The 144,179-nt window shown below is 47.5% G+C and overlaps 3 protein-coding genes across 6 annotated transcripts in view; 1 reads left to right on the top strand and 2 right to left on the bottom strand.

Annotated features, from left to right (window-relative positions):
• Positions 1–9,033: 9,033 nt before the first annotated feature.
• RHOH (ras homolog family member H) lies at positions 9,034–10,954 on the bottom strand. The gene has a single exon (XM_038753062.1). It carries the CDS (start codon positions 10,806–10,808, stop codon positions 10,233–10,235), a length of 576 nt encoding a protein of 191 aa, XP_038608990.1. The 5' UTR covers positions 10,809–10,954; the 3' UTR covers positions 9,034–10,232.
• Positions 10,955–44,164: 33,210 nt separating this feature from the next.
• N4BP2 (NEDD4 binding protein 2) lies at positions 44,165–118,616 on the bottom strand. The gene is made up of 17 exons (XM_038752240.1): positions 118,578–118,616; positions 112,875–113,180; positions 106,944–107,958; positions 81,094–81,218; positions 77,571–77,659; positions 75,076–75,152; positions 72,773–72,928; positions 65,607–67,879; positions 63,863–63,948; positions 62,945–62,990; positions 59,451–59,647; positions 58,233–58,351; positions 55,034–55,172; positions 54,430–54,618; positions 52,435–52,603; positions 47,912–48,035; positions 44,165–47,225 (listed from the first exon to the last, which is right to left on the bottom strand). Exons 2-17 carry the CDS (start codon positions 113,092–113,094, stop codon positions 47,180–47,182), a joined length of 5,070 nt encoding a protein of 1,689 aa, XP_038608168.1. The 5' UTR covers positions 113,095–113,180; positions 118,578–118,616; the 3' UTR covers positions 44,165–47,179.
• Positions 118,617–136,178: 17,562 nt separating this feature from the next.
• Positions 136,179–144,179, top strand: part of PDS5A (PDS5 cohesin associated factor A) — a 98,082-nt gene continuing 90,081 nt past the window's right edge. For all 4 annotated transcript variants that reach the window (XM_038753310.1, XM_038753311.1, XM_038753309.1 and 1 more), the window contains exon 1: positions 136,179–136,408. In XM_038753310.1, coding sequence (XP_038609238.1) covers positions 136,268–136,408 — 141 coding nt within the window. In that variant the 5' untranslated portion in view covers positions 136,179–136,267. The remainder of the gene's footprint in view (positions 136,409–144,179) is intronic.

Below are 144,179 nucleotides of genomic sequence, written 5' to 3'. Positions count from 1 at the left end.
GTAGTAGTAGAAGGAGGAGGAGGATTTATTGAGCACCCACCGGGTGCAATACACTCTTACTAAGTGCTTGGGAAAATACAGTCCTAAATATACCAGTTCCCTGCATACAAGGAGCTTACAGTCTAATGGGGGAGTCATACATTAAAAACATTACCAGCTGTGATTGTCAAACAGACCAAAATAAACAGTCAAATGGACGATTAAATAAACATATATGCAGGTGTCAAGGATCAAGCACCCAATCAATGGCATTAATTGAGTGCTTACTGTGTGTAGAGCACTGTACTAAGCACTTGGGAAAGTGCAATACAACAGAGTTGGCAGACACATTCTCTGCCCACAATGAGTTTACCGTCTAGAGGGTGGACATAAGTGTTTAAGTGCTGGAAATGGTTGATTAATTTGTGCAGCTTGCGGTGCTGGGAACTAAATGGGGAACATTGGTTGGAAAAGGTGACACCTCGGGGGAGGGTTGGGGTGGTGGGGCAGATTTCTGTGGTCTACCACACTGCCCTACAATGACATAATCTATCAGATACCAGTGATGGGAGCACATCTGTGCCCATGTGGTTTGGGGTCTGGCTGCCAACTGGAACAGAGCCCTGGAGATAACTAGCTGTTTTCTCCCACACATAGAAGAAGAGAGTTGTTGGGTTGTATGTGTTTGATTTCCACCGTGCCAACCTAAGACTTTGGGCCAGGCCCCAGAATCACAACTAACTCTTAAATTAATTGAGCTTTGATGGCGTTATCTTGATCCTCACGGAAGAGACCTTTGTCATCACCGGGGCAACATCCACTGGACTGTAAGCTCCTTGAGGGTGGGGATCGTGTCTACCACCCCTTTTGTATGGTGCTTTCCCAAGTGCTTGCCCCAAAATAAATAAATTAATAAATGCCATTGCTCGAATGGGACACAGCTGGGGCAAATATACAGATGACAGTAGAGTGCTTTGACAGGGTTAGATACCAGTTCAGCCCCGCTGATTCCTCTCAGGATTGAACCGAATGTTTTGACATGAGAAGCAGCGTTCCCTGTGGAAAAAGCCCAGGCCTGGGAGTCAAAAGACCTGGGTTCTAATCCCAGCTCCACCCCTCATCTGCTCTGTGACCTTGGGCACTTAACTTCCGTGGGCCTCAGTTCCCTCCTCTGCAAAATGGAGATTCAATACTTGTTCTCCCTCCTACTTGACTGCAAGCCCCAAGTGAGACTTGCCCATCTCCTGTCACTTTTACCCCAGCGCTTAGTACAGCGCTTGACACATAGTAAGCGCTTAACAAATACCAAACTTATTATAATTAATAGATGCCCCGATTGCACTGCCAACCCCGGCCTTCTGAAGAGATCTGTCAATCTGGGAAAAGATGTATTGAGCTCTAATTTCACCCAAGATGGATTCATCGGGAAGCCTGTCTCGCTCAGCCTCGCTGGGGCGGAAACATTCCTGGCCAGTTCCCTGGCAATGATTGCTGCTCGCCTCTCGAGATAGACGGCATCGCCTCATAGTTTTCAAACACTCCAGGAATCAAGAATCAGAGATTTCTTCCTCCACTTATTATCCCTGAAGTGGATGACCAACCAGTTGGCTGAGAGGTAGCATGCCTAATGACTGTGAGCCCACTGTTGGGTAGGGACCGTCAATATATGTTGCCAACTTCTACTTCCCAAGAGCTTAGTACAGTGCTCTGCACACAGTAAGTGCTCAATAAATATGATTGAATGAATAATGGAAAGGTCACAGGTCTGGGAATCAGAAAACCTGGGTTCTAATCCCAGCTCCACCGACTGCCTGCTCTGTGAACTTGAGCAAATTATTTTAGCGCTTAGTACAGTGCTCTGCACACAGTAAGCGCTCAATAAATACGATTGATGATGATGATGATTTTAACATCTCTGTGCCTCAGTTTCCTCATCTGTAAAAGGGAGAATCAGTACCTCTTCTCCCTCCTACTTTGACTGTGAGCCCCATGTGGGACAGAGACTGTGTCTGAACTGATGGGCTTATATCATTCATTCATTCAGTCGCATTTACCGGGTGCTTACTGTGTACAGAGCACTGTACTAAGCACTTGGAAAGTACAATTTGGCAATAGATAGAGACAATTCCTACCCAAAAATGGGCTCACAGTTTAGAAGAGGGAGACAGGCAACAGAACAAAACAAGTAAACAGGAGTCAATACCATCAGAATAGATAGAGTTATAGGAATATACACATCATTAATAAAATAGAGTAATAAATATGTACAAGTATACACAAGTGCTGTGGGGAGGGGAAGGGATGATGGGGAGGGGAGGAGGAGCAGAAGAAAAGGGGGGGCTCAGTCTGGGAAGGCCTCCTGGAGGAGGTGAGCTTCAGTAGGGCTTTGAAAAGGGAAAGAGAGCTAGTTTGGTGGATGTGAGGAGGGAGGGCATTCCAGGCCAGAGGTAGGACGTGGGCCGGGGTCGACAGCGGGACAGATGAGAATGAGGCCCAGTGAGGAGGTTAGCGTCAGAGGAGTGGAGGGTGCGGGCTGGGCTGGAGAAGGGGAGTAGGGAGGTGAGGTAGGAGGGGGCGAGGTGACGGACAGCCTTGAAGCCGAGGGTGAGGAGGTTCTGCCTGATGCGCAGATTGATTGGTAGCCACTGGAGATTTTTGAGGAGGGGAGTAACATGCCCAGAGCGCTTCTGCAGAAAGATAATCCGGGCAGCAGAGCGAAGTATAGACTGAAGCGGGGAGAGACAGGAGGATGGGAGATCAGAAAGGAGGCTGATGCAGTAATCCAGTCGGGATAGGATGAGAGATTGTACCAACAAGGTAGCAGTTTGGATGGAGGGAAAAGGGCGGATCTTGGCCATGTTGTGGAGGTGAGACTGGCAGGTTTTGGTGACGGATTAGATGCTTGGGGTGAATGAGAGAGCGGAGTCAAGGATGACACCAAGGTTGTAGGCCTGTGAGACGGGAAGGATGGTAGTGCCATCCACAGTGACGGGAAAATCGGGGAGAGGACAGGGTTTCTTGAATTTTAATGCTCGCAGAGGTAGGGAAAATGAGGGCTCAGTCGAGTGAGCGGTTGATGAAAATGGACAGGGAGAGGAGAAGTGTGGGTGTCATCAGGCATGATGACTGAATTGAAGTCATGAGGCATGAGCTTCCCCAAACATCCCCTCGACTACATAGCTTCGTCCCACCTCAGTATCCACTCTTTCAGCCTTCTCAGCTGTCTCTCAAAAGGAGAACTATCTGCTTTCAAAATCTACTCCCTCTAACAGGGCCTCTGACCCCATCGCTTCTCAAAATGTAAAAACACCCAAACGTCTCCTCTCCCTGTTCATTTTCATCAACCGCTCACTCGACTGAGCCCTCATTTTCCCTACTCTTTCTCCTTTCTTTGTCATCCTTGCACTTGGATCTGTACCCTTTATTCAGCCCACACTCAGACACACGGTATCCGTAATTTAGTTTAATATCTGGCTCCTCCTCCAAACTGTAAGCTCATTGTGGGTAGGTAACGTGCCTACCAACTCTGTTATAAGTGAAAGCATTTAGCATTTAGTGCAGCGCTCTACCCACAGTAAGCACTCAAGAAATGCAATTGATCGATTGATTATCCTTATACTCTTCTGCTTTCCCTTTTAGAAATTTATTCTAATATCTGTCTCCCCCATTAGACTGTGTGCTCCTTGAGAACAAGGATCTCGTCTACCAATTCTATTTTTTTGTATTCTCCCAATTAGAACAGTGCGCTCACACAGTACAAACTCAGTAAATATCACTGATCAATTAGGGGCGGGAACTGGGACAGATAAGAGCCAGAGGGCAGTGCCAGGATTAGGGTTAGGTATGACAACGGGTACAGAATAATGACCAGGGCAGGAACATGGGCAGGGAAAAGGGCACTGAGGATCACCCTCTTCTTCTGGAAACTTGGCTTCACTGACACTGTCCTCTCCTGGTTCTCCGCCTACCTCTCTGGCTGCTCCTTTTCAATCTCTGTCACACACCTTTCTGATTCCAGTCTCTCACTGTCGCCACGCCAATCCTCAAATCCATCCCCACGTGACCATAACAATAATAATAATGGCATTTGTTGAGTGCTTACTATGTGCAAAGCACTGTTCTAAGCACTGGGGGGATACAAGGTGATCTGGTTGTCCCACGTGGGTCTCACAATCTTAATCCCCATTTTACAGATGAGGTAACTGAGGCCCAGAGAAGTGAAGTGACTTGCCCAAAGTCACACAGCTGACAATTGGCGGAGCTGGGATTTGAACCCATGACCTCTGACTCCAAAGCCCGGGCTCTTTCCACTGAGCCACACTGCTTTTGTCTTCACATCTCTGACTAGTTCTTTCCCTCTATCTCCATGTAATAATAATAATAATTATGGTATTTGTTAAGTGCTTACTATGTGCCAAGCACTGTTCTTGGGGTAGATACCAGGTAATAGGGTTGAATGCAATTCCTATTACCAGATGGGGCTCACAGTCTTAATCCCCATTTTACAGATGAGGGAACTGAGGCACAGAGAAGTGAAGTGACTTGCCCAAGGTCACACAACGGACAAGTGGCAAAGCCGGGGTGAGAAGCAGCGTGGCTCAGTGGGAAGAGCCCGGGCTTTGGAGTCAGAGGTCATGGGTTCAAATCCCAGCTCCACCAACTGCCTGCTGTGTGACTTTGGGCAATCACCTCACTTCTCTGTGCCTCAGTTGCCTCATCTGTAAAATGGAGATGAAGGCTAGGAGCCCCCTGTGGGACAACCTGATCACCTTATCACCTCCACAGCGCTTAGAACAGTGCTTTGCACATAGTAAGTGCTTAATAAATGCTATCACTGTGGCTTCTTGCTGCTACAGCACGGCTCCGTGGCCTCTGGGGGTGAATGGGAAAAACTGACCTCACTGCTAGGTGTGGGAGGCCACCGCCTCACCACATGACCATCAAAACCTGCTCTGGCCTGTGTCCCCACAGAAGCATCTCCCTCTGCCCGTCCTCAGGTGCCCAGCTCAGGGCCAGGGCGGCCAGCAGTGTCATTCAAACAAAAAGGACCGCACAACATGATGTGGTCACATGCGCTACCCTGGCAGCCTACCCCTGCTCACAGCCCCACCTCTCCTGATCATCATCATCATCAGTCGTATTGATTGAGCGCTTACTGTGTGCAGAGCACTGTACTAAGCGCTTGGGAAGTACAAGTTGGCAACATATAGAGACAGTCCCTACCCAACAGTGGGCTCACAGTCTAAAAGGGGGAGACAGAGAACAAAACCAAACATACTAACAAAATAAAATAGAATAGATATGTACAAGTAAAATAAATAAATAGAGTAACAAATATGTACAAACATATATACATATATACAGGTGCAGTGGGGAAGGGAAGGAGGTAAGCTGGGGGGGGATGGAGAGGGGGACGAGGGGGAGAGGAAGGATGCCCCCCCAGCCCCCAGCTATCAGCCCCACTTCTCCCATTACCCCTCCCCTACCCCCAGCTCTCAGCTCCTCCTCTCCCACCGCCCTTCCCACCAGCCCGCAGATTTCTGCTTTCGCTTCTGCTCCGCGTGCTCCGCCCCTCCGGGGCCTCCTCCACCACATCCTTTCCCGAAGCGAGCCGACGCCAGGGTCACCGCTGTGGTCGCTTCTCCCATGGCACAGCGTGAACTCCCTCGATCGTCCTGCCACCTGTTAGTCATCCCCCGGGGAGCCCTCCCGCATGGCACCTTAGGGGTCAGGCCATGGTCCGGGGCCTGTCCAGTGGCTGGGGCTGGCTGGGCAGCTGGGCAGGATGCCAGGACAGAAGACTGTGCCACTAGGTTGGCCAAACCACTCCTCTTCCCTTCTCTGGCCTCCCCTTGCTCTCAGAGTCATCTAGGAGAGCTGAGCTGAGCTGTCTGGCCAGACTCCATACCATGGCCACCTAACTCTGGGCTCCGAGGGTCACCTCTCATCTGAGGTCAGGGTTTCCCTCATTCATTCATTCAATTGTATTTATTGAGCGCTTACTGTGTGCAGAGCACTGGACTAAGCACTTGGGAAGTACAAGTTGGCAACATATAGAGATGGTCCCTACCCAACAGTGGGCTCACAGTCTAGAAACAGTCTAGAAACTCCTCCCAGACTTGCCCGCACCCTGGCCCCAACTCCGGCCTCAGTCTCAGCCCGCGGCCCAGCCGCGGCCCTGAGACGGGCCTCGCCAGCCCCACGACCATCCGCCCTCCTGCCAGACCCAGTCTGCCTGCTGCTGCCCCCACCGCTTGGTACTCCCTCATAATAATAATAATAATAATAACAACAACAATAATAATAATAATAATAATAACAATAACAATAATAATGGCATTTATTAAGCGCTCACTATGTGCAAAGCACTGTTCTAAGCACTGGTGAGGTTACGAGGTGACGAGGTTGTCCCACAGGGGGCTCACAGTCTTCATCCCCATTTTACAGATAAGGTAGCTGAGGCACAGAGAAGTGAAGTGACTTACCCAAAGTCACAGTTGACAAGTGGTGGAGCTGGGATTAGAATCCATGACCTCTGACGCCAAAGCCCATGCTCTTTCCACTGAGCCACACTGCTTCATGCTCCGGTTCGGTTGTCCCGGGTGCGAATCACTCCCCACACCCTGCCTAAAACTGGCTGCCCCGCTCCCAGCCTGGAGCAGACATGCTAAAAGGAGAACCAAACAAGAAAACGACAAGATGCAGAGAGTGGTTTGAAACAGTCATGCCTTTCCCCTAAATGTTGGCTCACCGCTCACTCCTCCTGCCGCTGCTACAGCTGCGGCTACTGCGGTCACCGTTGCTGATGCTACTAGTGCTGCGGCCATGGTGGCAGGGGGGCCCTGCCTAGGCCTTACCCCTCCACGTCCTCCCAGTTGCGCTCCCCATTTTGCAGCAAGCTGCCCCCCATTGCGCTGGGCAAGGACACCCACCTCGGGATCCAGAAACTGCAAGGAGATCAGTGTCCTCTTCTCTGTCCAGGATCCGCTGTGACCAAAAGGCAACCATCACCCCCTCTCTTCCGATTTAGTCCTCGCTTCCTGAACCCCTACCCGGGGCCTCGCTCATGAACTTCCTTCCCTCCCTTCCTTCCCCAGTAGCAGCAGCAGTCCAGCACCCTGGGGCCAGACAAGGCAGGCAACTGGGGCCAGGGCATCAGTCCCTCCCCCTGGAGCCACTGGGCAACTGACTCACTAAGCTGTAAGTCCTCATGGGCGGGGAACGTGCCTACCAACTTTGCTGTATTGGACCCTCCCAAGCACTTACTACAGTGCCCTGCACCCAGTAAGTGCTCAATAAATGCAATGGATGGATTGACCAGAGAAGGTGAAGCACCCAGTCGGGACTAAGATGGCTTAGTCTTGAGTCGGAAGTGGTCGCAGCATCTTGGCAAGAGGAAACAACTGCTCCCGATGGGGCCTCCTGGCTTTGAGCTGGATCCTCACATGACCTGAAGTCCCACAGTGCTCAAGAGCATCAGATAAAGGCTCTCCGGGGGGGCAGTGCTCTCCCAAGGGAGCAAGGGAAGAGGCTCTCCAAGGGAAGACCTGGCCTCAGGGGTGGAAGCAGCGCTTCAGGGGAGAGACAGTGCTCAAAAGCACCAAGCGGAAGGAAGGGTGGTAATGGTACTAATGATAATAATTGCGGTATTTGTTAAGCGCTTACTGTGTACCAAGCACTAGATACAAGATAACCAGGTCCCACGTGGGGCTTACAGTCTAAGTAGGAAGGAGAACAGGGATTGAATCCCCATTTTGCCGAAGAGGGAACTGAAGTACAAAGAAGTTATGTGACTTGTGTAAGGTCACACAGCAGACAAGTGGCGGAGCCTGGATTGGAACCCAGGTCCTTTGGCTTCCAGGCCTATGCTCTTTCCACTAGACCATGCTGCTTATCTACATTCCCTGTACCTCTATCCCCTCTCCAGAAGAAAGCAGGAGGAAGAAGGGTGAGGGGAGCAGACAATGAAGACACTGGAGCCTGGAGTTGTGTCATATTTTAATGTCTAGAGAATCGACAGCCGACATATGCAGCTCCACATTGTTACCAATTGCAAACCAGTCCAGACAGGTGAAAGGAAAAAGGGTGGGAGGTGGAGTGGGAGGGGAGATGGGAGGGGAAAGTGGGGAGAGGCAGAGGGAAAGAAGGACAAGGACAAGCAAACCTGCCAATGCCCAGCATTCCCCAGCACAGTTTGCAATATCCACAGCAGTCACGGCCAAGTAACGATCCCGGCAGAGAAGCAGAGTTGAGGGTGAGAAAGTCATCCCTGATGCTGATTTCTGATCCCGGCTCCAACTGATTCCAACTCCAACTCCAGAGTCCTGTTTCTACTTCACCAAACCCCACCGGGACAGGTCAAGGCCAAGGCCTCCCCTCAAGCACGGACGTACCTCCTCCCTCCTACTCTGAGCCCCGATAGCCCTACCTCTCTTCCTTGCCCGCTCTGCAATACCAGGACCAGCATATGATTCCCCCAGAGGAACCAGGAGTTTTCTGTTCATCCCTCCTCTCAGTCTCCAAGCATCACTGTGACCTGGTGGTTTTTTCTGCCCATTTCCTCTCCCACGGACATTTCTCACTTACTTTGCTCAAGGCAGAGCCCAGACTCCCCTGCTGTTTTCCAGTTGCCTTAAGACAAACTCCAGGAGCCCCACACATTGATTTGGTCACTGGGTGATGGACCTGGGTTGTTTTTCCTCTGGGCAATGGACTCTAGGAAATGAACATTTCACTGGGGGAAATGTGCCTTATCGAAAGCACATCTCCTCCAAGAGGCCTTCCCTGACTAAGCCCTCATTTCCTTTTCTTCCACTCCTTTCCGCATTGCCCTGACTTCTTTCATTTATTCCCTGCTCCCTCCCTGGGACCTTGGCCCCACAGCACTTATGTACATAGCTGTAATACATTTATTTATATTAATGTCTCTTTCCCCCTCTAGACTGTAAGCTCACTGTGGGCAGGGAATGTGTCTGTTATATTATTAATACCGTACTCTCCCAGGCGCTTAGTACAGTGCTCTGCACACACTAAGCACTCAATAAATACCATTAATTGATTGATTAAATGAACACTGGCTGACGTACACTGGGCAGTGGACTTTTGGGCCTAAGGAAATGGACTCTAGTCAAGGACTGTTGGGTGGTTGGTGAGAGATGATGACAGTTGGATGGCCCAGATGATTCCTCTGTCCCTTACTGGTTTGATGACAGGGCCCGGGTTTGAAGCATAACCTATTACCTTCCCCACACCCTGAAATTTGCCTTAGGGCTCCAGTGAGCACAACAAGCTGTCCACAATGTGCAGATTAATGAGATCATTTCATCCCAACGAGCAGGACTTCCATCCCAGAGCTAGGATCGTGGAGCCCAAGGGTCACAGAGGTTACAGGGATTAAAACATCCAGCCAGAAACCGAGAACTGAATCCAGCTCCAGGGCATAGCTGGGTGGACTCTAGGTAGCCTCTGGACCTTTCTGACCCTCGGTTGCCCTGTCTGTAAAAGGGGCTTTCAGCAGACCCCAAGCAGGGTGCCCAGATCAAAGGAGCCGGGTGAACGTCAGGAATGTTGACTCCGATGGCCCGGTGGGCTGAAAGTCACGGAATCCAAAGTATTCCAGAATCCTCCCAGTGTCAAGCATTGACCCCGGTGCTTAGAACAGTGCTTGACAAATAGTGAGCGCTTAGCAAGTACCATAATAATAATAATAATAATATTAATGATAAGAGATTGTCTTCCTCCGTGTAACATCAGCAGGTGTGACCCATCAGCACGAGTGATGGGGGTGAGCACCGTGGGGGTGTGTCATAGTTCGGGTAAAATTTGCTTCCGGGAAAGGAGTCTGGCCTGGGGCCAAACAGGGGAAGCCCAGGGTTGCGGGATGTTTGTGGGACCCTCCGGCCCTACGTGGGGGGGTCCAGATCAGTAAATTCTCACCCTCTGGAGGAGCCCAGGGCCAGGTACACCGGAGTCACTGAAGTAGCACCCGAGCCGAGGCCGTGGGGCCTTTACTAGACCCCCCCGGGCTCGGGAGAGAGTCCAGTCAGCATGAAGGTCGGAGGGCAGAGGGGCCGAGAGGGCGCAAATATGTTGGGCATAGTCCCTGTCCCACACGAGGCTTACAGTTTAGACTACATTTACATAAATACATTATTACACTGATCGCAGCTTCTCCTAATCTAGTCTAGCGTCCGCCCCAGCCCAGTCCATTCCAGCCCCAGCCAGTCCAGCCCAGTCCAGCCTCAGCCCCAGCCCTAGAAGATCCGACACTCGTTGATGGAGAAGAGCTTCCTCCGCCTCTGCTTCTTGGCCTGGTTGACGGCCGTCCGGACGGCGCACTCGAATACCTGCTGCACCCCCCTGTTGCTCAGAGCCGAGCACTCCAGGTAGCCCTTGGCCCGGACGTCCTGGGCCAGCCGCTTGCCGTCGGCCGGGCTGATGCAGGCCGCGCGGTGGGGCCCCACCTCCCTCTGGTCGGTCTGCGTAGCCACCACGAGCACCGGGGTACAGGGCAGGGCGCTCCGGACCTCGGCGATCCACTTGTTCCTCAGGTTGAGGAACGAGCCGTGGTTGGCCACGGAGTAGCACATGAGCACCACGTCTGCCTGTTGGTAGGACAGGGGCCGGATGCTCTTGAAGGCGTCGTTGCCCGCCGTGTCCCAGAGGCCCAGGCTGATCTGGATGCCGTCCATGAAGACGTCCACCCCCGTGTTCTCATACACCGTGGGCTTGTACGTGTCGGGGAAGGTCTCGGAGGTGAAGCGGACCAGGAGCGAGGTCTTCCCCACGGCGGCGTCCCCGACCAGCACGCATTTGATGGAGCTGAGCATGGTTCCGGCCGCGCGGTTTGGTCCTGGCTCCGGGCCTTAGGGGTCCCGCCGTGGCCCCATCCGGCGAGGGTGGAGAGGCTTTATGCTCTGCTCTACTCAAGGACCGGCAGGGTGGGGGGCTTAGAGGGCTTCCGGAGCCTGCTACGTTCCGGCTTCTCCCTGAAAGACAAGTGAGGATTTAATATATCAGTCAATCGATGCCAATTTGTACTTCCCAAGCGCTTAGTACAGTGCTCTGCACATAGTAAGCGCTCAATAAATACGATTGGTGATGATGATGATTGGGACTGTTTCAGCCAATTCTGGTGTATTGTCATAATAATAATAATAATAACAGTATTTGTTAAGCACTTACTACGTGCAAAGGACTGTTCTAAGCACTGGGGAGGTTACAAGGTGATCAGGTTCTCCCACGGGGGGCTCACAGTTTTAATCCCCATTTTACAGTTGAGGTAACTGAGGCCCAGAGAAGTGAAGTGACTTACCCGAAGTCACACGGCTGACAGTTGGCGGAGTCGGAATTTGAACCCATGACCTCTGACTCCAAAGCCCGGGCTCTTTCCACTGAACCATGCTGCTTGTACTTTCCCAAGCGTTTACGACAGTGCTCTGCACAGAGAAAGCGGTCCATAAAGACCACTGATTGATTGCTTACTGTGAGCCGAGCGCTTGGGAGAGTACAATCTAATTGAGAATCAATCAATCAATCAATCAATCGTATTTATTGAGCACTTACTGTGTGCAGAGCACTGTACTAAGCGCTTGGGAAGTACAAGTTGGCAACATATAGAGACAGTCCCTACCCAACAGTGGGCTCACAGTCTAGAAGGGGGAGACAGAGAACAAAACAAAACATATTAACAAAATAAAATAAATAGAATAGATATGTACAAGTAAAATAAATAGAGTAATAAACACGTACAAACATATATACATATAAGTCTTGAGCCAGATGGATAGAGCACAGATCTGGATGTCAGAAGGAGCTGCGTTCTAATCCCAGCTCCACCACTTGTCTGCTGTGTGACCTTGGACAAGTCATTTAACTTCTCTGTGCCTCAGTTCCCTCATTTGTAACGTGGGGATTAGAACTGTGAGCCCCATGTGGTACAGGAATTGTGTCCAACCTGATTATCTTGTACCTGTCCCAGTGCCTGGTACGTAGTAAGTGCTTCACAAATACCAGCGCTTAGAACAGTGCTTTGCACATAGTAAGCGCTTAACAAATACCAACATTATTATAATTATTATTATTATTAAAAAAAGGTGGTTGGCGTCCCTAATCTCAGCAGGGTTATGGCTAAGGTGACCAGCTATTAACTGGTCTGGCCCTTGTCTGGTCCCAGTTTGATAACGGCCACTTTGATTTTTGGTTTTTAAATTTTCAGCATCGCCTCCTGCCCCGCTGCGGCTCCTGTCCCTGAGTTGGTCAGTTCAACTGCCACGCCGGAATTCAAGTGACCCGGAAAGGGAACACAAAGCCTCTGGAACACAGGCTCATTCCCTGCCCACAATGAGCTTACAGTCTAGAGGGGGAGATAGACATTAATATAAATAAATAAATTACAAATACGCTTACTGTATGCCGGGCGGGCGCCGAACTAAGCTCTGGGGTAGATACAAGATCCAGTCCCTTTCTCACATGGGGCTCGCAGTCTCAATTCCCACTTTACAGACGAGATAACCGAAGCACACAAAGTTAAGCGATTTGCCAAAAGTCACCCAGCAGACAAGCCACAACTGGAACCTAGGGCCTCTGACTCTTAGGCCTGTGCTCTTTCCACCAGGTGATGATCCTGCTTCTCCCCCTCGTCCCCCTCTCCACCCCCCAACCATCTTACCTCCTCCCCTTCCCCACAGCACCTGTATATATGTATATATGTTTGTACATATTCATTACTCTATTTATTTCTTTATTTATTTTACTTGTACATATCTATTCTATATTATTTTGTTAATATGTTTGGTTTTGTTCTCTGTCTCCCCCTTCTAGACTGTGAGCCCACTGTTGGGTAGGGACCGTCTCTATATGTTGCCAACTTGTACTTCCCAAGCGCTTAGTACAGTGCTCTGCACACAGTAAGCGCTCAATAAATACGATTGATTGGTTGATTGAATAAATGCTGCCTTCAGGCTGAAGGGATTTTTAGTAGTAGTGGTGGTGGAAGTAGTAGTAAAGCAGCAGCAGCTCTAATAGAAGTAGCAGGGGGACAATGCACCGTATTACGCATTTGGGAAAGTACCACAAACTTTCGAGACACGGCCCCTGCCCTCAAGGAGTCTACACTCTAATGAAGTAGATAGATACAAAATTACTTATAAAGAGAGTTATCAGAGTAAATTATTGAATGGGCAATGGATTGGGCTTTGAAAGACATATCAGTGACTGGGGAGGGACTGTGCTCCCCACATTGGGTCTGATCTGATTGTATTTGCATTCACTTCAGTGAAGCAGCATGGCTCAGTGGAAAGAGCATGGGCTCAGGAGTCAGAGGTCGTGGGTTCTAATCATGGCTCCGCCACTTGTCAGCTGGGTGACCTTGGGCCAGTCGCTTAATTTCTCTGTGCCTCAGTTACCTAATCTGTAAACTGGGGTGAAGACTGTGAGCCTGTGTAACTGAGGCACAGAGAAGTTAGGTGGCTTACCCAAGGTCACACAGAAGACACGGGGTGGAGCCGGGACTAGAACCCATGTCCTCTGACTGCCAGGCCCGCGCTCAAATGGACAGACTCCCCAGATCAGCAGAGAGAGAAACAGGCAGAGGGGAGAAGATCACCTGAAGGCCCATCTCCTCCAAGAAGCCTTCCCCGACTAAGCCCTCGTTTCCTCTTTTCCCACTCCCTTTTGCGTCATCCTGACTTGCTCCGTTTATTCATCTCCCCTCCCAGCCTCTCAGCCCTTATAATAATAATAATGATGACATTTGTTAAGCGCTTACTATGTGCAAAGCACTGTTCTAAGCTCTGGGGTAGATACAATAATAATAATAATAATAATAATAATGGCATTTATTAAGCACTTACTATGTGCAAATCACTGTTCTAAGTGCTGGGGTAGATACAATAATAATAATAATGGCATTTATTAAGCGCTTACTATGTGCAAATCACTGTTCTAAGCACTGGGCTAGATACAATAATAATAATAATGGCATTTATTAAGCACTTACTATGTGCAAAGCACTGTTCTAAATGCTGGGGAGGTTACAAGGTGATCAGGTTATCCCACAGGGGGCTCACAGTCTTAACCCCCATTTTACAGATGAAGGAACTGAGGCACAGAGAAGTTAAGTGACTTGCCCAAGGTCACACAGCATGCAATTGGCGGAGCCAGAATTTGAACCCATGACCTCTGACTCCAAAGGCAAATAATAATAATGTCATTTATTAAGCGCTTACTATGTACAAAGCACTGTTCTAAGCGCTGGGGAGGTTACAAGGTGATCAGGTTATCCCATGAGGGGCTCACAGTCTTAACCCCCATTTTACAGATGAAGGAACTGAGGCACAGAGAAGTTAAGTGACTTGCCCGAGGTCCCACAGCAGGCAATTGGTGGAGCCAGAATTTGAACCCATGACCTCTGACTCCAAAGGCAATCAGGTTGTCCCACGTGGAGCTCATAGTCTTCATCCCCATTTTACAGATGAGGTAACTGAGGCCCAGAGAAGTCAAGTGACTTGTCGAAAGTCACACAGCCAACAAGTGGCGGAGGTAATAACAATAATAATAATAATAATAATAATAATAATAATAATAATAATAATGGCATTTATTGAGCGCTTACTATGCGCAAAGCACTGTTCTAAGTGCTGAGGACGTTACAAGGTGATCAGATTGTCCCACAGGGGGCTCACAGTCTTAATCCCCATTTTACAGATGCGGTAACTGAGGCCCAGAGAAGTTAAGTGCCTTGCTGAAAGTCACATGGCTGACAATTGGCAGAGCCGGGATTTGAACCCACAACCTCTGACTCCCAAGCCCGTGCTCTTTCCAGTAAACCACTGTAATTTATTTATTTATATTAACGTCTGTCTCCCCCTCTGGACTATAAGCTCATTGTGGGCAGGGAATGAGTCTCTTTATTGTTGTACTGTACTCTCCCAACTGCTTAATACAGTGCTCTGCACACACTAAGCACTCAATAGAAATGATTGACTGATTGATTGCTCTTCTTTCTGTTCTAAGCCCCAGAACTCTTGTTAAGCACTTACTATGTGCAAAGCACTGTTCTAAGTGCTGGGGGCAGGGGATACAAGGTGATCAGGTTGTCCCACGGGGGGCTCACGGTCTTAATCCCCATTTTACAGACGAGGGAACTGAGGCACAGAGAAGTTAAGTGGCTTGCCCCGGCCCCAGAACTCTTTACTGTGAGGGAGAACCAACGGGGGTCCAAGAAAGCCCCTACCCCATTAGCAATAGCAGGTGTTAGTTGACAGGGGGTTGAATAGAGCGACACTGTGGGCGAGCAGCATGGAGGAGCTGGCGTGGGATGGGGGTGTCTCCTCAATCAATCAATCAATAGTATTTATTGAGAGCTTACTGTGTGCAGAGCACTGGACTAAGCGCTTGGGAAGTCCAAGTTGGCAACATATAGAGACGGTCCCTACCCAACAGTGGGCTCACAATCTAGAAGCCAGGCCCTCATTAGTTAAGTCGGGGAGATGGCTTCAAGCAGCGTTGGCTCAGTGGAAAGAGCGCGGGCTTGAGAGGCAGAGGTCATGGGTTCGAATCCCAGCCCCACTACTTCATCAATTGCATTTATTGAGCGCTTACTGTGTGCAGAGCACTGTACTAAGCGCTTGGGAAGTACAAATTGGCAACATATAGAGACAGTCCCTACCCAACAGTGGGCTCACAGTCCAAAAGACTGTCTTGTCTGCTTGTCTGCTGTGTGACCTTGGGCAAGCCACTTAACTTCTCTGTGCCTCAGTTACCTCGTCTGTAAAATGGGGATTAAGACTGTGGGCCCAACGTGGGACAACCTGATCACCTTGTATCCCCCCCAGTGCTTAGAACAGTGCTTTGCATGTAGTAAGCCCTTAACAAATACCACCGTAATTATTATATCATTCATTCATTCAATCGTACTTATTGAGCGCTTACTGTGTGCAGAGCACTGTACTAAGCACTTGGGAAGTACAAGTTGGCAACATATAGAGACGGCCCCTACCCAACAGTGGGCTCACAGTCTAGAAGAGGCATATCATAAGGCCATGCTTGCGTCCCGTGGGGGCCCACAAAAATCCATGAACCCTGGCCCAACACAGAGGGTTGAGAGTGGGGCGGGCTAACCCTCTAGACTGCAAGCTCATCGTGGGCAGGGAAATTGTCTACTAATTCTGAGGCATTGTACTCTCCCGAGTGCTTAGTACAGTCCTCCGCACATAGTAAACGCTCAATAAATGCTATGGATTGAATGATTGATCGACTAACCCAGCCCCATGGGCAGAACAGCATTGCATTCTGGCCCGAGTTCAGGTTCTGCCATCTGCACCGGTGACGGAAGAGAATGGGAAAAGGGAGACATCCAGGGAGCCCGACTCCTGCTCCTTACCCCGCCTCGCCCTGGCAGAGTGGTCCCTTCTTCACAGTAGAAAGTGAAAACAAAGAGCATTTCGAACCCTGAGCAGGAGCCAACAAGGCACGGGCAGATTCTAGGCCTCCCTGCCCTTGAAAGGATGGACCAGCCAGCTGCCATGGGGATCCCAGAGATGGGGCGGGGGGAGATGGACCATAAAATAAATCATAATTAAACAGGAATTAGACTGTGAGCCCACTGTTGGGTAGGGACTGTCTCTCTATGTTGCCAATTTGTACTTCCCAAGCGCTTAGTACAGTGCTCTGCACATAGTAAGCGCTCAATAAATACGATTGAAGATGATGATGATGATGAATAATATAAAATATATGTACATAAGTGCTATGGGAGATAAGCTCGTCGTGGGCAGGGAATGTGTCTGTTTATATGTTATATTGTAGAGAAGCAGCGTGGCTCAGTGGAAAGAGCACAGGCTTTGGAGTCAGAGGTCATGGGTTCAAATCCCGGCTCCGCCACTTGTTAGCTGTGTGACTTTGGGCAAGTCACTTAACTTCTCTGTGCCTCCCCTCTGTAAAATGGGGATTAAGACTGTGAGCCCCAAGTGGGACAACCTGATCATCTTGTAACCTCCCCAATGCTTAGAACAGTGCTCTGCACATAGTAAGCACTTAATCAATCAATCAATCAATCAATCGTATTTATTGAGTGCTTACTGTGTGCAGAGCACTGTACTAAGCGCTTGGGAAGTTCAAGTTGGCAACATATAGAGATGGTCCCTACCCAACAGTGGGCTCACAGTCTAGAATGCTATTATTGTTATTGTATTGTACTCTCCCAGGTGCTTAGTACGGTGCTTTGCACACAGTAAGCTCTCAACAAATACAATTGAATGAATGAATGAATGAATGAATGAATGAATGAATGAATTGTGATCTTGGTCAGGGGACTTAACCTCTCTATGCCTCAGTTTCCTTATCTGTAAAAAATGGGGATTCGATGCCTGGGAGCCCCACGTCGGAAACGGACTGTGTCCAACCTGATTAACTTATATCTACCCCAGGACTTGAAACAGTGCTCGACACATAGTAAGTGCTTAAGGAATGTAATAATAATAATGATGGAGTTGTGTAGCCCTATCCACAGGCTCTTGATTCTTTGTTGTCTCCTTTCCTGCCTCCAATTCTTGCAGCAAGCCATCTTCCGTTTCATGCCAACTCCCATTACACGCCAACTGCCATTACACGACGACGTCCCTTACCTGCCAACCGCCGCCACACAGACCACCTCTCCCCCTCACTCCGGCGAAGCCAACTGACTCACCAGCCTTCCCTTGAAACCCCCTACACAAATGACTAACCCTCCCCTTCCAAGAACGGATGCACACACGCACACAGACCCGCGCCAACTTTTCACAGGAGCCGAGTCCAATGAGGGAGGGATGAAGAGGCACAGAGACCTCCCTCCCCAACCCACAGCCCGAAGCCTGAAGTAGCTTGGGTCACAGTAGGGAAGACAGAGCTAGTGAAACCAAGCCAGAAAGCTGAGGTAGGGAGAGGCAGGGGTGAGACGGACAGACACCTTGGGCCTCTGGCTGGATCTGGGACGTGATTCCAAGGGAATGTTGGGTTCCCCACCCACTGCTTCCCACTGGCCCATGCTCAGCCCATCCCAGGGATGCTGGGGCAAACTGGTGCCCTGGAGAGGTGGGTCCCGGGCCCCGGGGAGCCTGGAATCAAGGCCTTGGGGGTCTCGGCCCGGTCCTAGAGAGTCAGCCTGGTAGCCCAAAACCTGTTCTTCCTCTGTCTTTCCCATCGTTGTAAACGGCACTACCATCCTTCCTGTCTCACAAGCCCATAACCTTGGTGTTATCCTTCACTCACTCATTCATTCATTCAATCGTATTTATTGAGCGCTTACGGTGTGCAGAGCACTGGAGTAAGCGCTTGGGAAGTCCAAGTTGGCAATATATAGAGACGGTCCCTACCCAACAGTGGGCTCACAGTCTAGAAGGGGGAGACAGAGAACAAAACAAAACATATTAACACAATAAAATAAACAGAACAAATATGTACACATAAAATAAATGGAGTAATAAATACGTACAAACATACATACATATATGCAGGTGCTGTGGGGAGGGGAAGGAGGTAAGGTGGGGGGATGGAGAGGGGGAGGAGGAGGAGAGGAAGGAGGGGGCTCAGTCTGGGAAGGCCTCCTGGAGGAGGTGAGCTCTCAGTAGGGCCTTGAAGGGAGGAAGAGAGTTAGCTTGGCGGATGTGTGGAGGGAGGGCATTCCGGGCCAGGGGGATGACGTGGGCCCGGGGGTCAATGACCCCCTCTCTCTTCATTGTAAGCTCGTTGTGGGCAGGGAATGTCACTGTTTATTGTTGTGTTGTGCTTTCCCAAGTGCTTAGTACAGTGCTCTGCACACAGTAAGTACTCAGTAAATAAGACTGAAAGGATAAATGGCCTATCTTGTCGGTTCCATCTTCACAAATCCAACCCTTTCCTCTCCACCCAAACTGCTACCCTGTTAATCAAATCACTTACCCTATCCTGCCTTGACTACTGTATCAGCCTCCTTCCTGCCCTCCTTGCTTTCCTTCCATGTTTCCTCCTCCTCAAGAACCTGGCTGCACTTCTCTGTGCCCCAGTTCCCTCATCTGTAAAATGCAGATTAAGACTCCGAGCCCCCCGAGGGACAACCTGATCACCTCGTAACCTCCCCAGTGCTTAGAACAGTGCTTTGCACATAGTAAGTGCTTTATAAATGCGATTTTTTTAAAAAAAGAACCTCCAGGGGTTGCCGATAACACCTCCGCATCGAGCAGAAGCTCCTTACTGTCAGCTTTAAAGCGGTCAATCACCTTGCCCCCTCCTACCTCGCCTCGCTACTCTCCGACTATAACCCAGCCAACTCACTTCACTCTTCTAATGCCAACCTACTTACTGAACCTCGATCTCATCTATCTCACCACCAACCTCTCGCCCACGTCCTGCCTCTGGCCTGGAGTGCCCTCCCTCTTCATACCCGACAATTATTCTCCGCCCCTTCAAAGCCTTATTGAAACCACATCTCCTGCAAGAGACCTTCCCGGAATAAGCCCTCCTTTCCTCTTCTCCCACTCCCTTCTGCGTCAACTAGACTTGCTCCCTTTATTCATTCCCCAGCCCAGCCCAACAGCACTTATGTACATATCTGTAATTTTGTTTCTTTATATGAATGTCTGTCTCCCCCTCTAGACTGTAAGGTCACTGGTGTCAAGGAATCCCTATGTTATATTGTTCTATTGTAATAATAATTGTGACATTTGGGCGCCTGGCTTACTGGGTGCCAGACACTGTACTGAGCGCAGGGGTGGATACAAGCTAATCAGGTTGGACACAGTCCCTGTCCCACATAATAATAATAACGGCATTTATTAAGCACTTATTATGTGCAGAGCACTGTTCTAAGAGCTTACAAGGTGATCAGGCTGTCCCACATGGGGCTCACAGTCTTGATCTCCATTTTACAGATGAGGGAACTGAGGCCCAGAGAAGTGAAGTGACTCGCCCTAAGTCACACAGCTGACAAGTGGCGGAGCCGAGATTTGAACCCATGACCTCTGACTCCAAAGCCCGGGCTCTTTCCACTGAGCCACGCTGCTTCTCATGGGGCTTCCAGTCTCAATCCCCATTTTACAGACGAGGGAACTGAGGAAAAGAGAAGCGAAGTGACTTGCCCAAAGTCTCACAACAGACAAGTGGCAGAGATGGGATTAAAATCCCAGGCCCATGCTCTATCCATGCTGCTTCCCAATCAGTCAATCAATCAATCAATCGTATTTATTGAGCACTTACTGTGTACAGAGCACTGTATTAAGCGCTTGGGAAGTACAAGTTGGCAACATATAGAGACGGTCCCTACCCAACAGTGGGCTCACAGTCTAGAAGACAAGTCTATTATTCCTAATAATAATTGTGGTATTTGTTAAGTGTTTACTAGGCACTATATTAAGTGCTGGGGTGGATACAAGCAAATCCCAAGCTCTTAGTTCAGTGTTCTGCACAAACTAAGCGCTCGATAATTACGATTGACCGACTAATTGAGCTGAGCTGAGTCCAGGCAAACCCTCCCCGAAAGAGGTATCTGTCTCCTGACACGTTTGACATCACTATAGAAAAGTCGCTTTCACATTAGCCTTTATTTCAGATTGCCTATCTTCAAAATCAGAAAGCATCTGTGACCCTCGAGGCGGAAAGCGGCTGCTCTGGTTGTGTCACTTCCTGAACAAGAGGACATATGACATCCTGTCACGTCCTCTGGGGAGGGGCCTGCATGCGGACCACCGCTGACAAATGGTCTCTCCGGACCCCTGCCCATCAGGGGTTGGTTCTTCCCAGAGTGGGAAGTGGGCCGCGGTAGAGGGAACAGAGCAGTGGGGAGACTGCAAAAAAACCCAGTTGACCTGTCAAGGGTATCTATTAACTGTTTCCCTTGGACTTACTCTGTACTAAGCGCTTGGCAGAGTACAATACAGAGGGTAGACATGGTCCCTGCTCTCAAGGAGCTGATGGACTAAGAGGGAGATGGGCCCTAAAACAAATTACAGCTGAAGGAAGCAAGTCCGGGGGTTAACAACAGGGTACAGTGCTCTGCACACAGTAAGCGCTCAATAAATACGATTGATTGAATGAATGAATGACAGATCCATGAGTCTTTAGAGTTGTCCTTCGGGTTACTACGGATGGGTGAGATTCAGGGTCTCAGAATCTCCTGCATACTGGCACATTGTGCCCCTGAAAACCCAGTCAGGCATGACAATTCATTCTTTCAATCATATTTATTGAGCGCTTACTGTGTGCAGAGCACTGTACTAAGGGCTTGGGAAGTACAATGTAGTAGCACTCCCTTCCAGGCCCCTGATAGATAGGGCCCAGTATTACTTGGGCACAATTGGTGAGGAGAGAAAAGATAACACCACAATTTGAGTTCATAATAATGATTGTGCTTGTTAAGGGCTTACTATGTGCCAAGCACTGTTCGAAACACTGGGGTAGATAATAATAATAATAAATAATAATGATGGCATTTGTTAAGCACTTACTATGTGCAAAGCACTGTTCTAAGCGCTGGGGGAGATACAAGATGATCAGGTTGTCCCAGGTGGGGCTCACAGTCTTAATCCCCACTTTACAGATGAGGTAAGTGGGGCCCAAAGAAGTTGAGTGAATTCCCCAAGGTCACATAGCAGACATGTGGCGGAGCCAGGATTAGAACCCAAGACCTCTGACTCCCAAGCCCGGGCTCTTTCCACTGAGCCACGCTGCTTCTCTAAATTAATCAGGTTGGACACAATCCCTGCCCCACCTAGAGCTCACACTCTTAATCCCCATTTTACAGTTGAGGTAACTGAGACCCAGAGAAATTAAGTGACTTGCCCAAGGTCACACAGCAGACAGATTGAATTGTACTTTCCAAGTGCTTAGTACAGTGCTCTGCACACAGTAAGCACTCAATAAATACAATTGAATAAATACTACTGAATGAATGCTTGGAAGAGTACAGTACAACAGAATTAGTGGATGCATCCCCTGCTCATAAAAGGCTTACATTAACACCATTATTATTACTATATCATTATTATTAGTATTATCATTATTTATTATAATGTTATTTCTTAAACACTTACTAAATGTCAAGCATTGTTCTAACGGATGCCATAAAAGAAATTAAAAAATGAGCTTTCTGTCTAAAGGAAAGAACACCACCCTGACAGTCAAGAGACTCAGGGCCCATGTCCAGATCTCCCTGCTGGGATATTAATAATAATAATAATAATAACAATAATAATTATGGTATTTGTTAACTGCTTACTCTGTGCCAAGCACTGTTCTAAGTACTGGGGTAGATACAGGGTAATCAGGCTGTCCCACGTGGGGCTCACGGTCTTAATCCCTATTTTACAGATGAGGTGAGGCCCCAGAGAAGTTAAGTGACTTGCCCAAGGTCACACAGCAGATATAATAATAATAATAATAATAATAATAATAATGGCATTTATTAAGTGCTTACTATGTGCAAAGCACTGTTCTAAGCACCAGGGAGGTTACAAGGTGGTCAGGTTGTCCCATGGGGGGCTCACAGTCTTCATCCCCATTTTACAGATGAGGTCACTGAGGCCCAGAGAAGTGAAGTGACTTGCCCAAAGTCACACAGCTGGCATGAGGTGGAGCCGGGATTCGAACCCATCACCTCTGCCTCCCAAGCCCGGGCTCTTTCCACTGAGCCACGCTGCTTCTCATGTCACGAGCGGTGAGTTTTGGGGAGCGGATGACCACTTGGGGATGGTCCGTGAGGCTTCCTGAAAAATAACTGGCCGACATAGGCAGCCAAGAAGGGATTGGCTCCCAAGGCTCGAAATCGGCACTGTGTTGCGCTCACTTTGCCTGTATAAAAGTGGTGTGGCCTAGTGGGTAGAGCACGGGATTTGGGGGCAGAAGGTCCTGTGTTCTAATCCCGGCTCTGCCACTTGTCTGCTGTGTGGCTTTGGGCAAGACACTTCACTTCTCTGGGCCTCAGTTCCCTCATCTGCAAAATGGGGATTAAGACCTCATGGGCATGGGTTTGGGAGTCGGAGGACGTGGGTTCTAAATCCCTGCTCTGCTACTCGTCTGCTGTGTGACCTTGGGCGAGACTCTTAACTTCTCTGTGCCTCAGTTATCTCATCTGTAAAATGGGGATTAAGACTGTGAGCCCCACGTGGGACAACCTGATTACCTTGAGTCTACCCCAGAGCTTAGAACAGTGCTTGGATGTAATAAGCGGTTAAAAAATACCATAATTATTATTACTGTTATCATTATGTGGGACACGGACTTTGTCCAACCTGATTAACTTGCGTCTATCCCGGCGCTTAGAATAGCGTCTGACACATAGTAAGTGCTTAACAAATACCAGAATTCTTATTATTGTTATTATTATGTGGGACATGGACTTTGTCCAACCTGATTAACTTGCGTCTATCCCGGCGCTTAGAATAGCGTCTGACACATAGTAAGTGCTTAAAAAATATCATAATTATTATTATTGGTATTATTATGTGGGACATGGACTTGGTCTAACCTGATTAACTTGCATCTATCCCAGCTCTTAGAATGGTGTCTGACACATAGCAAGTGCTTAAAAAATATCTTAATTATTATTATTGGTATTATTATGTGGGACATGGACTTTGTCTAACGTGATTAACTTGCATCTATCCCAGCTCTTAGAATGGTGTCTGACACATAGTATGTGATTAAAAAATGCCATTATTATTATTATTGTTATTATTATGTGGGACATGGACTTTGTCTAACCTAATTAACTTGCATCTATCCCAGCTCTTAGAATGGTGTCTGACACATAGCAAGTGCTTAAAAAATACCACAATTATTATTATTGTTATTATTATGTGGGACATGGACTTTGTCTAACCTAATTAACTTGCGTCTATCCCAGCTCTTAGAATGGTGTCTGACACATAGCAAGTGCTTAAAAAATACCATAATTATTATTACTGTTATTATTATGTGGGACATGGACGTTGTCCAACCTGATTAACTTGTATCTTCCCAGCTCTTAGAATTGTGTCTGACACGTAGTATGTGCTTAAGAAATACCATAATTATTATTGTGATTATTACGTGGGACACAGACTTGGTCCAACCTGATTAACTTGCATCTATCCCAGCTCTTAGAGTGGTGTTTGACACATAGTATGTGCTTAACAAATACCATAATTATTATTGTTATTATGTGGGACATGGACTTTGTCTAACCTGATTAACTTGCATCTATCCCAGCTCTTAGAATGGTGTCTGACACATAGTATGTGCTTAAAAAATATCATAATTATTATTATTGTTATTATTATGTGGGCCATGGACTTTATCTAACCTGATTAACTTGCATCTATCCCAGCTCTTAGAATGGTGTCTGACACATAGTGTGTGCTCAACAAATACCATAATTATTATTGTGATTATTATGTGGGACACGGACTTGGTCCAACCTGATTAACTTGTATCTATCCCAGCTCTTGGAATGGTGTCTGACACATAGTAGGTGCTTAACAAATACCATTTTATTATTATTATTATCATTATTATTGTTATAATATAGGTCCTGCACTGTGATAAAGTTCCTCAGGCACATCGCAATGGGCCATTCCTTGGCTTGCCGACTCATCCATGGTGCTGGGGGGTTGGGGCGGGAGTATGACTCTCAGGGAAGAGAGCACTGCATGAGCAGTGTGATCCGTCAGTCAGTCCATTGTATTTATTGAGCGCTTACAGTGTTCAGAGCACTGTACTAAGCACCTGGGAGAGTAGCAGCGTGGCTTAGTGGCAAGAGCCCAGCGTGGCTTAGTGGGAAGAGCACGGGCTTTGGAGTGTGAGCCCACTGTTGGGTAGGGACCGTCTCTCTATGTTGCCAACTTCTACTTCCCAAGCGCTTAGTACAGTGCTCTGCACACAGTAAGTGCTCAATAAATATGATTGAATGAATGAGTCAGAGGTCATGCGTTTGAACCCTGGAATTGTCAGCTGTGTGACTTTGGGCAAGTCACTTAACTTGTGAGCCCACTGTTGGGTAGGGACCGTCTCTATATGTTGCCAACTTGTACTTCCCAAGCACTTAGTACAGTGTTCTGCACACAGTAAGTGCTCAATAAATACGATTGATTGATTGATTGATTGATTGATTGATTCTCTGTGCCTCAGTTCCCTCATCTGGAAAATGGGGATTAAGACTGTGAGCCCCTGTGGGACAACCTGATCACCTTGTAACCTCCCCAGTGCTTAGAACAGTGCTTTGCACATAGTAAGTGCTTAATAAATGCCATTATTATTATTATTATTATTATAAGAGCCCGGGCTTGGGAGTCGGAGGTTGTGGGTTCTAATCCCGGCTCACCACTTGTCAGCTATGTGACCTTGGGCAAGTCACTTAACTTCTCTGGGCCTCAGTTCCCTCATCTGTAAAATGGGGATGAAGACTATGAGCCCCACGTGGGACAACCTGATAGCTTGCATCTACTCCAGCACATAGAATAGTGCTTGGAACATAGTAAATGCTTAACAAATACCAACATTATTATTATTATTATTACAATATAATGATAAACAGACACATTCCCTGCCCACAGTGAGCAAACAGTCTATGGCAGGGAGACGTGGCTCGGTGGAAAGAGCCCGGGCTTTGGAGTCAGAGGTCATGGGTTCAAATCCCCACTCTGCCACTTGTCAACTGTTTGACTTTGGGCAAGTCACTTAACTTCTCTGGGCCTCAGTTCCTTCATCTATAAAATGGGGATGAAGACTGTGAGCCCCACGTGGGACAACCTGATAGCTTGCATCTACTCCAGCACTTAGAATAGTGCTTGGCACATAGTAAGCACTTAACAAATACCAACATTATTATTATTATTATTACAATATAACGATAAACAGACACATTCCCTGCCCACAGTGAGCAAACAGTCTACTGCGGGGAGACGTGGCTCGGTGGAAAGAGCCCGGGCTTTGGAGTCAGAGGTCAGGGGTTCAAATCCCGGCTCCACCAATTGTCAGCTGTGTGACTTAGGGCAAGTCATTTCACTTCTCTGGGCCTCAGTTCCCTCATCTGTAGAATGGGGATTAAGACCGTGAGCCCCCCGTGGGACAACCTGATCACCTTGTAACCTCCCCAGCGCTTAGATCAGTGCTTTGCACATAGTAAGCGCTTAATAAATGCCAGCATTATTATTATCATATAAATAAGTAAACAACAGATATGTACATAAGTACCGTGGGGCTGGGAGGGGGGATAAATAAAGGGAACAAGTCAAAGGGAGTGGGAGAAGAGGAAAGGAGGGCTTAGTCAGAGCACTGTAAACAATTTTGTTGCCCAGATCCTCCTATCCAGAGGTCTGCCAACCAAACCCCTTTGCCCCTTAACACTCAAGTCACAGAATGGAATATCTCTGGCGGCCCAACCAAAGCAGAACCCAACTGTGTGGCCCTCACCTATTTGACCTTGAATGTGAAACTTAGTACCGCTTAGGGAGATTCAAAGGGATGTTTTCCTCTTTCTTGCAAAACCCAGAGGCAAAGCAAAACAAAAAGCAAAAAGTCAAACAAAGAACAACAGCAACAAAATATCAACTCTTCTCTCAATGATCATGCTACTTTTAAAGTGCTATGCAACAAAGCACTGTACTAAGCGCTATCCTAAACCCAGCCAGACAGATCAGAGCCGGTGAAACAGCGGAGACATTAGAACGAGACAAGTGCAAGTAAAAATGGATTTTTCGGGGACAGGATAATGTCACCGGATGGTCACTTGGACCAATTTGACCTCCCCCTCCCCCAGTCGCCTCCCCCCGACCCCACCAGCCAGGGGTACAATCAATCATTCATTCATTCAATCGTATTTATTAAGCGCTTACTGTGTGCAGGTCACTGTACTAAGCACTTGGGAAGTACAAGTTGGCGACATATAGAGACGGTCCCTACCCAACAGCGGGCTCACAGTCTAGAAGGGGGAGACAGGCAACAAAACAAAACATATTAACAAAATAAAATAAATAGAAGAGTAAGTATGTACAAGTAAAATAAATAGAGTAATAAATCTGTACAAACATATATACAGGTGCTGTGGGGAGGGGAAGGAGGTAGGGCGGGGGGGTTGGGGACAGGGAGAGGAATTGGGGGGGCTTAGTCTGGGAAGGCCTCCAGTCAATCAATCCTTGGTGTTTATTGAGCGCTTACTATGTGCAGAGCACTGTACTAAGTGCTTGGGAGACTACAATACAACAGAATTTGCATATATGTTCCCTGCCCATAGGGAGCTTACAATCTAGAAGGGTTTACAGTCTAGAGGGGAGGGTCTCTCTGGACCTTCGGGTTTACTAATGAATGTCCCACCCACTCCCTGCCAGTCAAGGCCCTGAAGGGGAATCCCCCCAGGTGAACCAGTTAAATCAGATTTAAACTTTTCCTTTCCACAGTAAATGACTTTCCAACTGAGTGTTCAACCGGGTGTTTCCAAACTGGAAACGGAACAAACGAAATTATAAGAACCTACTACTAAAGACTCTAATACTAACCATCTCACTATGCTCTAATATTAACCTTCTCACTGTGCCGTGATCTCATCTATCTCTCCACTGACCCTTCGCTCAGGTCCTGCCTCCCTCCCCCCTCAAATCTGAAATTCCTCTCCCCGCTTCAGAGTCTTATTGAAGGCCCGTCTCCTCCAAGAGGCCTTCCCTGACTAAGCCCCCACTTCCTGTTCTCCCACTCCCTTCTACGTTGCCCTGACTTGCTCCCCTTATTCATTCCCCCCATAACGCCGCAGCACTTTCATTCATTCATTCAATCGCATGTATTGAGCGCTTACTGTATGCAGAGCACTGTACTAAGCACTTGGGAAGTACAAGTTGGCAACATATAGAGACGGTCCCTACCCAACAGTGGGCTCACAGTCTAGAAGCACTTATGTACATATCTATCATTTATTTATATTAATTTATGTCTCCCCTATTCTAGACTGTAAAATAGCTGGGGGCAGGGGATGTGTCTGTTTATTGTTATATTGTACTCCCCCAAGCACTTTGTACGGTGTTTCACCCATAGTAAGCACTCAACAAATACAATTGAATGAATGAATAAGACCCAGAACTTGGCCTGGGCCTAAATCCCCCTACGGACCCAAAGTTGGCCCCGGAGCCAGAAGGAGCTGCGTTCTAATCCCGGCTCCATCATTTTTCTGCTGTGTGACCTTGGCTAAATCACTTCCCTTCCCTGGGCCTCAGTTACCTTATCTGTAAAATGGGATTAAGACTGTGAGCCCCGTGTGAGACATAGACTGTGTCCATCCTCGCTAGCTTATATCTACCCCAGTGCTTAATACAGTGTAAGCGCTTAACAAATACCATTAAAAAAAATGTGACGGGATGGCCTGCCGGCGAGCACCGTGATCCCAGAGAAGGGAGGAGTACTGAGCTGAGCGATGTGGGGTGGGGCAGGGCCCCAGGCTGAGCACTGTGGGGAGGGAATCAATCAATCAATCAATCGTATTTATTGAGCGTTTACTGTGTGCAGAGCACTGTACTAAGCGCTTGGGAAGTCCAAGTTGGCAACATATAGAGACAGTCCCTACCCAACAGTGGGCTCACAGTCTAAAAGGGGGAGACAGAGAACAAAACCAAACATACTAACAAAATAAAATAAATAGAATAGATATGTACAAGTAAAATAAATAAATAAAAAGAGTAATAAATATGTACAAACATATATACATATATACAGGGAAGCAGAGTAATGCAGGGAAGGATACAGAACAATGAGGGGATACATACATATATACATATATATGGGGATATATACATATATACAGGGAAGCAGAGTAATGCAGGGAGGGATACAGAACAATGAGGGGATAGGCCTCATTTCATCATCAAAGGTGTTTATCGAGAAAATACCAAGTGCAGAGCACTATACTAAACACTTGGGAGCGTACAATACAACCGACACATTCCCTGCCCACAACAAGTTTACAGTCTAGAGGAGGAAGCAGATACTAATATAAATAATTTATAATGTATAATTTAGAGATGAGTACACGCATTTCTCTCCATTCCCTAGACACCCATCCTCCCCAGCCCCTCCACCTCCCTTACCCTTCCCAGCCCCGCGTGGCTCAGTGGAAAGAGCCCGGGCTTTGGAGTCAGAGGTCATGGGTTCAAATACCGGCTCCGCCACTTGTCAGCTGTGTGACTTTGCACAAGTCACTTCAATCAATCAATCAATCAATCAATCGTATTTATTGAGCACTTACTGTGTGCAGAGCACTGGACTAAGTGCTTGGGAAGTACAAGTTGGCAACACATAGAGATGGTCCCTACCCAACAGTGGGCTCACAGTCTAGAAGGGGGAGACAGAGAACAAAACAAAACATATTAACAAAATAAAATTAATAGAATAGATATGTACAAGTAAAATAAATAAATAGAGTAATAAATACGTATAAACGTATATATACTTCACTTCTCTGGGCCTCAGTTACCTCATCTGGAAATGGGGATTAAGTCTGTGAGCCCCACGTGGGACAACTTGATTACCTTGTATCTACCCCAGCGCTTAGAACAGTGCTTTGCACATAGTAAGTGCTTAATAAATGCCATCATTATTATTATTATTACCCTTCCCAGCCCCTTCAGAAGCAGTGTGGCTTAGCGGAAAGAGCCCGGGCTTTCAAGTCAGAGGTCGCGGGTTCTAATCCCGGCTCCGCCACTTCTCAGCTGTGTAACTTCGGGCAAGTCACTTCACTTTTCTGTGCCTCAGTTCCCTCATCTGTAAAATGGGGATTAAGACTGTGAGCCCCACGTGGGACAACCTGATTATCTTGTATCAACCCCAGCACTTTGAACAGTGCTTTGCACCTAGTAAGCGCTTCAGAAATACCATCATTATTATTATTATTCTGTGGGACTGAGGGTGGAGCCCCAAGCTGAGCACTGTGGAGAGGAGTAGCTCACTGAGCTGATCACTTGAGGAGCGGCAGAGCACTGGGCAGAGCGATGTGGGAAGGGAGAAGGCATTCATTTAATCGTATTTATTGAGCGCTTACTGTGTGCAGAGCACATGGGGCAGAGCCCTGAGGGGAGGGGCAAAGCACTGTGCTAGGAGCATAGTAATAATGATGGCATTTGTTAAGCGCTTTCTACGTGCAAAGCACTGTTCTAAGTGCTGGGGAGGATACAAGGTGATCTGGTTGCCCCACGTGGGGCTCGCAATCTTAATCCCCATTTTACAGATGAGGGAACTGAGGTACAGAGAAGTGAAATCACTTGCCCAAAGTCACACGTCAGCTGACAATTGGCAGAGCCAGGATTTGAATCCATGACCTCTGACTCCCAAGCCCGGGCTCTTTCCATTGAGCCACGACCTTGGTCAAGAAGGATAAGTCTCGATCCTGCCCTGGAGGGGTTTACAGTCTAGTAGAGAAGCAGCATGACTAACAGATTGAGTGCTGATTTGGGAGTCAGAAGGACCTGGGTTCTAATCCCGGCTCCACCACTTGTTCGCTGTATGACTTTGGGCAAGTCACTTCGCTTCTCTGTGACTCAGTTACCTCTTCTGTAAACTGGGGATAAGACTTGTGTGACATGGACTGGGTCCAACCTGATTATCTTATGTCTACCCAGCGCTTAGTACAGTGCCTGGTACAGAGTGAGCTCTTCACAAATGCCATTAAAAAAAAAACAACCCAGCTCTTTCCATGTTTCTGATGGAGGAATCGAACTCTAGCATCCAAAGCAGTTCAGTCCTGTCCATCTTAGCCAAAGCAGGACCTTGTCAGTGTAGGGAAAGCGGGAAAGGGGAGTGAAGTTAGGGGGTTGGTTTTCAAGGTAGAAACAATTTGCGAATTAGAGATGCCATTTTCACTTGAGTTTATTATTAGTATTATTATTTTTTACTTCCAGGTAAAATAGGGTTTATGTTTTAAAAATCCAGGGCTCGTTTTACCCTGTTTCTGAGATTTCTCTGTAATACACTACCACATGGCCAACGTCTCTATTGTAAAAACACTCCTTTCCAGCATTTGCTAATAACACTAATCAAAACTGTTCACAGACACTCATCACAATGATAAATGATCTAGGTTTTTAAGGGAATCAGGGAGATGCATCCCCCCTAAATGTAACAAGAGGCCCATCAAGGTTTGGGAGTGAAGGTTCTCCACTGAACTGAGAAGATCAGTGACCCAGAGATCATCAAATCCTGAACCCCACGGTGACCCAATGGAAGTCCAGGTTCTTTATGAGGAGGAGAGAGGGGAAATTTTCCAGAAATAAATATCCGTGCTGCATTACAGTGATAAAACCTTCCAAAGATCCCTGGCAATAGGGCCATGAACCAAGTCACCACACAAATACATTAGACTGATTTTATGTAGACCTTGAAGAATTAAATGGATTGGTAGATGGCTGGTAAATCTACTGTGGCAGTGAAAATGAAAAAGGTAGTTTTAATGCAATTTTTTTTCAGGGTTAACCCTGATTCCTTCAAAAAAAAAAAATAGGTTCCAGAGATAGAAATCAGGTAAAACCAGATAAACCTGAAAACCCCAAAAGTCCAATTCTTAGGGCTGTGGAGAGGGCAAAGCAGAGGGATTAATGGGTCAGGAGGAGGTCAGAGAGAGGGAGTGAGCAGAGACACATTAAATAGGAAGGAGGCGAGGGAGGAGAGAGTCGTCATATGGTAACAGGAAGATCAATCATATCAGTCAGTAGCATTTGACTACTTTATTATAATAATTTTAAAATGATATTTATTAAACACTACATGCCAGACAACATACTAAACACTGAGGTAGATACAAGATCATCAGGCCAAACGCAATCCCTGTCTTACATGGGACTCACAGTCTTAATCCCCATTTTACAGAAGAGGCAACTGAGGCCCAGAGAAGTGAAACAACTTGTCCAAGGTCACACGGAAGACTAGTTGTGGAGCCGGAAGTCGAGCCCAAGCCTGTAGTCTATCTACTAGACCATGCTGCTTCTATTATTGAGTGCTTACTGGGTTCAGTGCTCTTTACTAAGCTCTTGGGAGAGCACAGAACAACAAAATTTGGTTGATACGTTGACTGCCCACAAGGACTTACAGTCTTGAGATCAGGAGTAAGAGGGGTGAGAAGGAGAGAAAGAGAGAGAGGGAGAAAGAGAGGAGTGGGGGAGAGAGAAAAAGGAGAGAGGAGAGAGATAAAAAGAGGGAGATGGAGATAAAGAAAGAGGAAGGGGGAGGGAAGGAGGGAGAGAGAGAGTGGCAAATGGGCTGGTGACCCATTAGGCTGTAAGCTTCTCTTGAGAGCGTGATTAAGCCTACCAACTGTAGTGAACTCTCACAAGCACTTAGTACAGTGCTGTGCACATAGTAAGTGCTCAATAAATACCATCGATTGATTGACTGATTGGCTGTAAGGGCTGTGGAAGCTGAGGGCTAGCTCCCTCCTCTCCCGACCCTACGCTCTCCCAGGAAGAGACCACAGTCCCTGAGTTGCACAGGTGGATACAACTGGGCTCTCCTGGGGCTGGGAGGGGATGCCCAAGGAGCTACAGCACTGGAGAGAGAGGAAGGAAGTGGGGGGCAGCTTGCCCAGGGAAGTCTGACCAAGCAGAACCCTTGATTTCTCCAGAAACCGCCGAGAGAAAAGGCTCAGACCGAAGGTTGAACAAATGAGGTGAGGTTAGGACCCCCCATGACCCCTGAAGGACAGGGGCACCCATTAGTCCTCCAGCAAAAAACCCCTCAGCCCCCAGAGACCGCCAAGACCCTGTGGGCTCCATTTCATGCTCCTGGAGAACTCTCCTCATCTCCTCTACCTTCTGAGTGCTTTCTGACTCATATGTGGGGGGCCCCAGATCTTACATGTCTTCTGTTTTCTGCTGAAAGATTTTCCTTGCTTGCCGTCCCCAGTCCATTTGGCTTGGGAAATGACCTGGGACATTCGCATTCAGCCTTGGGATTCTGGTCAGTGGCAAGAAGCCAATTTGTACTTCCCAAGCGCTTAGTACGGTGCTCTGCACACAGTAAGCGCTTAATTAATCCGACTGAATGAATGAAAGAAGGAAAAGTTGCCGCTGAGCCAGCTCCGTTGACCTCCTGATCCTGGCCTCCCTGGCTCTCGGGGAGGAACAGGGGCCCAGGGGGTCACCAAGTCCATCCCTCTGCCTTTGGTGACCACCGCTCATGCACCTCGGGTTGAATAGCTTTCCAGTTGTTTCTCTAGTCTGTAGGCTCATTACGAGCAGGGAACGTGTCTGCTAATTCTGTTGCACTGTACTCTCCCAAGTGCTTCGTACAGTGCCCTACGCATGGTAAGTGCTCAGTAAATACCACTGATCGATGGTTCTCTGACCAAGATCAGCGTCCTCAACTGGGTAAAAACATAAACTGGGTCAGAACACCATCCCAGATTAAGCTCCCTTTTCCCCAACTCCCTCTCTCTTCTGAGTCGCCTAAGGAACTGGACCTGTACCCTTTAAACACTTGATATTCACCCCACCCTAAGTCCTACAGGATTTATGTACCCGTCCATAATTTATTTATTCATAGTAATGTCTGTCTCCCCCTCTAGACTGTAAGCTTCACATGGGCAGGGAACATGTCTACCAACTCTGGTGTATTGTACTCTCCGAAGCATTCAGAACAGTCCAGCGCTTAGAACAGTCCAGCTCTTAGAACAGTCCAGCACGTAGAACAGTGCTTTGCACATAGTAAGCGCTTAATAAATGCCATCATTATTATTATTATTATTTAGTGCCATGCTCTGCACGCAGTAAGCCCTCAATAAGACTAAGCAAAGCTGCTTCTCCCTGTGACTGGTCGCAATTCAGAATTTACACCCCATTGATTTACAAACGATTGATTGATTCAGAATCACACTTCTCCATACCCTGTGGGTTCAATTTCACGTTCCTGGAGAACTCTCCTCACCTCCTCTGCCTCCCAAGTGATATTCGACCCCAGAGAAGACATACGTGGGAGGCCCCAGAGCTTACATGTTTTCTGTTTTCTCCTGACGGATTTTTTTTCTGCCTGCGACACCCGATCCTCACTAGAAAACAGTGGAGAGGGAAACTGGGGTGTAAATTCAGAATTGCGACCAGTCTCAGGGAGAAGCATTTTTGCTTAGTGGTTAGAGCACAGGCTTGAGAATCAGAGGACCTGGGTTCTAAGCCTGGCTCTGCCACTTGTTTTCTGTGTGACCTTGGGCAAGTCACTCCACTTCCCTGGGCCCCAGTGACCTCATCTGTAAAATGGGGATCGAGACTGTGAGCCCTACATGGGGCAGGGACTGAGTCCAACCTAATTAGCTTGCATCTACCCCAATGCTTAGTATTACCCCAATGCTTACCCCAATGCCTGGCACAAAGTAAGCACTTAACAAATACCATTAAAAAAAAAAACCCAAAATAAATTCTGGCCCCTGGCCCCAGCCCTGTCATCCCCCGCCTCATGGAGTGGACAGCATCACCATTTCCTGTAGGCCTCATCCTGGGTTTGGTGTAGGTAATGGCCAAGGGAGGGCAGGGGAAGTGGGTGGCACTCTGCCCCCACCCCTTCTCACAGCTCTTCCCCGTGCCCGAGGACGTGTTGGAATGGTGTAGACACTTCAACCAGAGGAGCCTAAACCAGCCCCTTCCTTTCCAGTAAACAGGACCCATAGTGTTTTCTGACCTGCCTTGGTGGGGCTGCCTGCTTCGACCCCTGAGGTGAGCACTGCATCTCACCCTTTGAACCACCCACTGTCAAGGGAAAATATCCGTTGGGGTCGGGCCCTAGGCCGCCCCTCCAAAACCACCTCAAGTCCCCTCTCCCACGCACAGGTTGAGGTACCAGGCTTCTCTGACCTATTTCCCTGTATCAGGGCCAGCCACTACTCCAGCCCCACCTCTCTCCATCCAGGCGGGACCAAATGGATGGAGACAGAGATAATTTGGGGCAGGGGCATGGCAGGATGTCTTCCCTCATTAAGAATAATAATAATAATGGCATTTATAAAGCACTTACTACATGCAAAGCACTGTTCTAAGCACTGGGGAGGTTACAAGGTGATCAGGTTGTCCCTCGTGGGGCTCACAGTCTTAATCCCCATTTTACAGATGAGGTAACTGAGGCCCAGAGAAGTGAAGTGACTTGCCCAAAATCACACAGCTGACAGTTGGCAGAGCCGGGATTTGAACCCATGACCTCTGACTCCAAAGCTCGTGCTCCTCCCTACTGAGCCACGCTGCTTCTCATTAATAGGCCAACAGGGTCCCGGTACAAAAAGCAGCCAAGCAGGCCGTGCTGGGGCAGTCCCGATCGAGTGAGAAAATTGGGCATTCGCCCCCTCCACTAGGAAGCCCACCAGGACCAGCAAGGCCTCAGAACTGAGTTTCTGCTTCATTTCAACCAGGTCCAACCCCTGATCATCGAACACCCCTGGCCACCGAATAATCCCCCTCCACCCCATCCCCCTCTGGGCCTCCCAGGAGCTCCCCAGGCCGGGTCCAGCTGCTGCCCCATTGCAGAAGGGCCGGGTCCTGGGAATGTGTCTGTTATACTGTAGGCTCTGAAGTGCTCAGTACAGTGCTCTGCAGACAGTAAGTGCTCAATAAATACGATTGACTGACTGACTGACTGGTTCCCAGCCCAGGGGAGATGGCGCCTGTGTCATTTCCCCTCAGTCTCAGTGCTCGGAGGTTGCTCACTTTCCAGCTTGCATCATAAACCCAGTGGGACAGTCCCTGAGAGGCTTCCACTCTGGGCCTCCCTGTCCTTCCTCCCTGAGCCGGCTGCCACGCCCAGGAAGAGCCCTGGGCCTCTTGGCCCGGAAAGCAAGATATTCCCTTTCCTGAATTCGAACACCGACAGCCCTGCTGATGGAGAAGGAAGGGGCTGTTATCCTGGTTGGTGTGTCTACACTGTACTAATCTGCCATCGGATGCAGGGAATTGCATTGAGGGGTGAGCGGGGAGGGGGGTGGATTCATTCAATCATATTTATTGAGCGCTCACTGTGTGCAGAGCTGTACTAAGCACTTGGGAAGTCTAAGTTGGCAACATATAGAGACAGTCCCTACCCAACAGTGGGCTCACAGTCTAGAAATGCCAACGCCAACTATTTTTCAGGAAGGTGGCAGAGTCCCAGAGGAGAGCTAACCAACCTGAAACCCCCCATTGACCATCTTCCATACCCAGATGGGGTTTCCATATGGACGAAATCCAGAGAAGCAGCACGGCTTAGTGGACAGAACACGCGCCTTGGAGGCAGAGGACCTGCGTCCTAATCCCGGCTCTGCCATTTGTCTGCTGTGTGACCTTGGGCAACTCACTTCTCTTCTCTGTGCTTCAGTTCCCTCATCAACAGAATGGAGATTCAATACCTGATCTCCATGTGGGACCTGATTATCTTGTATCTACCTCAGTGTTTAGTACAGTTATTGGCACATTGTAAGTGCTAAACAAATGCCACTATTATTAAGCTTCTAAAGTGGAGTCCTAAATGAACAAGAAAAAACCGGCTGAGGAAATGGCCAGTACCGGGCCCCCAACCCCGGAACTCAACAGCCTCCACCACATTCTGCCGAGGAAGAAAGCAGCTGGGCGGTGGCCCCCAAATGCCAACAGGCCTCATGGCATCTGAGGCAGCTTCTGCCATGTAGAAACAGGCCTAGAGGGTAAAACACGGGCCTGGGAGTTGGAAGGAGCCGGATTTCTAATCCCAGTTCTGCCACGTGTCTGCTGTGTGACCTTGGGCAAGTCACTTCACTTCTCTGGGCCTCTCTTTCCTCATCTGTAAAATGAGGATTAAGTCCGTGAGCCCCATTTGGGACAGGGACTGTGTCCAAACTGATTAGCTTATATCTACCCCGGGGCTTAGGACGGTGCCTGGCACGTAGTAAGAGCTTAACAGATACGATTGAAAAAAAAAACAAACCAAAACGGGACAAAGGGGACCCAGCTGAAAACAAGGTTTGTTTTTGCATATGGACACCTTGGATGCTTTCCCTGCCTCCACCTCCTAGTGACTATGGGCCCTCTGCCTCCAAGCAGGAGAATCCGCTGGAAATTTTGACCAAAATATGGCATGGGTCAAAGCCAATAAAACAGGCTGAGGAGAGTCACAGTCTATGCTGTGACCTCCCTGGGGTGCCTTCTGTAAGAGGTACCTTTCCGTACCAGATGGATTTATCTCGCCCATATCCACTGGCCCCCCAGGCCCCTGGGCTCTATACTGGGGGGAGAGGGGTGGTCTCTTCCCAGCGGCTACCTTGACAGGAGCCAACTCTGCTAGCCTCAGAGTGGTTGCGCTCACCTGAACCCCGGCCTCAGGAGAGTGGGGAGGCTTGGTGACCATGGTTGGACTGTTTCCAACATTGGCCAAGGGCAAACCCTGGGCCTGGGAGCACAAAGGACCTCAATCCCCAAGGATACCATGGTGTCCACCACCTTTTAGGCTGTGAGCCCACTGTTGGGTAGGGACTGTCTCTATATGTTCCCAATTTGTACTTCCCAAGCGCTTAGTACAGTGCTCTGCACATAGTAAGCGCTCAATAAATACGATTGATGACGATGATGGAGAGGCCCCTGGATTCTCTCCCAGACGCTGACATCGATTCACTGTGCAGTGTTGTCGGGTCACCAAACTCTTTGGGCCTCAGAGCCAATGATGAAAGGAAATTCCACCGGGGCTTGGGGGACACAATCACCCATGCCAACTGCCAGGCAGCCCCTGGCCGTCTCCACAGTCTCTCCGTGGGCAAAGACACTGCATCACAGCGGGGCTGACTTACCACTGAAGCCCCAAACCACCCGGCCAAGAGACGTGAGCGGGCTCTGGCCCAGCGGCTGGGTGGCAGCAGCCTGTCGGTCTCTGAGAAGCGAGTTTGTGGTTGATGAAAAGTTAATTCTACTTCTTCCCCTCCGCTGGCCGGCCAGTGAAACTGTTTCAGCAGAAGAGCTTCTGGACTTCCCTTTTACAGTAGAAGCAAATGGTTCAGCTCCATCCCCATGGGACTTGACCCGTTCCTAGGGTGTGGGAGGGGAGGCACTGGGAGGGGCTGGGCCATAGGTGAGGGATGGTTCCTCTGTGCTGGGACCCAAGGTTGTGATGGAAAAGCAGCTCCAAGAGCAGAGCAGAGTGGGCTAGTTGGTGTATGACCTCAGGCAGCCCCCACACCGAGCCCAGCTGGGCCGCTGGGACCCTACGTGGCAAGGAAATGGGGGCTGGGGTTGGGCAAAGGCCTGGAATGCTCAGAACAAGCCGACGTGGCTCGTGCCCCCCGGGACTCGAGCCACGGGAAGGATGCCTCCACCAGAGGGTGAAGGCAGGAGCCCTCTCTGGACCTGTGAAGTTGGTTGGGCTGAAACAGAGAAAGAGGAACTGCTTTCCCAAATAAATCATGTTTATTGAGCATTGACTGTGTGCACAGCACTGTACTGAGCACTTGGGAGAGTACGGCTCGACAATACAACAGACAAATTCCCTGCCTGCAACGAGTTTGCTGTCTAGAGGACAAGCTTAGAGTCTAGATGGTCCCACTTCTCCAATCCTTCTTGGTGTCCCAACAGTCCTTTTGCTACTCGTGTCCACCCAGGGCTTGTTAGCACGAGTGGAATTTCCCAGCCCTCTCATAGGTACCCATTCTCCCAACTGAAAGGAGGAAGAAGGGAAGAAGGGACTTTTTGTTCAAAATCACCAATGGAGCTTAATTGCATTCAAGGAGTCTCCCAAGTTCCAGAAACCTGGACAAAGGAGTCGAGTATGGAGCCGATGGTTTGAACGACGTCACTCCCACTTTCTCCTTCCTGGCGGTTGTGTTCCCGCTGGAATACAACCACTGTGTTCATGCTGTGTTCACGCTGGAGCGTGGAGTGCCATGAGCACGTAGGTGGGCAGGAGTGCCGCACATTGCGAAAAAAGCTTTCTTACGTGCAGGACCCATTCACAGCCCAAGTGACCTAATTAGGGCAAAAAGCTCTGTACTGTCACAGTTTGCTTTGTTCCCGTAAATGGGGTTTGAGTTCTCCTATCTAGGTCTTTCTGCTGTTCCCCTGCCTCTGACAGGCCTCTCAGTTGAGGGCCAGAGGGAGGCCAGGAGGTTCTTCACTGCTCTAGTGGACTGCGGCTTGGCATCCGACGAGGAGATGTAGGCTAAATCCTGGTCCCCGGTAGTGACTGCCCCCCAGGATTGGCCAGTGTTTGGGAAGGGCGGGGAGTGGCCAACTCAGGAAACCTCGGCAATCCCAGGAGGGCATAACCCTGTGTTGGGAAAAACAGCAAGGCGAGAGCAGGGCATTCTGGTCTGCCCAGCTGGGATGCTGGAGAATAAATAAAACACCAGCCCATACCTGGGGGCTGATTTTGACCTTGAAACATGAAAACTGTTGAGAAACCTGGTAGCCTGAATCCTGCTTTCTTTCCCAAATTTCATCAATCTCCATGTGGAACCTCCAAATTTATTCAACTCATTCAATCACATTTACTGAGTGCTTACTGTGTGAAGAACAGTGGGAGAGGACAATATAACAATAAACAGACACATTCCCTGCCCACAACGTGCTTACACCAGCCTTACCCTGTCTCTGCCCCCATCCCTACCTCCCCCTCTGTCCTTGCTTGTCCCTGCCCTCTCAGCCAGAGGGATGAATCCAACCACTGATTTTCCAGGGAACAGATACCCTGCCCAGACTGGGAGGCTGTTTCAACTGATTGATTCAACGACGAGCTCTGAAAGCCTTCTCCTGCCTTCCTGCCCATCTCTGCCCAGCTAGTCTTTCCCGGTTTGGAAAGAGGGAAGGAGAACACTGGAGTGGAATCCCAGAGCGGGAGAGGGAGTGGCTGGGGGAGAGAGGCAGAGAGAAAGAGACCAGATCAATTCCTCAGAGTGGGTAAAAGTGGTCAAGGACTCACCCAGGTGACTTCCGAAGACGGAGAGAGCACTAGGCCCGGGCTAGGGCTATGCCGGCCACATCTGGCTCTCGGGAAACCGACCTCCAAAATTCCTCTTTCTGAATTTCCGAGTTTCAGCGCGGAGCCGACGTGCCTAACTCTGCCTCTGCTCAATCTCGGTCTACGCCCAACTGCGAAGCTCAAACAAATGGTGGCACGATCAGTCCGGGTGGGCGGGGTGGGGGGCCGGAGTGGTCTAGGCCGCACTTCTGATGGAGCCGGGCAGCCTGGTGGATTCAGCCCGCGGATGGCCAAGGGTTCACCAGCCCCCAGACCCACCGCACACATACACAGGCACGCACACACAACCCTGAAGGGGGAGAGACTTACCCTTGGCAGAGCTGCGCTAGGGGAAGGGTTGCGGAAGTGTGGCTGAGGGCGACGCTCGCATCTGGGGCTCAGTGGTTTCCTCTTTCCTCCCCGGGGCCCTTGGGATGGAGGGCGGCCCTCCCAGAGGAGCTCTGACAGCCAAAATAGTGCCCAGGACTGAGGCCAGGGCGGCTGGGGGTACTGGAAACTGGGCCAGCAGGCCAAGCTTCGGATGGGCTTTCCGTCCTTAGCTCACTGGCTTCCGGGGGTGCCGTTACGGAGTTTGTGCTTGCGTGTGTACCTGTGGGGATGGGGGGTGTGGATGCCTACGTGGGCTGTGCTGGGGGGAGTCTCCCCCTACCTTCCTGGGGAGCCGGGTTCTGGGTTGAGCCGTCTGCCCTCCCCATCACCTTCTATCTCTATCCATCGGCCTCCCTCAGGGAGGCCAGGCTGAACTGGGCCAGAGCCCGGTGAAAGGGGCAGAAAGCCTGCTCAGCAGATAGCCCAACTGATGGGGCCCAGGACTGGGCTTCGACAGGCTCGTGTGGGCCCGCCAGGTGCTTTAAGGGGTCTGGGTGGGGAAAGAGAGTAGGGGCGAGGAATCGGGACAGTGAGAGCATGAGAGAAGTGAGGGGTCGGAAGATGAGGGGTGAGAGAAGGAAGGGCCAGAGGGGGAGAAGTGAGGGGTAAGGGAAGTGAGGGGCCAGTCATTTAGTTAGCCAGTTGTATTTACTGAGCACTTATTGTGTGCAGAGCCATGTACTAAGTTCTTGGGAGAGTATAACAGACATATTCCCTGCCCACAGTGAGTTTACAACCTAGAGGCTGGGGGGTGAGGAGTGAGAGAAGGAAAGCCTAGAGGGTGAGAGGTTAGGGAAGGAGATGGACCAGAGGGTGAGGAGGTGGGGCCATTCATTTAGTCAGTCAATTGTATTTATTGAGCACTTATTGTGGGCAGAGCACTGTACTAAGTTCTTGGGAGAGTGTAACAGACATATTCCCTGCCCACAGTGAGCTTACAATCTAGAGGCTGGGGGGTGAGGAGTGAGAGAAGGAAAGCCTAGAGGGTGAGAGGTTAGGGAAGGAGATGGACCAGAGGGTGAGGAGGTGGGAGAAGCAAGGGGCCAGAGGGGTGAGGGGTGAGAGAAGGAAGGGTCAGAGGGTGAGGGGGTGTGGGTGGAGAAGGGCTGGAGGGGTGATGGGGTAGTGGAAGTGAGGGCCCAGTCACGCGCTTACTACAGTGCTCAGCACTCAATAAATACCATTGATTGTTTCAGGTAGAAAATTCACTTTGGTGATTGTTTCTCAATCCCAAACTGTGGGCGAGCTACATTTCTACCAACTCTACTATATTGTACTCTCCCAAGTACTTAGTAGAGTGCTCTGCACACGGTGAGCTCTCAATAAATACCATTGATTGATTGATTGATTGACTGACTGAGAACCAGTGTAGCTTAGTGGATAGAGCACAGGCCTGGGAGTTGGAAGGCTGTGTGACTTTGAGGATCTTTGAATTCAGACTGGAGCAAGACTTTGAGGACAATGAAATTCTCCAGTATTTTCCTTTCCAAGTGGAGAAATTTTAAATTTCTGTAATTTTGTCTCAATCCCCTTACTTTGAAGTCTCAGTCTCTCCCAGGGTGGAATCCTCTTTCATAATCATTGTGATTTTTCTGAATGTACACTAGATGAAGGGAAACTGGAGTGATTTTCTGAGAATTTTTTTACCGATAGCAGTACCCGGAAACAGTTTGGAGTCTTGTAGGGGGTTTTGTAGTACAGTTAATATTAATTCACTACTACTTTTAAACTAAGATTATTACAATTTAGTTCTCCTATGTAATGCCAGCGAACCGCTGATACTGAAACCTGGCGAGTCTTAGAGGCCATCTGTGTGCTGAGAAGCAAGCGTCAGGAGTGGGAGATTGTGCCCAACTGATGAACCATTGTTACACAGTGCAGTGCAATGTGGTAAGCAAGATGGTAGACAAAATTTTATTTTGTTAATATGTTTTGTTTTGTTCTCCGTCTCTCCCTTTAAGACTGTGAGCCCACTGTTGGGTAGGGACAGTCTCTATATGTTGCCAACTTGTACTTCCCAAGCGCTTAGTACAGTGCTCTGCACACAGTAAGCGCTCAATAAATACGATTGATGATGCTGATGATGATGAGGAGGAGGAGGAGGGAGAGAGGACATCCTGGGAAGCTTAAATATTTGACATTATGATTAATAATAAAAATCATCATCATAATATTACTAGTAGCAGTAGTAATAGTATTTAAGTGCTTGCCATTTAAATGCTTTCCCGAGCTCTGGGAAAGAGTACCAGTCGGAAATTACACACGGGAATTAGATAGCTTTAGAATAATAACAGGATTTTTTAAGCACTACCTATGTCCTAAGCACCAGGGTAGGTTCAAGACGGACAGATTCATTCATTCATTCGTTCAATCGCATTTATTGAGCGCTTACTGTGTGCAGAGCACTGTACTAAGCGCTTGGGAAGTCCAGGTTGGCAACATATGGAGACGGTCCCTACCCAACAGTGGGCTCACAGTCTAGAAGGGGGAGACACACAACAAAACAGAACATATTAACAAAATAAAATAAATAGAATAGATATGTACAGGTGAAATAGAGTAATAAATACGTACGAACATATAGTTACATTGCCCAAGATTGGTTTCTGCGCTCTAGTGCCAGACGAATCACATTACCTCTCTGACCAACTAATAATAATAATAATAATAATAACAATAATAATAATAATAATGGTATCTGTTAAGCACATACTATGTGCCAAGCTCTGTCCTAAGCGCTGAGGTAGATATAAGGGAATCAGGTTGTCTCATGTGGGGCTCACACTTTTAATCCCCATTTTACAGGTGAGGTAACAAGCACAGAGAAGTTAAGTGACTTGCCCAAGGTCACACAGCAGACACTAATAATAATAATGGTGGTAAGCACTTACTATGTGCAAAGCACTGTTCTAAGTGCTGGGGAGGATACAAGGTGAATAGGTTGTCCCACGTGGGGCTCACAGTCTTAATCCCCATTTTTCAGATGAGGTAACTGAAGCACAGAGAAGTTGATTACTGAAGCACAGAGAAGTTGATTTAATAATAATAATAATAATAATAATGGCATTTATTAAGCACTTACTATGTGCAAAGCACTGTTTTAAGCGCTGGGGAGGATACAAGGTGATCAGGTTGTCCCACGTGAGGCTCACAGTCTTAATCCCCATTTTTCAGATGAGAGAACTGAGGCCCAGAGAAGTGAAGTGACTTGCCCAAAGTCACACAACTGACAAGTGGAGGAGCCGGGATCATTATTATTGAACTTGTTAAGCACTTATTATATATGCCAAGCACTGCACTAAGCACTGGGGCAGATACAAGGAAATCAGGTGAGGCACAATCCCTGTCCCACAGTGAGCTCACATTCCTAATCCCCATTTTCAGATAAGGCAATTGAGGCAGAGAGAATTGAAGTGATTTGCCCAAAGTCACACAGCTGACAAGTAGCAGAGCCAGGATCATTATTATTGAACTTATTAAGCACTTATATGCCAAGCACTGTACTAAGCACTGGGGCAGATACAAGGAAATCAGGAGAGGCACAATCCCTGTCCCACAGTGAGCTCACATTCCTAATCCCCATTTTCAGACGAGGCAACTGAGGCAGAGAGAAGGGAAGTGACTTGCCCAAAGTCACACAGCTGACAATTGGCAGAGCCGGGATTTGAACCCATGACCTCTGACTCCAAAGCCCGGGCCCTTTTCACTAGGCCACGCTGCTTCTCTCCCCAGCCCGTCCTCTGCCTCCCATTGACCGGACTGTATGGGTGCCCCTCAAGGGTCTATCCGTCAACTACCACCTCACCCCAGGTGACTTCCAAATCCACCTGAGTCCCCCCGAGCCCCCCAAGGGCTCAGTTCGGTGCTCCGTCGACGCCCGCTAAACACCACTGCCTATGCCGATGACCACGGATTGGGACAAACTCTTTATTCGAGTGGAGATGCAATTCACATATTCTGTAAAATTATAAAAACATCCTTTGATTCACATAGCAAAAACAGTGGCAGAATTACATTTTCATCTATAGTACAAATAAAAACATTCAATCCTGGGGGAAAAAACCTAAATGGTTTAAAAATATCCAAGGGCAGCCGCTCCACACGCTGACCCTGCTACTCATTTTAGTGGTGCATTAGGAACCCCCGGCTTATTTTGGAGAATTCAGGTACCACCTGCCTTGGGGGAAGAATGAGGAATTCTCCATCTGCTTCCCGGATTCCAAGTGGCAGCATCGTCGAAACCTGAATTCCATATAAAAGCTCCTCAAGCACTACCCAGGATTAAAAAACCGAGCAGTACAGTTTTTCATTGAGCTTCGACAACACTAGGGTCAAGTTTCTTCTTTCCACCAAGTGAAAATAACACAAACAAGGACTCCGACTCCTCCAGGGAACATTCTTCCCGTTGGCCTGAATGGAATGGTTGTCTCCTCCCTTCTTGAAATCCTTCCAAAGAAACCCCACCTCCCTAAGGCAGGTTTTCCCTGATTAATTCCCCCCAACCCACATCCGAGTCATACCAGACTCTCAGTCGACGGGGCAGTAATGATCACCTTACGTATTCATCCTTTTGTTCATTTGCTATTTAATTCATCACTGGAGTTTATTATTTTAATTTACTGTCAGGTTGTCAATTTCTTTGCCTTCTTGGTCTGATATATTCTGCGGGCAGCACCCACTCAGGGCTCATACAAAAGAAATAAAAAGACCCAATCTCGGCACTCAGAGTGCACAATCTCTCTTCACGTCCACCTGTCTTCCCCTGTAGATGATAAGGTGCTCAGGGGTTGGGGCTGCATATTGGGTGTCTGTACGTTTTCCAAGCACCCTGCGCCATCCGGCTCCGCCTCGCCTCTTGATAAGCACTAACTCCTCATTACTGACTAAAATCATTGGTCAGAAAAAAATATTCCCGCCCCCTTACTCTTTTTGGATCATTTCTATAAATCTAGACTTATCGAAACAGCCAGAGCGGTTCCCTGAGTTTCCCTGTTTCCCATTTCCACCACTTTAAAGACCAACCACTATTGCTGGATAACCCGGGTCTTTGTCCAGCCACCCTTGGATTTGAAAAGAAAAAGGCCAAAAGACGTCACTTGAGAACTTCAGAAAAGGCACAGCAAGCTATCGTTTTCCAGTTTATGAATATCTACAAATACATTTTCGAAGAGGTATCTGAAGGCAGCAAGGATGACAGAAACCTGTGAAGAAATTGGCAGTCGAAGTCCATTCACCTGCAGGGACAAACGGCCGGCTTGTTGGGGTCGTCTAGTGTGCCGGCCCAAGCCACGGTTCTTTGCTGGAGGAAGAGAGGCCTGTTGCACCCCTGACAACACACACACACACACAAATACACCACCTGTCAGCGCCTCTTTAGCTGTAGCCCACCTTTGTTTTGGCTGGAAAAACACCTGACAGGCCCCTCTGAAATGTCCTCATCGGCCACGACGGAGGAATAGGCAGGAGGCCTTCGCCCCCCACGATTCAGTTCCAGAGGACTTAACGTGGCTAACTCTCCCAAAGGCAGTGTGGCACCCCGGCTTGATTCTCTTGATCCCCTGATGGGGGGCCATGACACCCCCAGACTCCTCGAAAGGCCCTAAGCAGGTTCTCCAGACCCCTTTACCTGTTCTTTGCCCTGCTGCCTGGATCTGTGCCACCCAGGAAGGTTTTTGCTGGTAACGTTCTCAGCCAGCTGTTAGAACGAGATTTCACTTTCCCAGGCACAGTCCCTAACACAGACCACCAGTAACGGTTTTAACATCGGCAGATCGCATTCGGCAACTTGGTATAAAATTCTTAAAAAATGGAAAAACATGAAAAATATTCTAAGAACCTACTAAAATGATTTCCAGTATCCAAATTCTGGTGGCTTTTCTGAAAGACAAATCTTCGTTAGCGAGGGCTTTCTCTTAAAGACAAGTTCCTCCTCCTTGAGATCGTATTTTTTTTTTAAAAGCTTGAGGGTGCTCTTGGGCTAAACTCTTATTTTCCAAAAACGGTCACTTTGGCGACCCTAATTCTAAAAGCAAGGGCTTTCACTGTAACGTAGAAGCCAACATTCCAAAGCGAAACTGTTGATTGTGCTTTGGTTCCCTAAAGAAATACCCTGGAAATGCCCCACCTTTGAGGAGGACAATTCTGTCTCCAAACCCAAAATGGCACATTCAGAAAGAGGGACACCCCAAAGAAGCAGGCTGCCCACAGAGCAAACCTTTAACTCGCTGAGCAGTTCGCCCTTCAGAAGTCATTCTTCGGATGAAGATGTCTTGGTCTCAGAGCTAACGGTTTCCTTTTTAGATGATATTAAGACTGTTTCGTGAATGAACTTGGTTTGGGCTAAAAGGATTCCGGCCTACCCCAATTAAAAAGTGTAGGTGACAAATAGAAAATGGCCTCCAGGAGCTGAAGTCTAACGGCAGCATGGGTCCAGGGCTATGGGGAAAAGGACTGTAGGGAACCTGCATACCATCCTTCCTGTCGTACTGGTCTCAGATGTCCAGGGGGAATGGCAGGAACAGGAATGAAAGACCTAAAGCAGGAAGTCAGCAGCAGCTATGAGAGTAGGGGAAAAAGGGAGGCTCTTCTGCAGACTCGTTTCAAGAATGTTCCACCAACACAGTCTGTCCCAACGCTGCCAAACTGGAAGCAACTGGAACTAAGAAAACCACCCAACAGTTGCTCTGACACATTATGACATCAATAAATCCTCTGTTTTCGATCAATTTCTTGTAAGCGACAATGTATCTGGGGTTTGATTTGCTAGAAAACGAAGTTTCCTTCGGGTTGTGAAAAGCACCCTAACAGTTATTCTGTTCTACATGGAGAACTGATTTCTATTCAAACATTTGTTTTACACCAAAAACACCGCAATGTTTCTCCTTTTCAACATGGAAATCTCGGCGTTCAAGTTCCTTGGGTTATCCTTTCACTTCAACATGACTTTCAAGCACCCTGGTTGAATTTCAGAGAACCTGAGAAACAAGAAGAGAGTGAACTCAAAATTATATCTTGTAGAGAAGCAGTGTGGTCTAGTGGAAAGAGCCCAGGCCGGGACTCAAAGGACCTGGGTTCTAAGCCCCCCTCTGCCTCTTGTCTGCTGCGCGACCTGGGGCAAGTCACTTCATTTCTCTGTGCCTCAGTTGCCTCATCTGCAAAATGGGGATTAAATACCTGTTCTACCTCCTATTTAGACTGTGAGCCCCATACGGTACTTATCTTGAGTGAGGGCTTCCAGGTCCAATACAATGCAGGTATCCCTCCCTAAGTAGCAGAAAAAAAATTCAATTCTCCCTAACCTATTCTGAGTTACACATCTGAAACAGGATCCATCTGGGTAACAGGAATGGACTGCACAAGACATAATGCAAACATCCCTTCCCAAGTAGCAGACAGAGTTTTCATTTCTCCCTGACTTGAGCGACGCATGTGAAATGGGATCCAACTGGTTAACAGTAACTGAACCCCCAGGATTAATGTCCCACCAGATTCCTGGAGGCCGTCACTGGAAGTCAGAACTTGGAAAAGCCAAGGGCATCAATCCGCAAGGAAAATCTGCAGGTGACTGGCAGGTTTGTCAAGTCAGGCTGCTACGCTCGGGTCGTCTTCAACAGGAAAGTGCAGGGGCAAGGGCTGTTTTGTCACCAAAGGGTAAGCTCACCTGAATCCATGGTTTGTGAGGTACTGAGTGACTGCTGGTTTGATGCGAGCCACCTTCCCGAGGCTATGGTTCCCTCTTCCCGTTATCACGGACAGGTACGGTTTCCCTCCTCCCTGCCGATACTCTGTGACAAGAGGAAATGAAGTCATTACAGAGACTCATGTCTCGACACACACACGCTAACTTCTTTCCCATCATTCCCTCGGACATTTCCCCCCTCCGTCTCCCGAATGAAACACAGAAAGAGATACGATAATTTTACGACAGGTGCATTCCGTTCAGACTGGCGCATCCGCACATGAACGTAGGGATGGGGAGGACATACCACACTGGTGCTGGCAACCAGCTAGCTCATTTCTGAGCTTCCTCTAGACCCTCCACTCCTGTGCACCTCCAAAAGTCAGCCTCCAAGCCCTTCCCTGCCCTGCATGTTGTCACCCCATCCCGCTGAAGGGAGAGGCAGGGTGTTGCAGAGAGCCAAGTGGGACTCCAGGCACGCCTCTGTCAAGTCAGGGGACTCCAGGCAAGCCAAGCCCCGAGGGATCCCTTTAGAAAGCTCCTTTCGTCCTGGACTTTGGGGCTGCTGCCTGCCTCAATTTTAGGGGCCCACCCTAAAAATGAGAATAGTTCAGCCCTGGAAATTATCCAAGAGTCACTATAGCCCCTGTAGGGCCTCGAGATCCCACAAGAGCTGGCCTGGGAGAAGACCAACCCCGGTGGCAGAATCCACATGGAAGGGGAGTCAACTTGGAAAAGCAGCATGGCTCAATGGAAAGAGCACGGGCTTTGGAGTCAGAGGTCATGGGTTCAAATGTCGGCTCCACCAATTGTCAGCTGTGTGACTTTGGGCAAGTCACTTCACTTCTCTCTGCCCCAGTGACCTCATCTGTAAAATGGGGATTAAGACTGTGAGCCCTCCGTGGGACAACCTGATCGCCTTGTAACCTCCCCAGCGCTTAGAACAGTGCTTTGCACATAGTAAGCGCCTTATAAATGCCATTATTATTATTATTATTATTATTATTATTATTATTAACTCTGTCACAACCCACCAGAGTCTCCTCCTTCTGCTGGAAGGCTGAGTGGACTCCAGGTTGGAATCTGCCCCACTTTCACCACTGATCTACATGATATACACATGTGTGGGGGGCTCATTGGATGAGCAAGTTCACTATATATTTCTATAGAGATGAAACCACATCCATTTTTGTCCTGTAAATGAGGAAAGTAAGCTCTTCAGAGCCCCTACATCTCAACTAACAAGTGCAATTAGTCCGCTGCATTTTTGCCAGGTGCGGAGTTAGATTCAGAGGTCCAATCACGGTCCCCATTCTTGGTGACTAAATGCCACCTCCCTCCTTTCGCTCTAACTTATTTACGACACCCTCTCCCGTCTCCCTAAGTTCCTGACTTGGGCACGGGGCCTCACTCCCAGACGCCACTGGGGGTCTAAGCAGGTCAACACGAGATTGCCCGACCGAGGGGGCCGGTTTGAAATCGAGTAACCGAGTTGATTTCTTGACATTTGGACCTCCTGGAAAACCGTTAGTGAGAATGAAAAAGGATGTGGATGTGGTTTGTAACTCCAGTTAGCACGTGACCATCGATGTTGCTTCTACCACTATCTCCCCGGAGCGCACACCTGCTTCCTGACTCTGCAGATTCGCGTGAGGCAAGCACAGCTCTGGGTGGGATCCTGAGTCTGATATTAGGCAAAGCTCTGGGCACCTCAGGTCAGCGAGGGGCCTCATTTCACAACTCTTCGCCCTCCCTTCTGTGTCGCCTAAGCACACGGGTCTGTACCCCGAAAGCCCTTTGATTCTCTCTCCACCCCGGCGCACATCACCCTCAAGCACTTTGACACTTTGATAGTCACCCCGCCCCTACCCCACAGCCCTTATGTACACATCCTGATACTCGGCCGGCAGTTTCCCCTCTCTGTAATGTATTTTAATGTCTGCCTCCCCCTCTTGGCTGTAAGCCTAGCTATTCATTTATTGAGCCTCTATTGTGGTCAGGGCATGGAGGACGAGGAACTAGAGAGTTTACAATGAAAGCATAAGACCCAGTTTCTGCCTCTGAGGCGCTTACGATCCAGTGACGGAAAAAGAAGCAGGGAGGAATTGGAAATCCAGAGGGCCAGCGAGTCCTTGGGAAATAGATAACGGAGTGCATCACTGATTCCAAACTGAAGGTCTGGAGATCAGTTGGAGTGTCCCGCCTTCTTGATGCGTGCGAGACCAGAACCAACCACAGATACCCAATTCGACTCTGAGAGGCCTTCCCTGCCTAAGCCCTCCTTTCCTCTTCAACTCCCTTCTGCGTCGCCCTGACCAGCTCCCTTTATTCATCCCCCTTCCCAGCCCCACAGTACTACATGCACATCTGTATTTTACTGATTTATATTACGGTCTGTATCCCCCTCTAGACTGTAAGCTTGTTGCGGGCAGGGAATGTGTCTGTTTATTGTTAGATTGAGGTGGTGGCCAGGTACTTTTGTTTCATGGGGCAGGCTGGGGGTGATTGGACAGTCCTGTCTACCTCGTGGGCAGATGGGCGAGGCCCAATATTAGTGACTGGTTGGAAATGCAATCTCTGATGGGCGTCACTCTGAAGAGGAACTAGAGAAGGTGTATCTTTATCAGGGTCACTCACTGTGGGGTCTATCCACCAGAGACTCTGCTCTTTAAGAAGCAGGGGTTCTCCTGGTCCGGGAGCCAGTGGGTAGGGCAGAATTGAGGGATCCGAGCTAACAAGGGAGCTTTCAACCAAGTGAAGCATTTTCAAAAACTTGAGGGACCCACGGGAACTCTCTGGATCGGCCGCTGAAGACCCACTTTGGGGAACCCTGAAGAGGAGGTTATTGGGGAGACGATGAAAAGGGAGAGAGAAGTAAAGAGAGAAAACAGCTCTCTGTTTCTCTGTCAAAGAGAAGTATAATAATAATAATGGTATCTCTCAGGGTATATTCATTCATTCATTCAATCACTCGTATTTATCGAGCGCTTACTGCGTGCAGAGCACTGGACTAAAAACACTTGGGAAGTACAAGTTGGCAACATATAGAGACGGTCCCTACCCAACAGCGGGCTCACAGTCTAAAAGGGGGAGACAGACAAGACAGAACATATTAACAAAATAAAATAAATAGAATAAATATGTACAAATAAAATAAATAGAGTAATAAATCTGTACAAACATATATACATATATACAGGTGCTGTGGGGAGGGGAAGGAGGTAAGGCGGGTGGGGGGATGGGGAGGGGGAGAGGAAGGGTTCAGTCTGGGAAGGCCTCCTGGAGGAGGTGAGCTCTCAGTAGGGCTTTGAAGATATTATTATATCTTAATAATAATTGTGGTATATCTTATATCTGTACTAAGCACCGGGGCAGACACAAGATAATTGGGTTGGACATAGTCCCTGTCCCACATAGGGCTCAGATTCTTAATCCCCATTCTACAGATGCGGTAACTGAGGCATGAGAAGTAAAGTGACTTGTCCAAGGTCACACAGCAGAAGCATGATGGAGGTGGAATTAGAACCCAGGTTCTTTGACTCCCAGGCTGTACTTTTTCCACTAAACCATGCTGCTTCTCATAGTATTGGTCAGTAGGCCTCAAAATGGCCACCTTATGTGGCTTAATTAACTTCAGTCATCAAGTTTGGACCTCTCCAGTTTTATCATTGTTCTTACTAATGACAACAATAACGATATTAATAACAATTGTGGTATTTGTTAAGTGCTCATTATGTTTTCAGCACTGAGTTAGAGGCAGGATATTCAGGTCCCACATGGGGCTCAACAGTCCAAGTAGAAAAGAAAACAAGTAATTAATCCCCATTCTGCAGATGAGGGAACCGAGGCCCACAGAAGTAAAATGACTTGCCCAAAGTCACATAGCAAACAAGTGGCAGAGCCACAATTAGCACCCGGCTCCACCAATTGTCAGCTGTGTGACTTTGGGCAAGTCACTTCACTTCTCTGGGCCTCAGTTACTGCATCTGTAAAATGGGGATTAAGACTGTGAGGCCCCCCCCATGGGACAACCCGATCACCTTGAAACCTCCCCAGTGCTTAGTACAGTGCTTTGCACATAGTAAGCGCTTAATAAATGCCATCATTATTATTATTATTATTCTCAATTCCAGGCCTGAGAAGCAGCATGGCCCAGTGGAAAGAGCCCGGGCTTTGGAGTCAGAGGTTATGGGTTCAAATCCCGGCTCTGCCAACTGTCAGCTGTGTGACTTTGGGCAAGTCACTTCACTTCTCTGGGCCTCAGTTCCCTCATCTGTAAAATGGAGATTAAGACTGTGAGCCCCCCGTGGGACAACCTGATCACCTTGTAACCTCCCCAGTGCTTAGAACAGTGCTTTGTACGTAGTAAGTGCTTAATAAATGCCATTATTATTATTCACTAAGCCATGCTGCTTCCCCAGGAGTCTTCCGAAGGTGTGCAAGTGGAAAGCCAAAGGCCTGGTGTTTTACTTGAGAACTCTGTAGAGCTGCACCAGCATTCCTACCTTCACTTTTCTGCTGCAATATTCGGCTCATATGATGGATGGCTTCAGGCACGTGGAGCCCGTGGAGGTCCAGAGCGTTCTGGGGCAGCAGGGAGGCATTGACTTTCTCAAAGATCTCCACAGCCGCAAGGTGGTTGGCCTCTTTCATCTTCTGCTCATGAAGACGGCCCTTTTAATTACAAACAGATCACCGGCTGAGGGTGGCGGTAAAGACACCACCATTACTCAGAAGAAATTTTTAAAAAATAAAAAGGCAAAATTTCAACTATTGTAGCTAAGCTCTAGGAGAACCCCCCCAAAAACAGAGACCCCTGTTCTATGGAATTTAGATGAACGAATACCATAAAAAAATATGATCGATTGATTGACCACATCTGGATCCAGTACGACAGACGTGTTCCCTTTCCGGGAATCCGAGCCCCATTCAACCGAACGCCTACTGGTTGCGGAGGCTTTTCTTGGAGCAGATGGGGTTATCGGTTTCTAGAGCCCCACAACACAGAGACAGAGAAGACCCCTGTTCTATGGAATTTAGATGGACGAATACCATAAAAAAATATGATCGATTGATTGATTACATCTGGATCCAGTAAGACCGACGTGTTCCCTTTCCGGGAATCTGAGCCCCGTTCAACTGAACGCCTACTGGCTGCGGAGGTTCTTCTCAGAGCAGATGGGGTTATCGGTTCTGGAGCTCCACAACACAGAGACAGAGAATATGGGGGGCAAGGATTTGGAGGGATTGTACAACTTTAATTTCCTCCCGTCGTGTGGACATCCTGTGTTTTCCGTAAAATCAAGCCCTCAGGTGCCTTCAACCATCAGCAGCGGCTGGAATGTGTACAGTCGTGGTGTTTTACAAGGTCTAAGACCCAAAAATGAAAACCAGGGCCTCTGATCGCTTGGGCAGGAAAAGTGTCTTCTAATTCTGCTGTACTGTACTCTCCCAAGCACTTAGAACAGTGCTCTGCACATAATAAGCGCTCAATAAATACCATAGATTGACTGACTGATTGATTGATCGGTATAGCTTGTGGGATCCAATCAGAAGAAATGGCAGTCGTAACTTCCACCTTCCTGAGAAATTAATGAGGTCTTGCAGCTTTCTGGATTTCCACGGATCATGGGTTTGTCCACTTTCAGGCATGCGCAGAGTTGTGATTTTACAGCATACCATCTTAGTGCCATCTCCTCTGCTAGACTGTACCTACTAACTCTTCTGTACTCTCTCAAGCTATCAATCAATGAATGGTATTTACTGAATGCTTACTATGTGCAGAACATTGTACTAAGTGCTTAGGAGGAGATAATACTACAGAATTAGCAGACCCTTTCCTTGCCCATAATGAGTTTAGAGTCTAGAGGGGGAGACAGACATTACTATGCACTTAGTACAGCGCTCTGCATTACAAAAATGCTTGATAAATACTCTTGGCTGGTCAGTTCCAGGCATGGATAGGTTGGGGAATTTCTCTTTTTTAATTTTTTTTAAATGGTACTTGCTAAGCTCTTATTACGTGTCAGGGACTGTACTAAGGGCTGGGGTAGATACAAGCTAATCAGGTTGGACACTGTCCCTGTGCCACATGGGGCTCGCAGTCTTAATCCCCATTTAATAGATGAGGGAACTGAGGAAAATAGAAGTGAAGTGACTTACCCAAGGTCTCACAGCAGACAAGTGGCAGAGTCAGGATGAGAAACCAGGTCTTTCTTACTGCCAGGCCCATGCTCTATCCACTCGGCCACTCCGTTTCTCTCAACTGAACTATACTCACACTAAACTTTACTTTCTCTGGTCACAAGCGGAAAGGATCATATGCTAAGAGAATGGTAAACTTGGAGTATTTCATCTTGTTAAGCCTCTCACGACCCCTGAAACGCAGTATTTGCTCTAGCCTGGAAGAGGCAGAGATAGACTCTTCCCAGTTGGCTCCCACACCTGGAAATAACAGGTGGCCCCAGAGATCAGCCATTTTCGGTCAGTTCCCACTTTACCTGCTGCGCATAAAAAGTGGCAACATTCCTCATTCCCATGCAGAAGGCTTCACGGGCCTTCTTCAAACACTCCACTCTCTTCTGCTGGTGAAGGAAAGCCTCCGCTCGGTAGTCATCGTACGCCGGGTACTCCAAGTTCTGGAAGAGTGCTGTACTCGGCTCCTCTTCGACCTCTGGGGATTTCCTGGTCTGAGACAGGGAAGTCGGCCACTTAGGGACCTGAGGGCAAAGTCTTGGGCCTGTTCTGCCTGGGGGAAACCAGATGTATCCAGGAACAATTATCAGTCTTAATCCCCATTTTACAGATGAGGCAACTGAGGCCCAGAGACATGAAGTGACAGTGTTTCACACACGGTAAGTATTTGGTAAATATGAGTGAATGAAGAGAAGAAGTGCAGAAGGAAGCCACGGGAGGTGCTTTGCATGTCTCATTCTTCCTCTCCCTCCCCGCCAACATTCGAGTGCTTCTTCCTGGGAAGAAGCCATCTAGGGAAAGGGATCCCATCCGCCCACTGAGGAAAGGACTCTGCCCTCCAAAGGGAACAACCTCCATGTGTTTCGGCGGAGGCCCGCAGCACTCCGGTCCAAAGCAGACAGCACTGACCTTCTTCTCTTTCGTTCTCACGGCGCTGGAAGAGGAGTTGATCTCATTTTGGTGAACCGTCTCTTGAGCCACAACTGTTTTGACGGGGTCTGCGGCAAGGACACAGCTCAGAAACTGCACGGTCTGCTCTAGAGAGTAGCTGTGGAGAGTTACAGGAAGGCATGAATGGCCACCACTGGGTCGGGACTGACCCTTCACGGGTGCTGCAATAGGAAATCCCATCTTTCCACTTCCTCTAAAAGGTTTATTGTTTTGTTTTGTTCTTTTAATGACATTTGTTGAGTGCTTACCATGTGCCAAGCACTGTACCAAGCATTGGGGTAGATACAAGCTAATCAAGTAGCATGCAATCCGGGTCCCACATTGGGCACTGCACCAAGCGCTGGGGTGGATACAAGCAAATTGAACTGGACACAGTCCCTGTCCCACATAGGGCTCACAGTCTCAATCCCCATTTTACAGATGAGGAAACTGAGGCTCAGAGAAGCGAAGTGACCTGACCGAGGCCACACAGCAGACAAGTGGCAGAGCCAGAATTAGAACCCAGGTACTTCTTGACTTCCAGGCTCAGGCTGTAGGTTCTGCTCATCGGAAAAATCACGTAGTCCTGACTTCCTAGTTAATTGTGTCTAAGGCTGCCGGTGTAATGAACTAGGAAGGCAGGACTTCCTGATTATTAGCAAAATGAAAATCAAGCCGTTACATTACGTAGTTTTAGTTTTCATTCTTTGAATCACCATGGTTTTACAGTCCGCTGACACATGACACAATTAGTTCCTGAAAACTGCATTTCCATTCATTCATTCATTCAATTGTATTTATTGAGCGCTTACTGTGTGCAGAGCACTGTACTAAGCGCTTGGGAAGTACAAGTTGGCAACATACAGAGACGGTCCCTACCCAACAGTGGGCTCACAGTCTAGAAGGGGGAGACAGAGAACAAAACAAAACATATTAACAAAATAAAATAAATAGAATAAATATGTACAAATAAAATAGAGTAATAAATACGTACAAACATACATATTAAAAAAATAAATATGCATATTCATTACTATATAATTATTTATTTATTTATGTAAATAAATAATACGTATTTATTACTCTATTTTATTTACATAGCACATATACAGGTGCTGTGGGGAGGGGAAGGAGGTAAGGCGGGGGGGATGGAGAGGGGGAGAAGGGGGAGAGGAAGGAGGGGGCTCAGTCTGGGAAGACCTCCTGGATGAGGTGAGCTCTCATTTCCAGTCAAAATGTTGTAAGTTAAAACGAATTTTCTTCTAGGGAGAGTGTTATCAACCAATCAATCAATGGTATTTATTGAGCTCTTGTTATGTGCAGAGCACTGTACTGAGTGCTTGGGAGAGAACAACAGAGTTGGCAACCTCTGCCCTTCATGGAGGATTGGCCCCTGAAATTTGGTCATGTATCTCAACTTTACCAGCATTACCCTGACTTTTGAGGTCAGTTCATTCATTCATTCAATATTTATTGAGCACTTACTGTGTGCAGAGCACTGTACTAAGCGCTTGGGAAGTCCAAGTCGGCAACATATAGAGACGGTCCCTACCCAACAATGGGCTCACAGTTTAGAAGGGGGAGACAGACAACAAAACAAAACATGAGTCAATCACTTATAGGGAGGAGGAGGAGGAGGAGGAGGAGGAGGAGGAGAAAGAGAAGGAAGAGAAGGAGGAAGAGGAGGAAGAAGAGGAGGAGGGGTAGTTATTAGCAACTACTGTGTGCAAAGCACTGCACCAGGCACTTGGTACTTGAAAAGGCCCGTCAGAAAAAAGAGACGCGTTCCCTGCCCACAAAGAACTTACACTCTGAAGTGTGTGGGGGGTGGGAGGGGGCACAAACATAAAAATATTCACAAATGGTGAATTTATAAGTGAATGGTATTTGAATAAGCATAAATACACAAGTTCTGAGATTGGGTACAAATAATTACATGAGTGCTAGAGATGCTGGTGGGTGATATTCATTCATTCATTCAATCGTATTTATTGAGCGCTGTGTGCAGAGCACTGTACTAAGTGCTTGGGAAGTACAAGTTGGCAACATATAACAACTTCAAGCACTTAGTACAGTATTCTGGCACACAGTAAGTGCTCAATAAATATGATTGATCGATTACTTGAGGTTCTGGGGAACTAACTGGGGAAGGCTTAAGAATTCAGGAACGTTGACTTTTAATTCACCAGAAGATGGGTACGGGAAGCTTCCTGGTGACTCTTTCAGGCTGTCAGATAACCCCTCCATTCTCCTGACTCTTTAAATGTTCTTTCTTTTTTCCACTTCCATTGTGTGTGTGTGGTTTTTTTTAACTTGTTTCCCCGTTTCCTATTTGCCTCCTCCCCAATGCTCACACCCCTGGAACTTGCGAAATACAGGACTAGTGACATAAAGTCACCAAGCCCCTTGGGCAAGTCACTTCACTTCTCTGTGCTTCAGTTCCCTCATCTGTAAAATGGGGATTGAGACTTTGAGCCCCAAGCGTCCAACCTGATTTGCTTCTATCCACCCCGGCGTGTAGTACAGTGCCTGGCACATAGTAAGTGCTTAACAAATACCATAATTACTAGTATTATTATAAAGTCAAAACCAATGTGTTGTAAAATTGAAACTGGGTGTCAATTTTAAAACCTACATGCCATAACTTCCAGCATATTCCCCAGAACTATTGTATGTAAGTCTAATGAAAAACACACCCCATGACCCAACGATCCATGACTCAGCCTTGTTTTGGAGGAACTTTACCCGGCTGTATCATGGGATACATCTGCAAGTTTCTCCTGCACATCACTGCCCATGCTTCCTCTATAAACTAAAATGCATTTAAAGTTGGTGCATCTAACCCCGGCTCTGCCACTTGCCTGTTGTGTGACCTTGGACAAGTCACTTGACTTCTCTGTGTCCCTCAATAAATACGATTGTGTCCCTCTTCTGCAAGATGGGGATTCAATACACGTTCTCTCCTACTTAGACTGTGAGCTCCATGTGGGGCCTGATTATCTTGTATCTCCCCCAGCACTTAGTACCGTGCTTGGCATTTAGTAAGAGCTTAACAAATATCAATTTTTTAAAGAATTCTTACATCTACTCTCACAAATAAATTTTCAAGCGTGATCCACATCCTTCAGACAGCGATATTTCCACAATTAGAGCAATGGAAGATTCTGTAATATCTCACTTGTGGTCCTTAAAAATGTCCATCAGAAAGTTTTGGTTGATGGTTGGATAGAGCTCCAAGAGTTGCTTCTCCTTTAATCTCACGGCACAGTTTTTATCAGGCAGCAACAGGAGTCGTTTCTAAACCAAGGGACACCAACAAAGGTATCATTACCGGGAATTACACTGCTAATAACACTGAACCGGACGTACGGCTATTTTGAGCCAACGATGAAGCAACAGGGCTATTTCATATATACATATATATACACATATATGTATATATCTGTAAATATATGTATACACACACACACACACACACACACACACACAGAGAATACGCACTTTTAACATAAAGTAAACAGAGCCTCAGAAGCTGAAAACTGGGACTCCATTGCCAAGGATACACCAGCATGGAGCAATGCTATTAAGAAAGGAGCCGCTCTTGGTGCGTAAAAGCTTTGTCAAGAATGAGAGAGGAGAAGGCAAGTGCGATAACACTTCCAGGCAATATAAAGATCAAACATGACAACATGACAAAGGAAAGTCTTTTGGGGGGTATAAAGCAGCCACGATCTTGTGTGCGTGTGCACATTCACACAAGAGATAAAGGACTCTGAAAACAATCCATCTCCATATTTATAGTCGGAAAGTTGGACTGAACAAGGCACAGGTAGATGGAGACACACTTCTTTTTGCAAAGAACTACAGGATGGAGGGAGGTGATGATTTAGGAGCAATCCTGAGCCCCACCAGGGTGGTGATGGGCAGGTTAGGAGTGAAAATTGGCTCCAGAGGGGTGGGACCATGAGTGGGCTGCTGAGAGTGGAAAATCAAGAGCCAAAGGAGTTGGCTACAGGGCTGACATGTGCCTCTGCTGAGCTGCTATAGTGCGTTGAGCCTCCAAAAGTTAGAAAGAGATAATGTCTGTTTTAAAGACTGCTGGGCCCAAAGAATCTTAGCTGGACTTGTTCAGAGTTTGCTGTTCAGGGAAGATGGGATCCCTCATCTGAAGTAATCGTTATGGTGTTTGCTGCACACGTTAAAGGATCAGCAAATTGTAATATGCACCCAGCACGAAGCCCGAGAAAGCGACATCAGCAGTTGTGGCTCCTCAGAAAAGCCTGATGACATTGTATCTACTCCAGCGCTTGGCACGTAGTACGCGCTTTAACCAATACGACAATTATTACCATTATTATTACTGGCTTCAACCCTTTATACTAACTTGCATCCATACCATATCCTGCTTCTCCTTATAGGCAATTTCCTCAGACATGATTTCTCGGAGCGACACTTTTGGAATCCGAGCACTCCAGTGATCCATATAGGGCAGCATTTCCGTAGTGACTTGATTCTTCGTTAGCTTGTTGCTTGTGCTTTGAACTAATTTCTCATCCGAATCATCCCGGCGGGACTGTCCAACCAGAAGAGTACCTTCAGAAACAATAAAATTGGAGACCATCACCATTAAGACACACAGTTAAGGACGCGCAAAACTCTAATTGAATCGTCTTCATCTTCCTGGAGCAGAGATACCAAGTTGCTTATGCTTCTCCAGACCCCAGAAAAGCATGAAATAGTATGGCCGTCATTTTGCTTTCCACTTGGCTAAGAGTATGCTATTCACAGCTACAATTTTTAAATGTGCACATATGTTTATGCATTAGTGAGAAACCCCATCGCGCATATTTAGTCAGAATATGGGTGCAGTGGGGAATCACTTCTTCCGAATGCCTTTAGAACCAGAACCTAAGTGGCTTCTGTAAGCTGGTTTACCCCTTAACTAAAATGTCTTTCGGCAAGGTGGAAGACCAAAACTTTTTTTTAAAAAAGATAAAGCCCTCCCAGCTCCACTCTCACAAAAAATCTTTGTCAACGCATTGAAAAACAGGGCCTGAAGAAACAGTCATTTACTCCCCACTCTTTAACTGATTTTATTGTCTGTCTCCCCCATTAAATTATAAACTCCTTGAGGACAGGGCTCATGTCTACCAACTATCCTCTCCCAAGCACTTAGTACAGTGCACTGCACACAGTAAGTGCTCAATAAATACCATCTATCGATTGATTTTTCTAAAATGTTGGAAAGAGGAGATCGGGAACAAATTTAGAATATTTCCCCTATCTCTATCTTCCTTCCACATATGTCACCCTTTATTAGACCAGGAGCTCCTTGTAGTCAGGGATCGCATCTACCAACTCTTCCCACGGTGGTCTGCACATAGTAAGTGCTCAGTAAATACCATTAAAAAATGCAAATTGAACCCTCAGAATTTAAAATGGTAGAAATGGATTCCCCTTCAGGGAGTGCCCAATTGTGAAACTCCTTGCCTTCTCTCAGGTGGCTAAGGTGACTTACCACTTTCATGACTAACTGCTGGTGGATTCGTCACCGGCTACTTGGGAGCCAGCGTGACCTAGGAGTCGAAAGACCTGGGTTCTAATCCTGCCTCCGCCACTTGGTTGCTGTGTGACCTTGGGCAAGTCGCTTCACTTCTCCAGGCCTCAGTTCCCTCATCTGCAAAATGGAGATTCAATCCCTGTTCTCCCTCCTACTTAGACTGTGAGCCCCACGTGGGGCCTGATGATCTTGTATCTACCCCGGTGCTTAGTACAGGGCTTGGCACATAGTAAATGCTTAACAAAAGTGCAATTATTACTATTATTATTTTAGGGATTTTCATTTCAGTAAAATGTGCATTTGTACTGTAGAATTTTGCTCTGACTCAGCTCCTGCTGTGAATTTTCACCCAGCACTACAAAGAAGCTGCCAGAGGCGGTAGGATTGTACCACTGAACTTTTGTCTCCAAATGGCTCAACCCATGCATCTGAAAATTAGAACAGTTTCAATTTGATACCAAGGGAGAAAATACCTACCTCTTAGTTCATTTTTTTAAAAAATTAGGCATAACTCTCCCCATCAAAAGTCTAAAATTTTTAAATTAAAAACTTTGATTTTTTTTCTCAATCCTTTCAAAACTGGTTTACCTCTCTTCTCTGCAGTCTCACATTTCCTCCTGCCTCCAAGATACCTCTCCACAAATGTCTCGCTGGTAATTCAAACCCAAGAAATTTATCTCTCCAACTAAAATGATCCCAGTACAGTTGACAGCACTACTCCCTACCTGTCTTCCAGCCTGTAACCTTACATTATTGTTGACTCCTCCCTCTCTTTCGATCCCCATATTCAGACTGTTACTAAATCCGGTCAGTTCTACCTAAACATTTCCAGAATCCGCCTCCGCCTCTCCATCCAAACTGTTACCTTGCGGGTATATAGGCTTTTCATAGCATGGACTGACAACTGCATCAGCCTCCTTGCTGATCTTCCCCCTCTCCAGTCCACGCTTCACTCTGCAGCTGGATCATTATTCTGGACTTTCTGTCATTCTGCACAGGTTTCCCCACTTCTCCAAAACCTCCACGGATTGCGCTTCCCTCTCCACATCTCCTGACAACTGGTTTTAAAGCACTCATTCTGGTCTCCCCCTCCAACTTATGTACTCTTTTCTGCCACACACCCCAGCTTGTACTCTTCATTCCTCTCAAACTAACCTACTCACTGGGCCTCATTCTCATCTCTCCCACCGTTGATCTCCTGCTTATTCCCTCCCCACTGTCTGGGACTCCCTCCCCCTTCAAATCTCATGGATCACTGTTCTCCTTATCGTCAAAGTCCTTTTGAAATCACAACTCCTCCAGGAGGCCTTCCAAAATTAATTTCTCATCTCCTCACCCTATATTCTCCCCAAATGCCACTTTGACATTTCCCCGTCACTGAAGCACTTACGTACTCACAACTGCCAAGTGCTTATATGCATACCTAATAAACTCTATTGCTTCTCCCTAAATGTCATGTACATAGTGTCTGCCTCCCTTGCTGAAGGCAAACAGTTAATGTTCACAAATTCTATGCTCTCTTCCAAGTCTGGTGTCCTGCACAGAGCAGACACTCAATATATACTGTTTATTAACTGACTGACGAATCCATTCCGATTCTGCCTGGCCCACATCTGAATGGTGAATTGTTAAATGTCTCCATCGACATAATCAGAACCTTTGGGAACGGGATATTTGGAAAGGTTGGTTATTTTTAAATGCATCAAAAATGTTTATTTCTGGGGTATTTCCCTTCTCCCTTCTCTGTAAAGAGTTTGGATGCTTCCAATGTGTCACTGGCTCCCCATGGTTCATGTTCTTCTCACTCCTGCAGAGAATCTCAACCTCCAAGCCCGAAGTGGCATCTTGTTCAATTCCGAATGGATGTTGGAGGCAAAAACCCTTAAAGAACATGGTTAAGATTTACTGCTGTGTCAGTGAGGAGTTGTGACGTCAAGTGCTGGTAAGTGTCAAAAGCGAAAGCTAGAAAGGAGCGATATTACCAAGGAAACATAGGCCACTTGGAATTCTGTGAATCTTAGCCCCAGAAGATCTTATATTTTTGAATTACAAACCTGAATTTTCATTCATTTTAAAATAAACAATGAATGCCTCCTGAATATTTTTAAAACCCGAACAGTCCCCATTCCACTGATGCCTTGGAGGAGAAGATAATGATTTCATAATAAATGAATAATACTGGAAAGACATTAGGACCCTCAAATACCTCTTGAAGGTTGATTATTGTGGGGATGAGCTGACTTTTAGAAAGTAAAAGCTTTAACCATTTTGTTCCCTTACTGAGAAACTGTCGCCAAAGACCGGATTTTCACGTAAAGTGGGGACTGTACCTGGCAGAAGTGGGGGAAAAGATACTTCGTCTTGCCTCTGACGCTCCTAAATCCAAATGTCAGGGGAGACAAATAGGTTAGGACATGATTAAACACAGTGGATGGAATTTTCTCCAATAATTTCCCTTCACAAAACATTCCGGTTTCACAAAGATCTAAATGTACCTTTTTTTTAAAAAAAAAAACAACCAGATAATCTAACAACAGTAATAAAAACACAAATCTAGATCAACTGTATCTTAAATGAAATCACGCCAAAACAACTTCTGCATCGCCCCAAATCTGCCTCTTCCATACTTTGCAATTAGCCATGAAAAGCCCCACAAGGAAAAGCCACCACATCCCACTGAGCTGTGACCAGAAGAAAAAAAAACTCCATTTTGCAAAATACTCTTTTCTTCCAAAATGAAACTCTTTATACATCTTGGTTAGAACATCATAAGGGAACATTCTTCTGACAACACACGTTTCTTTGGACAGAACTCAGCTCAATGCTCCTTATGGGCAGGGAACGTGTCCACCAACTCTGCTGTTATCGTACTCTCCAAGGCGCCTAGCACAGTGCTCTGTGAATGGTAAGCGCTCAATAAATACCACTGATTGATCCTGGAAGAAACAGCTACACACATCCTAGGATGTGAATTTTCTTTAAAGACAGGTTTTGCCAGAAATGCAACCCCGCCTTGTAGGAAAATGGAGGCTACGTTGCTTTTAAATTTGATCAGTGAGGAGATGGTCTAAATTCTTAAAAGGAGAAATTTTTCAAGAACAGCTGAGACGGAAAATGCATTTTGACTGAGCTTTTGAAAACTGAACCAGAAGACTCTTTTGCCAGTGATTTACAAAGGGGACCCCACTTCACAGAAATGTCCCCAGTCGAGTGGTAACACGATCGCAAAGAGAACGCCGCCTACCAACCATTACAGAGTCCTTCCATTTCTCATGGATCAGCTTGGCCAGATTCAGATCTATGTGGACCACACAATCCTCTACTGTCAAAGACCCTACGAGGAGGAAAAGAAGAAAAAGAAAATATTAGAACACCGTTGGAAAATGGGTACACAATTATGCCGATCGTGCCTTGGTCTGCAAACTGGGAGTTGGGAATGAAATATTAAACGTTAAATGGTCACGCTTTGATGCGACAGCTTAACAAATTTCAACTCAGGGAAGGTTCGCTCACTAACAGAACCAAATGTCAGTGGGGAAAGAAATTAGCAGGTTGGACTAGCCCTGCTCTCAAACACATGGGGCCGTATGAATGAGTAACGGAGGGTGCCCCTAGCAGAATTCTGCCTCCTGATTGTAAGATCGCTAGGGGCAGGGAACGTGTCTGCTAGCTCTACTGTATTATATTCTCCCAAGTTCTTAGTCCAATGCTCTGCACACAGTAAGCGCTTAATAAATATCATTGATTGATTGCTGGAAAAGTCTCCACTGGAGCAGCAGAGTCAACACCTCTGAAGACTTAGCCCAGAGATGCGTCCAAGTTGGATGATCATCAGTGGGGCAGCAGCCAAAGCCTGGTCAAACTGGATCACGGCTCCTCCCCAAAATAGGATCTGGGGCTCCTGGGTCGGGATGCTACTACCCGGACAGATCCAGGGTTAGCTGTAGCCAACTAGGCCGATAAAGCTCTCCTCAAAGGGCGAGTTCTAACCTTAGTTTTTCTGATCCAGTCCTCTCCTGGTTCGCCTCTTTCCTACAAGGCCGATCCTCAGTTTCTCTCTTTTTTTTTTTCTGCAAACGTCTCCCTACTTCTCAAAAAACTCAAATGGCTGCCCATTCCTCTCTACATCAAGCAGAAACTCTGAACCACTGATTTTAAGCCCTCAATCAGCGGTCTCCCTCCTACTTTTCCGTTCTCTTGGCCCACTATAACCTTGTCTCTGGGCAGACACTGGGAGAATGACAGAAAGAGTCACAAAACAAAAATGAACCCAGGCAGCAAAATATGGAGTGGCAAAGGGAGAGACAAGAGGCAGGGAGTTCAGTATACTCCAGTTCTTTCAAGCTAACCAAGTCACTCGGCCTCATTTTTTTTAATGGGACTTATTAAGCACTTACTATGTGCCAGGCACTGTACTAAGCGCTGGGGTAGATACAAGCTAATCAGGTTGGACAAGGTCCACGGTTGCACAGGGGGCTTACAATCTCCATCCCCATTCTACAGATGAGAGAACTGAAGCCCAAAGAAGTGACTTGCCCAAGATGACACGGTAGATGAGTGGCAGAGCCAGAATTTGAACCCAGGTCCTTCCGACTCCCAGCCCGTGCTCTATCCACTAGGCCACGCTGCTTCATTCTCATCTTTCCCACCACCAACCTCTATACTCTCCCTGCCGCCTGGAACAGTCTCCTACTTCACATCAGACCCACCATAGCTCTCCCCATCTTCAAAGCCCACTGAAATTACTTCTCCAGGAGGCCTTCCCTGATCAATTTCCCCATTGAAATTTCCCCAATTTCTCTCTTCGGAGAACATGTTAGCTAAAATGTCAATACTTAAAACAAGGAGGACAGTCTTAAAATATCACCATAAGGAATACTGGTGTTCTTGGAGAGAGCAGAATTTAACAAAATGTAATGGGGGAAGGGTTGCAAAGGGAATACTGGGCATGATCACATCCCGAATGTTCCCCCGTACGGAACACAGACTCACCTGAATCAACTCCAACCGGCCCGAATAACTCACTAAGCTGCAGGGCCAATTCAGGGGGTAAAGCCAACTCCAAACAATCTATAGTTAGAGATTTGGGGGTGACTTGGGCAGACGTCACTACCTCGCCTCGGTCTCCTTCACAATTATATATTATGCTTTCTTCAGCCATCCCTCCTTCGGCCAAACTGGTGGGTAACCCACAATACCCCTGACCGAGTAAAACGGTCGTTGCTTCTTGCTCATATACCTCAGGGAGCCCAAGATTCATCCCATTCACTAGGGGATTCTCATTTTCTTTTCTGAAATAGCATTCCCCGAAATCGGTATCCTTGGTTAAAGGCGCAAATGCCGGGTCAAAATCTTCAGACCAAACCCATGCAGGTTGTGAACTCTGAGCAGACTCTACTGGTAACGGTTCACCAGCGGGCTCAGCTGTGTTTGGATCTTTTAAAGTGATTTTTGACGGGACTGAAACAATTTGCTCAGGCCCATCCAAACCTGAAAACTCAGTCTGAAACCTGGAAGAAATTTCATCTGTAGCTTCTTGTTCTCTAGAAATCCCAGACAAAACGCCGGTCAATAACTTGGGCTTTTCTGCATCTGCGTCCTTCTCCTCTGCCTGTTGGACAACCTCGTCGTCGGAATGACAGACCGGTTGTAGATCAGTAGGTTTAATTTCAATATTTTGGCTAACGTCTTGTAAGCTGGGGCCTGAGCTTTGCAGGGCCTCTCCCTGGCTCAAGTTTGCCTCAGACGCCGTCCCGAGGGGCTCAATCTGTTGATTATCCATTGACGCCTGCGAGCTCTCGCCTTCGTTTTCTTCACACAGTTTGGTTTCCGAGTCCAACAGAAGGCTTGTGGTCCACGTGATGTCTTTGTCGCATCGCTCATACAAGTCTTTCAACGCCTCAAATGAAAAGGACCCGAAGAGCTTACAAAGCGTCTTTAGGTGGTCATTCTCATCAGGACTGGTGAGTTCACTTTCTTCCACGTGGGTGCTCTTATCGTGCATGACTCGGTAGGGAATTGCTTCACAAGCCTCTGATTTCACATTCATGCTGCAATCTTTTGGTTTGAATCCATCGGATTTCCCTATTAATACTTTGATGGAATCAGAAATGCCGATTTTCTGATTTTCTATTTTCCACAGAAGAGCGAAGGCTTGGGATTCAGTTTGGGTGCACCGGTTGGCTTCTTCGACAGGACAGCTTCTCTGCATGTCCTCTGGGACTTTCAAGAGAGGCCCGGGTGGGTCTGGGGCTCCGGGAAGAGAGCAGGGAAGAGCCCCTTGATGGCAAGGGGAGCTCCTCTCATTGAGATGACCCTCTTTTTCACTAGTTATTTCATCAGGTAATCTTTCAGGAGATGACTTTTCTGGTTGCTTTAGCTCAGCAATATCTGAACAAAGCCCACCCACCTTGGGCAGGGAACTCTCGGGCACACTTTGGTCACAACTGCATTCTTGACCGGAGGTATCAGTGGCTGTCTCTAGTTCCCTTTCAGATCGGTGCGTTCTTTGGGCTAAGGAACCAGCGAGATTGATGGCTTCCTCGACGTTCAAGGTTTCCGACATCCCTCCTTCGGCATTTCCCGCTGACTCGCATTCATCGAAAAGACCGAGAGGTTCGGATATTTTAGCGGGCATTAGTGCACCTCCACCTTGTTCCAAATATGATTTGAAGGGATCAGATTCTCTATCAAGAGCAGATGAAGACTTCTCAATTCTCCTCCTCCTCTTGACCCTCTGACTCATCGTTTGCTCAACTGGCCAATCACCAACAAAATTCAATAATTCAGGCATCAAAGACTTTTCTTCTGCTGCTTCCTTCTGCCAGCCTGGTTCATACTGGGGTTCTGCAGTCCCTGGTTCATTAGTGTTTACGATTTTTTCACTACAACTCGTCAGTGCTCCGCTCGCACTGGGAACGACAGCCGTGTCATTTTTATTGTCTTCGAGCCGTTGGGTTTCATCTATTTTCACTTCCTCTTCAGCTTTGTGGCCTGTTGATACCTTCTTACTTCCAGAATCTGATAAAGAAGAATCTCCAGCGTCATTCCTGAAGGTCTGCTCAACCTCAGTGTCCGCACCGCTCGCTCTGAGAGACTGTGTTTCGTGCTCCACCTCTTCTTTAGGAAACCACTGGCCAGTGTCCAGGGAAGGAGTCTCAGTGGGGAGCAGCTCAAATTTCTTTTCTCCAGTTAGCTCCAGATGCCTCCAAGATGAAGCAAGGTCATTCTCTTTCACCAAATCATTATCCTTGGGGTCCTCTGAACTGTACGATTAAAAAAAAAAAATCAAAACTTCCTTTAAAAAAAACCCCTGCTCCTGTTTTACTCCCAATACTAATGTCACCAGAAGTTATTCGAATACGATCCATGTGTTCTCTCTCGCTCTCACGCACGCACTTTCTCTCTCTCTCTCTTCCCCTCCTTCCCTACACCCCCAACCTTTCCCTCAGGAATGCCGGCGACCATGAGACCTGATTTTTGTCCCTGGGCTGGCAGAGTTCTGGGTGGTCCCAATGGCCCCTGTAGCTGTTTCCTTGGCACACTGCTTTGGTTCTCCAGGATGTCAGTTGGGCTCTCCAAGAGGGGTCTCCGTGGCTAGGGATCTTTTCCAGGTCTAGGGATACCCCCTTGTCAGGATGGGGGGCAAGTAAGCCCTCCTAGACAGGCACGTGAGGGACAGGAGATATGAGGATTGGAAGTACTATCCTCCCACACTAGCCAGCTGAAGCCTGGATGTCACACAAGTCTGTCCGTGTCTCCGATATTGGGCCACATGGCACAGTGGCTAAATCACGGGCCTGAGGGTCAGAAGGTCATGGGTTCTAATCCCAGACTCGCCACTTCATTCATTCATTCATTCAATCGTATTTATTGAGCGCTTACTGTGTGCAGAGCACTGTACTAAGCGCATGGGAAGTACAAGTTGGCAACACAACCTATCTGCTGTGTAACCTTGGACAGATTACTTCAATCAATCAATCAATCAATCGTATTTATTGAGCGCTTTTACTGTGTGCAGAGCACTGTACTAACCGCTTGGGAAGTACAAGTTGGCAACGTATAGAGACAGTCCCTACCCAACAGTGGGCTCACAGTCTAGAAGACTTCACTTCCCTGTGCCTCATTTAGCTCATCTGTAAAATGGGGATCTGTAAAATGGAGACTGCGTGCCCCGCTTGGGGCAAAGACTATGTCCAATCCGATTTGCTTGTATCTGCCCCCAGCACTTGGTACAGTGCCTTGAACATAGTAGGCACTTAACAAATACCATCATTATTATTATTATCATCATTATTATTTATTCACCAGAAATTCATTCATTCATTCAATCGTATTTATTGAGCGCTAACTGTGTGCAGAGCACTGTACTAAGCGCTTGGGAAGTACAGGTTGGCAACATATAGAGACGGTCCCTACCCAACAGTGGGCTCAGAGTCTAGAAGACTAGACTGTCCAGAAATGACACGAACGTGTCAACCTGGGGTAGGAAGACAGGGCTTGGGTGTCACGGAGAAGCAGCGTGGCTTACTGGAAAGAGCCCAGGCTTTGGAGTCAGAGGTCATGGGTTCAAATCCCGGCTCCGCCAACTGTCAGCTGGGTGACTTTGGGCAAGTCACTTCACTTCTCTGGGCCTCAGTTCCCTCATCTGGAAAATGGGGATTAAAACTGTGAGCCCCCCGTGGGACAACCTGATCACCTTGTAACCTCCCCAGCGCTTAGAACAGTGCTTTGCACACAGTAAGCACTTAATAAATGCCATCATTATTATTATTATTATTATTATTCACTTCAATTCCATCAATTTCTTGCCTCTCCTGAGCACCCTCCCAGCCAAGGAAAGCCTTATTTTCTAACTTCAGCCCTCTCTGATTTTCATCCCTTAAACATCCTTTCTCTCAGCCGCCAAAGGCTCCAGACCAGACGTTTCCGGATCCAGTACGTTATTTTTGTCTTCACCCACCCACGATGATCAGAAACTGATCTTGCGTCAACTGGGAAGAAAACATATATAGTGAAAGAAATGACTGCACTTATATATCTTTGCCCGCCACTAGACTAAGATCACTAAAAATCTGAATGGGAAAACATTTGTGGGCAGAGAACGTATATACCAACTCAGTCATAATGCGCTCCCCCAAAGTGCTTAATACAGTGCTCTGCACACAGTAAGTGCTCGATAAATACCATTCGTTAATTGATCGATTGATTAAAATCAGGTAGTACCTTGGTCACTTCACTAACAGCCAGTTAATCGGATTTATTGAGCCAAGCCTACGCATAAGCTTCTGGTTGCCTCAACACCCCTTCTGCTTTTATTGAAGTCAGTAGTACTCCTGGCCCTGGTGATCTATTTACTTGTACATATCTATTCTATTTATTTTATTTTGTTAGTATGTTCGGTTTTGTTCTCTGTCTCCCCCTTTTAGACTGTGAGCCCACTGTTGGGTAGGGACTGTCTCTATATGTTGCCAACTTGTACTTCCCAAGCGCTTAGTACAGTGCTCTGCACACAGTAAGCTCTCAATAAATACGATTGATTGATTGATTTAAAACTCACATGGTCCAAGGTGTGAGGTAGAATGATCTTCCGCTAGGGCAGACCATGAGTTTGGGAGTTAGAGAACCTGGTTTGTCGCCCCAGTATTGCCACCGGCGTGCTGTGTGGTCTTGGACAAGGCACTTGACTTCTCTGTACCTCAGTTTCCTCCAGTGGAAAACAGGAATCAGATAGCTGCCTGGTCTCCCTCCTAGATTGCGAGCCTTGTCTTCAAAAGGGACTGTGTTCAATCTGGTCATCTTGTATCTACCCCCGTGTTTAGCACATGGTAAGTGACTACTTAGTCTCCCTGTGCCTCAAATTCTTCATCTTTAATAGGAAAAATACCTTACCTCACAGAGATGTTGTGGGATATTTCTAAAATCAAATCAGATAAGTGATGCAAAAATACTATGGAAAATAATATTAAATAAGATTATGCCTCAAATTCTTCATCTTTAATAGGAAAAAACACCTTACCTCACAGAGATGTTGTGGGATATTTCTAAAATCAAATCAGATAAGTGATGCAAAAATACTGTGGAAAATAATATTGAATAAAATTACGCTATTTGTTAAGTGCTTACTGTGTGTCAGGCACTCTAATAAGCACTAGGGTGAATACAAGCAAATCTGCTGGACACAGTTCCTGCCCCACATGGGGCTCACAGTCTTAATCCCCATTTTCCTGAGGAGGCAACTGAGGCCCAAAGAAGTTAAGTGACTTACCCAAGGTCACCCAGCAGACAATTGGCAGAGCCGGGCCTAGCACCCAGGTCTTTCTGACTCCCCAGCCTATGCTCTCCCCACTAGGCCATGCTGCTTTTCAAATGAGAAAAAAATTTAAAAAAGCACTTTTTAAAATTCCAGGTATCGTTTGCCAGAGTCAGGGCTGCAAAATACATCTGGGAGAGATCTCTGAGAAGAGAGTAGAAGCATAGTTTCACTGACTCTTCAGATAAATCATTAACCAAATCTGCATTCCCAAACTCCCTCAGCAATCACAGATCCAAGGTAGAGGGAATGAAAGCCAACTTGTACTTCCCAAGTGCTTAGTACAGTGCTCTGCACACAGTAAGCGCTCAATAAATATGATTGATTGACAGACAGACCGCTGAGGCTCAGAGAAGCAGAGCCGATTTTATGAACCGAGAGGGTAACTATGGGAGAAGCAGCGTGGCTCGGTGGAAAGAGCCTGGGCTTTGGAGTCAGAGGTCATGGGTTCGAAACCCGGCTCCACCAAATGTCAGCTGTGTGACTTTGGGCAAGTCACTTCACTTCTCTGGGCCTCAGTTCCCTCATCTGTAAAATGGGGACTGAGACTGTGAGCCCCCTGTGGGACAACCTGATCACCTTGTAACCTCCCCAGTGCTTAGTACAGTGCTTTGCACATAGTAAGTGCTTAATAAATGCCGTAAAAAAAAAGCTCAGGGCTCATGTTTTGATTCTCGCTTGTCACTAGGGACTGCATCTGAAAACTACTCAACTCCTTTGTACTGGCTGCCCATCTTTCCTCCCCACCACACACTTTCATTCATTCAATCGTATTTATTGAGCACTTACTGTGTGCAGAGCACTGTACTAAGCGCTTGGGAAGTACAAGTTGGCAACATATAGAGACGGTCCCTACCCAACAGTGGGCTCACAGTCTAGAAGGGGGAGACAGACAATAAAACAAAAATGCGGACAGGTGTCAAGTCCCCAGAATAAATAAAAATAAAGCTAGATACACATCACTAACAAAATAAATAGAATAGTAAATATGTACAAGTAAAATAAATAGAGTAATAAATCTGTACAAACATATACACAGGAGAAGCAGCATGGCTCAGTAGAAAGAGCACGGGCTTTGGAGTCAGAGGTCATGGGTTCAAATTCCGGCTCCACCAGTTGTCAGCTGTGTGACTTTGGGCAAGTCACTTCACTTCTCTGTGCCCCAGTTACCTCATCTGTAAAATGGGGATTAAGACTGTGAGCCCCCCGTGGGACAACCTGATCACCTTGTAACCTCCCCAGCGCTTAGAACAGTGCTTTGCACATAGTAAGCGCTTAACAAATACAATCATTATTATTACTATATATACACCCCAGACCCCACTGAGATAGACAACGATAATCCCTAGCAAGCAATGAACATCAACTCGTGGCTACATTTGGAGAAAATTCAAGTTAATTCTCAGGGAATTAATAACAGTCACTAACAGCTGATGGAGGACGGAAGAAGGAGAATATCAATAGGTTAGCTCAGGGGTCTGCAAGTTTTTCTCCTCCAAGAGTCTTTAAGGTGTCTGACTGAGACTGAACCCCCTTCTCCCCCTCCCCATCCCCCCCCCATTTTACAGATGAGGGAACTGAGGCCCAGAGAAGTGAAGGGACTTGCCCAAAGTCACCCAGCTGCCAAGTGGTGGAGACGGGATTTGAACCCATGACCTCTGACTCCAAAGCCCGGGCTCTTTCCACTGAGCCACGCTGCTCCTCTAATGAACTAATGAACCCGAAAAGGAGGTATTACAGTCTTCAGAACACACGGGAACAGGGCACCGAACCACTGAAAAAGAATCAGAGGGATGAGCATTTAACACAGTTTACTGGATTATTTCCTTTTGTCATTGGTACTTACCTGCTACTTTGGTTCTGACCGAGGTGTTCAATGGGCTGTGCACAGTCAAGCCCCACTGGACCGGAAGAATTCAGGACTTTCGAGATGGAAATGTTGTGTTCATAGCGAGCCAGCATTCTTATTATTTTCGCTTGGCTTACCCCGTGAACGTTGCGCCTAGGGATTCAAATTTGAAAAGGGAAATGATCACGGGGGGCTAGAAACAAACCCAGGAAGTAATACAGACCTGATAGATGTTGGGCGGTGCTGGTTTGTACCTAGGATCTACCCAGGCGGGCAACTCAGAGAACGCCAAGAAATCCATGAGAAGCAGCACAGCCTCGTGGAAACAGTGTGGACTTCAGCGTCGAAGGCCCTGGGTTCTAATCCTGGCTCTACCAATTGCTTGCTGTAGCGTGGCTCAGTGGAAAGAGCCTGGGCTTTGGATTTATTTATGGTTGTACATATTTATTACTCTATTTATTTATTTATTTATTTTACTTGTACATTTCTATCCTATTTATTTTATTCTGTTGGTATGTTTGGTTCTGTTCTCTGTCTCCCCCTTTTAGACTGTGAGCCCACTGTTGGGTAGGGACTGTCTCTATGTGTTGCCAATTTGTACTTCCCAAGCGCTTAGTACAGTGCTCTGCATATAGTAAGCGCTCAATAAATACAATTGATTGATTGATTGATTGATTGAGTCAGAGGTCACGGGTGCAAATCCCAGCTCCGCCAACTGTCAGCTGTGTGACTTTGGGCAAGTCACTTCACTTCTCTGGGCCTCATTTACCTCATCTGTAAAATGGGGATTAAGACTGTGAGCCCCCCATGGGACAACCTGATCACCCTGTAACCTCCCCGGCGCTTCAAACAGTGCTTTGCACATAGTAAGCACTTTCTCCCCCTTTTAGACTGTGAGCCCATCTGCTTTTATTGAAGCATCCCTTCTGCTTTTATTGAAGTCAGTAGTACTCCTGGCCCTGGCGATCTATTTACTTGTACATATCTATTCTATTTATTTTATTTTGTTAGTATGTTTGGTTTTGTTCTCTGTCTCCCCCTTTTAGACTGTGAGCCCACTGTTGGGTAGGGACCATCTCTATATGTTGCCAACTTGTACTTCCCAAGTGCTTAGTACAGTGCTCTGCACACAGTAAGCGCTCAATAAATACGATTGATTGATTGATAACGAGCTTACTCCCAGCTATTTCCTTTCAAATATCCACAATCAATTCCTGTCAGGTCCCAAGCCCCTCATTTAGCATTCCTGGAAGTAGCTGGCCTCCAAAATGTTTCCATATGGCACTTGTCACAACAGTTTGGGTTAATGATTTACTCAAAACTCTGGAGGATGACCGGATCATTTTCGTTTTTTTCTGGAATTAACTAATTGAGTCTTTAAAAAAACCAAAGCAAAAGAACAAATGGCTGGAATTAAAGGCTTGGTTTTATGCAAACAATTCACTCTAGAGTGCACACTAGAGTACACTGCCTATTTCAGATTTAGTGGACTTATTGTATGGCCAATAAAATGAAAAGAAAGAAGAAGAGACCACAAACCCTTCATATGCAGTTCACAACATAACCATCCGGTTTAAACAAAATAATAATAATGGCATTTGTTAAGTGCTTACTATGTGCAAAGCACTGTTCTAAGCGCTGATACGATGCCACTGGTAAAGGTGACATTGGTGCAATGATCCGTCCTGGATTTTGTCATCCAAATTCCATGGCTACCTGCAAGAATCCTGTTTGTTTCTTTTTTTTTTTTGGATGGTATTTGTTGAGTGCTATGAGCCAGGCATTCATTCATTCATTCAATCATATTTATTGACGCTGACTGTGTGCAGGGCACTGTACTAAGCACTTGGGAAGTCCAAGTTGGCAACATATAGAGACGGTCCTTACCCAACAGTGGGTTCACAATCTAGAAGGGGGAGACAGAGAACAAAACATCTTAACAAAATAAAATAAATAGAATAAATATGTACAAATAAAATAAATAGAGTAATAAATACATACAAACATATATATATATATATATATATATATGTACTAAGCCCTGAGACAGATACAAGCTAATCAGATTGGACACAGTCCCTGTACCACATGGGGCTCTCAGTTTTAATCCCCATTTTACAGATGAGGTAACGGCGGCACTGAGAAATGAAGTGACCTGCCCAAGTTCACCTAGCTGACAACCGACGGAGCTGGGATTAGAACCCAGGTCCTTCTGTCTTCCGGGCCCGTGCTCTACCCACTAGGCCATGCTACTTCCTGAGAGAGAACTAAAAAGGAGATGTAATGTCGAATCTTTTTACCTTTCAAGCTCCTTTGGTTTATATTTCCACCACGTGTCTGGTTCCCGGAAGATTATATGATAGTTGTATTTCTGGGCCTAAATGCAAATAAAGCAAAATATAGATCATTTATTTTCACAGAGTAACTTGAAAACAGTGTACTAATTTGGGGAAGACATTCCAATTCAGGGGTCCTTGTTACTTGGGCAAGTCTCTGATATGGCCTAGTGGAAGGAGCACAGGGTTCAATCGATTAACAATCAATCATATTTATTGAGCAGCTACTTTGTGCAGAGCACAGTACTAAGCGCTTAGGAGATTACAACAGAACAGAGTTGGTAGACACATTCCCTTCCCACATCTGGGAGTCAGGAGCTCTAGGCTTTAATCCCTGCTCTTCCTCCCCCGCCTCATCTCCCCGGCCTTACCTCCTTCCCCTCCCCATAGCAACTGTATATATGTATATATGTTTGTACGCATTTATTACTCTATTTATTTATTTATTTAATTTGTACATATTCATTCTATTTATTTTATTTTGTTAATATGTTTTGTCTTGTTGTCTGTCTCCCCCTTCTAGACTGTAAGCCCACTGGTGGGTAGGGACCGTCTCTACATGTTGCCAACTTAGACTTCCCAAGCACTTAGGACAGTGCTCTGCGCACAGTAAGCGCTCAATAAATACGATTGAATGAATGAATGCAAGTTGCGTGACCTTAGGCAAGTCACTGAACCTCCTAGGCCTCCGTTTTTTCATCCGTAAAATGGGGATTAAATACCCGTTCTCCCTCCATCTTAGACTGAGAACCTCGATGTGGGCCAGGGATTGTTTCTGATCTGATTATACAGTAGCTAGACTAGCACATAGCAAGTGCTTAATAGATGCCATAATTATTATCCGTTCAGGAACACTGAGAAAAGAACCTCTGACCTCTAGTGTGGACTTTATCAGACAGGCGCTGAAAGCCCAGACCAAGTCCAGGAGGGTCTGTGGAATGGGCAGTGTCTCGTAGTCATAGTAATTGTATTTACTCACTGTGGATTTTTTAATGTGTACTCCAAAACCATGAAAAGTGCTTTTCTCAGCACATCGACAGTACTTTCCCCACCCCTGCGCTTCCCTTCGCTCTTCTTTCCCATTTCCCTTCTGAGTGCTAATAAGCCTTAGGAAATAGCTTCCCCACAGCAAGGTTCATGGTGGAAAGTGCACTGTACTGGGTTGTCAAGAAACCCAGTTCTACTCCAGGCTCCATTATTTAATAATAATAATAATAATAATAATAATAATAATAATAATAATGGCATTTATTAAGCACTTACTATGTGCAAAGCACTGTTCTAAGCGCTGGGGAGGTTACAAGGCAATCAGGTTGTCCTACGGGGGGCTCACAGTCTTCATCCCCATTTTACAGATGAGGGAACTGAGGCACAGAGAAGTTAAATGACCGGCCCAAAGTCACACAGCTGACAAGCGGCAGGGCCGGGATTTGAACTTGCCCACAGTATAATAATAATAATGTTGGCATTTGTTAAGCGCTCACTATGTGCAAAGCACTGTTCTAAGTGCTGGGGGGGGTACAAAGTGATCAGGTTGTCCCACGTGGGGCTCACAGTCTTAATCCCCATTTTACAGATGAGGTAACTGAGGCTCAGAGAAGTTAAGTAACTTGCCCAAGGTCACACAGCAGACATGTGGCAGAGCTGGGATTCAAACCCATGACCTCTGACTCCAAAGCCCGTGCTCCTTCCACTGAGCCACACTGCTTCTCCGATGATCTGGGGCACCTCATTAAACTTCTCTGAGCTTGATTCCTCATGGTATGAGAGGGGAAAGTGACCGCTAACTCTCCCAAGAGCTTAGTACAGTGCTCTACACATAGTAAGCGCTCAATAAATACCACTGATTTGAGCTGTAAAATGGGGGAAAAAAAATCCCGTGAGGCAACTGAGGTCTAGAAGTTTAGGTGACTTGCCCGAGGTCACACGGCAGGCCTCGGAAGAGCTGGGAGTAGAACCTAGGTCTCCTCGCTCCCGTATCTGTGCTCTTTTGGAAATCCCCAAGGGATCTCAAGGCTGGGCATCACATTTCCTTGGAACTCAGGAGGAAGGGGCTGGCTACCCACAAAAAGGGCAAATGAACGAGGGGAAAAAGATACAATCGGCCCTTCTGTGTCATCTAAGCACTTGGATCTGTGACCTTTCGACACTGGCTATTCGCTACACCCCCCAACCCCACAGCACTTACATACATGTCTTCAAATCATTTATATAAATTACTTATTTACTCATATTAATGTCCATCTCCCCCTCCAGCTCGTTGTGGGCAGGGAGCGTGTCTACCAACTCTGTTGTACTGTGCTCTCCCAAGAGCTCTGCAAAAGTAAGCCCTTAATAAATACCACTGAAGGACTGATTGAAAAGAAATCCCCCAGTCCGTAAGCACTTAATAAATACTCCTCCTCCACTACTAATTCTGCCCCTTTAAACTATGAGACCACAAAAAACACGATACCAACCATAGCAGCATATGGCTTCATTTCCCAAGCCTGTAGGTTTGTGTTGTCAATTATTATAGGTGAAATCCTCTTCTCAAATGCTTCTTTGGCTGAAAAATATAAAGAATTTCAACCCCCCCACCAAAAAAAGGAGTTTTTAAAGCAATCCTGGCATCCATGTTTAAAATTGAAGATAACCATAAAAAAGAAAAGGGTCAATTAACCAGAGTCTTATAGTTTCATACTTTAAAATCACTGCCCATTCATTTGGGGTTTCAATTATTGCACAATTAGATGTGTATAAACATTTAACAAATGCAAGGTGCTCATTAGAGATAGATCACACCGGAGTAATCACACACTGCAAATAACACTCCCTTTACACTCAGAAGGACTAAATTCTGCCTGGAACTTAGACCTCCTTTCACTACGTAAAACTGGATTTGCTTTTCACTGATTTATATTACACTGCTTTTCTCCAAATCCCTGACCAGTGGGAAGCCAAAGGAGCAAGACCTAGAGACGCAACGTGGCCTAGTGGAGAGAGCCCAGGCTTGGGAGTCAGAAGGACCTGGGTTCTACTCCGGGCTCTGCCAACTGCTTGCCGTATAACCTTGGGCAAGTCACTTAACTTCTCTGTGCCTCAGTTTCCTCAAGTGTAAAATGGGGATATCTGTTCTCCCTCCTACTTAGACTGTGATCCCCATGTAGCAGGCAATGTGTCTGTTATATTGTCGTATTGTACTCTCCCAAGTGGTCTGCACACAGTAAGCACTCAATCAATCAATCGGCCAGTCAATCGTATTTATTATAATTTATTTATTTATATTAATGTCTGTCTTCCCCTCTGAACTGGAAGCTCATTGTGAGCAGGGAACGGGTCTATTTATTGCTCAATTAATATGACCGACCGACTGAGACAGGGACTGTGTCTGACCCAATTAACTTGTATGTACTGTTCTGTGCTTGATACAGACTAAATACTTAACATTGAAAAAAAAAAAATCTTGGCCCTTGTCCTCCCCATTTTGTTTTTTTTCTCTCCCTTCCTCATTCATTCATTCATTCAATCGTATTTATTGAGCACTTACTGCGTGCAGAGCACCGTACTAAGCGCTTGGGAAGTCCAAGTTGGCAACATCTAGACCCTATAGTCCCTACCCAACAGCGGGCTCACAGTCTAGAAGGGGGGAGCCAGACAACAAAACATATTAACAAAATAAAATAAATAGAATAAATATGTACAAGTAAAATAGAGTCATAAATATGTACAAACATATATACATATATATATATGACATTTGATTTTTTTGAGCTTTAGGATATTATAAATATAAATAAACCTGGTGACCTTTCAGAACATGAAAGCACACTGTGGGAATCAAATCCAAAAAAACTTCCTCCCTCCAGAGGACTGTATAACATAACATCTCTGGGCACTTTTCTATCACCACCTTGGACGAGAAGTCGTCATTTTTTCCACACATACATGTATGACTTTTGATTTTTTTTTAGTTTTAGGATATTATAAATATAAATAAACCTGGTGACCTTTCAGAACATAAGAGCACACAGTGGGAATCAAATCCAAAAAAACTTCTTTCCTCCAGAGGACTGTATAACATAACATCTCTGGGTACTTTTCTATCACCACCTTGGAAGAGAAGTCATCATTTTTTCCACACATACATGTATGACATTTGACTTTTTTTTTGAGCTTTAGGATATGATAAATATAAATAAACCTGGTGACCTTTCAGAACATGAAAGCACACTGTGGGAATCAAATCCAAAAAAACTTCTTTCCTCCAGGACTGTATAACATAACATCTCTGGGCACTTTTCTATCACCACCTTGGAAGGGAAGTCATCATTTTTTCCACACATACATGTATGACATTTGATTTTTTTTGAGCTTTAGGATATTATAAATATAAATAAACCTGGTGACCTTTCAGAACATGAAAGCACACTGTGGGAATCAAATCCAAAAAAACTCCTTTCCTCCAGGGGACTGTATAACATAACATCTCTGGGCACTTCTCTATCACCACCTTGGAAGGGAAGTCATCATTTTTTCCACACAAGCTACTGACACCGAGGTGCTTTAATAACCCTCAAAGTAAACTCGTTCAAAATGAAACTGCTAAAAATGGAATATGATGTGAACCCCATCCTGTGTGGCACTCCCTCCCTCCCTCTCCTCCTTCGATTTTCTTCATATCTCTCTGGCCGCTCCTCCTGTCTCCTTCTCCGGCTATTCCCCGCCTCTGACTTCCCTGTTTCATTCATTCAATCGTATTTATTGAGCGCTTACTGTGTGCAGAGCACTGTACTAAGGGCTTGGGAAGTCCAAGTTGGCAACGTATAGAGACGGTCCCCACCCAACAGCGGGCTCACAGTCTAGAAGGGGGAGACGGACAACGAAAGAAAACATGTGGACGGGTGTCAAGTCGTCAGAATAAATGATGATGATATTTGTTAAGCACTTACTATGTGCCAAGCACTGTTCTAAGCACTGGGATGGGTACAAGCAAAGTGAATTGGACACAGTCCCTGCCCCATGTGGGGCTCACATTCTCAATCCACATTTTCCAGATGAGTTAGCACAAGGTAATAATAATAATGATGATGATTCATTCATTCATTCAATCGTATTTATTGAGCGCTTACTGTGTGCAGAGCTCATCTGTCCTTAATCAATCAATCATATTTACGGAGCACTTACTATGTACTGAGTACCGTACTAAGAGCTTGGGAGAGTCCAATACAACAGAGCTGGTAGATCCGTTCCCTGCTCACAAACAGCCTTACAGTCTAGAGAGGGAGACAGTTATTAATATAAGTAGATAATAATCATTATTATGGGATTTCTTAAGCGCTTACTATGTTCCAGAAACTGTACTAAACGCCGGGGGTAGATATGAGCAAAACGAGTTGGACACAGTCCCTGTCTAGCGTGGGGCTCAGAGTCTCATTTTACAGATAATAATAATAATAATAATGATGATGGCATTTGGTAAGCACTTACTATGTGCCAAGCACTGTTCTAAGCACTGGGGGGATACAAGGTGATCAAGTTGTCCCACGTGGGGCTCACAGTCTTAATCCCCATTTTACAGACGAAGGAACTGAGGCTCAGAGAAGTTAAGTGACTTGCTCAAGGTCACACAGCAGACACGTGGCACAGCTGGGAGTTGAACCCATCCATTCATTCAATCGTATTTATTGAACGCTTACTGTGTGCAGAGCACTGTACTAAGCGCTTGGGAAGTACAAGTTGGCAACATAATGACCTCTGACTCCAAAGCCCGTGGTTTTTCCACTGAGCCACGCTGCTTCTCTGTTACAGAGAGAACAGGCTCTCTGTGCCTCGGTTACAGATGAGGTAACTGAGGCACAGAGAAGTGAAGTGACTTGCTCAAGGTCACACAGCACATGAGTAGCGGAACTGGGATTATGGAAATGATGTGGACCATTATGGGTATGGCTTAATAACCTTGAGCCACTGGTAGTTTCTCGGGGCAGCGGGGGTGGTCCTTACCTCGCTTCTGGTTCCACTCATGGGCTTCTCTCAAGCGGCTGACATCATACAGGAAATGCCCATTTTTGTTAAAGTACTCATCTGTGTTAAGGATGACTCCGCCCGGATTATCCTCTAGCAGTGCCCTGGAAAAGGTCCAGAGCATAACAGATTATTTTCCCTCTTTCTTAAAAGATACAACGTAACTTGTAAAACATACCTGGGGAGGCTAGAGCGAGCTGGGGAAAATGACCCCGGTTAATAGGGCGCAACCTACTAACGAACACGAGAAACAACTATTAATGAACACGAGAAGCAGCATCGCCTGGATAGAGCCCGGGCCTGGGAATCAGAAGGACCGGGCTACTAATCCCGGCTCTGCCGCTTGTCTGCTGTGGGACCTTGGACGAGTCATTTCCCTTACCTGTTGCCTCAGTTTCCTCATTTGTAAAAAATGGGGATTAGGACCGTGAGCCCCATATGGGGCAGAGACCGTGTCCAACCTTATTAGCTTGTATCTACCCCGGTGCTTAATACTGTGAGCCCACTGTTGGGTACAGATCGTCTCTATATGTTGCCAACTTGTACTTCCCAAGCGCTTAGTACAGTGCTCTGCACACAGTAATTGCTCAATAAATACGACTGATTGACCGATTGATTAGTCCAGTGCTCTGCACATAGTAAGTGCTCAATAAATACGACTGAATGAATGAATGATATGAAGTGCAAACTGAGGTGATGTGAAGACAGGTGATGTGAAGACTGAGCCGATGTGGAGGGAAGCAGTGTGCAATATAACAGAGTTGGTTGGTGGGCGTGAGGCTCCTGAGTGGTGGCAATGGTATTTATTGAGCTCTTACTGTGTGCGGAGCACTGTAGTATGTGCTCGGAAGAGTTGGTAGATCAATCAATCAATCGTACTTATTGAGCGCTTACTATATGCAGAGCACTGTACTAAGCGCTTGGGAAGCACAAGTTGGCAACATAAGAAACAGTCCCTACCCAACAGCAGATAAATGGCAGCAAACCTTGTGACTCCCAGGCCCGTGCTCTAACCCTATGCCATACTGCTTATCTGTCGATGGTTATCGATTGATCTCTGGTATGTACTGAGCGCTCGCTTGCTTTGTGGAGAGCCCCGTACAAAACGCTCGGGAGGGTACACTACAACAGAGTTGGTCGATGGGACTCCCGCCCACAAGGAGTTTAGAGGAGGAGTTGGGCGTTCAAAACAGATTATTGGATTGGTTTCAGCACACAGACAAACGTTTGAAGTCAATGCCAGCCGATGACAAAGTAAGAAATCATCTTTAGGAGGTGTGACGATGGAGCCATATAGTCTCGGCTTGCTACCGCTTCAGTAGAACCCTTTATTTTTTGCCTCATGATGGCTTCTGCTTAGGTACTCGGTTTTATGAAGAAAAATTCGATCTCGCACCTGCAGTACTGGGGAACATCCAGCTCCTCAATTTTACTCGCTTTTGGCCCGCTACACATCCCCCATACACCCCCTGGCCTGGAATGCCGCCCGTCCCCACATCCCCCAAGCTAGCTCTCTTCGTCCCTTCAAGGCCCTACTGAGAGCTAACCTCCTCCAGGTGGCCATCCCACACTGAGCGCTCTCCTTCCTCTCCCCCTCCTCCCCCTCTCCATCCCATCTTACCTCCTTCCCTTCCCCACAGCACCTGTATATATGTATATATGTTTGTACGTATTTATTACTCAATTTATTTATTTATTTTACTTGTAAATATCTATTCTATTTATTTTATTTTGTTAATATGTTCTGTTCTGTTCTCTGTCACCCAGAGGTAGTACAGTGATCTGCACATAGCACTCATAAATATGATCGATTGATTGCTGAGCCCCCTGCTTTCCCTCCCCATCCCCCCCGCCTTACCTCCTTCCCCTCCCCACAGCACCCGGATACATGTATATACGTTTGTATGGATTTATTACTCTATTTATTTTATTTATACATATTTACTCTAATTATTTTATTTTGTTAATATGCTTTGTTTGGTTCTCTGTCTCCCCCCTTCTAGACTGTGAGCCCACTGTTGGGTAGGGACCGTCTCTATATGTTGCCAACTTGTACTTCCCAAGCGCTTAGTCCAGTGCTCTGCACACAGTAAGTGCTCAATAAATACGACTGATTGATTGATTGATTGATTGAGCCCACAGTTGGGTAGGGGTCATCTCTACATGTTGCCAACTTGTACTTCCCAAGCGCTTAGTACAGTGCCAGTCACCATTCTAAGAAATGGGGTGGAAACCAGCAAATATGGTTGGACCCTCTCCCTATCCCAAGTGGGGCTCCAGGCTCCATCCCCATTTTGCAGATGAGGGAACTGAGGCACAGAGGAGTTAAGTGACTCGCCCAAGGTCATGCAGCAGACAAATGGCAGCAAACCTTGTGACTCCCAGGCCCGTGCCTTATCCCCATGCAGCAGACAAATGGAAGCAAACCTTGTGACTCCCAGGCCCGTGCTCTATCCCCATGCAGTAGACAAATGGCAGCAAAGCTCCTGACTCCCAGGCCCGTGCTCTATCCCTATGCCATACTGCTTATCTGTTGATGGTTATCGATTGATCTCTGGTATATACTGAGCGCTCGCTTGCTTTGTGGAGAGCCCCGTACAAAACGCTTGGGAGGGTACACTACAACAGAGTTGGTAGATGGGACCCCTGCCCACAAGGAGTTTAGAGGAGGAGTTGGGCGTTAAAAACAGATTATTGTTTTGGTTTCATCACACCCCACAGACAAACGTTTGAAGTCAATGCCTGCCAATGACAAAGTAAGAAATCATCTTTAGGAGGCGTGAAGATGGAGCCATCCAGTCTCGGCTTGCTACACACTTCAGTAGAACCCTTTCATTTTTGCCTCATGACGGCTTCGGATTAGTTACTTGGTTTTATGAAGAAAAATTGGATCTCGCACCTGCAGTATTGGGGAACATACAGCTCCTCAATTTTACTCGCTTTTGGCCCGCTACACATCCTCCATACATCCCCTGGCCTGGAATGCCCCCCCTCCCCACATCTGCCAAGCCAGCTCTCTTCCTCCCTTCAAGGCCCTACTGAGAGCTCACCTCCTAAAGGTGGCCTTCCCAGACTGAGCCCAATCCTTCCTCTCCCCCTCCTCCCCCTCTCCATCCCCGCCATCTTACCTCCTTCCCTTTCCCACAGCACCTGCATAAATGTATATATGTTTGTACGTATTTATTACTCTATTTATTTATTTATTTTACTTGTAAATATCTATTCTATTTATTTTATTTTGTTAATATGTTTTGTTTTGTTCTCTGTCACCCCCTTCTAGACTGTGAGCCCACTGTTGGGTAGGGACCGTCTCTATGTGTTGCCAACTTGTACTTCCCAAGCACTTAGTCCAGTGCTCTGCACACAGTAAGCGCTCAATAAATACGATTGATTGATTGATTGATTGATTGAGCCCACTGTTGGGTAGGGGTCGTCTCTATATGTTGCCAACTTGCACTTTCCAAGCGCTTAGTACAGTGCCAGGCACCATTCTAAGAGCTGGGGTGGAAACCAGGGAATTGGGTTGGACCCTCTCCCTATCCCACGTGGGGCTCACAGTCTCCATCCCCATTTTGCAGATGAGGGAAATGAGGCACAGAGGAGTTAAGTGACTCGCCCAAGGTCATGCAGCAGACAAACGGCAGCAAACCTTCTGACTCCCAGGCCCGTGCTCTATCCCTATGCAGCAGACAAATGGCAGCAAACCTTGTGACTCCCAGGCCCGTGCCTTAACCCTATGCAGCAGACAAATGGCAGCAAACCTCCTGACTCCCAGGCCCGTGCTCTATCCCCATGCCATACTGCTTATCTGTCAATGCTTATCGATTGATCTCTGGTATGGACAGGCCATGCTATTTCTCTGTCTATGCATCCCTGTTTATCAACTCTGTTATAGCATACTCTCCCAAGTGCTTAGTACAGTGATCTGCACACAGTGCTCATTTATATGATCGATTGATTGCTGAGCCACCTCCTCCCCCTCCACATCCCCCCGCCTTACCTCCTTCCCCTCCCTACAGCACCCGGATATATGTATATATGTTTGTACGGATTTATTAATCTATTTTATTTGTACATATTTATTCTAATTATTTTATTTTGTTAATATGTTTTGTTTTCTGTCTCCCCCTTCTAGACTGTGAGCCCACTGTTGGGTAGGGACCATCTCTAGATGTTGCCAACTTGTACTTCCCAAGCACTTAGTCCAGTGCTCTGCACACAGTAAGTGCTCAATAAATACAATTGATTGATTGATTGATTAATTGAGCCCACTGTTGGGTAGGGGACATCTCTATATGTTGCCAACTTGTACTTCCCAAGCGCTTAGTCACGTGCCAGGCACCATTCTAAGAGCTGGGGTGGAAACAAGCAAATTGGGTTGGACCCTCTCCCTATCCCACGTGGGGCTCACAGTCTCCATCCCCATTTTGCAGATGAGGGAACTGAGGCACAGAGGAGTTAAGTGACTCGCCCAAGGTCATGCAGCAGACAAATGGCAGCAAACCTTGTGACTCCCAGGCCCGTGCCTTATCCCCATGCAGCAGACAAATGGAAGCAAACCTTGTGACTCCCAGGCCCGTGCTCTATCCCCATGCAGTAGACAAATGGCAGCAAAGCTCCTGACTCCCAGGCCCGTGCTCTATCCCTATGCCATACTGCTTATCTGTCGATGGTTATCGATTGATCTCTGGTATATACTGAGCGCTCGCTTGCTTTGTGGAGAGCCCCGTACAAAACGCTCGGGAGGGTACACTACAACAGAGTTGGTAGATGGGACCCCTGCCCACAAGGAGTTTAGAGGAGGAGTTGGGCGTTAAAAACAGATTATTGTTTTGGTTTCATCACACCCCACAGACAAACGTTTGAAGTCAATGCCTGCCAATGACAAAGTAAGAAATCATCTTTAGGAGGCGTGAAGATGGAGCCATCTAGTCTCGGCTTGCTACACACTTCAGTAGAACCCTTTCATTTTTGCCTCATGATGGCTTCGGATTAGTTACTCGGTTTTATGAAGAAAAATTGGATCTCGCACTTGCAGTATTGGGGAACATACAGCTCCTCAATTTTACTCGCTTTTGGCCCGCTACACATCCTCCATACATCCCCTGGCCTGGAATGCCCCCCCTCCCCACAACTGCCAAGCCAGCTCTCTTCCTCCCTTCAAGGCCCTACTGAGAGCTCACCTCCTAAAGGTGGCCTTCCCAGACTGAGCCCAATCCTTCCTCTCCCCCTCCTCCCCCTCTCCATCCCCGCCATCTTACCTCCTTCCCTTTCCCACAGCACCTGCATAAATGTATATATGTTTGTACGTATTTATTACTCTATTTATTTATTTACTTTACTTGTAAATATCTATTCTACTTATTTTATTTTGTTAATATGTTTTGTTTTGTTCTCTGTCACCCCCTTCTAGACTGTGAGCCCACTGTTGGGTAGGGACCGTCTCTATGTGTTGCCAACTTGTACTTCCCAAGCACTTAGTCCAGTGCTCTGCACACAGTAAGCGCTCAATAAATACGATTGATTGATTGATTGATTGATTGAGCCCACTGTTGGGTAGGGGTCGTCTCTATATGTTGCCAACTTGCACTTTCCAAGCGCTTAGTACAGTGCCAGGCACCATTCTAAGAGCTGGGGTGGAAACCAGGGAATTGGGTTGGACCCTCTCCCTATCCCACGTGGGGCTCACAGTCTCCATCCCCATTTTGCAGATGAGGGAAATGAGGCACAGAGGAGTTAAGTGACTCGCCCAAGGTCATGCAGCAGACAAACGGCAGCAAACCTTCTGACTCCCAGGCCCGTGCTCTATCCCTATGCAGCAGACAAATGGCAGCAAACCTTGTGACTCCCAGGCCCGTGCCTTAACCCTATGCAGCAGACAAATGGCAGCAAACCTCCTGACTCCCAGGCCCGTGCTCTATCCCCATGCCATACTGCTTATCTGTCAATGCTTATCGATTGATCTCTGGTATGGACAGGCCATGCTATTTCTCTGTCTATGCATCCCTGTTTATCAACTCTGTTATAGCATACTCTCCCAAGTGCTTAGTACAGTGATCTGCACACAGTGCTCATTTATATGATCGATTGATTGCTGAGCCACCTCCTCCCCCTCCACATCCCCCCGCCTTACCTCCTTCCCCTCCCTACAGCACCCGGATATATGTATATATGTTTGTACGGATTTATTAATCTATTTTATTTGTACATATTTATTCTAATTATTTTATTTTGTTAATATGTTTTGTTTTCTGTCTCCCCCTTCTAGACTGTGAGCCCACTGTTGGGTAGGGACCATCTCTAGATGTTGCCAACTTGTACTTCCCAAGCGCTTAGTCCAGTGCTCTGCACACAGTAAGTGCTCAATAAATACAATTGATTGATTGATTGATTAATTGAGCCCACTGTTGGGTAGGGGACATCTCTATATGTTGCCAACTTGTACTTCCCAAGCGCTTAGTCACGTGCCAGGCACCATTCTAAGAGCTGGGGTGGAAACAAGCAAATTGGGTTGGCCCCTCTCCCTATCCCACGTGGGGCTCACAGTCTCCATCCCCATTTTGCAGATGAGGGAACTGAGGCACAGAGGAGTTAAATGACTCGCCCAAGGTCATGCAGCAGACAAATGGCAGCAAACTTTCTGACTCCCAGACCCGTGCTCTATCCCCATGCAGCAGACAAATGGCAGCAAACCTTGTGACTCCAAGGCCCGTGCCCTAACCCTATGCAGCAGACAAATGGCAGCAAACCTTGTGACTCCCAGGCCCATGCTCTATCCCTATACCATACTGCTTATCTGTCGATGGTTATCGATTGATTTCTGGAATGTACTGAGCGCTCGCTTGCTTTGTGGAGAGCCCCGTACAAAACGCTCGGGAGGGTACACTACAACAGAGTTGGTAGATGGGACCCCTGCCCACAAGGAGTTTAGAGGAGGAGTTGGGCGTTAAAAACAAATTATTGGATTGGTTTCATCACACCCCACAGACAAACGTTTGAAGTCAATGCCTGCCAATGACAAAGTAAGAAATCATCTTTAGGAGGCGTGAAGATGGAGCCATCTAGTCTCGGCTTGCTACACACTTCAGTAGAACCCTTTCATTTTTGCCTCATGATGGCTTCTGCTTAGTTACTCGGTTTTATGAAGAAAAATTGGATCTCACACCTGCAGTATTGGGGAACATATAGCTCCTCAATTTTACTCGCTTTTGGCCTGCTACACATCCTCCATACACCCCCTGGCCTGGAATGCCCCCCCCCCCCCCCCACATCTGACAAGCTAGCTCTCTTCCTCCCTTCAAGGCCCTACTGAGAGCTCACCTCCTCCAGGTGGCCTTCCCAGACTGAGCCCAATCCTTCCTCTCCCCCTCCTCCCCCTCTCCATCCCCGCCATCTTACCTCCTTCCCTTCCCCACAGCACCTGCATAAATGTATATATGTTTGTATGTATTTATTACTCTATTTATTTATTTATTTTACTTGTAAATATCTATTCTATTTATTTTATTTTGTTAATATGTTTTGTTTTGTTCTCTGTCACCCCCTTCTAGACTGTGAGCCCACTGTTGGGTAGGGACCGTCTCTATGTGTTGCCAACTTGTACTACCCAAGCGCTTAGTACAGTGCTCGGCACACAGTAAGCGCTCAATAAATATGACTGATTGATTGATTGATTGGTCTGACCCTTGGAAAGGGAAGAGACCAGAAAAGCAGAAAAGAACTGAACAGTGAGGAACTGCCAAAAGGATAAAGTGTCTCATCAGCTGTCACTGAGGTGATGTGGCAGGCCCAGCAAGATTAGAATCCACGTCCCCTGACACCCAGGTTCAGGGTCTTTCCACTAGGCCATGCTGTTTCACTGTCTATGCATCCCTGTTTATCAACTCTACTATAGCGTACTCTCTCAAGCGCTTAGTACAGTGATCTGCACATAGTGCTCATAAATATGATCGATTGATTGCTGAGCCCCCTACTCCCCCTCCCCATTCCGCCACCTTATCTCCTTCCCCTCCCCACAGCACCTGGATATATGTATATACGTTTGTACGGATTTATTACTCTATTCTATTAGTACATATTTATTCTAATTATTTTATTTTGTTAATATGTTTTGTTTGGTTCTCTGTCTCCCCCTTCTAGACTGTGAGCCCACTACTGTTGGGTAGCGACCGTCTCTAGATGTTACCAACTTGTACTTCCCAAGCGCTTAGTCCAGTACTCTGCACATAGTAAGCACTCAATAAGTACGATTGATTGATTGATTGAGCCCACTGTTGGGTAGGGGTCATCTCTATATGTTGCCAACTTGTACTTCCCAAGTGCTTAGTACAGTGCCAGGCAGTATTCTAAGAGCTGGGGTGGAAACCAGAAAATTGGGTTGGACCCTCTCCCTATCCCACGTGGGGCTCACAGTCTCCATCCCCATTTTGCAGATGAGGGAAATGAGGCACAGAGGAGTTAAGTGACTTGCCCAAGGTCATGCAGCAGACAAATGGCAGCAAACCTTGTGACTCCCAGGCCCGTGCTCTATCCCTATGCAGCAGACAAATGGCAGCAAATCTTGTGACTCCCAGGCCCGTGCCCTATCCCCATACAGCAGACAAATGGCAGCAAACCTTCTGACTCCCAGGCCCGTGCTCTATCCCTACGCAGCAGTTGGCAACATATATAGAGACAGTCCCTACCCAACAGTGGGTTCACAGTCTAGAAGGGGGGAGACAGAGAACGAAACATATATATATATATGTTCCAGGCCAGGGGGTGTATGGCAGATGTGTAGCGGGCCAAAAGCGAGTAAAATTGAGGAGCTGGATGTTCCCCAATACTGCAGGTGCAAGATCCAATTTTTCTTCATAAAGCCAAGTAACTAAGCAGAAGCCATCATGAGGCAAAAATTAAAGGGTTCTACTGAAGCGGTAGCAAGCCGAGACTAAATGGCTCCATCCTCACGCCTCCTAAAGATGATTTCTAACTTTGTCATTGGCAGGCATTTACTTCAAACGTTTGTCTGTGGGGTGTGATGAAACCAAAACAATAATCTGTTTTTAACGCCCAACTCCTCCTCTAAGCTCCTTGTGGTCAGGGGTCCCATCGACCAACTCTGTTGTAGTGTACCCTCCCGAGCGTTTTGTACGGGGCTCTCCACAAAGCAAGCGAGCGCTCAGTACATACCAGAGATCAATCGATAACCATCGACAGATAAGCAGTATGGCATAGGGATAGGGCACGGGCCTGGGAGTCAGAAGTTTTGCTGCCATTTGTCTGCTGCATAGGGATAGGGCACGGGCCTGGGAGTCACAAGGTTTGCTGCCATTTGTCTGCTGCTTAGGGTTAGGGCACGAACCTGGGAGTCACAAGGTTTGCTGCCATTTGTCTACTGCATAACCTTGGGTGAGTCACTTGACTCCTCTGTGCCTCAGTTTCTCAATTTTACCCGCTTTTGGCCCGCTACACATTCGCCATGGCAATGCCCCCCCTCCCCAAATCCGCCAAGCAAGCTCTCTTCTTCCATTCAAGGCCCTACTGAAAGCTCACCTCCTCCAAGTGGCCTTCCCAGACTGAGCCCCCTCCTTCCTCTGCCCCTCCTCCCCCATCCGTCCTCCCATCTTATATCCTTGCCTTCCCCACAGCACCTGCATATATGTATATATGTTTGTACCTATTTATTACTCTATTTATTCATTTATTTTACTTGTACATATCTATCCTATTTATTTTATTAATATGTTTGGTTTTGTTCTCTGTCACCCCCTTCTAGACTGTGAGCCCAATGTGGGGTAGGGACCGTCTCTATGTATTGCCAACTTGTACTTCCCAAGCGCTTAGTAAAGTGCTCTGCACACAGTAAGCGCTCAATAAATACGATTGATTGATTGATTGATTGATTGACTGGTCTGACCCTTGGAAAGGGAAGAGACCAGAAAAGCAGAAAAGAACTGAACGGTGAGAAACTGCAAAAAGGAAAAAGTGTCTCGTCAGCTGTCACTGAGGTGATGTGGCAGGCCCAGCAGGATTAGAATCCAGGTCCCCTGACACCCAGGCCCAGGGTCTTTCCACTAGGCCATGCTGTTTCTCTGTCTATGCATCTCTGTTTACCAACTCTGTTATAGTGTACTCTCCCAAGCGCTTAGTACAGTGATCTGCACATAGCGCTCATAAATATGATCGACTGATTGCTGAGCCCCCTTCTCCCCATCCCCATCCCCCCCGCCTTACCTCCTTCCCCTCCCCACAGCACCTGGATATATGTATATACGTTTGTACGGATTTATTACTCTATTTATTTTTTTTTTTGTACATATTTATTCTAATTATTTTATTTTGTTAATACGGTTTGTTTTGTTGTCTGTCTCCCCCTTCGAGACTGTGAGCCCATTGTTGGGTAGGGACCGTCTCTATATATGCTGCCAACTTGTACTTCCCAAGTGCTTAGTCCAGTGCTCTGCACACAGTAAGTGCTCAATAAATACGATTGATTGATTGATTGAGCTCACTGTTGGGTAGGGGTCGTCTCTATATGTTGCCAACTTGTACTTCCCAAGCACTTAGTCCAGTGCTCTGCACACAGTAAGCGCTCAATAAATACGATTGATTGATTGATTGAGCCCACTGTTGGGTAGGGGTCGTCTCTATATGTTGCCAACTTGTACTTCCCAAGCGCTTGGTCACGTGCCAGGCACCATTCTAAGAGCTGCGGTGGAAACCAGCAAATTGGGTTGGACCCTCTCCCTATCCCACGTGGGGCTCCCAGTCTCCATCCCCATTTTGCAGATGAGGGAAATGAGGCACAGAGGAGTTAAGTGACTCTCCCAAGGTCATGCAGCAGACAAATGGCAGCAAGCCATGTGACTCCCAGGCCCGTGCCCTATCCCTATGCAGCAGACAAATGGCAGCAAACCTCCTGACTCCCAGGCCCGTGCTCTATCCCCATGCCATACTGCTTATCTGTCGATGGTTATCGATTGATCTCTGGTATGGATAGGCCATGCTGTTTCTCTGTCTATGCATCCCTGTTTATCAACTCTGCTATAGCATACTTTCCCAAGCGCTTAGTACAGTGATCTGCACACAGTGCTTATTTATATGATCGATTGATTGCTGAGCCACCTCCTCCCCCATCCCATACCCCCCGCCTTACCTCCTTCCCCTCCCCACAGCACCCGGATATATGTATATACGTTTGTACGGATTTATTACTCTATTTTATTTGCACATATTTATTCTAATTATTTTATTTTGTTAATATGTTTTGTTTTGTTGTCTGTCTCCCCTTTCTAGACCGTGACACCACTGTTGGGTAGGGACCATCTCTAGATGTTGCCAACTTGTACTTCCCAAGCGCTTAGTCCAGTGCTCTGCACACAGTAAGCGCTCAATAAATACGATTGATTGATTGATTGATTGAGCCCACTGTTGGGTAGGGGTCGTCTCTATATGTTGCCAACTTGTACTTCCCAAGCGCATAGTACAGTGACAGGAACCATTCTAAGAGCTGGGGTGGAAACCAGCAAATTGGGTTGGACCCTCTCCCTATCCTCCGTGGGGCTCACAGTCTCCATCCCCATTTTGCAGATGAGGGAACTGAGGCACAGAGGAGTTAAGTGACTCGCCCAAGGTCATGCAGCAGACAAATGGCAGCAAACCTTGTGACTCCCAGGCCCGTGCCTTATCCCCATGCAGCAGACAAATGGAAGCAAACCTTGTGACTCCCAGGCCCGTGCTCTATCCCCATGCAGTAGACAAATGGCAGCAAAGCTCCTGACTCCCAGGCCCGTGCTCTATCCCTATGCCATACTGCTTATCTGTCGATGGTTATCGATTGATCTCTGGTATATACTGAGCGCTCGCTTGCTTTGTGGAGAGCCCCGTACAAAACGCTCGGGAGGGTACACTACAACAGAGTTGGTAGATGGGACCCCTGCCCACAAGGAGCTTAGAGGAGGAGTTGGGCGTTAAAAACAAATTATTGGATTGGTTTCATCACACCCCACAGACAAACGTTTGAAGTCAATGCCTGCCAATGACAAAGTAAGAAATCATCTTTAGGAGGCGTGAAGATGGAGCCATCTAGTCTCGGCTTGCTAGACACTTCAGTAGAACCCTTTAATTTTTGCCTCATGATGGCTTCGGCTTAGTTACTCGGTTTTATGAAGAAAAATTGGATCTCGCACCTGCAGTATTGGGGAACATATAGCTCCTCAATTTTACTCGCTTTTGGCCTGCTACACATCCTCCATACACCCCCTGGCCTGGAATGCCCCCCCCTCCCCACATCTGACAAGCTAGCTCTCTTCCTCCCTTCAAGGCCCTACTGAGAGCTCACCTCCTCCAGGTGGCCTTCCCAGACTGAGCCCCCTCCTTCCTCTCCCCCTCCTCCCCCTCTCCATCCCCGCCATCTTACCTCCTTCCCTTCCCCACAGCACCTGCATAAATGTATATATGTTTGTATGTATTTATTACTCTATTTATTTATTTATTTTACTTGTAAATATCTATTCTATTTATTTTATTTTGTTAATATGTTTTGTTTTGTTCTCTGTCACCCCCTTCTAGACTGTGAGCCCACTGTTGGGTAGGGACCGTCTCTATGTGTTGCCAACTTGTACTTCCCAAGCGCTTAGTACAGTGCTCGGCACACAGTAAGCACTCAATAAATACGATTGATTGATTGATTGATTGATTGGTCTGACCCTTGGAAAGGGAAGAGACCAGAAAAGCAGAAAAGAACTGAACAGTGAGGAACTGCCAAAAGGATAAAGTGTCTCATCAGCTGTCACTGAGGTGATGTGGCAGGCCCAGCAAGATTAGAATCCACGTCCCCTGACACCCAGGTCCAGGGTCTTTCCACTAGGCCATGCTGTTTCACTGTCTATGCATCCCTGCTTATCAACTCTACTATAGCGTACTCTCTCAAGCGCTTAGTACAGTGATCTGCACATAGTGCTCATAAATACGATCGATTGATTGCTGAGCCCCCTGCTCCCCCTCCCCATTCCGCCACCTTATCTCCTTCCCCTCCCCACAGCACCCGGATATATGTATATACGTTTGTACAGATTTATTACTCTATTCTATTAGTACATATTTATTCTAATTATTTTATTTTGTTAATATGTTTTGTTTGGTTCTCTGTCTCCCCCTTCTAGACTGTGAGCCCACTACTGTTGGGTAGCGACCGTCTCTAGATGTTACCAACTTGTACTTCCCAAGCGCTTAGTCCAGTACTCTGCACATAGTAAGCACTCAATAAATACAATTGATTGATTGATTGATTGATTGATTGAGCCCACTGTTGGGTAGGGGTCGTCTCTATATGTTGCCAACTTGTACTTCCCAAGTGCTTAGTACAGTGCCAGGAACCATTCTAAGAGCTGGGGTGGAAACCAGCAAATTGGGTTGGACCCTCTCCCTATCCCATGTGGGGCTCACAGTCTCCATCCCCATTTTGCAGATGAGGGAAATGAGGCACAGAGGAGTTAAGTGACTCGCCCAAGGTCATGCAGCAGACAAATGGCAGCAAACCTTGTGACTCCCAGGCCCATGCTCTATCCCTATGCAGCAGACAAATGGCAGCAAACCTTGTGACTCCCAGGCCCGTGCCCTGTCCCTATGCAGCAGACAAATGGCAGCAAACCTTCTGACTCCCAGGCTCGTGCCCTGTCCCTATGCAGCAGACAAATGGCAGCAAACCTTCTGACTCCCAGGCCCGTGCTCTATCCCTATGCAGCAGTTGGCAACATATATAGAGATGGTCCCCACCCAACAGTGGGTTCACAGTCTAGAAGGGGGGAGACAGAGAACCAAACATATCTATATATGTTCCAGGCCAGGGGGTGTATGGTGGATGTGAAGCGGGCTAAAAGCGAGTAAAATTGAGGAGCTGGATGTTCCCCAATACTGCAGGTGCGAGTTCCAATTTTTCTTCATAAAGCCAAGTAACTAAGCAGAAGCCATCATGAGGCAAAAATTAAAGGGTTCTACTGAAGCGGTAGCAAGCCGAGACTAGAGGGCTCCATCCTCACGCCTCCTAAAGATGATTTCTTACTTTGTCATTGGCAGGCATTTACTTCAAACGTTTGTCTGTGGGGTGTGATGAAACCAAAACAATAATCTGTTTTTAACGCCCAACTCCTCCTCTAAGCTCCTTGTGGTCAGGGGTCCCATCTACCAACTCTGCTGTAGTGTACCCTCCTGAGCGTTTTGTATGGGGCTCTCCACAAAGCAAGCGAGTGCTCAGTACATACCAGAGATCAATCAATAACCATGGACAGATAAGCAGTATGGCATAGGGATAGGGCACGGGCCTGGGAATCAGAAAGCTTGCTGCCATTTGTCTGCTGCATAGGGATAGGGCACGGGCCTGGGAGTCAGAAGGATTGCTGCCATTTGTCTGCTGCATAGGGATAGAGCACGGGCCTGGGAGTCACAAGGTTTGCTGCCATTTGTCTACTGCATAACCTTGGGCGAGTCACTTAACTCCTCTGTGCCTCAATTCCTCAATTTTACTCGCTTTTGGCCCGCTACACATCCACCATGGCAATGCCCCCCTCCCCACATCCGCCAAGCTAGGTCTCTTCTTCCCTTCAAGGCCCTACTGAGAGCTCACCTCCACCAAGTGGCCTTCCCAGACTGAGCTCCCTCCTTCCTCTCCGCCTCCTCCCCCTCTCCATCCCCCCCATCTTACCTCCTTCCCTTCCCCACAGCACCTGTATATATGTATATATGTTTGTAGGTATTTATTACTCTATTTATTTATTTTTCTTGTACATACCTATTCTATTTATTTTATTTTATTAATATGTTTGGTTTTGCTCTCTGTCATCCCCTTCTAGACCGTGACCCCACTGTGGGGTAGGGACCGTCTCTATGTGTTGCCAACTTATACTTCCCAAGCGCTTAGTGAAGTGCTCTGCACACAGTAAGCGCTCAATGAATACGATTGATTGACTGATTGATTGACTGGTCTGACCCTTGGAAAGGGAAGAGACCAGAAAAGCAGAAAAGAACTGAACGGTGAGGAACTGCAGAAAGGAAAACGTGTCTCGTCAGCTGTCACTGAGGTGATGTGGCAGGCCCAGCAGGATTAGAATCCAGGTCCCCTGACACCCAGGCCCAGGGTCTTTCCACTAGGCCATGCTGTTTCTCTGCCTATGCATCCCTGTTTATCAACTCTGTTATAGCATACTCTCCCAAGCGCTTAGTACAGTGATCTGCACATAGTGCTCATAAATATGATCGATTGATTGCTGAGCCCCCTGCTTCCCCTCCCCATCCCCCCTGCCTTACCTCCTTCCCCTCCCCACAGCACCTGGATATATGTATATACGTTTGTACGGAGTTATTACTCTATTTATTTATTTTATTTGTACATATTTATTCTAATTATTTTATTTTGTTAATACGCATTGTTTGGTTCTCTGTCTCCCCCCTTCTAGACTGTGAGCCCACTGTTGGGTAGGGACCGTCTCTATATGTTGCCAACTTGTACTTCCCAAGCGCTTAGTCCAGTGCTCTGCACACAGTAAGCGCTCAATAAATACGATTGATTGATTGATCGATTGAGCCCACTGTTGGGTAGGGGTCGTCTCTATATGTTGCCAACTTGTACTTCCCAAGCACTTAGTCCAGTGCTCTGCACACAGTAAGCGCTCAATAAATACGATTGATTGATTGATTGATTGATTGGGCCCACTGTTGGATAGGGGTCGTCTCTATATGTTGCCAACTTGTACTTCCCAAGCGCTTAGTACAGTGCCAGGCACCATTCTAAGAGCTGGGGTGGAAACCAGGAAATTGGGTTGGACCCTCTCCCTATCCCACGTGGGGCTCCCAGTCTCCATCCCCATTTTGCAGATGAGGGAAATGAGGCACAGAGGAGTTAAGTGACTCTCCCAAGGTCATGCAGCAGACAAATGGCAGCAAACCTTCTGACTCCCAGGCCCGTGCCCTAACCCTATGCAGCAGACAAATGGCAGAAAACTTCCTGACTCCCAGGCCCGTGCTCTATCCCCATGCCATACTGCTTATCTGTCGATGGTTATCGATTGATCTCTGGTATGGACAGGCCATGCTATTTCCCTGTCTATGCATCCCTGTTTATCAACTCTGTTATAGCATACTCTCCCAAGCGCTTAGTACAGTGATCTGCACACAGTGCTCATTTATATGATCGAATGATTGCTGAGCCACCTCCTCCCCCTTCCCATCCCCCCCGCCTTACCTCCTTCCCCTCCCCACAGCACCCGGATATATGTATATACGTTTGTACGGATTTATTACTCTATTTATTTTATTTGTACATATTTATTCTAATTATTTTATTTTGTTAATATGTTTTGTTTTGTTGTCTGTCTCCCCCTTCTAGACTGTGAGACCACTGTTGGGTAGGGACCATCTCTAGATGTTGCCAACTTGTACTTCCCAAGCGCTTAGTCCAGTGTTCTGCCCACAGTAAGCGCTCAATACGATTGATTGATTAACTGATTGGGCCCACTGTTGGGTAGGGGTTGTCTCTATATGTTGCCAACTTGTACTTCCCAAGTGCTTAGTACAGTGCCAGGCACCATTCTAAGATCTGGGGTGGAAACCAGCAAATTGGGTTGGATTCTCTCCCTATCCTACGTAGGGCTCACAGTCTCCATCCTCATTTTGCAGATGAGGGAACTGAGGCACAGAGGAGTTAAGTGATTCACCCAAGGTCATGCAGCAGACAAATGGCAGCAAACCTCGTGACTCCCAGGCCCGTGCCCTATCCCCATGCAGCAGACAAATGGCAGCAAACCTCCTGACTCCCAGGCCCGTGCTCTATCCCTATGCCATACTGCTTATCTGTGGATGGTTATCGATTGATCTCTGGAATGTACTGAGCGCTCGCCTGCTTTGTGGAGAGCCCCGTACAAAACGCTCGGGAGGGTACACTACAACAGAGTTGGTAGATGGGACCCCTGCCCACAAGGAGTTTAGAGGAGGAGTTGGGCGTTAAAAACAGATTATTGTTTTGGTTTCATCACACCCCACAGACAAACGTTTGAAGTCAATGCCTGCCAATGACAAAGTAAGAAATCATCTTTAGGAGGCGTGAAGATGGAGCCATCTAGTCTCGGCTTGCTACCCACTTCAGTAGAACCCTTTCATTTTTGCCTCATGATGGCTTCTGCTTAGTTACTCGGTTTTATGAAGAAAAATTGGATTTCACACCTGCAGTATTGGGGAACATATAGCTCCTCAATTTTACTTGCTTTTGGCCCACTACACATACTCCATACATCCCCTGGCCTGGAATGCCCCCCCTCCCCACATCCGCCAGGCTAGCTCTCTTCCTCCCTTCAAGGCCCTACTGAGAGCTCACCTCCTCCAGGTGGCCTTCCCAGACTGAGCACAATCCTTCCTCTTCCCCTCCTCCCCCTCTTCATCCCCGCCATCTTACCTCCTTCCCTTCCCCACAGCACCTGTATAAATTTATATATGTTTGTACGTCTTTATTACTCTATTTACTTATTTATTTTACTTGTATATATCTATTCTATTTATTTTATTTTGTTAATATGTTTTGTTTTGTTCTCTGTCACCCCCTTCTAGACTGTGAGCCCATTGTTAGGTAGGGACCGTCTCTATGTGTTACCAACTTGTACTTCCCAAGCATTTAGTACAGTGCTCGGCACACAGTAAGCCCTCAATAAATACGATTGATTGATTGATTGATTGGTCTGACCCTTGGAAAGGGAAGAGACCAGAAAAGCAGAAAAGAACTGAACAGTGAGGAACTGCCAAAAGGATAAAGTGTCTCATCAGCTGTCACTGAGGTGATGTGGCAGGCCCAGCAAGATTAGAATCCAGGTCCCCGACACCCAGGCCCAGGGTCTTTCCACAAGGCCATGCTGTTTCACTGTCTATGCATCCCTGTTTATCAACTCTACTATAGCGTACTCTCTCAAGCGCTTAGTACAGTGATCTGCACATAGTGCTCATAAATACGATCGATTGATTGCTGAGCCCCCTGCTCCCCCTCCCCATTCCACCACCTTACCTCCTTCCCCACCCCACAGCACCTGGATATATGTATAAACGTTTGTACGGATTTATTACTCTATTTTATTAGTACATATTTTTTCTAATTATTTTATTTTGTTAATATGTTTTGTTTGGTTCTCTGTCTGCCCCTTCTAGACTGTGAGCCCACTACTGTTGGGTAGGGACCGTCTCTAGATGTTACCAACTTGTACTTCCCAAGTGCTTAGTCCAGTACTCTGCACATAGTAAGCACTCAATAAATACGATTGATTGATTGATTGATTGATTGAGCCCACTATTGGGTAGGGGTCGTCTCTATATGTTGCCAACTTGTACTTCCCAAGTGCTTAGTACAGTGCCAGGCACTATTCTAAGAGCTGGGGTGGAAACCAGAAAATTGGGTTGGACCCTCTCCCTATCCCCCGTGGGGCTCACAGTCTCCATCCCCATTTTGTAGATGAGGGAAAGGAGGCACAGAGGAGTTAAGTGACTCGCCCAAGGTCATGCAGCAGACAAATGGCAGTAAACCTCTGACTCCCAGGCCCCTGATCTATCCCTATGCAGCAGACAAATGGCAGCAAACCTTGTGACTCCCAGGCCCGTGCCCTAACCCTATGCAGCAGACAAATGGCAGCAAACCTTGTGACTCCCAGGCCCGTGCACTATCCCTATGAAGCAGTTGGCAACATATATAGAGACGGTCCCTACCCAACAGTGGGCTCACAGTCTAGAAGGGGGGAAACAGAGAACCAAACATATCTATATATGTTCCAGGCCAGGGGGTGTATGGCGGATGTGTAGCGGACCAAGCAAAGCAAAGCATAGTGCTTACTATGTGCAGAGTACTGGACTAAGCGCTTGGGAAGTACAAGTTGATAACATCTAGAGACGGTCCCTACCCAACAGTAGTGGGCTCACAGTCTAGAAGGGGGAGACAGAGAACCAAACAAAACATATTAACAAAATAAAATAATTAGAATAAATATGTACTAATAGAATAGAGTAATAAATCCGTACAAACGTATATACATATATCCAGGTGCTGTGGGGAGGGGAAGGAGGTAAGGTGGCGGAATGGGGAGGGGGAGCAGGGGGCTCAGCAATCAATCGATCATATTTATGAGCACTATGTGCAGATCACTGTACTAAGCGCTTGAGAGAGTAGGCTATAGTAGAGTTGATAAACAGGGATGCATAGACAGTGAAACAGCATGGCCTAGTGGAAATACCCTGGTCCCGAGCGTTTTGTACGGGGCTCTCCACAAAGCAAGCGAGCGTTCAGTACATACCAGAGATCAATCAATAACCATCGACAGATAAGCAGTGTGGCATGGGTTAGAGCACGGGGACTGGGAGTCAGAAGGTTTGCTGCCATTTGTCTGCTGCATAGGGTTAGGGCACGGGCCTGGGAGTCAGAAGGCTTGCTGCCATTTGTCTGCTGCATGGGGATAGAGCACGGGCCTGGGAGTCAGAAGGTTTGCTGCCATTTGTCTGCTGCATGGGGATAGAGCACGGGCCTGGGAGTCAGAAGGTTTGCTGCCATTTGTCTGCTGCATGACCTTGGGCAAGTCACTTACCTCCTCTGTGCCTCAGTTCCCTCATCTGCAAAATGGGGATGGAGACTGTGAGCTCCACGTGGGATAGGGAGAGGGTCCAACCCAATTTGCTGGTTTCCACCCCAGCTCTTAGAATGGTGCCTGGCACGTGACTAAGAGATTGGGAAGTACAAGTTGGCAACATGTAGAGACGACCCCTACCCAACAGTGGGCTCAATCAATTAATCAATCAATCGTATTTATTGAGCACTTACTGTGTGCAGAGCACTGGACTAAGCGCTTGGGAAGTACAAGTTGGCAACATATTGAGACGGTCCGTACCCAACAGTGGGCTCACAGTCTAGAAGGGGGGAGACAGTGAACCAAACAAAACATATTAACAAAATAAAATAATTAGAATAAATATGTACAAATAAAATAAATAGAGAATAAATCCGTACATATGTATATACATATATCCAGGTGCTGTGGGGAGGGGAAGGAGGTAAGGCAGGGGGGATGGGTATGGGGAGAAGGGGGCACAGCAATCAATCGATCATATTTATGAGCGCTATGTGCAGATCACTGTACTAAGCGCTTGGGAGAGTACGCTATAACAGAGTTGATAAACAGGGATGCATAGACAGAGAAACAGCATGGCCTAGTGGAAAGACCTGGGGCCTGGGTGTCAGGGGACCTGGATTCTAATCCTGCTGGGTTTGCCACAATACCTCAGTGACAGCTGACAAGACACTTTTTCCTTTTTGCAGTTCCTCACCGTTCAGTTCTTTTCTGCTCTTCTGGTCTCTTCCCTTTCCAAGGGTCAGACCAGTCAATCAATCAATCAATCAATCGTATTTATTGAGCGCTTACTGTGTGCAGAGCACTTTACTAAGCACTTGGGAAGTACAAGTTGGCAACACATAGAGACGGTCCCTACCCAACAGTGGGCTCACAGTCTAGAAGGGGGTGACAGAGAACAAAACCAAACATATTAATAAAATAAATAGAATAGATATGTACAAGTAAAATAAATAAATAGAGTAATAAATAGGTACAAACTTATATACATATATACAGGTGCTGTGGGGAAGGCAAGGATGTAAGATGGGGGGGACGGATGGGGGAGGAGGGGCAGAGGAAGGAGGGGGCTCAGTCTGGGAAGGCCACCTGGAGGAGGTGAGCTCTCAGTAGGGCCTTGAAGGGAAAAAGAGCGCTAGCTTGGCGGATGTGGGGAGGGGGGGCATTGCCATGGCTGATGAGTAGCGGGCCAAAAGCGGGTAAAATTGAGGAACTGAGGCACAGAGGAGTTAAGTGACTTGCCCAAGGTCATGGAGTAGACAAATGGCAGCAAATCTTGTGACTCCCAGGCCCGTGCTCTATCCCTGTGCAGCAGACAAATGGCAGCAAACCTTCTGACTCCCAGGCCCGTGCTCTATCCCCATGCAGCAGACAAATGGCAGCAAACCTTGTGACTCCCAGGCCCGTGCCCTAACCCTATGCAGCAGACAAATGGCAGCAAACCTCCTGACTCCCAGGCCCGTGCTCTATCCCCATGCCATACTGCTTATCTGTCGATGGTTATCGATTGATCTCTGGTATAGACAGGCCATGCTATTTCTCTGTCTATGCATCCCTGTTTATCAACTCTGTTATAGCATACTCTCCCAAGTGCTTAGTACAGTGATCTGCACACAGTGCTCATTTATATGATCGATTGATTGCTGAGCCACCTCCTCCCCCTCCCCATCCCCCCGCCTTACCTCCTTCCCCTCCCTACAGCACCCGGATATATGTATATATGTTTGTACGGATTTATTACTCTATTTATTTTATTTGAACATATTTATTCTAATTATTTTATTTTGTTAATATGTTCTGTTTTCTGTCTCCCCCTTCTAGACTGTGAGCCCACTGTTGGGTAGGGACTATCTCTATATGTTGCCAACTTGTACTTCCCAAGCGCTTAGTCCAGTGCCCTGCATACAGTAAGCACTCAATAAATACAATTGATTGATTGATTGAGCCCACTGTTGGGTAGGGGACGTCTCTATATGTTGCCAACTTGTACTTCCCAAGCACTTAGTCACGTGCCAGGCACCATTCTAAGAGCTGGGGTGGAAACCAGCAAATTGGGTTGGACCCTCTCCCTATCCCACGTGGGGCTCACAGTCTCCATCCCCATTTTGCAGATGAGGGAACTGAGGCACAGAGGAGTTGAATGACTCGCCCAAGGTCATGCAGCAGACAAATGGCAGCAAACCTTCTGACTCCTAGGCCTGTGCCCTAACCCTATGCAGCAGACAAAAGGAGCAAACCTTGTGACTCCCAGGCCCGTGCTCTAACCCTACGCAGCAGACAAATGGCAGCAAACCTTGTGACTCCCAGGCCCATGCTCTAACCCTATGCCATACTGCTTATCTGTCGATGGTTACTGATTGATCTCTGGTATGTACTGAGCGCTCGCTTGCTTTGTGGAGAGCCCTGGACAAAACGCTCAACAGAGTTGGTCGATGGGACCCCTGCCCACACGGAGTTTAGAGGAGGAGTTGGGCTTTAAGAACAGATTATTGGATTGGTTTCATCACACCCCACAGACAAACGTTTTAAGTCAATGCCTGCCAATGACAAAGTAAAAAATCATCTTTAGAAGGCATGAAGATGGAGCCATCTAGTCTCGGCTTGCTACACACTTCAGTAGAACCCTTTCATTTTTGTCTCCTGATGGCTTCTGCTTAGTTACTCGGTTTTATGAATAAAAATTGGATCTCGCACCTGCAGTATTGGGGAACATATAGCTCCTCAATTTTACTCGATTTTGGCCCGCTACACATCCTCCATACACCCCCTGGCCTGGAATGCCCCCCCTCCCCACATCTGCCAAGCTAGCTCTCTTCCTCCCTTCAAGGCCCTACTGAGAGCTCACCTCCTCCAGGTGGCCTTCCCAGACTGAGCCCAATCCTTCCTCTTCCCCTCCTCCCCCTCTCCATCCCCACCATCTTACCTCCTTCCCTTCCCCACAGCACCTGTATATATGTATATATGTTTGTACGTATTTATTACTCTATTTATTTATTTATTTATTATTTATTTATTATTATTTATTATTTATTTATTTATTTAACTTGTACATATCTGTTCTATTTATTTTATTTTATTAATATGTTTGGTTTTGTTCTCTGTCTCCCTCTTCTAGACTGTCAGCCCACTGTTGAGTAGGAACTGTCCCTATATGTTGCCAACTTGTACTTCCCAAGCGCTTAGTAAAGTGCTCTGCACACAGTAAGTGCTCAATAAATACAATTGATTGATTGATTGACTGGTCTGACCCTTGGAAAGGGAAGAGACCAGAAAAGCAGAAAAGAACTGAACGGTGAGGAACTGCAAAAAGGAAAAAGTGTCTCGTCAGCTGTCACTGAGGTGATGTGGCAGGCCCAGCAGGATTAGAATCCAGGTCCCCTGACACCCAGGCCCAGGGTCTTTCCACTAGGCCATGCTGTTTCTCTGTCTATGCATCCCTGTTTATCAACTCATAGCGTACTCTCCCAAGCGCTTAGTACAGTGATCTGCACATAGCGCTCATAAATATAATTGATTGATTGCTGAGCCCCCGTCTCCTCCTCCCCATCCCCCCCACCTTACCTCCTTCCCCTACCCACAGCACCTGGATATATGTATATACGTTTGTACGGATTTATTACTCTATTTTATTTGTACAGAGTTATTCTAATTATTTTATTTTGTTAATATGTTTTGCTTGGTTCTCTGTCTCCCCCTTGGAGTCACAAGGTTTGCTGCCATTTGTCTGCTGCATGACCTTGGGCAAGTCACTTAACTCCTCTGTGCCTCAGTTCCCTCATCTGCAAAATGGGGATGGAGACTGTGAGCCCCACGTGGGATAGGGAGAGGGTTCAACCATATTGGCTGGTTTCCAGCCCAGCTCTTAAAATGGTGCCTGGCACTGTACTAGGCGCTTGGGAAGTACAAGTTGGCAACATATAGAGACGACCCCTAGCCAACAGTGGGCTCAGTCAATCAATCAATCAATCGTATTTATTGAGCGCTTACTGTGTACACAGCACTGGACTAAGCGCCTGGGAAGTCCAAGTTGGCAAAATATAGAGATGGTCCCTACCCAACAGTGGGCTCATAGGTCACACAGCAGACATGATGATGATGATGATGGCATTTGTTAAGCGCTTACTATGTGCAAAGCACTGTTCTAAGCACTGGGGGACAAATGACAGCAAACCTTGTGACTCCCAGGCCCGTGCCCTATCCCCATGCAGCAGACAAGTGGCAGGAAACCTCCTGACTCCCAGGCCCGTGCCCTATCCCTATGCCATACTGCTTATCTGTCGATGGTTATCGATTGATCTGTGGTATGTACTGAGCGCTCGCTTGCTTTGTGGAGAGCCCCGTACAAAATGCTCGGAAGGGTACACAACAACAGAGTTGGTCGATGGGACCCCTGCCCAGAAGGAGTTTAGAGGAGGAGTTGGGCGTTAAAAACAGATTATTGGATTGGTTTCATCACACCCCACAGACAAACCTTTTAAGTCAATGCCTGCCAATGACAAAGTAAGAAATCATCTTTAAGAGGCGTGAGGATGGAGCCATCTAGTCTCGGCTTGCTACCGCTTCAGTAGAACCCTTGCATTATTGCCTCATGATGGCTTCTGCTTAGTTACTCAGTTTTATGAAGAAAAATTGGATCTCGCACCTGCAGTATTGGGAACATCCAGCTCCTCAATTTTACTCGCTTTTGGCCCGCTACACATCCGCCATGGCAATGCCCCCCCTCCCCACATCCGCCAAGCTAGCTCTCTTCCTCCCTTCAAGGCCCTACTGAGAGCTCACCTCCTCCAGGTGGCCTTCCCAGAATGAGCCCCCTCCTTCCTCTTCCCCTCCTCCTCCTCTCCATCCCCCATCTTACCTCCTTCGCATTCCCCACAGCACCTGTATATATGTATATATGTTTGTACGTAATTATTACTCTATTTATTTATTTTACTTGTACATATCTATTCTATTTATTTTACTTTGTTAATATGTTTGGTTTTGTTCTCTGTCACCCCCTTCTAGACTGTGAGCCCACTGTTGAGTAGGGACCGTCTCTATGTGTTGCCAACTTGTACTTCCCAAGCGCTTAGTACAGTGCTCTGCACACAGTAAGCGCTCAATAAATATGATTGATTGATTGATTAAGCCATGCTCACTTGGTACAGTGCCCAGCACAATGTAAGTGCTCAATAAAGACAAGCAGTGTGGCCCGAGTGGAAAGAGCCCAGGCCTGGGTTCTAATCTCAGCACCACCACTTCCCTGGTGTGGGACCTTGGGCAAGTCACTTTATCTCCTGATCGCCTTGTATCCCTCAGCGCTTAGAACAAATGCCATTATTATTAGTAGTAGTAGTATCTCCCTGGACCTCAGTTCCCTCATCTGTAAAACAGGGATTAAGACCGGGAGCCCCACATGGGACGTAGACTGTGTTCAACCTGATCAGCTTGAATCCACCTCAGCATTCAGTACAGTGCCTGGCCCACAGTAAGCACTTAACAAATGCAATTAAAAACAAAAAAAAAGAAACAGGCCAATGGAAACCCTACTGGAAACGAAGTTTGTCTTTGCCTGTGAACCCCCATTAAAAAATAAATACATAAATAAATAAATACGATTGATTGATTGGGAGAACAGAAGCCAGCAGTCACTGTCACTCAAGAGGCAGGGAAGACAAACAAGACCAAGATTCGAAAGGCAAAAAAGAAAAGCGATCAGGAAAGGAAGATAATTCAAGCCAATAAAAAAAAAACCCAGGAGAGCAAGTCCCATGATGCTGAAAGGGAGCAGAAATACTGCAAATATAATGATTATTATGACTGCATTTGGGAATGAGCATTGTTTTTACAAAAACACCGCACCAGTAACCTTCTATTGGAAGAGTTCCCTAACTTTCTTGCATTTATTGACCGTGAAACAAAATGCTGGGCAATATAAGCGTGTTCAACTCAACACACCTATCTCCAGCAATCCCACAGGGCAGTGCAAAGAGAGCACCCAGATCTTTTTGGAGAAAAGACGTTAACTAGTCCAAGGGGGACTGGCAAACTTACTTAATGCCAGAGTGGGCACAGATACAGGCAGAAAAAAGAGGGCAGAGTCAAGGTTAACCAGAGATCTTGTGTCAATTAAGACAGGACCAAAATACATTTGGAATTCATACGGTTTAAACATCAGATCTGATATTAACGGATCGGTATACTTTGAGAATAGAAATAGAGTACCTTGCCATAAAAGTTTTTCCTGATCCTGGAACCCCTCTGAGAAGAACAAGTGTTTGGCCTATAAAAGGTGTCTCTGTTCTCCCAGTAGGAGAAACAGTAGGTTCATGAACGTGATAAAAGTTGCCATCTTGATTTCTCCATACCTTCCACAGAGAAGCGTTCTGCTCCCAGGCACCGGGAATACCCGGGGGGGAATAGGCCCAGCTATTTCCCAGGGCGCGGTAGTCTGACGCAGGTCTCCAATACCTAGGGCTAGCTGCCACTGGAGTGTAGAACCTGGGCAAAAATGAAGGGGCCAATGGATTCCAAGCTGGTGACGGCACTGACGGTGGCTGTGGCCGATCGAAATGGCATTCTCGCCTTTGCTGTGCCTGTTCCCCGTCAGATTGCCTCTGCGATTTGCGGCTGAACTCCTTAGGAGCTGCAAATAACTCGGAAACACAAGCGGATTGCTCTCCGGCCCACTGTCCGTCCTCCTGCTGGTCCAGAACTTCCCGGGTCCGACTTGCGTGGGCCTGCTCCGCGTTCGCCCCCGGAGTCACGTAGCCACCGTCCAACCGCTCAGGCCGCCAGACCGCACTGGGAGCTGGCGTACAGTGGCTTGATATACAGGAAGATGTTTCAAAGTGCCCTGGGTCCGCCTCCACTTTCTCTAAAGGGAGGGGGACGCTGGAGGAGGAACCGGACTCCGCCGCCTCAGCCGACCCCGAGGAGCCTCCGGGACTATCGATGTGCTTCAGGGGCGGGAACGCCTCAGTGGCCGCTGGAGACCGAGTCCACTGCTCAAAAGCCGTTTCTATCGAGGAATCCACGTCCTCCGTCAGCCGCATACCGGGAGGGAAGGCCTGTTCCTCTTCAGGAGCCCCTTCTCCCACCGCTTCCTCTCCCGCGACACTCCGCTGGTTCCCGAGAGCAAGAGCCGCCGCGATGGAGTCGAAGCCCGAATGGGCTGAGGATGTCTCCGCACCATCGGCACCAGTAGATAACTCGAGCAGGCAATCCATAGCGTTTTCAACTGGTGGTGAACGCAAACGAAAAAACAACATGTTATCGGAGCAACGACGCTTGTATCCGATCCACCTATAATTGTGGTGTTTTTAATGTGCGTCCTGTTCAGCCTGGCTCACTCGAAACCAAATCCTGATTCAACAAGGTCAATACACCTGACCATCTGTTTCCCTGCAATTTCCTCTAATTATCATCATCATCAATGCTATTTAATGAGCGCTTACTTAGTACCATCCATTCATTCATTCAATCGTATTTATTGAGCGCTTACTGTGAGCACAGCACTGTACTAAGCACTTGGGAAGTACAACTTGGCAACATATAGAGACGGTCCCTATCCAACAGTGGGCTCACGGTCTAGAAGTACCCCTGCACTAAGCGCTTAGTAGAGTACAATTTGATTCTAATAGCGCTGCACTTTCCCCAGGGGGTATTCCCCAACTAATTTCTATTGCTCTGGTCAGTAGAAATGTTGCCGACTTGTACTTCCCAAGCGCTTAGTACAGTGCTCTGCACACAGTAAGCGCTCAATAAATACGAAGATTGATTGATTGATTGGTCACGTCCCCTCAGTAACCACTCTTGGCATTTCTAAGTTCCATTAAGGTACTCCAAATATCGATCAATCAGTGGTATTTACTGAGTGCTTACGATGTGCAGAGAACTGCATTAAGCACTTGGGAGATTACATACAGTACAACAGAATTAGCAGGTATGTTCCCTGCCCATAACAAGCTTACAGGGGAGACAGGCATTAAGATGAATAAACAATTTATAACATACAATTTAAAGATACGAACATCAGTGCTGTGGGGTTGGGGGCGAGGCGAATATCAAATGTCCAGAGGTCACAGATCCAAGTGCAGAGACAACGCAGAAGGGAGAGTGAGCTGTGGAAAAGAGGACTTAATTGGGGAAGGCCCCTTGGAGAAGATGTGACTTTAATAATGCTTTGAGGGCGGAGAGAGTGGCAGTCTGGTATATATGGAGGGGAAGGGAGTTCCAGGCTGGGGGGTGGTGCACAGGGTCTGAGCTGATGCTAGAAGAGTAGAGGCTGTAGTAAATTACTGAGGTGAGGTAGAATGGGGCAAGCTGATTGAGTGCTTTAAAGCCACTGGTAAGGAGTTTGTCTTTGATACGGAGGTGGGTGGGCAGTCACTGGAGGTTCTCGACGAGCGGGGAGACACGGACTGAACGCTTTTGTTGATAAATGATCCGCGCAGCAGAGTGAAGTATGGATTGGCGTGGCGGGGGGAGAGAAAGGAGTCCAGAAGGTCAGCAAGGGAGGCAGATAATAATAATAATGGCATTTATTAAGCGCTTCCTATGGACAAAGCACTGTTCTAAGTGCTGGTGAGATCAGGTGATCAGGTTGTCCCACGGTGGGGGGCTCACAGTCTTCATCCCCATTTTACAGATGAGGGAACCGAGGCCCAGAGAAGTGACTTGCCCAAAGCCACACAGCTGACAACTGGCAGAGCCAGCATTTGAACCTATGACTCCAAAGCCCAGGCTCTTAAAGTGCTGCCAAGGTACCCCAGTTTGCAGGATGGCACTCCTTGAAGGGGTGGGAATCCTCTAAAGCCCAGTAAACCAGTCCTGCTTCTAGACTGTTGGTTGCTGAGGTTTCCCAACTTCTCTTTCCCTTCCCTGCTCTGCCCAGCCGTAGCACTTTTCTCCGATGCTTTTGAGCCTCGCCTAGCCCCCACCTCACTGATGGCAGAAATAAAGACAATGGGGATGACTCTGGCCATTCCGAATTCATTCTCTTCCGCTGTAATCGAGCGATCAATCAGTGGTATTTACTGAGCGCCTACCTTGTGCAGAGCACCATATTAAGTGCTCGGGAGACTACAATAAGTTGGGAGAAGCAGCGCGGCTCGGTGGAAAGAGCCCGGGCTTTGGGGTCAGAGGTCGTGGGTTCAAATCCCGGCTCCATCAACTGTCAGTTGTGTGACTTGGGTAGGGACTGTCTCTATATGTTGCCAACTTGTACTTCCCAAGCGCTTAGTACATTGCTCTGCACACAGTAAGCGCTCAATAAATATGACTGATTGATGATTGACTTTGGGCAAGTCACTTCACTTCTCTGGGCCTCAGTTACCTCATCTGGAAAATGGGGATGAAGACTGTGAGCCCCCGTGGGACAACCTGATCACCTTGTAACCTCCCCGGCACTTAGAACAGTGCTTTGCACATAGTAAGCGCTTAATAAATGACATTATTATTATTATTATTATTATTATTGTTATATACTTCAGACCACCCCTCTCTCCATCTTCAAGCATTACTAAGGTCATATCTCCTCCAAGAGGCCTTCCCCAATTACGCCCTCTTTTCCCCGGCTCGCTTTCCCCTCTGTGTTGTCTATGCAACTTCTATCCATGACCTTTGAACATTTGATATTTGCTCTGTAAAATGGGGATGACAACTGTGAGCCCCCCGTGGGACAACCCGATCACCTTGTAACCTCCCCAGCGCTTAGAACAGTGCTTTGCACACAGTAAGCGCTTAATAAATGACATCATTATTATTATTATTATTATATACTTCAGACCACCCCTCTCTCCATCTTCAAGCATTACTAAGGTCATATCTCCTCCAAGAGGCCTTCCCCAATTACACCCTCTTTTCCCCGGCTCGCTTTCCCTTCTGCGTTGTCTATGCACTTCTATCCACGACCTTTGAACGTTTGATATTTGCTCTGTAAAATGGGGATTAAAACTGTGAGCCCCCCGTGGGACAACCTGATCACCTTGTAACCTCCCCGGCGCTTAGAACAGTGCTTTGCACATAGTAAGCACTTAACAAATACTATGATCATTATTATTTATTAGCAGACACGTTCCCTGCCCATAACGAGCGTACAGTCTAGAGAGAAAGAGACATGAATATGACTGAATAATTTATAATAGTTTATAATTGATCATTCCATCCTTTCTGAGTGGCAACTCCTCTACTCCCCTCTCCCTGGCTCCCGAACCCACAACCCACCTCGACTGTTCCAAACCTATAATTCCTCCCTGCAGCCCCCTATCCCGTGTGAAGACGTGGCCGACTCTTCAGTCGGAAAACAGACCTCATCCAGTTTGAAGTCCCCACGATCCCTCTCTCACCTTGTCACACTGCTCTGCCGTCCCCGCCGACTCTCTCCCTTCCTTCCAAGCTGTTCCTCATCATGGTGATGGCATTTGTTACGCGCTTACTATGTGTGAGGCGCTATTCTCAGGACTGGGGCGGATAGAAGCTAGTCAGGTTGGACACAGCCCCTATCCCACATGGGGGGCTCACGTGCTTAATCCCCACTTGACAGATGAGGTAACTGAGGCGCACAGAAGTGAAGTGACTTGCCCAAGGTCACCCAGCAGACAAGTGGAAGGGCTGGGATTAGAACCCAGGTCCTTCTGAGTCCCAGGCCTGTGCTCGATCCCACTAGGCCATGCTGCTTCTTAAGAGGAGATCTCCTGCCTGCTCTCTAAATCCTATCCCCTCTCTCTGGATGATGATGATGGCATTTGTTAAGCGCTTACTATGTGCAAAGCCCTGTTCTAAGTGCTGGGGATAAGACAAACGTTTCCAAAATCAGGGTTTAAAAGACCTTCATTAGATTGTGAGCTCCCTGAAGGAAGTGAATCTGTCTTTTGTGTCCTCAATAGTCTCCCAAGCCCTTAATACAGTGCCCCACACAAGCAGGTGCTCAATAGATAATACTGACTCAATGACTCGCTGAAACAGTGTAGCTTTTGGCCTTTTACTAGCCCTTTGAAGTCTGTCCTCTCCCAAACCCCACCCTTCCTAAAATCCCTGCCTTCTTTTCACCGCCCCACCTCCCCATTCATAATGAAAATTGGCATCTATTCCATCTACCTGTGCCTCTGATCCCATTTCTTCTTAGCTCTCTCCAGCTCCCTCTGGGCTCCCAGTCTAAGGAGAACGAGTATGTAATCCCCATTTTACAGATGAGGAAGCTGAGGCGCTGAGCGGTTAAGTGACTTGCCAGGGGTCATACTGCAGGCAAGTGGCAGAGAAAGCAGAGGGATTTAGCAACAGACTGAATGTGAGAGTTGGAAGACACACAGAGAGTACTGAGTCGCTAAATTAGTAAAGAGAATAAAACTGAATTGCGCCCTAATCAATCAATCGTATTTATTGAGCGCTTACTGTGTGCAGAGCACTGTACTAAGCGCTTGGGAAGTACAAGTTGGCAACATATAGAGACAGTCCCTACCCAACAGCGGGCTCACAGTCTAAAAGAGGGAGACAGAGAACAAAACCAAACATACTAACAAAATAAAATAAATAGAATAGATATGTACAAGTAAAATAAATAGAGTAATAAATATGTACAAACATATATACAGGTGCTGTGGGGAAGGGAAGGAGGTAAGATGGGGGGGATGGAGAGGGGGACGAGGGGGATTGAAAGTCCCAGGGGTTCTGAAAGAGTAATGTACCAAATAGTCACAAATGAAAATAGTCACTTTTTTACTAATGGACCTAAAAATCACTTATTCTGGCTGGCATATCACCTGGATCTATTGCCAGCGCCTTACATTATTCCTCAAGTACTGCTCGTTGCAGGCAAGGAATGTCACTGCTTATTGTTGCATTGTACTTTCCCAAGCGCTTAGTACAGTGCTCTGCGCACAGTAAGCGCTCAATAAATACAACTGAATGAATGAATAAATGAACAGTTTTATCTTCTAATGAAAAAGACCCAAACACAAAATCGGAAGGTCACCGTGGTCAGGGAACGGGTCTATCGGATTCGTTGCCCTGTACTCTCCAGAGCGCTTAGTACAGTGCCCTGCACACCGCAGGCCCTCAATAATTGAATTTAAAAAATAATTTTTCATTCCCCAACAGGTATCACAGCCCATCTAGAGTTCAAGAAAATACCGGCCGCGTTAACCGCCTTTTTACCTTTAAAATCACATTCAGATAGCACCATGTAAACTACACCAGCGTCCAGATCCGAAAACATCTCTACCATGCTGCTGAGAAGTTTTTCCTTGTCCACATCCGATTGAGATGTTGTCAGAAGGCTCCCTAGCCCCTCGCTGTTGGGACCGAATGTGGTTTCTTCCGAGCTCCCGGGATTTCTAGAAGGACTCCCACCAAGATTTCTCCTTTTCCTTGGCATTTTGCTTCCTCCAAAACAGATTTCCCCTCCGATACGTGTCACATCTCAACAGGGTGCGAGCGTCCGCATAATCGGTAAAAGCAAGCCTAAAAGGGAGAAGGTGAAAACCATTAGACACCCATCCACCGGACTGTCGTCTCTTTAAGGGAAGGGATTGCGTCTTTTCCTTGCGTTTGAGGTGCCCAATCAATCAATCAATCGTATTTATTGAGCACTTACTGTGTGCAGAGCACTGTACTAAGCGCTTGGGAAGTACAAGCTGGCAACTTATAAAGACAGTCGCTACCCAACAGTGGGCTCACAGTCTCGCTGCACACAAGTGGGACCTCAAGGATTCAGAACCCACACGTAAAATCCGTAAAATCTTAGATTTCTAGCAACGGAGATGAGAAGCAGCGAGGCCTAAGACGGACCACAGGCCCGGGACTCAGAAGGACCTTGCCAACTTGTACTTCCCAAGCGCTTAGTACAGTGCTCTGCACACGGTAAGCGCTCAATAAATACGATTGATTGATTGATTGACCTGGGTTCTAGTCTAGTTCTTGTCTGCTGTGTGACCTTGGGCAAGTCACTTCATTGTGTCCACCCCGCTTACCCTGCATCTATTCCAGTGCACAGAACGGTAACTGGCACATAATAATAATAATAATTGGCATTTGTTAAGCGCTTACTATGTGCAAAGCATTGTTCTAAGCGCTGGGGAGGTTACAGGGTGATCAGGCTGTCCCACGGGGGGCTCACAGTCTTCATCCCCATTTTACAGATGAGGGAACAGAGAGGTGAAGTGACTTGCCCAAAGTCACCCAGCTGACAATTGGCGGAGCCGGGATTTGAACCCGTGACCTCCGACTCCAAAGTCCAGGCTCTTTCCAGTGAGCCACGCTGCACATAATATGTGCCGCACAAATACCATTAAAAAAAAAAGCTGATTACATTTTTCAGCAGCAGGCTGAATCTTGAGTCTAAGGAGGGAAGCAGCGCGGCTCAGTGGAAAGAGCCCGGGCTTTGGAGTCAGAGGTCACGGGTTCAAATCCCGGCTCCGCCAATTAGCTGTGTGACTTTGGGCAAGTCACTTCGCTTCTCTGGGCCTCAGTTCCCTCATCTGGAAAACGGGGATTGAGACTGTGAGCCCCCCGTGGGACAACCTGATCACCTTGTAACCTCCCCAGAGCTTAGAACAGTGCTTTGCACAGAGTAAGCGCTTAATAAATGCCATTATTATCATTATTAAGGTGCCAAAGAGTAACCCATTTTGCAGACAAGTGCCCTTCCACTAATCAATAAATATGGCTGAATGAATAATGATGTCCAGGCACAATTTCTCAGTTTGGGAGTTCATTCATTCAATCGTACTTATTCATTCAATCGTATTTATTGAGCGCTTACTGTGGGCAGAGCACTGGACTAAGCGCTCGGGAAGTGCAAGTCGGCAACGTATAGAGGCGGCCCCTATCCAACAGCGGGCTCACAGTCTAGAAGAATATTATATCTTATATAATATCTTATATAATACCACGTACAGAGCGTTGTACTAAGCGCTCACATGGGTCCTGTACAACTTACAGTCATACTGAGGGCCAGAAGCAGTTTCATTCATCCTTTATCAATCAATCAATCGATCACTTACCGTGTGCAGAGCATTGTACTAAGCGCTCACGTGAGTCCTGTACAACTTACAGTCATACTGAGGGCCAGAAGCAGTTTCATTCATCCTTTATCAATCCATCAATTGATCACTTACCGTGTACAGAGCGTTGTACTAAGCGCTCACGTGGGTCCTGTACAACTTACAGTCATACCGAGGGCCAGAAGCAGTTTCATTCATCCTTTATCAATCCATCAATCGATCACTTACCGTGTGCAGAGAGTTGTACTAAGCGCTCATGGGGGTCCTGTACAACTTACAGTCATACTGAGGGCCAGAAGCAGTTTCATTCATCCTTTATCAATCAATCGATCACTTACTGTGTGTAGAGCATTGTACTAAGCGCTCACGTGGGTCCTGTACAACTTACAGTCATATTGAGGGCCAGAAGCAGTTTCATTCATCCTTTATCAATCCATCAATCGATCACTTACCGTGTGCTGAGTGTTGCACTAAGCGCTCACGTGGGTCCTGTACAACTTACAGTCATACTGAGGGCCAGAACCGGTTTCATTCATCCTTTATCAATCCATCAATCGATCACTTACCGTGTACAGAGCGTTGTACTAAGCGCTCACGTGGGTCCTGTACAACTTACAGTCATACCGAGGGCCAGAAGCAGTTTCATTCATCCTTTATCAATCCATCAATTGATCACTTACCGTGTGCAGAGCGTTGTACTAAGCGCTCATGGGGGTCCTGTACAACTTACAGTCATAGTGAGGGCCAGAAGCAGTTTCATTCATCCTTTATCAATCAATTAATCAATTATATGTTGCCAACTTGTACTTCCCAAGCGCTTAGTACAGTGCTCTGCACACAGTAAGCGCTCAATACGATTGATTGAATTAATCGATCACTTACTGTGTGCAGAGTATTGTACTAAGCGCTCACGTGGGTCCTGTACAACTTACAGTCATACCGAGGGCCAGAAGCAGTTTCATTCATCCTTTATCAATCCATCAATCGATCACTTACCGTGTGCAGAGCGTTGTACTAAGCGCTCATGGGGGTCCTGTACAACTTACAGTCATACTGAGGGCCAGAAGTAGTTTCATTCATCCTTTATCAATCACTTACTGTGTGCAGAGCGTTGTACTAAGCGCTCACGTGGGTCCTGTACAACTTACAGTCATACCGAGGGCCAGAAGCAGTTTCATTCATCCTTTATCAATCCATCAATCGATCACTTGCCGTGTGCAGAGCGTTGTACTAAGCGCTCACGTGGGTCCAGTACAACTTACAGTCATACTGAGGGCCAGAAGCGGTTTCATTCATCCTTTATCAATCCATCAATAGATCACTTACCGTGTGCAGAGCGTTGTACTAAGCACTTGGGAGAGTCCAGTACAACAGGGTCAGAAGAGACTGTGAGCTCGTTGTTGGGTAGCGACCGTCTCTATATGTTGCCGCCTTGTACTTCCCAAGCGCTTAGTACAGTGCTCTGCACACAGTAAGTGCTCAATCAATACGATTGAATGAATACAGTCCCTGCCCACAGCAAGCTAGAGGGGGACCATGTACGTAAATAAATTACGGATACGTGCTGTGGGGCTGAAACATAAATAAATTACGGATTTGGAAATATGTGCTGCGGGGCTGAAGGAGGGATTAAAAAAGGGTGTGAATCCCAATGCAGGAGTGACTCGGAAGGGAGTGGGAGATGAGGAAATGAGGGCTTAGCCGGGGAAGGCTTCTTGGAGGAGACAGGCTTTTAATAAGACGCAACATGACGCAAGTCAGCATGGCTCAGTGGAAAGAGCCCGGGCATTGGAGTCAGAGGTCATGGATTCAAATCCCGGCTCCGCCACTTGTCAGCTGGGTGACTTTGGGCAAGTCACTTTGCTTCCCTGGGCCTCAGTTACCTCATCTGGAAAACGGGGGTTAAGTCTGTGAGCCCCCCGTGGGACACCTTGATTACCTTGTACCTACCCCAGTGCTTAGAACAGTGCTTTGCAGATAGTGAGCGCTTAATAAATGCCATCATTATTATTATTATAGGTCACGCCCCATGATGCAGGTCACGCCCATATGATGCAAGTCACGCCAACATGACGCAAGTCAGCGTGGCTCAGTGGAAAGAGCCCGGGCTTTGGAGTCACAGGTAGTGGGTTCAAATCCCTACTCCGCCACTTGTCAGCTGGGTGACTTTGGGTAAGTCATTTCACTTCTCTGGGCCTCAGTTACCTCATCTGGAAAATGGGGATTAAGTCTGTGAGGCCCACGTGGGGCAACTTGATTACCTTGTATCTACCCCAGCGCTTAGAACGGTGCTTTGCACATAATGAGTGCTTAATAAATGCCATCATTATTATAATTATAGGTCACGCCCATATGATGCAAGTCACACCCATGAGGCAAGTCACGCCCATATGAGGCAAGTCACGCCCCATGACATAGGTCATGCCCACATGACGCAAGTCAGCGTGGCTCAGTGGAAAGAGCCCGGGCTTTGGAGTCAGAGGTCATGGGTTCAAATCCCGGCTCCGCCACTTGTCAGCTGGGTGACTTTGGGCAAGTCACTTCACTGTGCCTCAGTTACCTCATCCGGAAAATGGGGATCGATCAATCGTATTTATTGAGCGCTTACTGTGTGCAGAGCACTGTACTAAACGCTTGGGAAGTACAAGTTGGCAACATATAGAGACGGTCCCTACCCAACAGTGGGCTCACAGTCTAGAAGATTAAGGCTGTGAGCCCCACGTGGGACAACTTGCTTACCTTGTATCTTGTACCCCACGCTTACAACAGTGCGTTGCACATAGTGAGTGCTTAATAAATGCCATCATTACTATTATTATAGGTCACGCCCCATGACGCAGGTCACGCCCATATGACGCAGACCACGCTCCGTGATGCAGATCACGCCCACATGACGTAAGTCATGGCCCAAGACGCAGGTCACGCCATTGTGACGCAAGTCAGTGTGGCTCAGTGGAAAGAGCCCGGGCTTTGGAGTCAGAGGTCGTGGGTTCAAATCCCACCTCTGCCACTTGTCAGCTGGGTGACTCTGGGCAAGTCACTTCACTGGGCCTCAGTTACAGCATCTGGAAAATGGGGATGAAGTCTGTGAGCCCCACCGTGGGGCAACTTGATTACCTTGTATCTACCCCAGCGCTTAGAACAGTGCTTTGCACATAATGAGTGCTTAATAAATGCCATCATTATTATTATTATTATAGGTCACGCCCCATGACGCAGATCACGCCCATATGACACAGTTCACGCCCACATGACGTAAGTCACACCCCAAGACGCAGGCCATGCCAACGTGACGCAAGTCAGCGTGGCTCAGTGGAAAGAGCCCGGGCTTTGGAGTCAGAGGTCGTGGGTTCAAATCCCGGCTCCGCCACTTGTCAGCTGGGTGACTTTGGGCAAGTCACTTCGCTTCTCTGGGCCTCAGTTACCTGATCTGGAAAATGGGGATTAAATCTGTGAGCCCCACGTGGGGCAACTTGATTACCTTGTATCTACCCCAGCGCTTAGAACAGTGCTTTGCACATAATGAGTGCTTAATAAATGCCATCGTTATTGATATTATAGGCCACGCCCATATGACGCAGGCCACGCCCCCATGAAGCGGGCCACGCCTCCTGACGCAAGCCACGCCCCCTGACGCAGACCACGCCCCCATGGACCCGGGCACGCCCTTGTGACGCGAGTCACGCCCCGTGACGCAGGCCACACCCACGTGACGCGGACCACAGCCACGTGACGCGGGTCGCGCCCCCATGACGCAAGCCACGCCCCTCCCAGCCTCCCCACTGGTCCATGGCTCCCGGAGGCCCCCCGATGCGGTCGGCAGGCCCGGCCCTGCCCTGCCCGTCACCCGACTTACCTGCCCGAGCCCTTCCGGCCGCCGCCGCGGCGTCCGATCGCCCAGAAACCCCGCCTAGTCGCCCGAGCTGCTTTAACTAGGGACTGCGCACGCGCGGGGGATTCGGGCGTTCGCGCGCAGGCGCCTGCGCATGCGCACTGCCACGGACGGCCAACGCGACTTCCGGGGGGGCGGAGTTCCCGGCATGACTTGCGGCCAACGCTCCCACAGTGGCCACAGGCCTTCTCATTCATTCATTCATTCATTCATTCAATCAATCAATCAATCAATCAATCAATCGTATTTATTGAGCGCTTACTGTGTGCAGAGCACTGTACTAAGCGCTTGGGAAATACAAGTCGGCCACATATAGAGACGGTCCCTACCCAACAGCGGGCTCCCAGTCGTATTTATTGAGCGCTTACTGTGTGCAGAGCACTGTGCTAATCAATCAATCAGTCAATCGTATTTATTGAGCGCTTACTGTGTGCAGAGCACTGTACTAACTGCTTGGGAAATACAAGTCGGCCACATATAGAGACGGTCCCTACCCAACAGTGGGATCACAGTCAATCAATCAATCAATCAATCGTATTTATTGAGCGCTTACTATGTGCAGAGCACTGTACTAAGCGCTTGGGAAGTACAGGCGTATTTATTGAGCGCTTACTGTGTGCAGAGCACTGTACTAAATCAATCAATCGTATTTATTGAGTGCTTACTGTGTGCAGAGCACTGTACTAAGCGCTTGGGAAGTACAAGTTGGCAACACATAGAGACGGTCCCTACCCAACAATCAATCAATCGTGTTTATTGAGCGCTTACTGTGTGCAGAGAGAGCACTGTGTTAAGCGCTTGAGAAGTACAAGTTGGCAACACATAGAGACGGTCCCTACCCAATAATCAATCAATCAATCGTATTTATTGAGTGCTTACTGTGTGCAGAGCACTGTACTAAGTGCTTCGGAAGTACAAGTTGGCAACATATAGAGACAGTCCCTACCCGACAGCGTGCTCACAGTCTAGAAGGGGGAGACAGAGAACAAAACAAAACATATTAACAAAATAAATAGAATAAATATGTACAAGTAAAATAAATAGAGTAGCCCGTGGTTGGGTATCTGTTGCTAAACTGTAATAATGACAATAATAATAACGATGGTATTTTCATTCATTCATTCCTTCAATTGTATTTATTGAGCATTTACTATGTGCAGAGCACTGTACTACGCGCTTCGAAAGTCCAAGTTGGCAACATATAGAGACAGTCCCTACCCGACAGCGTGCTCACAGTCTAGAAGGGGGAGACAGAGAACAAAACAAAACATATTAACAAAATAAAATAAATTAAATAGAATAGATATGTACAAGTAAAATAAATAGAGTAGCCCGTGGTTGGGTATCTGTTGCTAAACTGTAATAATGACAATAATAATAACGATGGTATTTTCATTCATTCATTCCTTCAATTGTATTTATTGAGCATTTACTATGTGCAGAGCACTGTACTACGCGCTTCGGAAGTACAAGTTGGCAACATACAGAGACAGTCCCTACCCGACAGCGTGCTCACAGTCTAGAAGGGGGAGACAGAGAACAAAACAAAACATATTAACAAAATAAAATAAATTAAATAGAATAGAAATGTACAAGTAAAATAAATAGAGTAGCCCGTGGTTGGGTATCTGTTGCTAAACTGTAATAATGACAATAATAATAACGATGGTATTTTCATTCATTCATTCATTCAATTGTATTTATTGAGCACTTATGTGCGCAGAGCACTGTACTAAGCGCTTGGGAAGTCCAAGTTGGCAACATATAGAGACGGTCCCTACCCAACAACGGGCTCACATTCTAGGTATTTGTTAACAGCTAACGGGTATTTGTTAAGCGCTTACTATGTGCCAAGCACTATTCTAAGCACGGGGACTAGATGCAAGGTAATGAGGTTGTCCCCCGTGGGGCTCACAATCTTAATCCCCATTTTACAGATGAGGTCACTGAGGTCCAGAGAAGTGACTTGCCTAAAGTCACACGGCTGACAAGTGGAGGAGCCGGGATCTGAACCCGTGACCTCTGACTCCCGAGCCTGTGCTCTTTCCACTGGGCCACGCTGCTTCTCTAATTGTACTTTCCAAGCGCTTAGTACAGCGCCCTGCACGCAGTAAGCGCTCAATAATACGACTGAATGAATGAACCCCAGTCTTTTTGACTCTTAGGCCCGGCTATGAGAAGCAGTGTGGCTCAGTGGAAAAAGCCCGGGCTTGGGAGTCAGAGGTGGTGGGTTCTAATCCCGGCTCTGCCACCTGTCTGCTGTGTGACCACGGGCAGGTCATTTCACTTCTCTGTGCCTCAGTTACCTCATCTGTAAATGGGGGATTAAGACGGGGAGCCCCACGTGGGACAACCTGATCACCTTGTATGTACCCCAGCGCTTAGAACAGTGCTTGGCACACAGTAGCGCTTAACAAATCCCGGCTCAGCCACTTGCCTGCTGTGTGACCTTGGGCAAGCCACTTCACTTATCTGGGCCTCAGTTCCCTCATCTGTAAAATGAGGATTAAGACTGTGAGCCCCTCATGGGACAACGTGATCACTTTGTATCTTCCCCAGCACTGAGAACAGTGCTTGGCACATAGTAAGCGCTTAACAAATGCCATCGTTATCGTCACTTCACTTCTCTGGGCCTCAGTGACCTCATCTGTAAAATGGGGATGCAGACTGTGAGCCCCACGGGGGACAGCCTGATCACCTTGTATCCCCCCCAGCGCTTAGAACAGTGCTTGGCACATAGTAAGCACTTAATAAATACCATCATCATCATCACTTCACCGGGCCTCAGTTCCCTCATCTGTAAAACGGGGATGAAGACTGTGAGCCCCACATGGGACAACCTGATCACCTTGTATCCCCCCCAGCGCTTAGAACAGTGCTTGGCACATAGTAAGCACTTAATAAATACCATCATCATCATCACTTCACTGGGCCTCAGTTCCCTCATCTGTAAAAGGGGGATGAAGACTGTGAGCCCCACATGGGACAACGTGATCGCCTTGTATCCCCCCCAGTGCTTAGAACAGTGCTCGGCACATAGTAAGTGCTTAACAAATACCATCATCATCATCATCATCACTTCTCTGGGCCTCAGTGACCTCATCTGTAAAACGGGGATGAAGACTGTGAGCCCCACGAGAGACAACCTGATCACCTTGTATCCCCCCCGGGCGCTTAGAACAGTGCTTCGCACACAGTAGCGCATAACAAATCCCGGCTCCCCAACTTGTCGGCTGTGTGACCTAGGGCAAGTCACTTCACTTCTCTGTGCCTCAGTTCCCTCATCTGTAAAATGGGGATTAAGACTGTGAGCCCCCCGTGGAACAACCTGATCACCTTGTATCTCCCCCAGCGCTTAGAACAGTGCTTTGCACATAGTAAGTGCTTAATAAATGCTATTATTATTATTATTATTATTATTATTATTATTAACAAATGCCATCATTATTATTTTCGGGGCCTCAGTTCCCTCATCTGTAAAATGGGGATGAAGACTGTGACCCCCCCCCCGTGGGACAACCTGATCACCTTGTATCTCCCCCAGTGCTTAGAACAGTGCTTTGCACATAGTAAGCGCTTAATAAATGCTATTATTATTATTATTAACAAATACCATCATTATTATTCTCTGGGCCTCAGTTCCCTCATCTGTAAAATGGGGATGAAGACTGTGAGCCCCCCGTGGGGCAACCTGATCACCTTGTATCTCCCCCAGCGCTTAGAACAGCGCTTGGCACATAGTAATTGCAGCATGGCTCAGTGGAAAGAGCATGGGCTTTGGAGTCAGAGGTCATGGGTTCAAATTCCGGCTCCGCCAATTAGCTGTGTGACTTTGGGCAAGTCACTTCACTTCTCTGGGACTCAGTTCCCTCACCTGTAAAATGGGGATTAAGACTGTGAGCCCCCAGTGGGACAACCTGATCACCTTGTAACCTCCCCAGCGCTTAGAACACTGCTTTGCACAGAGTAAGCGCTTAATAAATGCCATCATCATCATCATCTGTAAAATGGGGATGAAGACTGGGAGCCCCCCCGTGGGACAACTTGATCACCTTGTAACCTCCCCAGCGCTTAGAACAGTGCTTTGCACAGAGTAAGCGCTTAATAAATGCCATCATCATCATTATATTATTATTATTGTTATTTTGAGCCCACCAGCAAAATCATGACCCAGTTGGGCAAGCCCCAGCATGGCTCAGTGGAAACAGCCTGGGCTTTGGAGTCAGAGGTTGTGGGTTTGAATCCCGACTCCGCCACGTGTCTGCTGTGTGACCTTGGGCAAGTGACTTAACTTCTCTGAGCCTCAGTTCCCTCATCTGCAAAATGGGGATTAAGACTGTGAGCCCCACATGGGACAACCTGATCACCTTGTAACCTCCCCAGTGCTTAGAACAGTGCTTGGCACATAGTAAGCGCTTAACAAATGCCATTATTATTATCACCTGTAAAATGGGGATTAAGACTGTGAGCCCCCCGTGGGACAGCCTGATCACCTTGTAACCTCCCCAGCGCTTAGAACAGTGCTTTGCACAGAGTAAGCACTTAATAAATGCCATCATCATCATCATCTGTAAAATGGGGATGAAGACTGGGAGCCCCCCGAGGGACAACCTGATCACCTTGTAACCTCCCCAGCGCTTAGAACAGTGCTTTGCACAGAGTAAGCGCTTAGTAAATGCCATCATCATCATCATCTGTAAAATGGGGATGAAGACTGGGAGCTCCCCCGAGGGACAACCTGATCACCTTGTAACCTCCCCAGCGCCTAGAACAGTGTTTGGCACAGAGTAAGCGCTTAATAAATGCCACCACCATCATCATCATGAACAAATTCTAGACTGTGAGCCCACTGTTGGGTAGGGACCGTCTCTGTATGTTGCCAATTTGGACTTCCCAAGCGCTTAGTACAGCGCTCTGCACACAGTAATTGCTCAATATTTTTGAATGAATGAACAAATGCCATTATTATTATTAGTATTATTAGGCCACCATGCTTCTCTCCCTTCATGGCAAGGCCTCAGTTCCAAAGGCCCCCTGGAGTGTGGCCAAGCCCGTGGCCTCGGAGACTGACAAGCCGGCCTTTTCCTTGTCGGCTGGCCCTCCTTCATTCCCTCAGTGGTACTTATTGGGCGCTTACTGTGTGCAGAGCGCTGTACTAAGCGCTCAGCACAGGCCCTCATCGCCCTCTCACGCCCTGAGGCGACCCATTTTGGCGCCAAACTGGGGTCGCCACCGCGCTGGCGCATGCGCAATCGCTGCGTCGCCGCGGCCGCCGGCTTCCCTGGCCTTCACGGAGCATGCGCGAGGAGCCGCGGGCGCGCGAGGGCAGCCGCGCGCCACTGTGGGGAGGGAGGGGGGGAGTAGGGAGCGGTCATCCGCCCCCCCACCTTGCGCGCATGCGCACCCCCCACCCTCTGCGCGCATGCGCGCACCCCTCTCCCCTCCCTGCGCGCATGCGCGCACGCTCCCCCAATCAATAACTGGGCCTCGCTCTCCCCGTGGCCTGGAATGCCCTTTTATTTGTACATATTTATTCTATTTATTTTATTTTGTTAATATGTTTTGTTGTCTGTCTCCCCCTTCTAGACTGTGAGCCCGCTGTTGGGTAGGGACCGTCTCTATATGGTGCCAACTTGGACTTCCCAAGCGCTTAGTCCAGTGCCCTGCACACAGTAAGCGCTCAATAAATACGATTGAATGAATGAATGCCCTTTAACTTGTACATATTTATTCTATTTATTTTATTTTGTTAATATGTTTTGTTTTGTTGTCTGTCTCCCCCTTCTAGACTGTGAGCCCGCTGTTGGGTAGGGACTGTCTCTATATGTTGCCAACTTGTTCTTCCCAAGCGCTTAGTACAGTGCTCTGCACACAGTAAGCGCTCAATAAATACAATTGAATGAATGAATGCCCTTTTACTTGTACATATTTATTCTATTTATTTCATTTTGTCAATATGTTTTGTTTTGTTGTCTGTCTCCCCCTTCTAGACTGTGAGCCCGCTGTTGGGTAGGGACCGTCTCTGTATGTTGCAAACTTGTACTTCCCAAGTGCTTAGCACAGTGCTCTGCACACAGTAAGCACTCAATAAATATGATTGAATTAATGAATGAATATATGGTGCCAACTTGTACTTCCCAAGCGCTTAGCACTGTGCTCTGCACACAGTAAGCGCTCAATAAATATGATTGAATAAATGAATTATTATTATAATGGCATTTATTAAGCGCTTACTATGTGCAAAGCACAGTTCTAAGCGCTGGGGAGGATACAAGGTGGTCAAGTTGTCCCACGGGGGGCTCACAGTTTTATCACCCATTTTACAGATGAGGTAACTGAGGCCCAGAGAAGTTAAGTGACTTGCCCAAAGTCACACAGCTGACAAGTGGTGGGGTCGGGATTTGAACCCATCACCTCTGACTCCAAAGCCCGGGCTATTTCCACTGCGCCACAGTGCTTCTGCATTCACTCTACCTACCTTTAAATCCTTATTAAAATCATATAGCCTTAAAGAGACCTTCCTTGATTCGCCCCTCATTTCCACTTATTTTGAATGAATGAATCACACACGGACACGCGTGCGCATGCGCTCCCACCCCCCCCCCGGTACGCACGCTCCCCCACTCCCGCCGACGCGCGCGCATGCGCTTACTTCCCCCTCGCTTCCATACAGACGCACGCGCGCATGCGCACACCCCCCCACCCCACACCGAGAGGCGCGCACGCTCTCCCCTCCCCCCAGACATGTGCGCATGCGCGTACTCCCCCTCGCACCCACACAGACGCACGCGCGCATGCGCGCCCCCTCCCACATACACAGACGTGCACGCTGCCAGCCAGTCGCGCACGCGCCCCCTGACACGCGCGCATGCGCGTACTCCCCCCCGCTCTTACACAGACGCAGGCGCGCATGCGCGTCGACTCCCACCCCCCGCCCTACACACACACACACACACACACACACACACACACACGCACGCGCTCCCCCCACAACAGACACAAGCGCATGCGCGTACTTTCCCCTCGCTCCCACACAGACGCACGCGCGCATGCGCGCTCACTCCCACTCGGCTCCACAAACACATACACACACACAGGAGCGCACCCTCCCCCTACAGACGCACATGCGCGTACTCCCCCCACAGACGCACGCGCGCATGCGCGTCTCCCCCTCCACCCCCCCCAACGCAGAGACGCACACGCTCCTCCCACAGGCGCGTACTTCCCCCTCGCTCCCCCACAGACGCACGCGCGCATGCGCGTCTCCCCCTCCACCCCCCCCCCCACACGCAGAGACGCACACGCTCCTCCCACAGGCGCGTACTTCCCCCTCGCTCCCACACAGACGCTCGCGCGCATGCGCTCCCATTCCCACTCCCCCCGCACACAGAGGCGCGCACGGTGCCCCCACCCCCCACAGACACGCGCGCATGCGCACATTCCCCCGTGGCTCCCATTCCCACTCCCCCCCACACAGAAACGCGCACGCTCCCCACCTCCATAGACACGCGTACTTCCCCCCTCGCGCCCACTCACCCCCCCACCCACAGAGACGCGCGCATGCGCGTACTCCCCGTCGCCCCCACACAAGCGCGCGCATGCGCGCAGGCTTCCCCTCCCTCCCGCACAGACGCACGCGCGCATGCGCGCGCGCTCCCCGTTGCTTTCGCGCAGGCACGCGCACGCTGCCCCCCGTCGGCCACGCACAGAGGCGCGCGCGTGCGCGCGCCCCCCTCGGCCCCTCATAGAGACGAGCGCGCTCGCGCGCGCCCCCGCGCCGGAGCCGGCCCCTTCCGCGGGCGGACGGCGAGCGGCCCCGTCTCCCCGCCCCGCGGGCGCGCGCGCGCGTGCGTCTCGGCTCGCGCGCGCCCCCGACGAGGCTTGCCGCGGCCCCTTCCGCCCGCATGAGGAGGAGGAGGAGGAGGCGGAGGAGGTAAGGTGGCGGCGGGCCGAAGTTGTGGGAGCGATGGCCCCCGTTTGAGGCCTAGGCCGCGCCCTCCCCTCAGCGGGGCCGCGGGGAGGGGGCCGCCTTCGTTTCCGTTCATTTTTTTCATTTTTATTCCCTCAGCGGGATTCACGGGGCCCGTCTCCCCCAAGCGCTCAGTACAGTGCCCTGCCTTCATTCATTCGTCCAGGCGTGTTTATTGAGCGCTTACCGGGTGGAGAGCCCTGGGGAAGGACAAGTTGGCCTCATGTAGTCATTCAGTGGTATTTATTGAGCGCTTACTGTGGGGAGAGCACTGGGCTAAACGCTTGGGAAGTACAAGTTGGCCCCATAGAGTCATTCATTCAGTCGCATTTATTGAGCGCTTACTGTGTGGAGAGCACTGGGCTAAACGCTTGGGAAGTACAAGTTGGCTCCGTATAGTCATTCAGTGGTATTTATTGAGCGCTTACTGTGTGGAGAGCACTGGGCTAAGCGCTTGGGAACTACAAGTTGGCCCCATAGAGTCATTCATTCATGGGTATTTATTGAGCGCTTGCTGTGTGGAGAGCACTGGGCTAAGCGCTTCGGAACTACAAGTTGGCCCCATGTAGTCATTCATTCAATGGTATTTATTGAGCGCCTACTGTGTGGAGAGCACTGGGCTAAGCGCTTGGGAAGTACAAGTTGGCCCCGTATAGTCATTCATTCAATCGTATTTATTGAGCACTTTCTGTGTGGAGAGCACTGTGCTAAGCGATTGGGAAGGACAGGTTGGCCCCATATAGTCATTCAGTGGTATTTATTGAGCGCTTACTGTGTGGAGAGCACTGTGTTAAGCGCTTCGGAACTACAAGTTGGCCCCATGTAGTCATTCATTCAGTGGTATTTATTGAGCGCTTATTGTGTGGAGAGCACTGGGCTAAGTGCTTGGGAACTACAAGTTGGCCCCATAGAGTCATTCATTTGATGGTATTTATTGAGCTCTTACTGTGTGGAGAGCACTGGGCTAAGCGCTTGGGAAGGACAAGTTGGCCCCATATAGTCATTCGTTTATGCATTCATTCAGTGGTATTTATTGAGCGCTTACTGTGTGGAGAGCACTGGGCTAAGCGCTTGGGAAGTACAAGTTGGCCCCATATAGTCATTCATTCAATCGTATTTATTGAGCGCTTACTGTGTGGAGAGCACTGGGCTAAGCGCTTGGGAAGTACAAGTTGGCCCCATATAGTCATTCATTCAGTGGTATTTATTGAGTGCTTACTGTGTGGAGAGCACTGTGCTAAGTGCTTGGGAACTACAAGTTGGCCCCATGTAGTCATTCAGTGGTATTTATTGAGCGCTTACTGTGTGGAGAGCACTGGGCTAAGCGATTGGGAACTACAAGTTGGCCCCATAGAGTCATTCATTCATGGGTATTTATTGAGCGCTTACTGTGTGGAGAGCACTGTGTTAAAGCGCTTCGGAACTACAAGTTGGCCCCATGTAGTCATTCATTCAATGGTATTTATTGAGCGCCTACTGTGTGGAGAGCACTGGGATAAGCGCTTGGGAAGGACAAGTTGGCCCCATATAGTTATTCATTCAGTCGTATTTGTCGAGCACTTACTGTGTGGAGAGTACTGGGCTAAGTGCTTGGGAACTACAAGTTGGCCCCATATAGTCATTCAGTGGTATTTATTGAACGCTTACTGTGTGGAGAGCACTGTGTTAAGCACTTGGGAACTACAAGTTGGCCCCATGTCGTCATTCATTCAGTGGTATTTATTGAGCGCTTACTGTGTGGAGAGCACAGGGCTAAGCGCTTGGGAAGTACAAGTTGGCACCATATAGTCATTCATTCAGTCGTATTTAGTGAGCGCTCACTGTGTGGAGAGCACTGTGCTAAACGCTTGGGAACTACAAGTTGGCACCATATAGTCATTCATTCAGTGGTATTTATTGAGCACTTAACTGTGTGGAGAGCACTGTGTTAAGCGCTTCGGAACTACAAGTTGGCCCCATGTAGTCATTCATTCAGTGGTATTTATTGAGCGCTTACTGTGTGGAGAGCATTGGGCTAAGCGCTTGGGAACTACAAGTTGGCCCCATATAGTCATTCAGTGGTATTTATTGAGCACTTACTGTGTGGAGAGCACTGGGCTAAGTGCTTGGGAAGTACAAGTTGGCCCCATATAGTCATTCAGTGGTATTTATTGAGCGCTTACTGTGGGGAGAGCACTGGGCTAAGCGCTTGGGAAGTACAAGTTGGCACCATATAGTCATTCATTCAGTCGTATTTAGTGAGCGCTCACTGTGTGGAGAGCACTGTGCTAAACGCTTGGGAACTACAAGTTGGCACCATATAGTCATTCATTCAGTGGTATTTATTGAGCGCTTATTGTGTGGAGAGCACTGGGCTAAGTGCTTGGGAACTACAAGTTGGCCCCATATAGTCATTCAGTGGTATTTATTGAGCATTTACTGTGTGGAGAGCACTGGGCTAAGCGATTGGGAAGGACAGGTTGGCCCCCTATAGTCATTCATTCATTGGTATTTATTGAGCACTTACTATGTGGAGAGCACTATGTTAAAGCGCTTCAGAACTACAAGTTGGCCCCATGTAGTCATTCATTCAGTGGTATTTATTGAGCGCTTATTGTGTGGAGAGTACTGGGCTAAGTGCTTGGGAACTACAAGTTGGCCCCATATAGTCATTCAGTGGTATTTATTGAACGCTTACTGTGTGGAGAGCACTGTGTTAAGCGCTTGGGAACTACAAGTTGGCCCCATGTTGTCATTCATTCAGTGGTATTTATTGAGCGATTACTGTGTGGAGAGCACAGGGCTAAGCGCTTGGGAAGTACAAGTTGGCCCCATATAGTCATTCATTCAGTCGCATTTATTGAGCGCTTACTGTGTGGAGAGCCCTGGGCTAAGCGCTTGGGAACTACAAGTTGGCCCCATGTAGTCATTCAGTGGTATTTATTGAGCGCTTACTGTGTGGAGAGCACTGTGCTAAGCGCTTCGGAACTACAAGTTGGCCCCATAGAGTCATTCATTTGATGGTATTTATTGAGCTCTTACTGTGTGGAGAGCACTGGGCTAAGCGCTTGGGAAGGACAAGTTGGCCCCATATAGTCATTCGTTTATTCATTCATTCAGTGGTATTTATTGAGCGCTTACTGTGTGGAGAGCACTGGGCTAAGCGCTTGGGAAGTACAAGTTGGCCCCGTATAGTCATTCATTCAATCGTATTTATTGAGCACTTTCTGTGTGGAGAGCACTGTGCTAAACGCTTGGGAAGTACAAGTTGGCACCATATAGTCATTCATTCAGTGGTATTTATTGAGCGCTTACTGTGTGGAGAGCACTGTGCTAAGCGCTTGGGAACTACAAGTTGGCCCCATATAGTCATTCAGTGGTATTTATTGAGCGCTCACTGTGTGGAGAGCACTGGGCTAAGCGATTGGGAAGGACAGGTTGGCCCCCTATAGTCATTCATTCATTGGTATTTATTGAGCGCTTACTATGTGGCGAGCACTGTGTTAAGCGCTTCGCAACTACAAGTTGGCCCCATGTAGTCATTCATTCAGTGGTATTTATTGAGCCTTTATTGTGTGGAGAGCACTGTGCTAAACGCTTGGGAAGTACAAGTTGGCCCCATGTAGTCATTCATTCAGTCGTATTTGTTGAGCGCTTACTGTGTGGAGAGCACAGGGCTGAGCGCTTGGGAAGTACAAGTTGGCCCCATGTAGTCATTCAGTGGTATTTATTGAGCGCTTACTGTGTGGAGAGCACTGTGTTAAGCGCTTGGGAACTACAAGTTGGCCCCAGGTAGTCATTCATTCAGTCGTCTTTATTGAGCGCTTACTGTGTGGAGAGCACTGTGCTAAGCGATTGGGAAGGACAGGTTGGCCCCATATAGTCATTCATTCAGTTGCATTTATTGAGCACTTACTGTGTGGAGAGCACTGTGCTAAGCGATTGGGAAGGACAGGTTGGCCCCATATAGTCATTCATTCAGTCGCATTTATTGAGCGCTTACTGTGTGGAGAGCACTGGGCTAAGTGCTTGGGAACTACAAGTTGGCCCCATATAGTCATTCAATGGTATTTATTGAGCGCTTACTGTGTGGAGAGCACTGGGCTAAGTGCTTGGGAAGTACAAGTTGGCAACATATAGTCATTCAGTGGTATTTATTGAGCGCTTACTGTGTGGAGAGCACTGGGCTAAGCAATTGGGAAGGACAGGTTGGCCCCCTATAGTCATTCATTCATTGGTATTTATTGAGCGCTTACTATGTGGAGAGCACTGTGTTAAGTGCTTCGGAACTACAAGTTGGCCCCATGTAGTCATTCATTCAGTGGTATTTATTGAACGCTTATTGTGTGGAGAGCACTGTGCTAAGCAATTGGGAAGGACAAGTTGGCCCCATATAGTCATTCATTCAGTCGTATTTATTGAGCGCTTACTATGTGGATAGCACTGTGCTAAGCGATTGGGAACTACAAGTAAGCCCCATAGAGTCATTCATTCAATGGTATTTATTGAGCTCTTACTGTGTGGAGAGCACTGTGCTGATTGGGAAGGACAAGTTGGCCCCATATGGTCATTCGTTCATTCATTCAATTGTATTTATTGAGCGCTTACTGTGTGGAGAGCACTGGGCTAAGCGCTTGGGAACTACAAGTTGGCCCCATAGAGTCATTCATTCAATGGTATTTATTGAGCTCTTACCGTGTGGAGAGCACTGTGCTGATTGGGAAGGACAAGTTGGCCCCATATGGTCATTCGTTCATTCATTCAATTGTATTTATTGAGCGCTTACTGTGTGGAGAGCACTGGGCTAAGCGCTTGGGAACTACAAGTTGGCCCCATGTAGTCATTCGTTCAGTCGTATTTATTGAGCGCTTACTGTGTGGAGAGCCCTGGGCTAAGCGCTTGGGGAGTACAAGTTGGCCCCATATTGTCATTCATTCAGTCGTACTTATTGAGCGCTTACTGTGTGGAGAGCACTGTGCTAAGCGATTGGGAAGGACAAGTTGGCCCCATATGGTCATTCATTTATTCATTCATTCAGTTGTATTTATTGAGCGCTTACTGTGTGGAGAGCACTGGGTTAAGGGCTTGGAAAGTACAAGTTGGCCCCATATAGTCTTTCATTCAGTCGTATTTATTGAGCGCTTACTGTGTGCAGAGCACTGGGCTAAGCGCTTGGGAGGTAGAAGTTGGCACCATATATTCATTCATTCATTCATTCAGTCGTACTTATTGAGCACTTACTGTGTGGAGAGCACTGGGCTAAGCGCTTGGGAAGTACAAGTTGGCACCATATATGTTCATTCATTGTCGTATTTATTGAGCGCTTACTGTGTGGAGAGCACTGGGCTAAGCGCTTGGGAAGTACAAGTTGGCCCCATATATTCATTCATTTAATCGTATTTATTGAGCACTTACTGTGTGGAGAGCACTGTGCTAAGCGATTGGGAAGTACAAGTTGGCCCCATAGAGTCATTCATTCAATCATATTTATTGAGCGCTTTCTGTGTGGAGAGCACTGTGCTGAGCGCTTGGGAAGTCCAAGTTGACACCATATATTCATTCATTTATTCATTCATTCAGTGGTATTTATTGAGCGCTTACTGTGTGTAGGGCACTGTGCTGAGTGATGGGGAGGTACAAGTTGGCACCATATAGTCATTCATTCAATCGTATTTATCGAGCGCTTACTGTGTGGAGAGCACTGTGCTAAGCGCTTCGGAACTACAGGTTGGCCCCATGTAGTCATTCATTCAGTGGTATTTATTGAGCGCTTACTGTGTGGAGAGCACTGGGCTAAGCATTTGGGAAGTACAAGTTGGCACCATATATTCATTCATTCAGTCTTATTTATTAAGCGCTTATTGTGTGCAGAGCACTGTGCTAAGCGCTTGGGAAGTACAAGTTGGCACCATGTATTCATTCATTCAGTCAGTCATATTTATTAAGCGCTTACTGTGTGCAGAACACTGTGCCAAGCCCTTGGGAAGTACAAGTTGGCACCATATATTCATTCATTCATTCAATCGTATTGAGCGCTTGCTGTGTGCAGAGCACTGGGCTAAGCGCTTGGGAAGTACAAGCTGGCACCATATATTCATTCATTCATTCATTCATTCGTATTTATTGAGCGCTTACTATGGCAGAGCAGAGGACTAAGCGCTTGGGAAGTACAAGTTGGCACCATATTTTCATTCATTCATTCAATCGTATTTATGGAGAGCATACTGTGTGCAGAGCACTGTACTAAGCGCTTGGGAAGTACAGGTTGGCAACATCTAGAGACGGTCCCTTCCCAACAGCGGGCTCACAATCTGGAAGGGGGAGGCAGAGAACAAAACAAAACATATTAACAAAATAAAATAAATAGAATAAATATGTGCGAGTAAAATAAATAGAGTAATAAATCTGTATAAACATATATACAGGTGCTGTGGGGAGGGGAAGGAGGGGGAGAGGAAGGAGGAGGCTCAGTCTGGGCACACAGTAAGTGCTCAATAAATACGATTGAATGAATGCAGAGCACTGGACGTTAGTTCTGCCGCTCACCCCCCCACTGTGCCTCATTTTCGCCCCGGCCCCCGTCCTCCCCCTGGCCTGGAATGCCCTCCCTCCTCACATAAAATAATAATAATGATGGCATTTATTAGGCGCTTACTATGTGCCAAGCACTGTTGTAAGCTCTGGGGAGGTTACAGGGTGATCCGGTTGGCCCACAGGGGGCTCACAGTCTTCATCCCCATTTTACAGGTGAGGGAACTGAAGCACAGAGAAGTGAATAATAATAATAATAATAATAATAATGGCATTTATTAAGCACTTACTATGTGCAAAGCACTGTTCTAAACGCTGGGGAGGTTACAAGGTGATCACGTTGTCCCACGGGGGGCTCACAGTCTTCATCCCCATTATACAGAGGAGGGAACTGAAGCACAGAGAAGTGAATAATAATAATAATAATAATGGCATTTATTAAGCGCTTTCTATGTGCCAAGCACTGTTCTAAGCGCTGGAGAGGTTACAAGGTGATCACGTTGTCCCACGGGGGGCTCACAGTCTTCATCCCCATTTTGCAGGTGAGGGAACTGAAGCACAGAGAAGTGAATAATAACAATAATAATAATAATGGCATTTATTAAGCACTTACTATGTGCCAAGCACTGTTCTAAGCACTGGGGAGGTAACAAGGTGATCACGTTGTCCCACGGGGGGCTCACAGTCTTCATCCCCATTTTACAGAGGAGGGAACTGAAGCACAGAGAAGTGAATAATAATAATAATAATAATGGCATTTATTAAGTGCTTACTATGTGCCAAGCACTGTTCTAAGCGCTGGGGAGGTTACAAGGTGATCAGGTTGTCCCACGGGGGGCTCCCAGTCTTCACCCCCATTTTACAGATGAGGGAACTGAGGCCCAGAGAAGTGAAGTGGCTTGCCCAAAGTCACACCCTCCCAGACTGAGCCCCCCTTTTCCTCAGCTCCCCCTCCCATCCGCGTCACTTCAGCTCACTCCCTTTGCTCTTCTCCTCTCTCCCTACCACACAGCACTTATGCATTTATATATATATATATATGTATAATTCTATTTATTTATATTGATGCCTGTATACTTGTTTTGATGTGTACGTAGCTATAATTTTGCTTATATTGATGCCTGTTTACTTGTTTCATGTCCATCTTCCCCCTTTAATAATGATGGCATTTATTAAGCGCTTACTATGTGCAAAGCACTGTTCTAAGCGCTGGGGAGGTTACAAGGTGATCAGGTTGTCCCATGGAGGGCTCACAGTCTTAATCCCCATTTTACAGATGAGGTAACTGAGGCCCAGAGAAGTTAAGTGACTTGCCCAAAGTCACACAGCTGACAGTGCTGGGATTTGAACCCACGACCTCTGACTCCTCTGACTCCAAAGCCCGTGCTCTTTCCAGAGAGCCATGCTGCTTCCCTATAAAGCAGCTTCTGGACTGTAAGCCCTGTGTGGGCATGGATTGTCTCTCTTAACTGCTGAATTGTAGTTTCCAAGCGCTTAGCATAGTGCTCTGCACACAGTAAGTGCTCAATAATAATAATAATGATGGCATTTATCAAGCGCTTTCTATGCACTCAATAAATAATAATAATAATGATGGCATTTATCAAGCGCTTACTATGTGTAAAGCACTGTACTAAGCTCTGGGGAGGTTACAAGGTGATCAGGTTGTCCCATGTGGGGCTCACAGTCTTAATCCTCATTTTCCAGATGAGGGAACTGAGGCCCAGAGAAGTGAAGTGACTTGCCCAAAGTCACACAGCTGACAATTGGCAGAGCCGGGGTTTGAACCCATGAACTTCTGACTCCAAAGCCCGGGCTCTGAATGAATGAATGATAAGCGGCGGAGCTGGGATTTGAACCTGTGACCTGACTCTCAAGCCTGGGCTCTTTCCACTGAGCCACGCTGCTTCTCTAATGGGGGATGATGATGATAATAATAATAATAATAATAATAATAATAATAATAATAATGGCATTTGTTAAGCACTTACTATCTGCAGGATGGGGAGGAGGAACGGAAAAAGGGGGCTCGGTCTGGGAAGGCCTCCTGGAGGAGGTGAGCGCTCAGTAGGGCTTTGAAGGGAGGAAGAGAGCTATCAATCAATCAATCAATCGTATTTATTGAGCGCTTACTGTGTACAGAGCACTGTACTAAGTGCTTGGGAAGCACAAGTTGGCAACATATAGAGACAGTCCCTACCCAACAGTGGGCTCACAAAAGAGCTAGTTTGGCGGATGTGTAGAGGGAGGGCGAGAATCAGCGTGGCTTAGTGGAAAGCGCCCGGGCTTGGGAGTCAGAGGTTGTGGGTTCTAATCCAGGCTCCATCACTTGTCAGCTGGGTGACTTTGGGCAAGACACTTCACTTCTCTGGGCCTCAGTCCCCTCACCTGTAAAATGGGGATCGAGACTGTGAGCCCCAAGAGGGACAACCTGATCACCTTGTATCTCCCCAGGCGCTTAGAAAAGTGCTTGGCACATAGTAAGCGCTTAACAAATACCATCATTATTATTATCAATCAATCGTATTTATTGAGCGCTTACTGTGTGCAGAGCACCGTGCTAAGCGCTTGGGAAGTCCAAGTTGGCAACATGTAGAGACGGTCCCTACCCAACAGTGGGCTCCCAGTCTAGAAGGGGGAGACAGAGAACAAAACAAGACATATTAACAAAATAAAATAAACAGAATAGATATGTACAAGTAAAATAAATAAATAAGTAGAGTAATAAATACGTACAAACATATATACATATATGGTTCCAGGCCAGGGGAAGGATGGGGGTTGACGGGTCCGTCTCCCCCACTAGACTCTGAGCTTGTTGTGGGCAGGGAATGTGTCTGCGGTTGTATTGCACTCTCCCAAGCGGTTAGTACAGTGCTTTGCGCACAGTAAGCGCTCAGTAAATACAATTGAACGACGGCCGGACAGGCGAGAACGAGATTAGCAGTGGCAGAGGAGCGGAGGGTGCGGGCTGGGCTGGACAAGGACAGAAGGGAGGTGAGGGAGGAGAGGAAGGGGGGATGGAGAGTTTTTGCTCGATTATCTGATTTATTGTATTTTTTTTTCCCCCACCCGCGAGGAGAAAAGCAGCGGCGGCGAGCACAGGGTCCCCAGGCCGGCTGAGGTTTCGTGTTCGGTCCGGCAGGGGGCGGTAGCGGGCCGCGCCCCCGCCGCCATGGACTTCCCCAAGCCCGGAGCCCAGCCTGGAGGAGGAGGAGGAGGAGCAGGCCCCGGCGACGGCAAGATCGCCTACCCGCCCGGGGTCAAGGAGATCACCGACAAGATCACCAACGACGAGGTGGTCAAACGGCTCAAGGTACCGGACCGCTTCCTCCTACTAATAATCAGGATGATGCGATAATCATCATAATGACGATGTTGGCATTTGTTAAGCGCCTACTGTCGTAATAATAATAATAATAATGGCATTTATTAAGCGCTTACTATGTGCAAAACACTGTTCTAAGCGCTGGGGGTATACAAGGTGATCAGGTTGTCCCATGTGGGGCTCGCAGTCTTCATCCCCATTTTACAGATGAGGGAAGGAGGTACAGAGAAGTGAAGTGACTTGCCCAAAGTCACACAGCTGACAAGTGGCGGAGCCGGGATTTGAACCCATGATCTCTGACGCCAAAGCCTGTGCTCTTTTCCACTGAGCCACGCTGCTTCTCATGTCATGATGATAGCATAATAATAATGGCATTTGTTAAGCGCTCACTACGTGCCAAACACTGTTCTAAGTGCTGGAGGATATCCAAGGTGATCAGGTTGTCCCCCATGGGGCTCCCGGTCTTCATCCCCATTTGGCAGATGAGGGAACTGAGGCCCAGAGAAGTTGTCGACTTGTACTTCCCAAGCGCTTAGTAATAATTATAATAATAATAATGGCAGTTATTAAGCGCTTACTATGTGCCAAGCACTGTTCTAAGCACTGGGGGAGATACAAGGTGATCAGGTTGTCCCCTGTGGGGCTCCCAGTCTTCATCCGCATTTTACAAATGAGGGAACTGAGGCCCAGAGAAGTGAAGTGACTTGCCCAAGGTCACACAGCTGACAAGAGGCGGAGCTTGGATTCGAACCCATGACCTCTGACTCCCAAGCCCGGGCTCTTTCCACTGAGTCACGCTGCTTCCCCGGGATTTGTACTTCCCAAGCGCTTAGCACACAGTAAGCGCCCCCTCATCTAGACGGTGAGCCCATTGTTGGGGAGGGCCTGTCTCTGTTGCCAGATTGTACTTTCCAAGCGTTTAAGACAGTGCTCCGCAGTCAGTCAATCAGTCGTATTTATTGAGCGCCTACTGTGTGCAGAGCACTGTACTAAGCGCTTGGGAAGCCCAAGTTGGCAACATATAGAGACAGTCCCTACCCAACAGTGGGCTTACAGTCTAGAAGGCACACAGTAAGTGCCCCCGCTTTCTAGACTGTGAGCCCGTTGTTGGGTAGGGCCTGTCTCTGTTGCCAAATTGTACTTTCCGACGCTTAGGACAGTGCTCCGCACACAGTAAGCACCCCTCCTTTCTAGACTGTGAGCCCGTAACCGGTTAGGGACCGTGTCTATTCGTTACCAATTTGGACTTGCCAAGTGCTTAGGACAGTGCTGTGCACACAGTAAGCGCCGCCCCCTTCTAGACTGCGAGCCCGTTGTTGGGCAGGGACCGTCTCTCTGTGTTGCCGATTTGTACTTCCCTAGCGCTCAGTATAGTGCCCATGACCTCTGGCACCCAAGGCCATGCTCTTCCCCCGGAGCCACGCTGCTTGGGACGGGATTGTGCTAAGCGCTTGGGAAGGGTTTTAGGCCCAATCCTACCCATGGGAAAGAAATCCGGATTTTTTTCCGCACATGCGGGCCTCCCCGTGCCGGCCCGGCCCCGGGTTTTGCGGGAGGGAACGGGCCGACCCCAAGAGGTGATGTTTTAGCCGCTGCTAAAGGGAGAGAACCGGGAGCCCTCCCTGGGTTTTTAAACGACACCGGTCAGCGGAAGGGGAAAAAAGCCAGCCCCGTTAAGTGTTTCAGACGGTTAAGGTCACCGTTGCCTCCTTGGTTTGCTCTTCAGCGCTTAGAACAGTGCTTTCTACATAGTAAGCGCTTAATAAACGCCGTTATTATTATTATTACTTAAGACTCGAAATCCAAAGCGTCCGATGCCCCTGGGCAGTTTCAGGACTGAACTGTGTTTCTCTGGGAAGGTAGCCGAGTCCATTCATTCATTCAGTCGTATATATTATGTTGCCAACTTGTACTTCCCAAGCGCTTAGTGCAGTGCTCTGCACACAGTAAGTGCTCAATAAATACGATTGATTGATTGATTGATATATAGAGTGCTTACTGTGTGCTGAGCACTTGGAAAGTACAATTTGGCAACGGAGACAGACCCTACCCAATAACGGGCTCAAAGCCAGGCCATCGAACGTGCCTTATATCGATCCGTAGTGATTCGGCAAGTACTGGCGCTTTGGCCAGAGGCCGGTTTTAAATGTAAAATTGCCCGTGGGCATTTTGCGGGGTACCGCTCCCCTCACCCAGCGGGAGGACGTCCAGCCGGGCAGGGAGTGTGAGTGGCACCGTGCGATCCTCCAGCACGGCAGGCAGTTCCTCCGTGCGGGTCCTCCATCCCCAAGACTTTGTGAGTAGGCCAGATGCCGGCCGACGGAAAACGGAAACCCCATCATCAACCTCCTCCTCATCGTAGCAGTGGCCGAGTCGGGGTTTAAGATTTGGGAGAGAACTGTGCGTTTTGGAAAGGTGAACCTCATGAGTCTCAAAGCTCCCCTTGGCAGGTCTCATTTGTTGGCTAATTTTGGCGGGGTGGATCCATCTTGAACCTGTAAGTCCCAAGTGCCCCAAACGAGGGACTTGACTGACTTGGAGGAAGAGGAGTATGGAAGCAAGTGCTCACACTGAAGGATCTGTACATCACCATGTCCAAAATTGCGATGAGAGGTTGGGGCTGAAAAAATGCTGGCGGTGATAGGAGGGAAGGATAAGACCCGGGCAGAAGAAAATACTGTTGGGAAAACCTACACAGGAAGAAGGGTTTCAGAAGGGGCGGAAGATGGGGAGAGGTCGATTTGAAGCGAGAAGGAATTGGCGGGAGGAAGGACAGGAGTCGTGGGTCACAAGTGGGAAGGAGGGTTGAGAATGAGGCACAGTGAGCTTGGAAGGAAGGGAGCTGGGGTACAGTGTGAGAAGAGAGTGAGTAGGTAAGAGGGAGAGGGTTGGGAATTTCTGTCTGCTGCAAAGATGAGTGGGTAACCATTGGAGGTTTTCTGAAGAATAGTGTTGTGTTGTACTCTGCCAAGCACTTAGTTCAGTGCTCAGCACACAGTAAGTGCGGTGTAAATACGATTGATTGAATGGGGAGATGGGTGCAGAATGAAATTTTAGAAACACCCGAGCAGGAGAGGCCAGTTTGACCTGGAGAGGGAAAGGCTGGAGGTGGGGAGAAGGAAGAGGAGACCCATTTCACTTAAGGCCGAGCTCCAATAGTGCGGCAATGCCCTGGTCCCTTGGCTCAAGCAGGAGACTGGTCTGGGCCTTTGTGGAGCCCCAGCTCAGTCCCTTCAGATTTGCACCGATCCACTCCGGACCTACTAGATGAAACTGTATTTTGATCCTTTTTCAAGCTATTCTGCCTTCCTCAAACCCACGATGGACATTTCGACTGTGAATTGATACAGTCTCCACGTGAATTGTTGATGTGTTCTCCTGGCACAAAAGCCCCGAGCTAGCAAATTGCACCTCGTACGGTATACTCTGTGTAAACATTTTCTTTTGTTTTCAATCTGTCAACCTCAAACTTCAGTGGGAGCCCCCGGGCTTGATGGGGGTAGGATTTGGGGAACAACAGCGGTGTCTTGGCTCTGCTCGCCCCTGTATGATTTCAGAAACCTTCAGATATGTCTTTTATCTCAGCCTGGTGTTTTCAGGCTGAAGTCTTAATCTCCTCAACTGCTACATTCTGCAAGTCATCTAGGTCTGCTCTTCTCTGAAACTCCTCCAACTCTCTAATCCTTTCTAAGGTGTATGTTTGCGGCAACTAGAACGGCACCCGGAATTGTGGGCGTGGGCAGTCCGTCGGTCAGTCATATTCATTGAGTGTTTACTGTGTACAGAGCACTGTACTAAGCGCTTGGGACAGTACAGTGTAAGAGCGACATGTTCCCTGCTTACAGTCTAGAGGGTTTTTTTATGCAGTGGCAAATTGTGCCTTTGTTTTTCCATCCTTCTGCTGGTGGCCAATATTTTGTTCCCCTTTTGCACTCTTGCCACCCATTGACTCAAAAGCCCCTTCCTCCTCCCTGGAACTCCTACCCCCCACCACCCCTTGGTACTCAACAAATACCATTATTACTGTAGAAAGGTTAATCAGTGACTGAGGAGGCTAGTACCATAATCTGACCATGACATGGTAAGAGTTTGGTGTCTTTCCCGAGGTGCAACTGATAATCCATCACCAAAGCCAAAGTTTAGATCATTTTTTTCTTACGCAAAGTGGATGTCAGTATGTGTATGGAAGAAAAAAACGATCTAAACATCCACTTCCTCCCATTCAAGCTCATTTGTCGCCTTCCTGCCCACTCAAATTAACTTTAAAATATTTTTTGCCTCCCAGAAGAACGTGGAGAGTTCACTGAGTACTCTGTGATCTCTTAAACTGACTCTATGGTGCAGATGCTTGTGAGAGTTCATTTGCCCGATGTAATTTTGCACTGCTTAGAACAGGGTCAGGGATGGTGGAGGATAATGAAGAAGTCTTGCTCCTGGCATTCTTGGGGGGTAAAACATTTCAAATGGCCAAGTGAGAGCCAGAATGATGTAGCCTCCCAGCTAAATTCACATTTAAATATAAACAAAAAGATGGGCTGCAAATGGCCACGGGGAGACAGAAGCTGGCTAGTTGGCTCAGTCACAGCTTTAGAGAAAAGAGCCTGAGTGAGGGTCTGACTGAGCAGGTTCCCCCTTCCCACCCACCCCAAAAAAATTTAAAAAAATTTTACGCCTTCCTCCCCCCCTAAAAAGGGGGGTGGGCTTGAATGCCATAATTTGCAGAGAATTGTTTTGGGTATTTGGTAGAACATATCACCGAGAAGCTGTTCTAGACTGTGAGCCCACTGTTGGGTAGGGACCGTCTCTATATGTTGCCAACTTTTACATCCCAAGCTCTTAGTACAGTGCTCTGCACACAGTAAGCGCTCAATAAATACAATTGATTGATTGATTGATTGTGGCCTGGGAGTCAGAGGACCAGGGTTCTCATCTTTGGTCCCCACTTACCTGCCGTGTGACCCTGGGGACAAGTCTCTGAACTTGGTGCTTCAGTTTCTTCATCTGTAAAATGGGGATGCGTTACCTGTTCTCCCACCTATTTAGACTCTGAGGCCCATGCCGGGCAGGGACTGTTCCAGCCTAATTGTCTGGAATTGATTCCAGCGTTCAGTGCAGAGCTTGGCACATAGTAAGTGCTTAACAAATGCCATTGCTGCTGATGAGATGATTATTATTATACTTAATCAATCAAAGGTATTTATAGACTGTGAGCCCACTGTTGGGTAGGGACCGTCTCTATATGTTGCCAACTTGTACTTCCCAAGCACTTAGTACAGTGCTCTGCACACAGTAAGCGCTCAATAAATACGATTGATTGAGTGCTTCTTGTGTGCTGAGCACTATACTGAGTGCTCGGGAGAGTAGAGTTCAATTGAGGTGATGGGTACAATCCTTGCCCACAAAGAGTTTACAGTCTAGTCAGGGAGACAAACATTAAAAAAATTACAGATTCATTCATTCAATCGTATTTATTGAGCGCTTACTGTGTGCAGAGCACTGTACTAAGTGCTTGGGAAGTACAAGTTGGTGGACATAGATGGGGATGGATGCCCCTTCTCAGCCCCCTCAGCTCTGAGGCGATAGGGGAAAGTGACGGAGAAGAATGATACAAGTACAAAGTGCCTAAGGGGTACAGATCTAAGTGCATAGGTGCTGCAGGGGGAAGGTGATTTAGGATGGGGGAATGAGGGATTAGTAAAGGAAGGCTTCTTGGAGAATCTTCCCACTTATTTGCATATTTTTTCCACCCCAAAACAGGGGAGGAGGTATTCAGTGGGATCTAGTGGAATTGAGTCGAGCAAAAAAGGAAGCAGGAGAATAAAGAGAAGGAAAAAAGAGGAGAGAAGGAAGAAAAAAAGCTAAATAGGCCTCATGGTATTACATCTTTTACTTTTTTATGGTATTTAAGTGCTCACTATGTGCCAGGCACTGTACTAAGCACTGGGGTAGATACAAGAGAGGTTAGACACACTCCATGTCCCACAGAGGGTTCACAAGTCAATCCCCATTTTACAGATGAGGAAACGGAAGCCCAGAGAAGTTGAGTGATTTGCCCAAGGTGACACAGCGGACGAGTGGTGGAGCCAGGATTAGAACCCAGGTCCTTCTGAGTACCAGGCCCCTGCTCTTCTTTTGCATTCTCAAATTCTGCGTATATTAGGGAGTCAGTGCCTTCTCCTTCTCCTCTTCCTATTCTGTAGTCCCCCTATCTCCCCAGCACCTCCAACCCATCTCTTCTTCCTAACCCAGCACATGCTACTCTCACTGTTTACAAAAATAATACTTTATTAATGCCTCAAAAAATCAGAGTGGGGCGGGAGTATGAAATAGAGGCAATTATGTGAGCAAATGCATTGATAAAATAAAAAGTCATGGTTTCTGTCCTCAAGGAGATGACATTCCAATCTATTCTAAGTCCTTAGTGGAAAATCTAGAGCTTGCCGTGTTCCTTTTCCAGTTGAGGTTTGTGTAATAAACCCCTTTGGCACTAGATCCCAGTGTACAAAGAAGCCCATGTTGAACTTTTCACAGTCCTCAGAAAATGTGTAAACTGGAGAGTCTGCATTTTTGTGCAGTTTTAGGTTTGGAATTTCAAACTTCAAGGTACATGCCTATTTGTTCCATCTAGTTGCAAAAAGTAATCCCTGCTTGGGGACACTTAAGCCAAGCTATGGACAGTGTTATCTACGTGAAAATAGCAAGGGTGGACGCATACGTAAATGCAGGAAAACAAGTCTCAAGCTTTTTTCATATCACTATTGACAGGAAGTATTAAATTCTCCATATAGTTTCAAGACTCTGGAAATACATCCGGTTTTTATGCTCTTAACAGATCGTGTCTCCAGATTTTCTTTGCTAGAATGTCACCGCAAGTTTTCATGGATTTAGAGCCTACAAATCTGAACCCCACCTCAGTATTCTTCCCAGTCATGGTAGCCTGGAGAACTTTCCAGTATTTGTTTTTCACTTGAACTCTGTTCAGTTGATGAGTCACAGACATTCTTAATTCTCAAGATTGCAAAAGCTAGCTCATTTAGGACCAGAGGAAAAGGTCTGAAGTTGTTATAAACCTCTCTTATTTTTAGCGAAGAACATGGAAAACAGCAAAGCATGGTTTGGGGGCCTTCATCTTCAGTTGTGAAACAAGGTTAGGTTAGTTGAGACCTGAGAAATCTGGATTCCTAAGAAATTATTGCCCAACGACCTGCTCTCACACGTGGTGAATAGCTGAAGCAAGATGAGAAGGTGGAATAAAAGATCCCTGATATTTAATTTATAATCTCAAAATAAGCTGCAAGGTGTGAGGCCTTTCCCTTCCTTCCCTGCCTAAGGGGAGAGGAGGCTATTGTGTTTACTCACATGATGTTTCCACCGCATAATTTCCCCACTCCCCCATACACACCGAGTTTTGAGGACAGGAAATATATTTTTTTAAGGCAGTGATGGTGGCACATGAAGGAGTGGGAAGAAAGGTAGGGTCAGGATGCTTTGGATACAGGCTTCAGCTGTGAAGCTTGCTTTTTTTTAAAATGTGTCATGCTGTGTGAAGGCAGAAGGGAAGAGAGATGAATACCACAGTGAATGAGTGTCTATCGAATGCAGCATTTGGGAGAGTGCTACAGGAGTTATTGCTCTCTTACCTTTCACTTCCTTCTTCCCTCCTTTCCTCTCAATCGATTTTATTCTTTTACTTCTGTCCCCCTTATTGCTAAACTTGCTTCCCCTCGTTTGTTTTGGGGTGGCAAAAATACGCAAACAA

The sequence above is a fragment of the Tachyglossus aculeatus genome, chromosome 10 (genome assembly GCF_015852505.1).
Source record: "Tachyglossus aculeatus isolate mTacAcu1 chromosome 10, mTacAcu1.pri, whole genome shotgun sequence".
In the NCBI taxonomy this organism is placed as follows: domain Eukaryota; kingdom Metazoa; phylum Chordata; class Mammalia; order Monotremata; family Tachyglossidae; genus Tachyglossus; species Tachyglossus aculeatus.
This window is presented reverse-complemented; position numbering and strand designations above follow the sequence as displayed.

Bases quoted from the DNA above. Each gene is read 5' to 3' on its own strand.
- RHOH (XM_038753062.1), bottom strand. From the start codon at position 10,808: ATGCTCAGCTCCATCAAATGCGTGCTGGTCGGGGACGCCGCCGTGGGG.
- N4BP2 (XM_038752240.1), bottom strand. From the start codon at position 113,094: ATGCCAAGGAAAAGGAGAAATCTTGGTGGGAGTCCTTCTAGAAATCCC. The intron at 59,648-62,944 runs GTACAGTCCCCA...TTGTTTCTGAAG, and splicing joins TTTTCCCCCACTTCTGCCAG to GTACTCTTCTGGTTGGACAG. The intron at 58,352-59,450 runs GTATGGATGCAA...CCCTTGGTTTAG, and splicing joins ATAAGGAGAAGCAGGATATG to AAACGACTCCTGTTGCTGCC.